Raw genomic sequence first — 142,682 nt, 5'->3', positions numbered from 1 at the left:
CAATCCCAAGCACCAATACTGGCTGGGCAGGGACTGGCATGAGGGCAGCCCTGAAGAAAAGGCCTTGGGGGTGCTGGGGGAGGAGAAGCTCAAGAGGAGCCAGCAGTGAGCACTTGCAGCCCAGAGAGCCAAGCAGAGCCTGGGCTGCAGCCAGAGAAGTGTGGCCAGCAGGGCCAGGGAGGGGATTCTGCCCCTCTGCTCCACTCTGCTGAGATCCCACCTGGAGCTCTGTGTCCAGTTCTGGAGCCTCTGTTCCAGGAAAGATCTGGAGGTGCTGGAAGGTGTCCAGAGAAGGGCCACAAGGATGAGCCGAGGGCTGGAGCTGCTCTGCTATGAGGACAGACTGAGAGAGCTGGGATTGTTCTGTCAGGAGAGGAGAAGGCTCTGAGGCTCCCAGGAGTCCTAGAACCTAGGAGCCTAGAGGAGGGGGGATTTAGATTAGATATTAGGCTGAAGTTTGTTCCCCATGAGGGTGGTGAGACACTGGCAGAGGTTGCCCAGGGAGGTGGTGGAAGCCTCATCCCTGGAGGTGTTTGCAGCCAGGCTGGAGGTGGCTGTGAGCAACCTGCTGTGGTGTGAGGTGTCCCTGCCCATGGCAGGGGGTTGGAACTGGCTGAGCTTTGAGGTCCCTTCCAGCCCCTGACAATTCTATGATTCTACACCAGGTTGCTCAATGTCCTGTCCAGGCTGGCTTTGAATACTTGTAGGCTTGGAACTTCCACAACCTCTCTGGGCAACCTGCTCCAGTGCCTCTCCACTCTCCTAGGGACAAATTTCTTCCTAATGTCTAACCTAAATCTTGCTAAGACCTATATGTGCTTACATATATTGCACAAAATCTTTATCTTACTTTTGACATTAGCTCCAAAGGGGCTTTTAGCTTCCATTATTTCCTCAAACAAATTTGCCAGGGATTTCTTCAGGGCATCAGCCTTCCCTTAAGGTGTTTGTCTCCTGGATTTCAGTCAGGTCTTGAGGAACAATGATTGATATTGATTGACAGGAAAGAGAAACTCCTCTGACACAGATACTCACAGAATGTTAGGGGTTGGAAGGGACCTTGAAAGATCAGCCCCTCCACCCCCCCTGCCAGAGCAGGATCACCTAGGGTAAATCACACAGGAATGCATTCAAGTAGGTTTTGAGTATCTGCAGAGAAGGAGACTCCACAACCCCCCTGGGCAGCCAGGCATTCAGTGACTATAGCAGAGCTGTCTGTTTGAATCCCTTTTCATAGTCCTGATGCACAGCTGGCAGGTCAGTCTGTGTGTGGATGTAGACTGAATGCCTGCTAACTCCTTCTGGGGTTGGTAACCTGTTAAAGGCCTTGCTCAGCAAGTAGATGTAGCTGAGGAAGGAGAGATGCTCAATGAGATCACTGAAGCAAAAAGGAAGATCATAGAGTCACAGAATCACCAAGGCTGGAAGAGACCTCAAAGATCATAGAGTCCAACCTGTCACCACAGACCTCATGACTAAACCATGGCACCAAGTGCCACATCCAATCCCCTCCTGAACACCTCCAGGGACAGTGACTGTACTGTGACTTGGGCAGCACATCCCAATGACGAATGACTCTTGGTGAAGAACTTTCTCCTCACCTCCAGCCTAAACCTCCCCTGGCACAGCTTGAGACTGTGTCCTCTTGTTCTGGTGCTGGTTGCTAGAGAGAAGAGATCAACCCCCTCCTGGCTACAACCACCCTTCAGGTAGTTGGAGAGGGCAATGAGGTCACCCCTGAGCCTCCTCTTCTCCAGGCTAAGCAACCCCAGCTCCCTCAGCCTCTCCTCACAGGGCTGTGCTCCAGACCCCTCCCCAGCTTTCTTGCCCTTCTCTGGACACCTTCAAGTCTCTCAATGTCCTTCTTAAACTGAGGGGCTCAGAACTGGACACAGGACCCAAGGTGTGGCCTCAGCAGTGCTGAGCACAGGGCACAATGACTTCCCTGCTCCTGCTGGCCACACTGTTCCTGATGCAGGCCAGAATGCCATTGGCCTTCTTGGCCACCTGGGCACACTGCTGGCTCATGTTGGTTTGGGGAGCATGCTCCACTGGAGGAAGTGAAGAGCAGATTCTCTCCCTTGGGCTAATAACAGGCAGGCATCAGGAAGTTTGCTGTGGAAACAGGTCAGTACAGTTCCAAAGAAGCTTGCATCCAGTTAATCCACTATGTTTCTTTGATTTGAGAAACCAATTAAACAAGGAACTACTGGAGAGGGTCCAACAAGAGCTATAAAGATCATTAAGGGACTTGAACATCTCTCCTATGTAGAAAGACCAAGAGCCCTGGGGCTGTTTAGTCTTGAGAGGAGAAGGCTGAGAGAAGATCTGAGCAATGCCTGTCAATATCTGTGTGGTGGGTGTCAAGAGGAAGGGGCCAGGCTCTTTTCAGTGGCACACAGGACAAGGAATAATGGATGTAAGCTAGAACATAGGAAGCACCACCTCATCTGCTTTTAATGTGAGCCCTGGATCAGGCTGCCCAGAGAGGATGTGGAGAGGTCTTCAAGAGGGGATTGGATGTGGCACATGGTGCCATGGTTTAGTCATGAGGTCTATGGTGACAGGTTGGACTTGTTGACCTTTGAGGTCTCTTCCAACCTTGGTGATTCTGTGATTCTGTCACTTCTCTGGAGACTTTGAAACCCAACCTGGACGTGTTCCTGTGTGACCTGCCCTATGTGACCCTGCTCTGGCAGGAGGGTTGGACCAGGTGATCTCTGGAGGTCCCTTCCAGCCCCTACCATTCTGTGATTCCATGCTTCCAAACTGCTCAAAGCACTACTTACTGCATGTGAATAGTAAACAAACACAGGAGGAACTGTCTGAGGCAAAGTGGGAATTAGTTGCTGTAAGAAACCTCCAAACCAATATTAGATTTCCTTTCTGGATGGGAATCTGATGGAATGTCCCTGTCAATCAAAGGCAGTCAGAAGTGCCCTAGACATGGACCCAAACCTGTTGAGCCACTCTGGTACAGTCACGCAGAGCTCGTTTGCAGTATCTCATCTGTGATTGGGTTCTGATATGGGAAGGGTTCCATGAATCTCATTACCAAGGCAACCACGAGGAACCCACAGGAGGCCCAAGTGAAGATCCATAGAGATTATATGGCAGTGTGTGGGGGTCAGAATGAATGGCAGCAGTAGAGATTAGAGAGAGGTCTTCAGAAGGAAGTTTTGACACTCTTGCATGTATGAGTTTGCCACTGTCTTGAAGGACATGAAGTTTTGATAGCAGCATTACTAAAGGAAAATCACAGAATCACAGAATGTTAGGGGCTGGAAGGGACCTCCAAAGATCACCTACTCCAACCCCCCTACTAGAGCAGGCTCACCTAGAGCAGGTCACACAGGAACACATCCAGGTGGGTTTTGAATGTCTCCAGAGAAGGAGACTCCACAACCCCCCTGGGCAGCCTGCTCCAGGGCTCTGTCACCCTCACAGCGACAACATTTTTCCTCCTGTTTCCATGGCACTTCCTCTGCCTCAGCTTCCACCACTGCCCCTTGTGCTGGCATTGGGCATCATCCAGTAGAGCCTGGCTCCATCCCCTTGGCATTCATCCTGCACATCTTTATCAATATGAATGAGGTCACCTCTCAGGCTTCTCTTCTCCAAGCTACAGAGCCCTCAGCTCCCTCACTCTCTTCTCATAAGGAAGATGTTCCACTCCTTTGATCATCTTTGTGGCTCTGTGCTGAACTCTTTCAAGCAGTTCCCTGAGGTCCTTCTTGACCTGAGGTGCCCAGAACTGGACACAATATTCCAGATGCAGCCTCAGCAGGGCAGAGTGGAGAGGGAGGAGAACCTCTCTTGATCTACTCACCACAGCCCTTCTAATCCACCCTAGGACGCCATTTGCCTTCTTGGCCACAAGAGCACATTGCTGGCTCCTGGTCAACCTCCCATCCACTAGGACCCCCTGGTCCTTTTCCCCTTCACTGCTGTCCAACATCTCCGTCCCCAACCTATCCAGCTCCATGGGGTTGTTCTTTCCCTGGTGCAAGACTACACCTGCCCTTGTTGAATTTCATTCCATTTCTCCCTGTCCAATTCCCCAGCCTGTCTAAGTAGTTATCCTTTCAGGCAGGTTATGCTTTCAGGAAAGTAACCTCAGAATACAGCTGCATCCCTGAATTTAGCACAGATTTCAGATACTCCACTTCTTTTGCTGGGTGTGATCTGATAGAAGAAGCTCAGCCACTTGGTATTTGACTAGCATCTTCCAGAGACCCTGAGCAGAGGGCACAAACCCTTCAGTAGGTGACTCAATCCCTTTTTATCTCAGCATTAGTCTGTTGTTTCCCATCCAATGTGCCTATCAAGAGATGATGATGCTTTGCTGGAAGAATTGTACAGATAAAAATTGATGACCAGAGGTAAATTCACAGAATCACAGAATCACAGAGTCACCAAGCTTGGAAGAGACCTCAAAGATCATCAAGTCCAACCTGTCACCACAGACCTCATGACTAAACCATGGCACCAAGTGCCACATCCAACCCCCTCTTGAACACCACCTGCATAAGGCTTCATCGCATCAGCTGCATGCAATTGTTCACATGCAGAACAAAGAGTGATGGAATGGAATGGAACAGAATGGAATAAAGCAGGTTGGAAGAGATCTTTGGGATCCTCAAGTCCGACCTATCACCCAGCACCATCTAATCAAGTAAACCATGGCACCAAGCACCCCAGTCTCTTCCTGAACACCTCCAGTGATGGTGACTCCACCACCTCCCTGGGCATCACATTCCCATGGCCAATCTCTCTTTCTGGGAAGAACTTCTTCCTAACATCCAGCCTAAACCTCCCCTGGCACAGCTTGAGACTGTGTCCTCTTGTTCTGGTGCTGGTTGTCTGGGAGAAGAGACCAATCCCCCTCTGGCTACAACCTCCCTTCAGGTAGCTGTAGACAGCAATAAAATCTCCCCTGAGCCCCCTCCTCTCCACGCCAAACAACCCCAGCTCCCTCAGCCTCTCCTCACAGGGCTGCACTCCAAATTTGTCCCCAGCTTTGTTGCCCTTCTCTGGACATCCTCCAGCAACTCAACCTCCTTCCCAAACTGAGGGGCCCAGAAATGGACACAGGACTCAAAGTGTGGCCCAATCAGCACTGAGTACAGGGGCAGAATGACCTCTCTGCTCCTGCTGGCCACACTGCTCCTGATATAGGCCAGGATGCCATTGGCCTTCTTGGCCCCCTGGGCACACTGCAGGCTCATGTCAGTCTATTATCAACCAGCACCCCCAGGTCCCTTTCTGCCTGGCTGCTCTCAGCCACTCTGACCCCAGCCTATAGCACTGCATGAGGTTGTTTTGGCCAATGTGTAGAACCTGGCACTTGGATGTGTTATTCAAAGATGCCACCCCCATGGTGGTCTGACTCTGCTTTGGAAGGATTTTTATGGCTACAAAACCTGCCTTCTATTTTCAACTAAACATAGTGCTAGCATTGGCCTCTACTCTGCACTCCAACACAAACTGCAACCCAGGAAGCTTCACTTTAACATCAGGAAAAACTTCTTTGCTGTGAGGGTGCTAGAGCCCTGCAGTAGGCTGCTAAGAGAGGTTGTGGAGTCTCCTCTGGAAAGATTCCAGACCTGCCTGCACATTGTGATCCTGGGCAGGCTGCTGCAGGAGACTGTCCTTTAGCAGAAGGGGGTGGATTAGATGATCTGTGTAGGTCTTTTCCAACACCCTACCATGTAGGGATTCTGTGAACATGGTTTGCCACTGCCCATGGATCATAGAATCAATAAGGTTGGAAAAGACCTGAGAGAGCATCAAGTCCAACCTATTACCCAACACCTCCTGACAACTAAACCATGGCTCCAAGTGCCACATCCAAGCCTTTTTTGAACACCTCCAGTGATGGTGACTACACACACCCCCCACCCCGGGCAGCACATTCCAAAGGCCAATTACTCTTTTTGTGAACTTTCTCCTCACCTCCAGCCTCAATCTCCCCTGGCACAGCTTGAGACTGTGTCCTCTTGTTCTGGTGCTAGTTGCCTGGGAGGAGAGAGTCCAGACAAGCTGACCAACCACCTACATGGGTTCTGACACCAGCCAAGCTGAACTGAAGCTGTAGTCTCCCAAAAGATTCCCACTTCCTGTCAACCCACAGTGATTCTGGAATTCTGTGTTGTGAATTGCTTTCAGATGGAAACCACTCAACCACAGACTATTCCTGAGCCATCTTGTAAAGCTGTGGAGGGTGAAGGCACCTGAATTCGTGTGAGAGTGCTGTTACTGGAGGTGTGTATGTGCTTGGCATGTGTGTTAGACAGTAGAAATGCTTGTTCCTGTAGTTTTCAAGCTCATCAGGGTTCATCTTTGTCCTGCCTCAATTTAAGAAGGACATTGAGACTCTTGAACATGTCCAGAGAAGGGCAGCGAGTATGGGGAGAGGTCTGGAGCACAACCTTGTGAGGAGAGGCTGAGGGAGCTGGGGTTGCTTAGCCTGGAGAAGAGGAGGCTCAGGGGAGATCTTATTGCTCTCTACAACTACCTCAAGCGAGGTTGTAGCCAGGAGGGGGTTGGTCTCTTCTCCCAGGCAACCAGCACCAGAACAAGAAGACACAGTCTCAGGGGGAGTTTAGGCTTGAGGTGAGGAGAAAGTTCTTCCCAGAGAGAGTTGTTAGGCATTGGAATGTGCTGCCCAGGAAGGTGGTGGAGTCCCCATCCCTGGAGGTGTTCCAGAGGGGATTGGATGTGGCACTTGAAACCATGGTTTAGTAGGCATGAGGTGTTGGGTGGCAGGCTGGACTTGATGACCTTTGAGGTCTCTTCCAACCTGATTGATTCTGTGATTCTCTGATATCACAAACCAGCAGGATGAAGGGAAGTGAAAGACCAGCACCTTTTCTCCACCTATGTCAAGAGCAGAAATCACTTAGGAAAACATTCTGGTGAAGTCAAGAGCTTTGCTGTTTTGCCTAGAGCTTAACCACTGCAAACAGTGAGGTGAGGCAGTGAGCTCATATAGGGAAGAATCTGTCTACATGTGCTCACACTTGGGTTTGCACTACTCTGCTCTGGCAGTAAAGCTGAAGTTGTCACCAAAATTGCACGGTCCTTAATGGTGGCCTTGGGCCTCTATCTGCCTTAAATCTCAACCCTAAGGTTTTTTTTTACTTGACCCCAAAAAGCAGAGCAACCTGGCTGTGGTGGGAGATCTGGTCACCTCCACGTAGCAGACTGACCTGTCTGCTACTGACTTCCCATCCAGCGTCTGCAGGGTCGGAGTCTGCCCACGTGCAGATCTTAACACCCGGGGCTGACGGACAGGAATTGCACAATTCCTTGCTCCTGGCTCCTGACCTGTCACGTTCTGACCACTGCTCATGTTCTGCATGCAGTAGAGAGGTGTATGGAGAGCTAAGTGTCTGCAGAAATGTTCCTCAAAGGCACGGAGATCACATGCCAAGGTGATGCCCCTCTGGCACCATCTGGCCTTTGGCAGGAGTCGTGATGCTGACTTTTCCCATCCCTGGAAACATTCAAGATCAGGTTGTTTGGGGCTCTGAGCTACCTGCTCTAGTTGCAGATGTCCCTGCTGACTGCAGGAGGGTTGGACTAGATGACCTTTAAAGATCCTTTCCCACCCAAACCTGTCTGTGACTCTACAACTAAGAAATGCATGTAGGATGTCTGAGCTCAGTACAGGATACAGGATCTGCTGTAGATGTGGGAGGGTGGCTGGCAAAAGGCAAGCCAAGCCAACTCTGAACAGCAGCAAAGACAACATTTAAGTGCTCTTCCTTCTTTGGCAACTGCAGAAGGGGTGTGCATTGAAGCCAGGGTCTAATCTAGTTCCAAACTAAGCCTGAAGAGGTCTGACACACAGATGGTTCCCAGTCCAGTGTCTATAAGGCAGTGTATCCATCCTTCAAGAACACAGCAAAAATGTCTCCACTCTCTGGGAGAAGTCACATAGCAGATGCAGCAGCATCCTGTTCTCAGTGCTGCAGAATGGGTGAACTACATGAGCAGAAGCTCCTCAGGTTGATGGAGATGGAGGCTGCTGCAAGTTGTATCCTTAAGGAAGTGGTGGAGGTACATGGGAAATGCAAAGCTGTCAGAGGCAAGGCTTGGGGATGTGGTAGGCTTTGAAAACCAATTGTATGCTGGGCTGCATCAAGAAAAGCATAGCCAGCAGGGTGAGGGAGGTGATTCTGCCCCTCTACTACACTCTGCTGAGACCACACCTGGAGCTCTGTGTCCAGTTCTGCAGCCTCTGTGCCAGGAAGGTGATGGAAGGTGTCCAGAGAAGGGCCACGAGGATGAGCAGAGGGCTGGAGCTGCTCTGCTATGGAGACAGATTGAGAAAGTTGGGGTTGTGCAGTCTGGAGAAGGCTCTGTGGAGACCTAATTGTGGCCTTCCCGTATCTGAAGGGGGGTACAAGAAAGCTGGGGAGGGACTTTCTAGGGTGTCAGGGAGAGATAGGACTGGGGGGAATGGATCCAAGCTAGAGGAGGGGAGATTCAGCTTGGATGTTAGGAAGAAGTTGTTCCCCATGAGGGTGGTGAGACACTGGCACAGGTTGCCCAGGGAGGTGGTGGAAGCCTCCTGCCTGGAGGTGTTTGCAGCCAGGCTGCATGTGAGTGACCTGCTGTAGTGTGAGGTGTCCCTGCCCATGGCAGGGGCATTTGAACTGGCTGATTCTTGAGGTGCCTTCCAGCCCTGACAATTCTGTGACCATGAAGGAGACAGCAATGAGGTGTTTTCGTGATGGCACTATATTTCTTTAAAAGATAAGGCAGTCAGTGGGGACCCTTCCAGACCTTGACTCTATTTTCCAGTCTTCCTTGCTTTTATGTCTTGAATTCCCTGAATTCCTTTTGTTCTAGACTCAAACCAGGCAGGCAACAGCACTGCCTTGTGCTCTGCATTTCGCACGCAGGCTTTCATAGCATCACAGAATCCCTGAACCATAGAATGGTCGGGGTTGGAAGGGACCTCTGGAGATCATCAAGTCCATCTGCTCAGGTAATACCCAACACAAAGATAGGAGTGGTATTTCTAACAGGTTAGATTTTACATCTGGGTAATACCTATAACCTCCCTTCAGGTAGTTGTAGACAGCAATGACCATCCCTGGAGGTGTTCAAGAGGGGATTGGACGCAGCACCTGGAGCCATGTTTTAGTTGTCAGGAGGTGTTGGGTGACAGCTTGGACTTGACAATCTCTGAGGTAATTTCCAGCTTTATGGGTTCTATGATAAGACAGGAAGAAGAAGAGGACACAGTCTCGGGCTGTGCTGGGGGAGGTTTGGGCTGGAGGTGAGGAGAAAGTTCTTCACACAGAGAGAGATTGGCCATTGGGATGTGGTGCCCAGGGAGGTGATGGTTTAGGTATGGGGAGTGAGGTCTGGTTTGGTCTTGGCAATGCTGGTGTTTTTCTTTTGGCCCCTTTTGGAAGAGGGAAAAGAGCATCTGTCTTGCTCCAAACTAAGACAAAATCCTGGGCTGTTCAGAGCAGATAAAAATGTTCTTTCTAGGCTGTTCAGAGCAGATAATGTCCAGTTCTGGGCTAGTTTTTCATTATCAAAGTGGCCATTTCAGCTCTCACTGAGCTCTCAAGCACAAGTGCTATGAGGAGAGGCTGAGGGAGCTGGGGTTGCTTAGCCTGGAGAAGAGGAGGCTCAGGGGAGACCTTCTTGCCCTCTACAACTCCCTGAAGGGAGGTTGTAGCCAGGTGAGGATTGGTCTCTTCTCCCAGGCAAGCAGCAGCAGAACAAGAGGACACAGTCTCAGGCTGTGCCAGGGGAGGTTTCAGCTGGAGGTGAGGAGAAAGTTCTTCACTGAGAGAGAGATTGGCCAATGGAATGTGCTGCCCAGGGAGGTGGTGGAGTCCCCATCCCTGGAGGTGTTCAGGAGGGGATTGGACGTGGTACTTGATGCCATGGTTTGGTGGTCATGAGGTCTTGGGTGACAAGTTGGACTTGAGGTCTTTTCCAACCTTATTGATTCTATGCTTCTATGATTCTATTCTCCAAAAAGAACCCCAAGGGGATTCACCAGCACAGGTGTGCCAGAAGCAGGAGCATTCAAACAGCAAAATGAGGCCAGAGAAGCAGGTCAGGCAATCCCTCATCCCTCGAGTAGAAACTCTGAGACATTCAGGCTGCATGCCACAGGCCTCCCAGGAATTCACATCTGTCTGGAATTTCCTAGCAGGGGAGATATCATAAAAGGCAGCTGCCAAAATGTTATGTAGAGGGAAGTAAAAGCTTAAAGGATATATTGACAGCTCATATCCTCTTGACAATCAACCATCTGTATTTAGCCAGCATTACTGCTGCAAATAAGTTTGTGCCTTATCAGCTTGACCACAAAGGTTAATTAAACTTCTTTCTGCGTTTGATATCTTTCCAAGATCATGTAGCAAATGATTTGTAGAGGCTAGCCAGGCTGCCACAGGTAATGCTGTTAAACACAAGAAAAGACAAATCAATGAGGGCACAGAGAACCTGTCAGATACCTGCCAGGAAAAGAGGGACCAGTTTCCACTTGCATGAATTTTCCTCATGTCAACGAGACTACATCGTAAAGCCAGGCTTGGCATCGCTCACTGCTTCATGCCAGTCCTTAGAGCCCTTGGGTGCCTGTCTCAAAGCAAGCAGAGCTGATGTTGAGAGGTTGTGTGAAATCTCATCTTTCCATTCAGCCCAGTGCTAGCTTTATCCTGATAAAGCTCTGCAGTGAGCACGGAGCTGTCGATAACCCAGCAGTGCTGTGTAGGCAGGAGAGCTCATGGAAATGCTGCAGCAGACATCTGCTTCTCACCACTGCTGCACACTGGAGATGGCCTCAGTGTCAGATGTCACTCTGTCCTTCTATGTTTTATTTCCTAAAAGCCTTTGCCTTGCCTCTGGGATGTATATCACTAACATTCCACCACCTCCCTGGGCAACCTGTGCCAGTCTTTCACCACCTTCATGGGGAACAACTTCTTCCTAACATCCAAGCTGAATCTCCCCTCCTCTAGCTTGGATCCATTCCCCCCAGTCCTATCACTCCCTGACACCCTAAAAAGTCCCTCCCCAGCTTTCTTGGAGCCCCCTTCTGATACTGGAAGGCCACAAGAAGGTCTCCTCAGAGCCTTCTCTTCTCCAGACTGAACAGCCCCAACTCTCTCAATCTGTCTCCATAGCAGAGCAGCTCCAGCCCTCTGCTCATCCTCGTGGCCCTTCTCTGGACACCTTCCAGCACTTCCAGATCCTTCCTGGCACAGAGGCTGCAGAACTGGACACAGAGCTCCAGCTGTGGTCTCAGCAGAGTGGAACAGAGGAGGAGAATCCCCTCCCTGGCCCTGCTGGCCACACTTCTCTTGATGCAAGAGAGGAGATGAGCTATGGCCATTTGTGAGAGAGAGCAGAGGGCTGAAGGCGCAATTCCTCCTCATCCCTCTGCCTGTGGGCAGTGCTCTGCACAGACAGCCAGCTGTGTTTGTTAGTGATTTTATTTTATGACAAGTAAACAGTCCTTACCGAAAAGGGATTTATGAAGGTATCTGAGGCAGCTTACCTTCTGCTTTCAACAAGTGTCAACAGTGCTCAAGCCTAACGTTGTATCAGTTTTATTACACTCTACAGTGGCACTTGTCTGATCTTTTCTATTTGCATTGCTTGATAAGGCACCACTGAGGCACACAACCTGGTATAAATGCTTTACCTTGTTATGCCCCCATCTGGCTCCAGATGAATTTTCTCTGGTTGCTGTAATGAAACATGATTGCTGTAATGAAACAATCCTTTATTTCATGCTGGGAACATAAAGAAAGGTTTCTTACACAGATGTCATGTTTCCAAGAGGTCCCACTGGCATTTGGTAACCTCCAAATCATGGTGGGTTTTCCTACATGATTGCAATCATAGAATAGGGGGTGGGGGGGGGCTGGAGTATCTCTGTGAGGAGGAAAGGTTGAGAGCCCTGGGGCACTCCTGCTTCTCTATTCTATCCTAGAATCTATCTTGGCCAGCCAAGAAGGCCAATGGTCTCCCCTGATGCATCAAGAGTATGACCTGCAGGTTGAAGGAGTTTCTCCTCCTTTTCTATCCTAGTGAGGCCACATCTGGAGTGTTGGGTCCAGTTTTGGCCTCTCCAGTTCAAGAGAGACAAAGAGCTGCTGGACAGAGTCCTGTGGAGGCAGCAAAGATGACAGAATCATAGAGTTACAGAATCGTTTATAGACTATAAACAACCTTTACAATCATTGAGTCCAACCACTGAACCCCATGATGAGGGGATTGAAGCAGCTCTGTGAGGAGCAAAGGCTGAGAGCCCTGGGGCTGTTGAGCCTGGAGAAGAGCAGCCCCAGAGGGGGTCTGAGCAATGCACAGCAAGAGCTAAAGGACCTGTGGGAGAGCAAGAGGCTGGGGCCAGACTCTGCTCAGTGGTGCCCAGGTACAGAATAGAATAGAATAAACCAGGTTGGAAGAGACCTTCAAGATCATCGTGTCCAACCGATCATCCAACACCACCCAACCAGCTAACCCATGGCACCAAGCACCCTCTCAAGTCTCCCTCTGAACACCTCCAGTGATGGTGACTCCACCACCTCTCTGGGCAGCACATTCCAATGGGCAATCACTCTCTCTGTGTAAAACTTCCTCCTAACCTCCAGCCTAAACCTCCTCTGGCACAGCCTGAGACTGTGTCCTCTTGTTCTGGTTCTGATTGTCTGGGAGAAGAGACCAACCTCTGCCTGTCTACAACCCCCCATTAAGGTAGTTGTAGAGAGCAATAAGGTCTCCCCTGAGTCTCCTCTTCTCCAGGTTAAGCAGCCGCAGCTCCCTCAGCCTCTCCTCACAGGGCTGTGCTCCAGACCCCTCCCCAGCTTTGTTGCCCTTCTCTGGACACCTTCCAGCACCTCAACCTCCTTCCTAACCTGAGGAGCCCAGAACTGGACACAGGACTCAAGGTGTGGCCTAACCAGTGCAGTGTACAGGGGCAGAATGACCTCCCTGCTCCTGCTGGCCACACTCTTCCTGATGCAGGCCAGGATGCCATTGGCCCTCCTGGCTGCCTGGGCACACTGCAGGCTCATGTTCAGCCTACCATCAACCAGCACCCCCAGGTCCCTCTCTGCCTGGCTGCTCTCAGCCACTCTGACCCCAGCCTGTAGCACTGCCTGGGGTTGCTGTGGCCAATGTGCAGCCCCTGGCACTTGGATGTGTTCAATCTCCTGCCCTTGGCCTCTGCCCATCTGTCCAGCCTGTTGAGGTCCCTCTGCAGAGCCTCTCTACCCTCCAGCGGATCAACACCTGGGCAAGGGGCACAAACTGGAACCCAGGAGGTTCTATCTGAACAGGAGGAAAAACTTTGATGTGAGGGTGCTGGAGCCCTGGAGCAGGCTGCCCAGAGAGGTTGTGGAGTCTAATTCTCAGGAGAGCTTTCAACCCCGCCAGCACATTGTGATCCTGGGCAAGCTGCTGTAGGTGCCTCTGCTGGAGCAGGGCACTGGACTGGATGATCTCCAGAGGTCTCTTCCAACCCCCAGCATGCTGGAATTCTGTGAACTGGGCTGCCATAAGGAATGAGCACTTCAGTTAGCTAATCTGTCACTGCTCAGACATTGATGTGAATAGCTTCCAGATCTTCAAGGGCAATCCACCTCTAGCTGCAAATGGGATTGTTCTGAATCTGGGGAAGAGAAGCTGTAAACATATGAAATGAAGGACTCCTGGCTGTTCCAGTGGTGTAACATTTTTTTCAGGAGCCTGCTTCTAGCAGATTTATGATGCTTCAGCCCTGAGAGCTGTCACGTAAGGGGCTGCTATGAAGCAAACAGTATGCTTTGCATTTTAACTGCTCAGGCTGTGGGCAAAGGTTCCCTGAGGGGAAAAGCCACTTCCCCAACCTACTATAGGTCATGTTCCTTCCCTTCTGTGCTTTTGGAACATGTGCCTGGGATTTTGGTATAACAGCTGGCTAGTGTCCCTGCTTGTATTCATAGAAGCACAGAATCAAGCAGGTTGGAAAAGACCTCAGAGATCTTCAAGTCCAATCTGTTACCTAACACCCAACACCTCCTGACAGCTAAACCATGGCTCCAGGTGCCACATTCAATCCTTTTTTGAACACCTCCAGGGATGGGGACTCCACCACCTCCCTGGGCAGCACATTCCAATGGCCAATTACTCTTTCTGGGAAGAACTTTCTCCTCACCTCCAGCCTAAATTTCCTCTGGCACAGCTTGAGACTGTGTCCTCTTGTTCTGGTGCTGGTTGCCTAGGAGAAGAGACCAACCCCTTCCTGGCTACAACCACCTTTCAAGTAGTTGTAGAGGGCAATGAGGTCTCCCCTGAGCCTCCTCTTCTCCAGGCTAAGCAACCCCAGCTCCCTCAGCCTCTCCTCACAGGGCTGTGCTCCAGACCCCTCCCCAGCCTCGTTGCCCTTCTCTGGACATGATCAAGTGTCTCAATGTCCTTCTTGAATTGAGAACTGGACACAAGACTCAAGGTGTGACCTAACCAGCCCTGCCTTCTCTGAGGTCACTCTGGCAGGGCTGTCCCATGGGATGGTCCATATTCCTCTTCCTCAAGTCTTTTCAATCCCTTCTGTATCAGTAGGATTTCCCATCTTAACCTATTGCTGTAAGGGTCCTAGGCTTGATTAACCATCCAGTGGATGCTGCCATACTCCCCATGGCAGCAAAACCATCAGCTTGACAATTAAGGAGGTGCCTCCTAGGAAAATAATTCTATATGGGGATGTTCACTACTAAGAGAAACCTGCTTCTTAGAGCTCAGCAACTTCTCCCTCCCTCTAGTCTCTCACCAATCCCTATCCCAGAATGGTGGGGATGGCAATGGACCTCTGGAGATCATCCAGTCCAACCCCTGCTAAAGCAGGGCACCCACAGCAGCTTGCCCAGGATCACAATGTGCAGGTGGGGTTGGAACCTCTCCAGAGAAGGAGACTCCACAACCTCTTTGGGCAGCCTGCTCCAGGGCTCCTGCACCTTCACACCAAAGAATTTTCTCCTCCTGTTCAGATAGAACCTCCTGGGTTCCACTTTGTACCCCTTGCCCCTTGCCCTGTCCCTGGGCACCACTGAGCATAGTCTGGCCCCAGCCTCTTGCCCCACACAGCTCCTTTAGCTGTTCCTGAGCATTGCTCAGCTCCCTTCTGGGGCTGCTCTTCTCCTGGTTCAACAGCTCCAAGGCTCTCAGCCTTTGCTCCTTACAGAGATGCTTCAGTCCCCTCATTATGGGGTTCAGAGGTTGGACTCAATGATTGTAAAGGTTGTTTAGAGTCTATACAATCCTATACTTCTACGATTCTATCAACTTTGTAGCCTCCCCAGGGCTCTCTACAGTAGTTCCTTGTTTCTCTTGAGCTGGAGAGCCCAGAACTGGACCCAACACTCCAGATGTGGCCTCACTAGGATAGAAAAGGAGGAGAAACTCCTTCAACCTGCAGGTCACACTGATGCATCAGGGGAGACCATTGGCCTTCTTGGCTGGCTCATGGGGAACTTGCTGTCATGTAAAATGTAGATGTGAAAGGGAAACTCACAGTGCTCATCTTGACATTGTGCAAACACAAGTGTGCTTTAGAACTCATTTCAGTCCTGTGGCAGAAGGGTCCTGCGGCAGAAGGGTCCTGCGGCAGAAGGGTCCTGCCTGCTCACAACTGCCCTGTTCACTGTCAGTGGATATGAAGAGTGGATGTGGAGACACAAGAGGCCTTTTCACACTGACTAATGGGTGGCAATCTGTTGCTGAGTTACTCCTGCTGTGCTGCTGAAGAAGGTCCTATGATTTCCTGCAGCCCCTGCAGAGGGATCTCTCCTGGCAGCCTGCAGCTACAGCCCTCTTTTTGAATGCTTCCCCTTTGTATCAGCTGACAGAAAACCACCAGAGGAAGTGAAATGAAGATGACAGATGGCATCTGAACCCAGCTGCTCTCGGTGATGATCTTTCCCTTGACTTCTCTGCCCTTGAGATCTGACATTAGTGTGTCCAGCAGATCGAGGGAGGCTCTCCTCCCGCTGTGCTCTGCCCTGGTAAGGTCACACCTGGAATACTGCATCCAGCTCTGGGCTCCCCACTTCAGGAAGGACAGGGATCTGCTGGAGAGAGTCCAACAGAAAGCTACCAGGATGGTTGAGGGAGTGGAGCAGTGCTTTTTGAGGAGAGGCTGAGAGACCTGGGGATCTTTAGGTTGGAAAGGAGAAGACAGAGAGGGGATCTGATCAGTGTCTATCAGTATCTGAGGGCTGGGGGTCAAGAAGGAGGGGACAGGCTCTGCTTATTTGCACCCTGTGATAGGACAAGGGGCAATGGATGTAAACTACAGCACAGGAGGTCCCACCTCAACATGAGGATGAACTTCTCCACTGTGAGGTTCACAGAGCCCTGGAGCAGGCTGCCCAGAGAGGTTGTGGAGTCTCCTTCTCTGGAGCCTTCCCAGCCCTGTCTGGATATGTCCCTGTGCAACCTGTGCTGGATTCTATGGTCATGTGGGACCAGAGGTCTCCAGAGGTCCCTTCCAGCCCCTAACATCCTGTGAGCCTGTGAGCAAACTCCTTCATTCAGGGTGCTGAAGCTGTTCCCAGATGCTGAAATATTTCCCTTTCTAGAAGCTCACGTGTCTGCAGGCTGGAGCTGACTTCCCTGGAATGCTGCTGCTCACCAGAGCACACATGACAAGGGTGATGCTAGGCCTGGGCAGCTCTGCAGGACTAATAGATGGAATCAGTGAGTGCCTTTAGCAATCAGAGTAAGATTTCTCTTGACATATGCTGGCAGCACAACTGAACTCTGCTTGCCCAAAGGCATGGAAGATTCCCATGCTCATGAGGTTAATGCTGTTTTTATGCTGTCTTTTTGCTCTCACTCTGCCTGTAATCTCCAAGCAGAACCATCTCAGGGTTTGTTGTATCTACTGCTGTCCATGCAGGGGAGAGTGTGAGCTTTTTGGACAGTAGGATATACAAAGCATGTGGCTCCTCCAAGGATCAAAGAGAAGGAGTTGAGAAATAGTTGACCATAAACTGCAGGATAAGGGATGTCAAATCTGGGACTTGTTCCTGAGGAGATCTCTCTCCACATCACAGACTCAGAGAATCACAGAATGATTTGGGTTGGAATGGACCTTTAAAGCTCATCTAGTCCAAAAAGGAAGCAAACATCTTCACATAGACCAGGCTGCTCAGAGCCCTCTCCAACCTGACCTTACATCAGACCACAATCATTTGATGGCTTGCAGCCAGGGAGTCTGAGAAAGATTTTGTGCTTGGCAAGCCAAGCTGGAGCCCCACTCACTGTCTTTCAATGATTACTCACAGCAAGTTCTGGGTTTCCTGGATGACAGAAGCTTACCTGCCAATAAAATATGAGGAACCTAAACAGTCAGTCTGATGTGGGCACTTACCTGAGGTACTCACCTTGGGACCCCAGTCGGTGGACACAGTGAACTGCCTGTGAGGAGAGACTGAGAGCCCTGGGGCTGTTTAGTCTGGAGAAGAGAAGGCTGAGAGGGGATCTGAGCAATCTCTATCAATATCAGAGGGCTGGGTGTCAAGTGGAGGGGGCCAAGCTCTTTTCTCAGTAATAAGCCAAGGAACAATGGATACAAACTTGAACATAGAAGGTTTCAGCTCAACATGAGGAGAAACTTCTTTACAGTGAGGGTGACAGAGCCCTGGAGCAGGCTGCCCAGAGAGGTTGTGGAGTCTCCTTCTCTGGAGACTTTCAAACCCCACCTGGATGCATTCCTGTGCAGACTCCCTTGGGTGATCCTGCTTTGGCAGGGGGGTTGAACTGGATGATCTCTGGAGGTCCCTTCTAACTTCTAATGTTCTGTGATTCTATGATGGTGAGGCAGTGGGCAGTTAAGGGTCTTAATTCACTGATCCACTTAAATGGACAAAATTAGGTGGTATAAGTCCAAGGTGACATTTGAGGTATCCAATGTCTGACCTCATCTATATGGATTAACACTCAAGGAGGCCCAGAGGAGCCAAAATTTGGTCTGATGAACCCCTGATGCTTGAAACATTTGTAGTCATGAGAAATCCCATTGAACTAGGGAAGACTCCTTGAGGTCTGGGGCTGTGAAAGACTGCCCAAGAGCTGAGAGCTGAGCTGCTAGGAGTTGTCTAAGCGTCGTTAGGATACACATGACAGCTGTTGTCTCTGGTTTTACAGGGATACAGCACAGCAAGCCTGTCCACCATGCCAGGACACAGTGTGCTTCTCCACCAAGCAAACCTGTGCTCCAGCTCGTTTTAGGCACCTGGAGTATGTAAACACAGGAACAAGTAGAGAAAGGCTTTGTGCACCAGGCTCCACAAAGCTTGTGAGCAGTGTTGGGGCAACAAAGCTGGTGAGATGTTTGGAGCACAAGCCCTGTGAGGAGAGGCTGAGGGAGCTGGGGTTGCTTAGCCTGGAGAAGAGGACACTCAGGGGAGACCTTCTTGCTCTCTCCAACTCCCTGAAGGGAGGTTGTAGCCAGGTGGGGGTTGGTCTCTTCTCCCAGGCACCCAGCACCAGAACAAGAGGGCACATTCTCGAGATGCACCAGGGGAGGTTTAGGCTGCATGTTAGGAAGATTGAGTGATTATCCATTGGAATGTGCTGCCCAGGGAGGTGGTGAAGTCTCTATCCCTGGAGGTGTTTAGGAAGAGACTGGATGGGTTGTTTGATGCCATGGTTTAGTTGATTAGATAGTGTTAGGTGATAGGTTGGACTGGATGATCTCAAAGGTCTTTTCCAACCTGGTTAATTCTATTGTATTCTATTGTATTCTACTCTATTATGCCAGCCTATAGGGTAGGTCCAGCAGCAGGTTGAATTTTCTCATTAGATGAGCTTGAGCTGGTGTTCCTAGGGAACTAAGTGGCTGAGTGCCTTCAAGAAGGATGCAAGGACATAGGATGAAGCAATCGCCTAGGCAAAGACAAGGCATGGTGCAGGAGAACAAAAAGACTGAGCATGAAGTGGTTCTTCCCCATGAGGGTGGTGAGAGCCTGGCACAGGTTGCCCAGGGAGGTGGTGGAAGTCTCATCCCTGGAGGTGTTTGCAGCCAGGCTGGATGTGGCTGTGAGCAACCTGCTGTGGTGTGAGGTGTCCCTGCCCATGACAGGGGGGTTGGAACTGGCTGAGCCTTGAGGTCCCTTCCAGCCCTGACAATCCTGTGATTCTATGAGTCTAAGAGATCTGCTGGTCAAAAAGTAAGTGAAAACTTTGTCATGTATTGATTGGTCCTGGGCAATCTCCACTTCCTGCAGACATTTCCTCCAGCTGTGCTCATTTATTGATCTGGAGATAAATGTCTTTCTGCAGATATTTCTGCACAGCAGCTAATGCTGTATTGACCAACTGCTCAACAGCTTGCTTAGAAGAGGGATTTAAGAGGATGTTAGCACAATGGGTGGCTGGTTTCAGTGATTCCCTGTTAAGATTGCTTTTACTGTGTGTCACTCAAGGTGCTTTGATTACCCTTCCACACACTCACAGCCCTCACCTTTGACCAGTCACCTCCCACTGTCCTCCACAGTCAGCAGAGGAGGAAGACTCAGGCTTACACCTATCCACCCAGCACACTTCTTCTTTCTCACTGCTACAAGTTCACTCACAGAGATTAAACACTGCAGCTCTGATCTCAAGTGCTGAAGGAGTCCAAGGGCAGGAGATGGAACACATCTAAGTGCCAGGTTCTACACATTGGCCACAACATCCCCATGCATTGCTACAGGATGGGGTCAGAGCGGCTGAGAGCAGCCAGGCAGAAAGGGACCTGGGGGTGCTGGTTGATGGTAGGCCGAACATGAACCAGCAGTGTGCCCAGGTGGCCAACAAAGCCAGTGGCATCCTGGCCTGCATCAGGAGTAGGGAAGTCATTGTGCTCTGTACTCAGCACTGGTTAGGCCACACCTTGAGTCCTGTGTTCAGTTCTGGACTCCTCCATTTAGGAGAAATGTTGAGATGCTGGAAGAGTCCATGGGGCTTGGAAGTAGAGTAGGAGAGGATTTGAATTGTTGAGTTGCTGGAAGGTGCCCAGAGAAGGACAACAAAGCTGGGGAAGGGTCTGGAGCACAGCCCTGTGAGGAGAGGCTGAGGGAGCTGGGGTTGCTTAGCCTGGAGAAGAGGAGGCTCAGGGGAGACCTTCTTGCTCTCTCCAACTCCCTGAAGGGAGGTTGTAGCCAGGTGGGGGTTGGGCTCTTCTCCCAGGCACCCAGCACCAGAACAAGAGGACACAGTCTCAAGATGTGCCAGGGGAGGTTTAGGATGGATGCTAGGAGGAAATTCTTCCCATAAAGAGGGATTGGCCATTGGAATGTGCTGCCCAGGGAGGTGGTGGGGTCATTATCACTGGAGGTGTTTAGGAAGAGACTGGATGTGGCACTTGGTGTCATGGTTTAGTTGATCAGATGGTGTTGGGTGATAGGTTGGACTTGATGATCTCAAAGGTCTTTTGCAACTTGGTTAATTCTATTCTATTCTATTCTATTCTATTCTATTCTATTCTATTCTATTCTATTCTATTCTATTCTATTCTATTCTATTCTATTCTATCAGGAGGATGACTAAGCAACCTCCAAAGTTTCAGTTTCCTTTGAATGGTTTGGAGTAAATTGCTAAGATTTTTTTCCCCACTAAAGATGTGGCCAGATTCTGCCAATGCCAGCCACCAAGAAAAAGAAAGGTTTTGGCTTTCCTCTCTGAGTACAAACCATGCCCCAGAAAACAATGCCCCAGTTCTTAACATCTCTCCCTCCTCTCAAGTTGCCTGTTGCCATTTTATTTGTTAACTCTTCCCATGATTACTGCATTTGCAGAGCTGGAAGATCCCCAGCTAAAGAGGGACAAGAAACTGTTGGAGAGAGACCAGCAGAAGCTGCAAAGATGAGGGGGAGTCTGGAGCATCTCTGTGAGGAGGAAAGGCTGAGACCCCTGGGGCTGTTGAACCTGGAGAAGAGCAGCCCCAGAAGGGATCTGAGCAAGGCTCAGCAAGAGTTAAAGGGCACAGTCAAGATGCTGGAGCCAGACTCTTGTCAGTGGTGCCCAGTGATAGTATCACAGTATCACAGTTAACTAAGGTTGGAAGAGACCTCAAGGGTCATCGAGTCCAACCTATCAACACAGACCCCATGACTAGACCATGGCACCAAGTGCCACATCCAATCCCCTCTTGAACACCTCCAGGGATGGGGACTCCACCACCTCCCTGGGCAGCACATTCCAATGACGAATGACTCGCTCGGTGAAGAACTTTCTCCTCACCTAGAGTCTAAACCTCCCCTGGTGCAGCTTGAGACTGTGTCCTCTTGTTCTGGTGCTGGGACAAGGGGCAATAGGCACAAACTACAACACAGGAGATTTCACTTGAACTTAAGGAAAAAAAACTTTACTTTTAGGGTTCTGGACCCCTGGAGCAGGCTGCCCAGAGAGGTTGTGGAGTCTCCTCTGGAGAGACTCCAAACCCACCTAGACATTTCTATCCTGGGCAAGCTGCTGTGGGTGCCCCTGCTTTAGCCAGGGGGTTAGACAGGATGACACCCAGAGGTCCCTTCAACCCCCACCATGCTGGGATCCTGTGTGCTATGGGCCACAGGCTGTTCCTGCACTTGCATCACAAGCACATGATGTGTAAAGAACAAGTGGAGGAATGAAGATAAGCAGTGGGAGAGTCAATGCAAAAGGAGCTTAGCCTCTCCAAAGCAAAGCCACATCCATCTGTCTCCTCTTTTAGAGGAGCTGTGAAAAAGGAAAAGTCCTATATGAAATATCAGAATGCAGAATCCAAACACCTTAAAGTCTTGTTCCAACATCTGGTTTGAAAAACTGCTGAAGTTTCTCTGGTTTGCTTGAGGGTTCAGGCCTCAGTTATAAGGAGCAGTGGGAGTACACTTTGGCCTCTGTTTATCACAGAATCACAGAATGGTTTGGTTTGGAAGGGACCTCAAATGACCATCCAGTCCAAGCCCCCTGTCAGAGCAGGGTCACCTAGAGCAGGTCACACAGGAACACATCCAGGTGGTTTTTGAAAGTCTTCAGTGAAGGAGACTCCACAACCTCTCTGGGCAGCCTGCTGCAGGGTTGTCACCCTCACAGTGAAAAAAGTTTTCTCTTGTGTTCACATGGAACCTCCTCTGGTCTGGCTTGCACCCACTGCCCCTTGTCCTGTCACTGGACACTGCTGAGCAGAGCCTGGCTCCATCCTCCCAACACTTCCCTGCACATCTTTATAAATATGGCTGTGGTCACTCCCAGTCTCCTCTTCTCCAAGCTAAAGAGCCCCAGCTCCCTCAGCCTGAACCCATAAAGAATCATTATTTAGCTGCTGAAGATGGTGCATAAAGAAAGATGATCTAAACAGGATTTGTATGAGTTTTAAGTCTTCTCCTTCACTTTCCTAAAGAGAAATCCCAGCTGATACAAAGGAAGATCACAGAATCACAGTATCACCAAGGTTGGAAGAGACCTCAAAGATCATCAAGTCCAACCTGTCACCACAGACCTCATGACAACTAAACCATGACTCCAAGTGCCACATCCAAGCCTTTTTTTGAACACCTCCAGGAGGGGGACTCCACCACCTCCCTGGGCAGCACATTCCAATGGCTAACAATGCTCTCAGTGAAGAACTTTCTCCTCACCTCCAGCCTAAACTTCCCCTGGTGCAGCTTGAGACTGTGTCCACTTGTTCTGGTGCTGCTTGCCTGGGAGAAGACGAACCATCTCTTTGCAACCTCCTTATTCTGAAAGGATGGAAGTGACCACAACAACAACAGGAATGGGCATTGGAGAGGAGTTGCTATGTTGGGGTGACTGGAGAAAGTCTCACACCATCTAAGCTTAGCAAGCACGAAGCAGAGCAGTTGGGAAGGGCGCTGCATCCTGGGGAGCTTTCACAGCATGGTTTTGAACATCCTTGAACTGGCCTCCTTATAGCAGGGATGAGAAGGACAGGGTATTCCAGAAGCAAATGTTAGCATCTGTTTCAAGCTAAGCCTGGGTTCTACTGATTTCACAGCAAGTCTTTGATCAAAGAAGTGACATTTTAGGCTTTTTTTTCCCCCCTTCCTCTCTCTCTCTGTTACATTTCAGGGGCTCTGCTCTTTTTGCTCCGATTTTCCTTTGAAAAGAGTGCTACAGACCAGCAGCAGCTCTGGTTATCAGATGCTGTTCTTGGCAGGGAAGGCAGGGAGCCTGGAAAATGACTCTGGTGATGGAATTTCCTCAATGCCTTTGGCATTAGACACAATGGAGTGAACATGACTTTGACGTAATCAATTCATTGGGATATTTGTTTAAGACCAACCCTCCATGACTCCTGAATATACCTCAGTGAGGAAGGGATGGACTGGAAGATCAGTAATTAACTTTTTAAAAGGAAAAGTCCTTCAAAAAAAAAAAAGGAATGAAGAAGTATGAACAGCTTTAGGAACTAGAAGGGCAATAGGAAGGACATTGAGACACTTGTAGGTGCCCAGGGAAGGGAAATGAGGCTGGGGAGAGGCCTCAAGCACAGCCCTGTGAGGGGAGGCTGAGGGAGCAGGGGCTGCCTAGCCTGGAGAAGAGGAGGCTCAGGGGAGACCTTCTTGCTCTCTACAACTACCTGAAGGGAGGTTGTAGCCAGGAGGGGGTTGGTCTCTTCTCCCAGGCAACCAGCACCAGAACAAGAGGACACAGTCTCAAGCTGTGCCAGGGTATTTTAGGCTCGAGGTGAGAAGAAAGTTGTTCGCTGAGAGAGTTGTTAGCCATTGGAATGTGCTGCCCAGGGAGGTGGTGGAGTCCCCATCCCTGGAGGTGCTCAAGAGGGGATTGGATGTGGCACTTGGAGCTACAATTTAGTAGTCAGGAGGTGTTGGGTGACAGGTTGGACTTGATTATCTCTGAAGTCTTTTCCAACCTTATTGATTCTATGATTCTAAGTTGAGAAACTAAGGATTTTGTTGTTAGTAAGACATGGTTCATCAAATACTTGATGCTTCTGATAGGGTATCAGCAGAAATGGAACTGACTTCCTAGTACCAGAGAACTGCATGTCTCCAAGGAGACCTTACTGTGGCCTTCCAGGATCTGAAGAGGGCTACAAGAAAGCTGGGGAGGGACTTTTTAAGGTGTCAGGGAGTGATAGAGGGGGGGATTGGAGCAAAACTAGAAGTGGGGAGATTCAGATTGTTCAGGATGTTAGGAAGAAGTTCTTCCCAGTGAGAGTGGTGAGACACTGGCAGAGGTTGCCCAGGGAGGTGGTGGAAGCCTCATCCCTGGAGGTGTTTGCAGCCAGGCTGGATGTGGCTGTGAGCAACCTGCTGTAGTGTGAGGTGTCCCTGCCCATGGCAAGGGATTGGAACTGGCTGATCCTTCAGGCCCCTTCCAACCAGAAAATTCTATGATTCTATGCTGTGGCCCTTTTAAGAAGCTAATTAATTCCCCTGTAAATGTAATAGGATTGATAATTTTTTGGTTTCTTCAAACTGCCTCTACCTCTTCCTCCTCCTCCCTTCTGCTTCTTGCATGAAGCAGCAAAGAAGTGGCAGCTCCAACTCTAGTTTCAAAAGAGGGTGAAATAAAGAGCTATCAGTTAGTGACTGGTCCAAGATCACACTGAAATGACTAAAATTTAACAGCAACCAACTTCCACTTACTGTCCTGAAAAAGGCTGCAGTTGGGATTTTCCTGAAACAGAGCAAAAACCCTGAGAAGTGTCTGAGAGGTCTTACAAGACTGAATGTCTGAGGATAGCAAGAGGGGGAAAAGGAAGCAAATTTGGGGCCATGCAGAAACCTCTTTCTGGCTACAAACCCAACTGAGGCCAAATAGAATGAATTTGGAGGGCAGTGACTCAGTGATCAGTTGTAGATGCTGCAGTGGAGAGGCACCACAGCTGGTTCCCCTGAAAGCTGGACTTTGATGAACTCCACAGTAGGATTGGCCAGACCACTCCAGGGCCACACAAGGCCCATGAGATCCCACCACTCATCTGTCTTCTTGGAGTACTGCCCCTCTGCCTCCCCACTTTCCCCACTCCTCCCTCCTCATGTTGCCTGTCCCACACCTCCCTAAGGAAGAGGACAGCAGGCGTCCAGCTCTGGAGCCCCTATTACAAGAGGGATCTGGAGGTGCTGGAAGGTGTCCAGAGCAGGGCCAGGAGGATGAGCAGAGGGCTGGAGCACCTCTCCTATGAGGACAGACTGAAGGAGTTGGGGCTGTTCAGTCTGGAGAAGAGAAGACTCTCAGGTGACCTCATTGTGGCCTTCCAGTATCTGAAGGGGGCCTACAAGAAGGCTGGGGAGGGACTGCTCAGGATCTCAGGCAGTGATAGGACTAGAGGGAATGGAATGAAGCTGGAGGTGGGGAGATTCAGGCTGGAGGGGAGAAGGAAGTTCTTCCCCAGGAGAGTGGTGAAGCCCTGGAATGGGTTGTCCAGGGAGGTGGTTGGGGCCCCATCCCTGGAGGTGTTTAAGCCCAGACTGGACGAGACTCTGACCAGGCTGATCTAGTGTGGGGTGTCCCTGCCCATGGCAGGGGGGTTGGACCTGGATGATCCTTGTGGTCCCTTCCAACCCTGACTGATACTATGATACTATGAATGTCCCCAGTTTCCCAGTGGCAAGGAGTCCCACAAGATGTGAGCCACTGTACAGGCAGCAGGTCCATGGCTATGGCTTCTCCTGGTCCACAGCAGTTTCCATCTGCAGTTGTCTTGGCTGGGAGATATACAAACACCAAAAGAAAAGCTAGGCATAAATAGAGGGGAAGTGGAGGCCTCCATGCTAGTGCATGCTGTGATGTGATTTGGGGAGGGGTACAGGTGGCCTGCAGGGCAGTCAGGACACCAGGCAGTGGCTTACTCTGCTTACACCTGAAGCTGCCAGAACTTAATCCATGGCCTGGAAGAAGGTCCTTGGATAATCTTGAACAGTTTGCGGCTGCCACTTCCTTCCCTCCCTCTCCCATCCCATCAAACACTCCTCCCACATGCAAACTAGGCAGCTGGGGTGCAGGAATCGTTCTCAGAGAGTGCTCCCAGCTGGTGAGGGAAAGATCAAGCAGTCCATGCAGGCTTTTGTGGTATCATTCAGGACACACTCCCCCCACCCCCGTGCAGTGCAGCTTTCAGTGCTATTTAAAGAGGAAATGTGTTGACAAGATTTAGCACAATCTAACTGGGATTGCTGCAAATGCAAAGCACCCATTGGGCTGGAGATCCTGCAGAGCAGATGGTGATGCTGGGGCTGGTGATGAAAAAAGCAATGCTGGAGCTCTTTCAGTCCTCCTGGGAGGGATGCTGTGCCAGGGACGTGTGCCGTGCTTTAACCCCAGCCAGCAGCTAATCCCCACACAGCCACTGGCTTGCTCAGAGGTGCCAAAGCTGGCTCGAAAAGGCAGTAGGACACGGAGCAGAGGGGGTTTTCCCTTGGCTCAGATGTGCTAGGAACATTATGCAACCCTCTTTTGTAAGAAGCACACCTATCCCCTGTCATGAAGGAAGAGAGAGAGCTGCCTGCAGAAGTGGGAGAGCCAGGCGAGAATCAGACAGGAGCAGATCCTTGCCAAAGCAAGTGAAGTCCAAACATCCCACGCTTCCCAAATTATCTCTCTTTCCTGTTTAATGCACTGTAAATGAAATTCAGTTGGACTCTCGACATTCTTGCAGCTTGGATTCAGTCCCATTTATGTTGCACATTGATAGGAACTGATGGGAAAATAATGCTGTTTGAACAAACAGCTCACTTCCTTCGCAGCCATTCTTACACCTGTTAGCACATCAATAACTGTAATCGTGTGTTGCATTCATAATGGTGCCTTTCTTCACCAGGAGTCCTAATGCTCTTATGAAATGAAGTGATTGCACTCTCTGTGTGTGTGCTATCTTAACTGGAAACACACCCAGCAGCACCGCTCTGCCCACAAATCATGCTCGAAAACACGAGGAGATTAACATTCCTACCAGTCCGTGGCATTTGCTGTTTCCCACAGCATTTTCCTGGAGAATACATAAAATACAACCAGGTTGGAAGAGACCTTCAAGATCATCGTGTCCAACCCATCAACCAGTCCAACACCACCTAAACAACTAACCCATGGCACCAAGCACCCCATCGAGTCTCCTCCTGAAAACCTCCAATGACGGTGACTCCACCACCTCCCCAGGCAGCACATTCCAATGGCAAATCACTCTTTCTGTATAGAACTTCTTCCTAACATCCAGTCTAAAACTTCATGGCACAGCCTGAGACTGTGTCCTCTTGTTCTGGTACTGGCTGCCTGGGAGAAGAGACCAACATCCGCCTGTCTACAACCTCCCTTCAGGTAGTTGTAGACAGCAATAAGGTCACCCCTGAGTCTCCTTTTCTCCAGGCTAAGCAATCCCAGCTCCCTCAGTCTTTTCTCATACGGCTTGTGTTCCAATCTGGCTGCTCATGGCTTGGAGAGGTGACCCTTCACTTGGTCAAAACCTGGCTGGGTCCATCAGCAGTAAATTTGCTCACGACACCAAGCTGGGGGCAGGAGTTGATCTGCTGGAGGGTGGAGAGGCTCTGCAGAGGGACCTTGCCAGGCTGGGCAGATGGGCAGAGGCCAAGGGCAGGAGATTGAACACATCCAAGTGCCAGGTTCTGCACATTGGCCACAGCAACCCCAGTCAGAGCTACAAGCTGGGGTCAGAGTGGCTGGAGAGCAGCCAGGCAGAGAGGGACCTGGGGGTGCTGGTGGATGGTAGACTGAACATGAGCCTGCAGTGTGCCCAGGCAGCCAGGAGGGCCAATGGCATCCTGGCCTGCATCAAGAACAGTGTGGCCAGCAGGAGCAGGGAGGTCATTGTGCCCCTGTACACTGCACTGGTTAGGCCACACCTGGAATCCTGTGTCCAGTTCTGGGCTCCTCAGTTTAGGAAGGAGGTTGACTTGCTGGAACGAGTCCAGAGAAGGGCAAGAAAGTTGGTGAGGGGTTTGGAACACAGCCCTGTGAGAAGAGGCTGAGGGAGCTGGGTTTGCTTAGCCTGGAGAGGAGGAGACTCAGGGGAGACCTTCTTGCTCTCTACAACTATCTGAAGGGAGGTTGTAGCCAGGTGGATGTTGGTCTCTTCTTCCAAGCAGCCAGCACCAGAACAAGAGGACACAGTCTCAAGCTGCACCAGGGGAGGTTCAGGTTGGATGTTAGGAAGAAGTTCTACACAGAGAGAGTGATTGCCCATTGGAATGTGCTGCCCAGGGAGGTGGTGGAGTCACCATCATTGAAGGTGTTCAGGAGGAGACTTGATAGGGTGCTTGGTGCCATGGGTTAGTTGATTAGGTGGGTTGGATTGGTTGGTGGGTTGGATGCAATGATCTTGAAGGTCTCTTCCAACCTGGTTCTATTCTATTCTATTCTATTCTATTCTATTCTATTCTATTCTATTCTATTCTTTTCTAAATGTAGGTGGCAGCCAGTCACCAGTGGTGTTCCCCAGGGGTCAGTACTGGACAGGGCAATTCTCTCCACCGTGCATGGCACATGATCATTGTCAATAGAATCACAGAATGACAGAATGTTAGGGACTGGAAGGGACCAGAGATTATTCAGTCCAACCCCCCTGCCAGAGCAGGCTCACCTAGAGCAGACCACACAGGAACTCATCCAGGCAGGTTTTTAATACCTCCAGAGAGGGAGACTTCACAACCCCCCTGGGCAGCCTGTTCCAGCATTCTGTCATCCTCACAGTGAAATAATTCTTCCTCATGTTTCCATGGAACTTTCTATGCCTCAATTTCTACCACTGCCCCTTGTGCTGGCATTGGGCATCACCCAGCAGAGGCTGGCTGCATCCCCTTGGCACTCTCCCTGCACATCTTTATCAATGTGAATGAGGTCACCTCTCAGGCTCTTCCTCTCCAAGCTACAGAGCCCGCAGCTCCCTCAGGCTCTCATCGTAAGGAAGATCTTCCACTCCCCTAATTATCTTTATGGCTCTGTGCATGACCTCCCTGAGGTTCTTCTTGGTCTGAGGGGCCCAGAACTGGACACAATATTCTATATGCAGCCTCAGCAGGGCAGAGTAGAGAGGGAGGATCACCATAAAATCATAGAATTGTTTTGGTGGTCCTCGAGTCCAAAGGGCAACCTCAGACCACCATGGCCATTAAACCACGTCCCAAAGTATGTCCATCACTGCCTTGACTGCCTCAACACCTCTGAATGGTGAGGATAAGAGCACAGAATCAGTGCCAGTCTCTGAGAATGATGAGAAATGACTACATTTATATTCTCCCTTAGGAACTGTGAGTGTATTACTATTGTCATTATCCAATGTTGATAGCAGAAGGAGTCAGCATTGGCACTGCTCACAAGCCCAGCATCAAGACTTAATCAATCTCTGTCCACCATGGTGTGGAGGTAGCATGCAGATTGTACCTCCTGGTGCTTTTAAACATATCTAAAGATCAGAACACAGGGAAAAGAGAATGAAATGGCAATCACTCATGTTGGTGGGGGGGGGGGAATGGTCAGAGGAAGAAGTCAAACTGCATTTCTGAGAAACAAAGTCTGGAAACTCTTTCTCCAGTAAAAACCAAACCAAACCAAACAAACCCCAAATCTCTTGCTGGCCAAGCATGGAAAAGTGCCTATTCCTTAGGTAAATGTTTGAATAGTTAGAAGAATGGGGGAAAGATGGGGTTAGCTACAATGTTTTGTGCAGGGGTGTTATGAGGAGCTTTCTTTAGCAGACAGATGTAATAGCAGTTTAGGAATGCCCTGCCCTTTGAGTCAACAGGCTGACAACACTGCTGCTCTTTGCCTGCTCAGAATGAGAAGGAGCAAATGCCTGGGCTGCAGGAGCTGAAACTGCAGGGCTAAGATGGGTAAGCAGCATGGAAGCATGCACCCTGGAATATATCTCGGGTGGCAGCTTGGGCACTCTTCTACTTTGCTGAGAGTTACTCTTGACAGAGTGTTGCCCACAGATGAGGAGGAATTTTAAATGTTACCCAAAAATCAGTCACAGAAGGCAAATGGAAACTAATCTTTAATCTCAACTGTTATTAGCTCTTGCTCGTTATGTAAAAAGTGATGGGTTTGTGCTTGATGTTAGGGCAAATACCACAGCCCTTGCTTTCCTTCCTGCCTCTCTTGAACATAGAATCACAGAATCATCATAGAGCCATAGAATCATAGAATCACAGAATCAGAGAATCACAGAGTCATAGAATCACAGAATCACAGTATCATAGAATCATACAATCAGAGGATCACAGAATCGTAGAACCATAGAGTCATAGAATCACAGAATCATGGAATCACAGAGTCATGGAATCACCAAGTCATAGAATCACAGAATCATGGAATCACAGAGTCATAGAATCACAGAATCATAGAATCACAGAATAACAGAGTTATAGAATCATAGAGTCATAGAAGCACAGAATCACAGATTCAGAGAATCATGGTATCATAGAGTGATAGAATCACAGAGACATAGAATCACAGAATCATAGAATCACAGAATCATAGAGTCATAAAATCATAGAGTCATAGAATCATACAATCAGAGGATCATAGAATCATAGAGTCCTAGAATCACAGAATCACAGAATCATAGAGTCATAAAACCATAGAGTCATAGAATCATACAATCAGAGGATCATGGAATCATAGAGTCCTAGAATCACTAAATCAGGGAATCAGAGAATCACAGTCATAGAATCACGGAATCATAGAATCACAGAATCATAGAATCATACAATCAGAAGATCATAGAATCATAGAGTCCTAGAATCACAGAATCACTGAATCAGAGAATCATGGAATCATAGAGTGATAGAATCACAGAGACATAGAATCATGGAATCATAGAATCACAGACTCAGAGTCATAGAATCATAGAGTCATAGAATCATAGAGTCCTAGAATCACAGAATCACAGAATCATAGAATCATAGAATCACAGAATCATAGAACCATACAATCACAGAATTATAGAATGGGTTTGGGTTGGAAGAGACCTCCCAAGGTCATCCAGTCCAACACCCCTGTGGTGACAGGTTGGACTTGATGAGCTTTGAGGTCATTCCCAACCTTATTGATTCCATGATTCTATGAATTTCTCTTCTCTCTTCTCACTTCCTTGCACTAGGAGAGACACTAACCTGCTTCTGCTTGACCTTGGCTGCATTGTTTTGGTATTAACTTATCTGCTTCTGTCTCTTCTCCCTTTTGTACATGGAGGTAAAGGGGAGCAGAGAAGGAGAAGCTAGTAGCTTCCCCTGGTCTTTGACCAGGAGAGTCCATGTGCTGTGTGTTAATTACAAATATCTGCAAATATTGTAAATCCTGGGTATTTTGTACACATTCATTGCATTCCATGGTAGATTGTAGTTTTGCCCGTAAATACAGCCTTCATTTGCTTCCAACTGAGCTGGTCTGGCAAAGTAAATGCTGGGGGGAGCAACTTTCAACCCAGCACATCAGCTAGAGAAGGTTCAGGCTTTGTCTGGCAGTGCTTCACCCTGCCTTCAGGAAGGCAGTGACTTCAGACTGGAGCTGCTTCCTTGTAATTACCTGAGCACAAAAGCTGAGCCCATGAAAATTGCACAGCAAACAACTGGGGCTTACTGGTCTACAGGAGAGAACAATGAAGGCACAGACTCCCATGCTACAAGCTCAAAGCAACACAATATGCTGCATTTTGGGGTGATTCCATTGTGCTGGCATTTGATTTAGGGAAAAAAAGAATTGTTTTTGCCAACACCAAACCAGCTTTTCTCCAGGCATTATGTTTTGGTCCCTTCTCACCTCTCTCCTGTGCACAGTCTTTGCTGGAGTCAGCCTGGCCAGTTCAGCAGGAGGTTAGCCGTGCTGCGAACATGTGGAAAGCAATCCAATGATTTATGACCTCTATTGATCATGGGCTTTGAAAACCAAACATTGTCCAGTGCAAAAAACACCACCTGTGACACACAGCAGTTTGCTGCACTCATGTTTTGCTCTGAGACCTCCCCAAGCACGGCAGAATACCACTGGAGTAGCTCTTGGTCCCCCAGGATATGCCATCCTGGAAGGAGAACCTGGCTGAGCTGAAGGGAGGCTGAATTTGTGACAGTGAATTTCAAATGGTCTTAAAAGCCTCCACAGCTCCTTGTCAGGCATGGAAAAGATGAAATTAACCAAGACCAGGTCACTTGCTTTCACTTCAGGCTTTGAGATCAGCATATTCATGGTGAAGAAAGGGTCACAGAGAGGATGAGGTGGTGTTCAGTACTGCAGTCATAAAATCACAGAATCAATAAGGTTGGAAAAGACCTCAAAGATCATCAGGTCCAACCTATCACCCAACACCTCATGACAACTAAACCATGCCTTCAAGTGCCACATCCAATCCCCTCTTGAACACCTCCAGGGATGGGGACTCCACCACCTCCCTGGGCAGCACATTCTAATGGCTAACAACTCTCTCTGGGTAGAACTTTCTCCTCACCTCCAGCCTAAACCTCCCCTGGCACAGCTTGAGACTGTGTCCTCTTGTTCTGGTGCTGGTTGCCTGGGAGAAGAGACCAACCCCCACCTGGCTCCAACCTCCCTTCAGGGAGTTGCAGACAGCAAGAAAGTCTCCCCTGAGCCTCCTCTTCTCCAGGCTAAGCAACCCCAGCTCCCTCAGCCTCTCCTCACAGGGCTGTGCTCCAGACCCCTCCCCAGCTTTGTTGTCCTTCTCTGGACACCTTCAAGCCTCTCGATGTCCTTCTTAAACTGAGTGGCCCAGAACTGGACACAGGACTCAAGGTGTGGCCTGACCATTGCTGAGTACAGGGGCACAATGAATTCCCTGCTCCTGCTGGCCACACCATTCCTGATACAGGCCAGGATGACACTGGCCTTCTTGTCCCCCTGGGCACACTGCTGCCTCATGTTCAGCTGCTTTCAACCAGTACCCCCCAGGTCCCTTTCTGTTTGGCAGCTCTCAGCCACTCTGATCCCAGCCTGTAGCTCTGCCTGGGGTTGTTGTGACCAAAGTGCAGACCCTGGCACTTGGACTTGTTGAATGCCATCTTGTTGGCCTCTGCCCATCTGTCCAGCCTGGCAAGGTCCCTCTGGAGAGCCCTTCAACCCTCTAACAGTTCAACAACTGCTCCCAACTTGGTGTCATCTGCAAATTTAGTGATGACTGACTCAATCCCCTCATCCAGATCATCAGTGAAGATATTGAACAGGATGGGGCCCAGAATGATCCCTAGGGGACACAGAAATCATAAAGCTGGTGCTGGAACCCTGATGTGAGAGCTGGGTAAGGAACTCCAGCTCAGGATGGAAGCTGTGTTAAATGCTTAGCCTGGCAAAGCTCCTGGACATGCCATTGCAGCCATGATTTATGTCAAGTCATGTACTGAAAGTGAACTTGGCTCTCTGGTCAGGAACATGTTGTTCAAATGAGTGCTGTGGACTTCAATGCACACTAAAAGCATCAACATTCCTCTCCTGACTTGTACCACTAAAGCTAATGTCCATGGTCTACCCATGAAAGATATGAAGAACCTGTAAGTGGAAGAGAGTTCTCAGATTAGCTTCTTGTATCTAAGAGGAATCAAATCAGATGTGGGATGTGAGCCAGACAAGAATCAATTCTGTTCAGTGCTCTGCTCTCTGAGACACTGTCTGCAGCTCAGGGCAGCTTTGCACTGTCACAGCTTCTGCCCCACCTTGGGGGGCAGGAAGACAGAGGTGGCAGCTGTGGGGAGGAGTAGACAGGACAGGTGACTCTCAAGTGCCCACCAAGGGATTGCAGCCCATGGATGGCATCTTCAGGAGCAAGGTCAAGCCTCCTCTTTGTTGGCTGGTGTCCCCAGAGGACTCTGTCCCTTCTGCCTTCCATCCCACACTGTCTGTTCCTGAGTCCAGTTCCTGAATCCAGCTCCTGAATCCAGTTCCCATCTGCTGCTGACTCCAGTTAGGGTCTTGCCCAGTGCCTGCCCCCAGCAGCAGTGGTGCCAATGGTGCTGTCAGTGCCACCAGGGGTGGGTTCCATGCTGGTTTGTGTCTCTGTGTCTCTGTTTCACTGGGTTGTTCTCATTCCCATCCCAGCTGGTTCAGTTTCTTTCCCACCCCATCATTCTCACTCCCTTCTTCCCTTTCTTTCCTCTTTGGGAAGCAGAGGGGTTGCTGGACAGCCCTTGGCACTCAGCTGGTGGCCAGCTCAGCCCTGACCCTTGACAAACTCTTTTACAAACATATTGGTCTCTATCTCAAATTCAGTTGAGATTTTTTTTTTGCCTTGGCCATTTGCTGGGAATCACAGAATCATTAAGGCTGGCAAAGTTCAACAGTCAACCCAGCACCATCAAGCCTACTCACCAATATCCTAAACTACCATGGCCACATGGGTTTTGAACACTTCTAGGCATGCTGATTCCACCACTTCCACAGACAGCCTGTTCCAATGCCTGACCACTCTTGCAAGAAAGAAATCTTTCATAATATCCAACCTAAACCTCCTGTGGTGCAACTGGAAGCCACTTCCTCTCATCGTGTCACTGACTCCCACCTGGCTCAAACCTCCTTTCAAGTAATCATAGAGAGCAAGGTCTCCTATCAACCTCCTTTTCTCCAGGCTGAACAATCCCAGTGCCATCAGCCACTCCTCACCAGCCCTGTTCTCCAGACTCTTCACCAGCTTCACCAGTTGTCCTTCTCTGGACCCACTCCAGCACTCCAATGTCCTTCATATAGTGAGGGACCCAAAAGTGAACACTGAATTCAAGGTATGGCCTCACCAGTGCTGAGTACAGAAGGATGTTCCCTGTCCTGGTCCTGCTGGCCACACTATTGCTGATTCCAGACAGGATGCTGCTGGCTTTCCTGGCCCACTGGGCATGCACTGGCTGACCTTCAGCCTGCTATAGACCAGCACTCCCAGGGCTTTCTCTGCTGGGCAGTTTCCAGCTGCTGTTCCCCAAGTCTGTAGCATTTCATGGGGTTGTTCTAACCCAAGAGCAGGACCTGGCACTTGGCCTTGCTGAACCTCACACAACTGATCTCAGCCCATCAATCCACCCAAGATTGATGATCCAGGGCCTTTCACATTTGATGGTGTACAAACCATGTCTGATTTCAGATTAAGGAAGAAAAAGCAAATACCTCTGCAAAACCTTTTGATTATTCCACCCTTTGGGTATTGACTTTCTGGGTGCAGGTGGTGTGTGCACCAAAATAAGCAAATTGACTCTAGAGTCTTCCCCTCAGACAGCTCTGTCAACATCAGCTCATTTGGTTTCTCAGCAAACATTTGAATTTACAGGCAGAAGGATTGTGGTTGCAAGCAGGAATTAGAAGAACTGCAAGACAGGACACATGAAATAACAGGAGTGGTGTACAGCCAGATGGCTGTAGTGCTGAGAAACCTACTGCTGTACAGTGAAAAACATAATAACTCTTCACACCATTTCTTTATTGGCTCCTCACTGAGGTTCTCAAGCCTGGGTCGCAGCAATCTCAAGCACTGATATAGGTTGGGCAGGGACTGGCCTGAGAGCAGCCCTGAAGAAAAGGACTTGGGGGTGCTGGGGAAGGAGAAGCTCAACAGGAGCCAGCAGTGAGCACTTGCAGCCCAGGAAGCCAATCACATCCTGGACTGCAGCAAGAGAAGCATAGCCAGAAGGTCGAGGGAAATCATTCTCCCCCTCTACTCTGCTCTGCTGAGACCATACCTGGAGCACTGTGTCTGGTTCTGGAGCCTCTGTTCCAGGAAGGATCTGGAGGTGCTGGAAGGTGTCCAGAGAAGGGCCATGAGGATGAGCAGAGGGCTGGAGCTGCTCTGCTATGAGGACAGACTGAGAGAGTTGGGGCTTTTCAGTCTGGAGAAGAGAAGGCTTCAAAGAGACCTTCTTGTGGTCTTCCAGTGTCTGCAGGGGGCTCCAAGAAAGCTGGGGAGGAACTTCTGAGGGTGTCAGGGAGTGATAGGACTGGGAGGAATGGAGGCAAAATAGAAATGGGTACATTCAGATTGGATGTGAGGAAGAAGTTGTTCCTCATGAGGGTGGTGGGAGACTGGCACAGGTTGCCCAGGGAGGTGGTGGAAGCCTCCTGTTTGGAGGTGTTTGCAGCCAGGCTGGATGTGGCTGTAAGCAACCTGCTGTAGTGTGAGGTGTCCCTGCCCATGGCAGGGGGGTTGGAACTGGCTGAGCCTTGAGGTCCCTTCCAACCCTGGCAATTTATGATTCTATGACTCTCTTCCAGTCCCTCAATGAGTTTTGCTCCAGCTTATGCTGGCCCAAATGAAAACTGCAACTTGTGCAATAGCAGCAAAGGGTTTTTTCAAATGGTCTTGAAGAGTTCCACCATGAGCAGGACTTCATATTTTCATAGAACCAAGGAATAGTGTGGGTTGGAAGGGATCTTTTAGTCCAACACCTCTGCAGTGGGTAGGGTCATCTTCAACTAGAACAGGTTGCTCTACTTCCACATGTCCAAGAGAGACTGGGGAAGGCCAGAGAGAGCGCAACAGAGGCTATAAGGGTGATGAAGGGACTGGAACACCTGTCTGATGAGGAAAGGCTGAGAGACCTGGGGCTAAAGGGTGATGAGAAGGCTGAGAGGAGATCTTATGAATGTTTATAAGTATCTAAGGTGTGGGGGTCAAGCAGAAGGGGCCAGGCTCTTGTCAGTGGTGTCCTGTGATAGGACAAGTGGCAACTGGCAGAAACTGGAAGCCAGGAGGTTCCACCTCAATGTGAGAAGAAACTTTACTGCGAGGACGCTGGAAGCCTGGAGCAGGCTGCCCAGAGAGGTTGTGGAGTCTCCTTCTCTGGAGAGGTTCCACACCTGTCTGGATGCTTCCCTGGGCAGCTGGCCTAGGTGATCCTGCTTTAGCAGAGGGGTTAAAGTCAATGATCTGTTAGAGGGCAGAAGGGCCCTGCAGAGGGACCTTGACTGACTGGACAGATGGGCAGAGTCCAACAAGATGACATTTAACAAGTCCAAGTGCTGGGTGCTGCACTTTGATCACAACAACCCCATGCAAAGCTACAGGCTGGGGTCAGAGTGGCTGGAGAGCAGCCAGATAGAAAGGTACCTGGGAGTGCTGATTGACAGCTGCCTGAACATGAGCCAGCAGTGTGCCCAATGGCATCCTGGCATGCATCAAGAATAGCGTGGCCAGCAGGATCAGGGAGGTCATTCTGCCCCTGTTCTCCACACTGCTTAGGCCACACCTTGAGTCCTGTGTCCAGTTCTGGGCCCCTCAGTTTAAGAAGGACATTGAGACACTTGAAGGTATCCAGAGAAGGGCAACAAAGCTGGGGAGAGGCCTTGAGCACAGCCCTGTGAGGAGAGGCTGAGGGAGCTGGGGTTGCTTACCCTGGAGAAGAGGAGGCTCAGGGGAGACCTTCTTGCTCTCTACAACTCCCTGAAGGGAGGTTGTAGCCAGGTGGGAGTTGGTCTCTTCTCTCTAGCACCCAGCACTAGAACAAGAGGACACAGTCTCAAGCTGTGCCAGGGGAAGTTTAGGCTGGAGGTGAGAAGAAAGTTCTTCCCAGAAAGAGTTGTTAGCCATTGGAATGTGCTGCCCGGGGAGGTGGTGGAGTCCCCGTCCCTGGAGGTGTTCAAGAGGGGATTGGACGTGGCACTTGTGATTCTGTGATCTCCAGAGGTCCCTTCCAGTCCCTGGCATTCTGTGATTGTATGATTCTGTGTTATGTTAAAGATGATGCTAAGTCATCCTTCAGAAGCTCTTCTGTAACTGGCGAGAGAAAAGTATTAAAAGAAGGCCAGTTGTGAAGTGGCTGCCAAAATGTGTATTGGGGTCATAAATTACAGCTGGAAAACTGAAAGGCCTCTTAAGAATAGTTAATTATATTGATCAGGGCTATAAATAAAAATCTCATCCTGCTAAACAGGCTGCTGTTGAATGAAATGGAAGTCCATGAAGTACTTTACCTCCAGAACTGCCTCAAAGAGGAATTGATCTCCAAAAATAATCCAAGACTCCAAAAAATGATTTCCAGTCAATCAGGAAAGTGTTTGCCTTGGATTGGTGCATAGTCAGAGAATGAACCACAGAGTGGGTTGGATTGGAAGGGACCTTCGAGATCATCCACTTCCAACCCCCCTGCCATGGGCAGGGACACCTCCCACTGGACCTGGTTGCTCAAGGCCTTGAACTCCTCCAGGGGAGGGAGCATCCACAACCTTCTTGAGCAAGCTGTTCACAGAGAGAGGAGAGCAACAAGAGGAGGAAAAAAACCCAAGCCAACAAACCCCAGACAAACTCTTTTGCCAGGAATCAGAAGTGCCACAGATGAATTTTAAATGGCAGTCATATGGCAGGTGAAAAAAAGAAGTACAGGAGAATAACCTGAAGCTATTAAAGTAGAGCACAAAGACTCTGTCACCACAGGCTCTGGTGGCAGCTTCCAAACACCCACCAGAGTGGCATTTAACCAGTAGCAGTGGTGGGGGGAATAAAACAAACCACCCCACAACCCAAAGTCCTCACCACACTCTGGTGGAACTGAAGGAAGGAACCAAGCCAAGGTCTCTGCCAAAGAATCTCAGCAGCTGTTATTTTCACTGCCACAAGAGAAAAAGCAGCTGGGAAACAACAGCTTACAGAAAGCAACACAAGGAGAAAAGAGGTTATTAGAGTTCTGAGGAGGCCTTTCAGATACAAGCAGGTGCATCACTGAGGCAATGCTGCTTCCTGAATGCCAGGCTCTTATCACCCTCCCTGGAAAGAATTTCTTCCCAATCTCCAGTCTAAATCTGCCTTCTTCCACCTTTAATCCATTCCCACTCACCCTCCCCAGCTTTCCTGTATCCCCCTTCAGATACTGGAAGGCCACTCTAAGGTCTCCCCACAGCCTTCTCTCTTCCAGGAGGTCAAAATGTGTCAGAATCTCCAGATTAAAATCTCCAGATCAAATCATTCCCTTTTTTTTTTTGCCTTTAGAATTTTCCCCTTAGATTATTTTGCTTAGAACTTTGCCTTCTGGGTGCAGTTTATTCTGCTCCTCCATCAGAACATAACAAAAGCCTCTCAGCACTTTAAGGTCCAGCAGTGAATTTTGACTTTTAACCTGCCCTGTTAATAGCTTCTCTGTATTAAGGCTGCTCTCTGGAGGTTGCAAAGGAAAGATTGAGGCCTGCCAGAGTGAATCACCTGGCACTTGATCAAGTTTCATTTCTGGAATGCTTTCAGTGCCCCTATTATAGTTTAAAAGGCAGAGCACAAATAATATGATGAAGTTAGCAGGGCAGTAATCTAATCTAAGGCAAACAGGTTGAAAAATATTCACTTCTGGAGCTCTCTCTCTCTCTCTCTCTCTTTTATTTTTTTCTTTTCACCTTGGCAATGTGTCACATTTCAGAATTCTGCAGGAGGTTCAGCCCAAGGTTATTTTCTGCCACAGTGCCCCAAAGTTTTGCTCAAAGCAAGCCAGGGGTTCTGTCACATAAATAAGATTCCCTGATGAGCGTTGGTGGTGAGCCCAAGAGTCACAATATCACAGGAGGAGAAGGATGGGTTTGCAAGGGCTTTCTGCTTCAGGCTTGCAGCTCTGCAGGAAAACTCAGAACTTGCTGCAACCTCTGGTGGTTTCATGAAGATTTTTAGTGGGGCAGAAGCCCGGGGTATGAGTGCAAAAAGCTTTGTCAGCATGTGGAAGTTCAATGAATCATGGTATCATAGTATCAGTCAGGGTTGGAAGGGACCACAAGGATCTCCTAGTTCCAACCCCCCTGCCATGGGCAGGGACACCCCACACTAGATCAGCCTGGCCAGAGCCTCAGCCAGCCTGGTCTTAAGATCGTCATAGAGTGATGGAGTGAGAGAATCATAGCATCAGAGAATCATAGAATAGAATCACAGAATCAATAAGGTTGGAAAAGACCTCAGAGATCATAAAGTCCAACCTACCACCCAACACCTCCTGACAACTAAACCATGGCTCCAAATGCCGCATCCAATCCTTTTTTGAACACCTCCAGGGATGGGGACTCCACCACCTCCCTGGGCAGTGCATTCCAACAGCTGACTACTCTCTCTGGGAAGAACTTTCTTCTCACCTCCAGCCTAAACTTCCCCTGGCACAGCTTGAGATTATGTCCTCTTGTTCTTGTGCTGCTTGTCTGGGAGAAGAGACCAACCCCCACCTGGCTACAACCTCCCTTCAGGGAGTTGGAGAGAGCAAGAAGGTCTCCCCTGAGCCTCCTCTTCTCCAGGCTAAGCAACCCCAGCTCCCTCAGCCTCTCCTCACAGGGCTGTTCTCCAGACCCCTCCCCAGCTTTGTTGCCCTTCTCTGGACACCTTTAAGTCTCTCAATGTCCTTCTTAAATTGAAAAGCCCAGAACTGGACACAGGACTCAATGATAGAATGACAGAATCATAGAATGGTCTGGGTTGGAAGGGACCTCCAAAGGTCATCTAGCCCAACCCCTCTGCACTCAGCAGGGACATCCTCAACTAGATCAGGTTGCCCAGGGCCATGCCCAGCCTCACCTCAAATATCTCCAGGGATAGGGCCCAACCACTTCTGTGTTCCACTAGCCTCATGGCAGACTAGAAAGGCAGCTAGCTGGTGTGCCCTGGCAGGTTAGAGAGAGAGGCTCATGGAGTGAATAAGGAGGGATTCTTGATGGTGAGAGGTACAGGAGTGTTTTTTTCTGCCTAAATGGCAGACTGAGAGGGCATCTCATTAATGTCTATAAATATCTGAAGGGTGGGTGTCAAGTGGAGGGGGCCAAGCTCTTTTCAGTGGTAATAAGACAAGAAACAGCAGGTTAAAACTTTAACATAGTAGGCTTCACCTCAACATGAGGAGAAACTTCTTTACAGTGAGGGTGACAGAGCCCTCTGGGCAGGCAGCCCAGAGAGTTTGTGGAGTCTCTTTCTCTTGAGACTTTCCAAACCCACCTGGATGTATTGCTGAGCAGACTCCCCTGGGTGATCCTGCTCTGGCAGGGGGGTTGGACTCGATGTCTGGAGGTCCCTTCCAACCTCTAATACACTGTGATACTGTGAAAGTAAAAGCCCCCAGAGTAACCACCACTGATTTGCAGTTGCTGTTTGATGCACACACTGCTAATGCATTTCTGCAGAGAGAAAGAAGAGCACTGAGAATCACAGCTTCATCTACTGGTTTGGGTTGAAAAGGACCTTCAGACATCATCTAAACAAACCACCCCTGCAGTGAGCACCTTTCACCACATCAAGCTGATCAGAGCCCCATCAAACCTGACTTTGAATGCTGCCAGTGGTGGGGCATCCACCATTTCTCTGGGCCACCTGGTCCAGTGTCTCACCACCCTCATTGTAACAAAAATCATTCCTAAAATCCAATTTAAACCTCCTCTCTTTCAGTTTAAATCTGTTGTCCCTTGTCATGGCACCACAGGCCCTGGTGAAAGTCTTTCTGCATCCTTGTTATAAGATTCCTTTATATATTGAAAGGCCACCAGAAGGTCTTCTTGGAGCCTTCTCTTCTCCTGGCTGCCCAAGCCCAGCTCTCTCAGCCTGGCCTCACAGCAGAGGGCTTCCAGCCCTGCCAACATTGCTGTGGCCTCCTCTGACCCTGCTCCACCAGGTCCCTGTCTGTGCTGAGGGCTCCAGAGCTGGTCCCAGCACTGCAGGTCTGAGCAGAGCACAGCAGAGGGGCAGAATCCCCTCCCTGCCCCTGCTGCCCACACTGCTGGGGATCAGCCCAGGACAGGCTGGCTCTGGGCTAGCAGAGCTCATGTCCAGGTTTTCACACCCCAGCACGCCCAAGTCCTTCTCTCCAGGGCTGTCCTCACTCTGTTTATCACCCAGTCTGCACTGGTACTGGGAATTGCCCAATACTTGTGCAGCCTGAAGCAGATCCTCTGAGAAAGAGGAGATGGCTCCTTGCCTGAGAATCACTGCACAGGGATAGCTGGGAGAAGGTTTGGGAGGACAAATGGATCTAGACAGGATGTGAAATATATGGGATGTGCTTGCACCAGGAACGCAGACAGGGAAAGAAGGAGCAAGGGCTTCCTGCAGCAGAAGCAGTCCCAAAGTCCAGCTTGAAGGAGAGAAGGCTTCCTAGTGACCCTGAAGAGACCTGGCAAACCCAGTGGTGCTGGTAGGGGTGGTAGGGGCTGGGCTGAGGGAAATGAGCACAGCTAACAGGGGACATATTTAATCAAACCTCTTAAAACCAGGTTTGTCCAACAGCTCAGGAGTGCCTCTGCTGAGAGCCATCCTGTTGCAGGTTATTATTTTGTGCTCTAGTAAAATCCAGCTACAAGGACTGGAAGCATCTGGTATTTTTTGGCATGGGAGAGCCCTTTTGACTTTAAAAACATTCCACTTCACTGAGCTGGCTGGGCAGCCTGTCACACCAGTAGGGTGTCAAGAGGGAGGGGACAGGCTTGATCACTTGCACCCTGTGACAGGACAAGGGGCAATGGCTATAAACTGCAACACAGGAGGTTCCACCTCACCATGAGGAAGAACTTCTTCACAGTGAGGGTCCCAGAGCCCTGGAGCAGGCTGCCCAGAGAGGTTGTGGAGTCTCCTTCTCTGGAGCCTTTCCAGCCCTGTCTGGATGTGCTCCTGTGTGACCTGTGCTGGATTCTCTGGTCCTGCTCTGGCAGGGGGGTTGGACTGGAGGATGTCTGGAGGTCCCTTCCAACCCCTGACATGTTGGGATCTTGTGATCTGTGCCTCTGTCACATCATAACACTGCTTTCTATGTCAGCTTGCAATTAAAGGTGGTTGTAGCCAGGTGGGGGATGGTCTCTTCTCCCAGGCAACCAGCACCAGAACAAGAGGACACAGTCTCAAGCTTCACCAGGGGAAGTTTAGGCTGGAGGTGAGGAGAAAGTTCTTCACAGAAAGAGTCATTAGCCATTGGAATGTGCTGCCCAGGGAGGTGGTGGAGTCCCCATCCCTGGAGGTGTTCAAGAGGGGATTGGATGTGGCACTTGGTGCCATGGTTTAGTCATGAGGTCTGTGGTGACAGGTTGGACTTGCTGATCTTTGAGGTCTCTTCCAACCTTGGTGATACTGTGAGACTGTGATGCTGTGAATGGCAGCTTGGGTGTCCCACAAAGAGCAAAGAGCTCTGCACTGGCTTGGCTCAGAGGGACAGCACTGAACCATCTCACAGCTCCAGCTCCAGGGCAGACTGAGCACACAACTAATCTGGATTTCCTTCCAAGAAAGCTCTGCAGACAAAGCAGGACCTGCCAGTCCAGCCAGAATCCATTAGCAACAAAGATGGCATATTTCAATGTTTGCTGCCTTGTTTTGACTGCAGGAACAAGGAGAAACAGTACTTAATTACTAATAATCCCTCCAGTGCATTATTAACAGACTATTCTCTGCAAATAGTTGGAGCCTGCAGTGGTTTACAAGCACCATGAACAGAGTATTCATCTTTGCTGGTGCTGGTGCTGCTGAAAAGCTTTGTTGTTTCTTCTGTTATTAGGAGAATCTTGCTTGGGCAAGGCAGGCACTGTATGGGAGGCTGGCAGGCTGCTGCTGATACTGACTGTGAGGAGTGGCTGGCACCCCTCAGGCTCTGCTGTCATTCAGTAAGACCTGGACAGGAGGGAGAGCTGGGCAGAGGGAACCTCATGAAGTTCAGCAAGGGCAAATGTAGGGTCCTGCACCTAAGAAAGAATAACCTTGCACCAGCACAGGTAAGGGGGAACCTGCAGGACAGCAGCTCCACAGAAGGACCTGGGAGTGCTGCTGGACAAAAACTTCACCATGACCCAGGAGGATGAGCAGAGGGCTGGAGCACCTCTCCTATGAGGACAGACTGAAGGAGTTGGGGCTGTTCAGTCTGAAGAAGAGAAGGCTCCCAGGTGACCTCATTGTGGCCTTCCAGGATCTGAAGGGGGCTACAAGAAGGCTGGGGAGGGACTGCTCAGGATCTCAGGTAGTGATAGGACTAGGGGGAATGGAATGAAGCTGGAGGTGGGGAGATTGAGGCTGGAGGGGAGGAGGAAGTTCTTCCCCATGAGAGTGGTGAAGCCCTGGAATGGGTTGTGCAGGGAGGTGATTGGGGCCCTGTCCCTGGAGGTGTTTAAGGCCAGGCTGGCTGAGGCTGTGGCCAGGCTGATCTAGTGTGGGGTGTCCCTGCCCATGGCAGGGGGGTTGGAACTGGATGATCTTTGTGGTCCCTTCCAAACCTGATTGATTCCATGATTCTAATGTGCCCTCATGGCCGATGGAGTGCATTAAGAAGAGAGTGGCCAGCAGGCTGTGGGAGATTGTCCTTGCCCTGTACTTTGCTCTAAGGAGGCCACAACCGGAGTACTAGGACCAGGTCTGGGCTCCCCAGTTTGGGAGAGACAGGGAACTACTGGAGAGAGTCCAGTGGAGGCTACAGAGCTGCTGGGGGGCCTGGAGCAGCTCTGTGAGGAGGGAAGACTGAGAGCCCTGGGGCCTATTGAGCCTGGAGAAGAGCAGCCCCAGAGGGGATCTGAGCAATGCTGATGAACATCCCACCTGGACATTGCGATCCTGAGCAACCTGCTGTGGGCGCCCCTGCATTCACTTCAGGTGGCTCAGTTGGTAGTGCATCAGACCCTTAATGGGAGGTTGTGAGTTCAGTGGGCAGTAGTGTCCTCCCTACTCTAGTCATGAGGTCTGTGGTGACAGGTTGGACTCAATGATCTTTGAGGTCTCTTCCAACTGTAGGAATACTGAATATTAGCAGGGAGGTTGGGCTGGATGATAGAATAGAATAAACCAGGTTGGAAGAGACCTTCAAGATCATCGTGTCCAACCCACCAACCAATCCAACCCACCCAAACAGCTAATCCATGGCACCAAGTACCCCATCAAGTCTCCTCCTGAACACCTCCAGGGATGGGGACTCCACCACCTCCCTGGGCAGCACATTCCAATGGGCAATCACTCTCTCTGTGTAGAACTTCCTCCTAACATCCAGTCTGAACCTTCCCTGGTGCAGCTTGAGACTGTGTCCTCTTGTTCTGATGCTTAGAGGTCCCTTCCAGCTCCCAACATATTGGGATTCTGTGACCAAAAGTAAAACTGTCATTCAGTTTTAAAGCTGTAATAAAAAGCTGTGATTAAAAAACAAAGGACAAATAAAATCGATTTTTTTCTGAACTGTAGCAGGTTTAGAAAAAAGAAAATAGACAACACCCAGGCCCAAAGCTCTTAGAAAGCAGTGAAATATAACTGTGTTGCAGAATCCTCCAGTATCTATGAGCCTGGGGGGTGTTAGACAGTGACTTAGAACCGTTCCGCAAATGAAATGACAAGTCCTTTCTGCAGGACTTTTCTGTAGCAGGCATTGTGATGGCCAGGAGTGCCATGTCTGGAGTGCCCCAGGGATCAGTGCTGGGCCCTGTGCTCTTTAACATCTTCATTGATGATCTGGAGGAGGGCATTGAGTCCATCAGCAGTAAATTTGCAGCTGACAGCAAGCTGGGGGCAGGAGTTGATCTGCTGGAGGGCAGAGAGGCTCTGCAGAGGGACCTTGCCAGGCTGGGCAGATGGGCAGAGGCCAAGGGCAGGAGATTGAACACATCCAAGTGCCGGGGTCTGCACATTGGCCACAACAATCCCAGGCAGTGCTACAGGCTGGGGACAGAGTGGCTGAGAGCAGCCAGGCAGAGAGGGACCTGGGGGTGCTGGTTGATGGTAGGCTGAACATGAGCCTGCAGTGTGCCCAGGTGGCCAGGAGGGCCAATGGTATCCTGGCCTGCATCAGGAAGAGTGTGGCCAGCAGGAGCAGGGAGGTCATTCTGCCCCTGCACACTGCACTGGTTAGGCCACACCTTGAGTCCTGTGTCCAGTTCTGGGCCCCTCAGTTTAGGAAGGAGGTTGACTTGCTGGCATTTAACAAGTCCAAGTGTCAGGTGCTGCACTTTGGCCATGGCAACCCCAGGCAGAGCTACAGGCTGGGGTCAGAGTGGCTGAGAGCTCCCAAACAGAGAGGGACCTGGGGGTGCTGATTGACAGCTGCCTAAACATGAGCCAGCAGTGTGCCCAGGGGGCCAAGAAGGCCAATGGCATCCTGACCTGCATCAGGAAGAGTGTGGCCAGCAGGAGCAGGGAGGTCATTGTGCCCTGTGCTCAGCACTGGGTAGGCCACACCTTGAGTCCTGTGTCCAGTTCTGGGCCCTTCAATTTAAGAAGGACATTGGGACATTTGAAGGTGTCCAGAGAAGGGCAACAAGGCTGGGGAGGGGTCTGGAGCACAGCCCTGTGAGGAGAGGCTGAGGGAGCTGGGGTTGCTTAGCCTGCAGAAGAGGAGACTCAGGGGAGACCTTCTTGCTGTCTACAACTCCCTGAAGGGAGGTTGTAGCCAGGTGGGGGTTGGTCTCTTCTCCCAGGCACCCAGCACCAGAACAAGAGGACACAGTCTCAAGCTGTGCCAGGGGAGGTTTAGGCTGGAGGAGAGGAGAAAGTTCTTCATAGAAAGAGTAATTGTCCACTGGAATGTGCTGCCCAGGGAGGTGGTGGACTCCCCATCCCTGGAGGTGTTTAGGAAGAGACTTGATGGGGTGCTTGGTGCCATGGTTTAGTTGATCAGATGGTGTTGTGTGATAGGTTGGACTCAGTGATCTCTGAGGTCTTTTCCAACCTGGTTAATTCTATTCTATTCTAAGACACAGGGGTAAACACTCATGTCCAGGATGCAAAGAACCTCTGAGTTCTTACTCTGCAGTGGACAACAAAACAAAACAAGACCAAAGGCAAACAGCTTAATTCAATAGTGATTGGTAAAAACACCTTGGGGAAGTCGAGCACACTCAGGCATTGCTCTGAAAGCAAAATATGAGACTGCTGGGAAACCTTTGTTTGGTTTACAGCACTGCAGTCTGTAAAAATTCATGGGCCTACAGCAAAGCTGGGGAGAGGCTTTTTACAAGGGCTTGCAGTGATAGAACTGAGGGGATGGCTCTGAGCTGGAAGAGGGGAAATTTGGTCTGGATAGCAGGGAGAAATTCTTTACAGTGAGGGTGGGAAGGCACCAGAACAGGTTGCCCAGGGGAGGCTGTGGATGCTTCCTTCCTGCCCATCAGACTGGAAAGAGCCTTGAGTAACCTGGGCTAGTGGGAGGCGTCCCTGCCAATGGCAGGGGGGTTGGGATTAGGTGATCTGTGAGGTCTCTTCCAACTCAAACCATTCTGTGATTCTTTGAAGGATTTCCCTATCAAGTTCTTTAGGAAGGGTGTGACAGACCACAGCAGTCTCTGAGAATTTTCCTGGGCTATCAGTAAAGAAAGTCAGTGAGCAAAGTTTTCCAACCCATAAAACTCACTTTCTTCCCAACTTCTACCCTTATTCTGTCATACTTGGTATCCCCAGGGCTTCTCTTTAAGGCTGGCATATTGGATTTTACGTGAGTTACAGTCGGGGGTTGGACACGTCCAAGTGCCAGGGGCTGCACATTGGCCACAACAACCCCAGACAGTGCTACAGGCTGGGGTCAGAGTGGCTGAGAGCTGCCAGGCAGAGAGGGACTGGGGGGGGGGGGCTGGTTGACAGCTGCATGAGGCAGCAGTGTGCCCAGGTGGCCAAGAAGGCCAATGGCATCCTGGCCTGCATCAGGAAGAGTGTGGCCAGCAGGAGCAGGGAAGTCATGGTGCTTCCGTACTCTGCATTGGTTAGGCCACACCTTGAGTATTGTGTCCAGTTCTGGGCCCCTCAGTTTAAGAAGGACGTTGAGAGACTTGAAGGTGTCCAGAGAAGGGCAATGAGGCTGGGGAGGGGTCTGGAGCACAGCCCTGTGAGGAGAGGCTGAGGGAGCTGGGGTTGCTTAGCCTGGAGAAGAGGAGGCTCAGGGGAGACCTTCTTACTGCTGCAACTACCTGAAGGGAGATTGTAGCCAGGAGAAGGTTGGTCTCTTCTCCCAGACAAGCAGCACCAGAACAAGAGGACACAGTCTCAAGCTGTGCCAGTGGAAGTTTAGGCTGGAGGTGAGGAGAAAGTTCTTCCCAGAGAGACTTGTCAGGCATTGGAATGTGCTGCCCAGGGGGGTGGTGGACTCCACATCCCTGGAGGCATTCAAGAGGGGATTGGATGTGGCACTTGAAGCCATGGTTTAGTTGTCAGGAGGTGTTGGGTGACAGGTTGGACTTGATGATCTTTGAGGTCCTTTCCAGCCTTATTGTTTCTAAGAAGGATTTATAAAACATACTGCACATGCAGGAAAGCTCTGCCAGGCAATGACTGCAGCTGAAAGAGCCAGAGAAGATCAGCCAGAGGAAACAAGAAGAGTTAAGTGGGCAAGCTAGAAGTAAGCTGGGGTGCTTGGTGATGGGAAGGTATCTTCTGTGGTCCTTGAGAGAAATAGACCTGGTAGGCATGGAGAAAGCTAGTTCCAAGCCATAAAGCAGCAGCTGGTATGGCTACACTGCACTTTGGTAGCCTTTTGTTTGTAGCACAATGATCACCGAGGGTCAGCTTAAGCTCTGGGTTGAAGCCAGGATTTTCTGTTATGGGAAAGGCATCAGTCAATACAGAAAAATGGCTGAATGTGCAAAGAAGTGAAGGCAAGATGCTGTAAAGGAGTGGCAATGGACTTGCCTCGTGACCATCTTTGAATAGCAGCACAGGGAGAGGTGATGACATGGAAAACAACATTGCAGTGCTGGAACACAAAAGGCTTCAGTGGCCTTCAGAAATTCAAGCTGAAACTAACTTACCCGTAAAACACAACTGAATGGCAGCAACCCCTCTGCTTACTAAGTCTAAGCTCCCTTTGATTTGCTGGAGGCATGCTGGGAGACATTGGTGTAGGTCAAAATAGAATCCACTCTGTGTCAAGGTTGAGTGGCTAAGAGCTACATTTAAAGAACTAAAAGGGAATAAAGGGAAAGTTCACAAGACCACTACAAATGTTAAAAGCAAGGGACATGAAGCCCTCACCAAAGACCCTATGAAAATAATGAATCTCTTCTCAGCATCATTCCTCAGAGAGATCAGGGTGAAATGGGGATGGCATTTAACAAGTGCCAGGTGCTGCACTTTGGCCATGGCAACCCCAGGCAGAGCTACAGGCTGGGGTCAGAGTGGCTGAGAGCTCCCAGACAGAGAGGGACCTGGGGGTGCTGATTGACAGCTGCCTAAACATGAGCCAGCAGTGTGCCCAGGGGGACAAGAGGGCCAATGGCATCCTGGCCTGCATCAGGAATAGTGTGGCCAGCAGGAGCAGGGAGGTCATTGTGCCCCTGTACTCTGCATTGGTTAGGCCACACCTTGAGTCCTGTGTCCAATTCTGGACCTCTCAGTTTAGGAAGGACATTGAGAGACTTGAAGGTGTCCAGAGAAGGGCAACAAGGCTGGGGAGGGGTCTGGAGCAGAGCCCTGTGAGGAGAGGCTGAGGGAGCTGGGGTTGTTTACCCTGGAGAAGAGGAGGCTCAGGGGAGACCTCATTGCCCTCTACAACTACTTGAAAGGTGGTTGTTGCCAGGAAGGGGTTGGTCTCATCTCCCTGGCAACCAGCACCAGAACAAGAGGACACAGTCTCAAGCTGTGCCAGGGGAAGTTTAGGCTGGAGGTGAGGAGAAAGTTCTTCACCGAGAGAGTCACTCATCATTGGAATGTGCTGCCCAGGGTGATGGTGGAGTCACCAATCCTGGAGGTGTTCAAGAGGGGATTGGATGTGGCACTTGGTGCCATGGTCTAGTCTTGGTGCCATGAGGTCTGTGGTGACAGGTTGGACCTAACAGGTCCTAACTGGTGACAGGTGTGGCCTAACCACTGCTGAGTACAGGGCAGAATGACTTCCCTGCTCCTGCTGGCCACACTATTCTTGTTGCATGCTAGGATGCCATTGGCCTTCTTGGCCACCTGGGCACACTGCTGGCTTATGTTCAGCCTACTAGCAACCAGTACCCAGGTCTCTTTCTGCCTGGCTGCTCTCCAGGCACTCTGACCCCAGCCTGTAGTGCTGCATGGGGCTGTTGTGGCCAAAGTGCAGCACCCAGCACTTGGATTTGTTGAATGCCATTACATTAAAGCCACTGTTTGCTGAGCTGCCTCAGGGACTGCTGATGAAAGCTGGCTCTTCACACCTAAAGAAGAGTAAAACAACCTCTCTGCAGCTCCATGACCAACCCCTGGCCTGCTGTTGGTATGAAGCCAGTTGCCTGGGCACAGAGCCTATGGGGCTGATGTCCTGGAGAGAGGGATTGTGATTGTCAGCACATTAAATGGATGTGAGAATGGCCTTGCAGAGGGTAAACTGAGACTCCATTGTTGCCCTAAAGATAGTGAATAATCAGATCCTTTGAAGTGTAAAAACCAGAAAGATTTTCACAACTGATAGCTCTGTCTTGGTGTCTCTGGCAGACAGTCTTGACTCTTTCTCCTGGTGGATGTTTGGGATGCTCAGACAAAAGAGAGCGTGGCAGCTTCAGGTTTGCAAATACAGCACTGCATACCGCTGCAGCAAGGCTTTCTGGACCTGAACCTTAACAACAACATCAACCAAACAAAGGCTCACCTTCAGCCTTATCTTGGATCAGAAAGGAAACAGGAACAAGGCCAGGAACATGTATGTGAGCGCGGGAATCATGCAGGTGAGTCAGGCACAGCTCTCAGGCCACCCAGTGCTTGGTCCCCCCTCATAGCTGCAAGGTGATCCATCACACTTGCCAGATGATTTTCGGTGCTGGGTCATTACAAATCAGATAACTTGCTGGAGCCCTTGTAGACCATATTTTTGTTTGCTTTGGTTTGTTTTGGGGTGGGTTATTTGGTGGTTTTGGTTTTTTTGCATGTTTATAGGGCAGCTTTCTAATTGCTGGGCAGATAGGCTGAAATAAAATTGGTGCAGCATTCTTTTAAACAATCCCTTCTGCATTGGAGGGCATTTACAGTTCACAGCCTTTGTTTTCAGCTGCAGATTGTAGATAGCAGAGCTGATGGCTATCGATACAGCACAGCAGAGATAACACCGCAGGTCTGATCCCACAGCCAGCCAGGGAAAAGCTCAGTGGAAAAGTTTGTCAGGGAACACTGCCTCTCCCCACAGCAAAGCCCAGAGCACACCTTTGCTGTGCTTTTCCTCCATGCCAACACCAGTGATTGGTAACCCAAAGCCAAGCAAAAACGCAGCTCCGACGACGTCAAAGCGCCGTTGAGCTGAACCTCAGCTAAACTACGTCAAAGTCGTGCTGGGAAGTGACCTTCACAGGCTCCAAACCCATGGACAAGTCAGAGGTCATCTCATAATGGCAACCCAGTCTTGGAGCGCAGCAGTGACGTGACCAAGTGTCTCGGGGCTCATTCAGCTGACACGAGGCAGTATCTCCAGCAAATATTTGTTTTAGCAATAGGGGACAGGACTTCCTGGTGTGTTGCCTCAGAGCATTTCAGCGAGCTGGGAGCACCATCCCCGAGTGATAAGAGAAGAATGGCTGCAGGCTGAAACCAGCTGAGCCCTGGCCCCAGCTGGCTCAGCCCAACAGCCGTTTTCCTGGGGTTACCCCACGGAGGGAGGTGCTGGTGTAAAGACTTCATGCAAAAGGCAGAAACAGTCCTTGGAGCAATGCCACTGATTTTTCTTGAGTTATGCTAGGGAAATATTTGACTCACAGAGACCAGGCATTCACTGGAAGAAGTGGCCTGAGGCTACACACAGCACCAAGGCTGAAAGGGACTTGGGGGGTACCGGTTGAAAGCAGATGAATGTGTGCCCAGGGGGCCAAGAAGGCCAATGGCATCCTGGCCTGCATCAGGAATAGTGTGGCCAGCAGGAGCAGGGAAGTCTGCCATTCACTCAACACTGGGTAGGCCACAACTTGAGTCCTGTGTCCAGTTCTGGGCTCCCCAATTTAAGAAGGACATTGAGACTCTTGAATGTGTCCAGAGATGGGCAATGAGGCTGGGGAGAGGTTTGGAGCACAGCCCTGTGAGGAGAGGCTGAGGGAGCTGGGATTGCTTAGCCTGGAGAAGAGGAGGCTCAGGGGAGACCTTCTTGCTCTCTGCAACTCCCTGAAGGGAGGTTGTAGCCAGGAGGGGGTTGGTCTCTTCTGCCTGGCAACCAGCACCAGAACAAGAGGACACAGTCTCAAGCTGTGCCAGGGGAGGTTTAGGCTGGAAGTGAGGAGAAAGTTCTTCACAGAAAGAGTAATTGGTCATGGGAATGTGCTGCTAAGGGAGGTGGTGGAGTCCCCATCCCTGGAAGTGTTCAAGAGGGGATTGGACGTGGCACTTGGAGCCATGGTTTAGTTGTCATGAGGTGTTGGGTGACAGGTTGGACTTGATGACCTCTGAAGTCTTTTCCAACCTTATTGATTCTATGACACACGTTAGAAGCCACCACACAGCAGTGGCAGCAGGACCATGCTCAAGTCTAGTGATTACAGGGCAGCTTTTTCTGGAGGAGCAGCCGGTGTTTAGCTTTGCCACTTCTGCTGGTGGGCTCCTGACTACAGCCTAAAGACTTAACTGAGGCCCAGCTTGCTCTGTGCAAGCCTCAGTCCCGCAGCATGCAGAGGCAGAGAAGACTCCACAACCTCTCTGGGCAGCCTGCTCCAGGGCTCCAGCACCCTCATATTAAAGCATTGTCTTCTTGTGTTGAGGTGGAAACTCCTGTGTCCCAGCTTGTACCTGCTGTTCCTTGTCCTATCACTGAGCACCACCAAAAACAGCCTAGTGCCTTCACCTTGACCCCAAGCCCTCAGATATTGATAGACATTGATCAAATTCCCTCTCAGCCTTCTCCTCTTGAGACTAAACAGCCAGAGGTCTCTCAGTCTTTCTTCATAGCAGAGTCTCCACCAATCATCCTCTTAGCTCTCTGTTGGAACTCTCTCCAGCAGATCCCTGTCTTGAGATGTTTGACTCAATGACTGAACCCTTCTCTATATAAGAACAGTGTGGCCAGGAGGTCAAGGAAGATTCTCTTCCCATTCTACTCCTCTCTATATAAGAACAGTGTGGCCAGGAGGTCAAGAAAGATTCTCTTCCCATTCTACTCTTCTCTATATAAGAACAGTGTGGCCAGGAGGTCAAGGAAGATGCTCTTCCCATTCTACTCCTCTCTATATAACAGTGTGGCCAGCAGGTCAAGGAAGATTCTCTTCCCATTCTACTCCTCTCTGTATAAGAACAGTGTGGCCAGCAGGTCAAGGATGATTCTCTTCCCATTCTACTCCTCTCTATATAAGAACAGTGTGGCCAGCAGGTCAAGGATGATTCTCTTCCCATTCTACTCCTCTCTATATAAGAACAGTGTGGCCAGCAGGTCAAGGAAGATGCTCTTCCCATGCTACTCTGCCCTTGGTAGGACACATCTGGAGTACTGAGCCCAGTCCTGAGCTCCCCAGTTCAAGAGAGACAAGAAACTGACACAGAGTCCAGTGGAGGGCTACAGAGCTGATAGGGAGACTGGAACATCTCTGTGAGAAGGAAAGGCTCTTCTCAGTGGTGCTCAGTGTCAGGACCGGGAGCAATGGCCACAAAACAGAAGATGCCATCTGAACATGAGTGAAAACTTCTTTGCCATGAGGGCTCTGGAGCAGGCAGCCAGAGAGGTTGTGGAGTCTCCTTCTCTGGAGTGATTCCAAACCCACTTGGACATTGTGATCCTGGGCAAGCTGCTGCGGATGCCCCTGCATTAGTTGGGTGCAGGACAGAATGAGTAAATGAATTGCCAGGAATGGGAACAGAGAAGCAGCAAGTGAGGTTTCATCTGATCCTCTGGCCCAAAGCACTCTGAAGATGGGGATATGCCTTTGGTTCCAGAATGTCACATGCTAAAAAACAAACAGCATGCCAAGTATCACAGAATCCCAGCATGGAGGGGATTGTAAGGAACCTCTGGAGATCATCCAGTCCAACCTCCCTGCTATAAGCAGGGTCTCCCACAGCAGCTTGCCCAGGAGCACAGTGGAATCTCTCCAGAGAAGGAGGCTCCACAAGCTTTCTGGGCAGCCTGCTCCAGGGCTCCAGCATCCTTAACAGCAAGGAAGTCTTTCCTTCTGTTCAGATGTGAATCTCCTGGGTTCCAGTTTGTGCCTATGGCCCTTTGTCCCTTCACTGGGCACCACTGACAAGAGACTGGCCACATCCTTTTGTTCCCCACAGGTGCTTTGTCTCTTGCTGAGCATTGCTCAGACCACCCCTGGGGCTCCAGGCTCAACAGCCTCAGGGCTCTCAGCCTTTCCTTCTCACAGAGATGCTTCAATCCCCTCAGCACCTTCATAGCCTCCACTGGATCCTCTCCAGTAGTTTCCTGTCTCTCTTGAACTGGAGATCCCAGAATTGGTTCCAATACTGCAGGTGTGGCCTCCCTGGGGCAGAGTAGAGGGGGAGGAGACCCTCCCTCAATCTGCTGGCCACATTTCTTAATGCACCCAGGACACCATTGGCCTCCTTGGCCAGGAGGGCACATCGCTGGGTTTTGGGGAACGTGTTGTCCCCTCGCTCTGCAGAGCTGCTCTGCAGCAGTCAATACCTAAGCCATCCTGGTTAGCAAACCTTTGATTCAGTGCCATTTGCAGTTTCTGTAGGAAGTCTCAGGAGAACAGAACTCTAAGGACACCTGGTAAGATCAGCTTGGGTTGTATGTCCTTTTCCCACTTGAAGACAACACAGAGATGGGAAAGGTTTCTGATCCTCTTCTTGCTAAGGCATCTTGCTGCCAGTGATTGATTTGCTGGCTTTCCACCAGTGTGTCCCTGACTGCTTACAGACTGTTTACTCTTCTGATGACAGAAGCACTCAAGAATGATTTCCTCCCACCCCCACCCCCCTCTGGGAAAGGCAAAGAGGAAAGAAGAAAGGAATGTCCTTTTCTTGCTGCTGCTCTTTGCATTGTAAAACCCTGAGTGCCCTTGATTTCTATCAGTCAGAAGGTTTGGGGGCTAATGTGGAATTTATACATGAGCAACACATGCAATTGCATTGCACTGGCAGCTGACTCAATCACTTGGAGATTCCTATCATTTATAACCAAGCAAACTGCTCCACTGGAGGGTGCAGAGGCTGGGAACAGGGCATCACGCTCAGCTTGATGGCTCTTATGGGCTCCATTCAACTTGATATCTTCTATGCTTCTATTCAAACACCTTGATGGATTTTGTTGCCCATCTTCCCCAGAGATACCTGGAGTGCCATTATTTCCACCATGAATGTTTGGGAAACAGAATTACAACAAAGGATGGAATTCACCTCCTCTAAGCCAGCAACTCTGGCTCTGAAAATAACCAGTGCTGAGAAACTGGAAACTTCCCAAGGGCTCTTACACCAGTCTGAGGCTGAGACAAATCATTCCAGAAAGGGGCTGGAGAATGGGTTAGTTAAAACAATCTGAGCTGAATCCTGCACAGGTATAGCACAAACTGCTCTATTGCATCCCAGTTATGTCCCAATAAGGATGGGACTTGGATTAGAGCCAAAAAAATCACTGAAAGGGTGGTCAAGCCCTGGACCAGGCTGCCCAGGGAGGTGGTGGAGTCCCAGGCCCTAGAAGGATTGAAAAGCTGTGTAGATGTGGTGCTGAGGGACATGGTTTTCATAGAATCATAGAATCAATAAGGTTGGAAAAGACCTCAAAGATCATCAAGTACAACCTGAGCTCATGACCTCATGACTACTAAACCATGGCACCAAGTGCCATGTCCAATCCCTTTTTGAACACCTCCAGGGATGGGGACTCCACCACCTCCCTGGGCAGCACACTCCAATGGCCAATCTCTCTTTCTGGGAAGAACTTCTTCCTAACCTCCAGCCTAAACCTCCCCTGGCACAGCTTGAGACTGTGCCCTCTTGTTCTGGTGCTGCTTGCCCAGGAGAAATGACCAACCCCCACCTAGCTACAATCTCCCTTCAGGGAGTTGGAGAGAGCAATGAGGTCTCCCCTGAGCCTCCTCTTCTCCAGGCTTAGCAACCCCAGCTCCCTCAGCCTCTCCTCACAGGGCTGTGCTCCAGACCTCTCCCCAGCTTTGTTGTCCTTCTCTGGACACATTCAAGAGTCTCAACGTCCTTCTCAAATTGAGGAGCCCAGAACTGGACACAGGACTCAAGTTGTGGCCTAACCAGTGCTGAGCACAGGGCACAATGACCTCCCTGCTCCTGCTGGCTACACTGTTCCTGATGCAGGCCAGGATGCCATTGGCCTTCCATTGGGGGTTGGAGTAGCTCTGCTACAAGGATAGGCTGAGGGAGCTGGGGGTGTTCAGCCTGGAGAAGGTTCTTGAGAGACCTAATAGCAGCCTGCCAGTACCTGAAGGGGGCTACAGGAAGAGGGCTACTGAAAAGGTCTGCAGTGAGAGGATGAGAGGCAATGACTTCAAACTAGAGAAGAGCAGACTTAGACTGGATATCAGGAAGATGTTCCTCACTATGAGCATGCTGGAACACTGGAACAGGTTGCCCAAGGAGGTGGTTGAGGCCCCATCCCTGGAGATAATCCAGGTGAGGCTGGACAGGGCTCTGGGCAACCTGATCTAGTGGAGGATGTCCTTAGTGACTGCAGAGGGGGTTGTATTGGATGATCTCTGGAGGTCCCTTCCGGCCTGGACCACTCTATGAGTCTATAAATGAAAATAAAGTGATGATTGTGGTTGTGTTTTCCCCATGCACACTTTGATCAGGCTGGACTTTTGAAAGGCAGCAGCTGTCTCCACAGTCTCTTGGGACAAGCTGGGTTTATGCACCACTGTGGGATTAATGATGTTAGCCACCTTGCCCCCTTTGCAGCACCACTGAGACAGGAGAACAGCTCCTCTTTGAAATGCAGTTTATTCAAACAGCAGAGTGAAGTCTTCAGCTGATTTCCCTAACTGCATGTGACACCAGAGGGAAAAAGCACAAGGGAGATGTATGGTGATGTGAAGGTTACTCACAGCTTCTTTTCTAAACTACTCACTTGCTAGGGAAGCACTGAATGGGAGCTGAAAAGTTTCCCTTAGTTTATGCTCGTGTTCTGCTGTTTGGGCATTGAGTTTCCACACACCCACATTCATCTACATGCACATATGTGTACTGGATTCTCTTTTGCTCAGGGCAAACCAGCTCCATCTTCACTACATGACTCCTTTTCTCGTGGCAGCAAATGCATTTGTGTTCCATCGCGCTGGCCTCGAAGGAATACCTACAGAGAGCAGATTGGCACGTCACTCTGCTGCCTTCTCAAAGTGACCTGCACTTACTGCTGCAAATGGAGCCACTTCTAAGGAGCAGAGGTACAACACTGCCTATTTTTATGCTTAGGCTTAACAGTCTTTCCTCAGGATGTTACAAGCCACCCAGGGCTGGGTCTTCTAAAAGCGCTGGGGGAAGTTCCACTCTCTTCAGTGGGGTGAGAGGGGAGAAGAGAGGGGAGAAGAGAGGGGAGAAGAGAGGGGAGAAGAGAGGGGAGAAGAGAGGGGAGAAGAGAGGGGAGAAGAGAGGGGAGAAGAGAGGGGAGAAGAGAGGGGAGAAGAGAGGGGAGAAGAGAGGGGAGAAGAGAGGGGAGAAGAGAGGGGAGAAGAGAGGGGAGAAGAGAGGGGAGAAGAGAGGGAGAAGAGAGGGGAGAAGAGAGGGAGAAGAGAGGGGAGAAGAGAGGGGAGAAGAGAGGGGAGAAGAGAGGGGAGAAGAGAGGGGAGAAGAGAGGGGAGAGGAGAGGGGAGAAGAGAGGAGAGGAGAGAGGAGAGGGGAGAGGAGAGGGGGAAGAGTCACACTGCTAGTGACTGCTCTCCTGCACACCCAGTTTCCCAGCCACCTCTTTTTGAGCAGCAGGAAGGGGACAAACAGCTACAGCCCACTGTTGAGAAGAACCCAGAGAGACCAGGCATGGGGGAGGACAGAGAGATGGTTGCACTTACACAGAGTAGGTGCTGCAGGTCCCTTCACAAAAGGGCACTGGGACAGGAGCGACGGACTTGCAGTTCTTGTAGGTGATAAACTGCTCCTTGATGTCGCGCTTGCACTTGTGTGGCAGGTCGACACCTGTGTGGGAGAACATCTCTGTTAGACCTCCTCAGAGTGGGAAGTGAAGTTCTGAAAGGTCTCTGCTAGGAAACCAAGGGCAGATCATCCCACTAAAACTTATTCCAGTTCAAGTGCATAAGCAGGAATGCAAATGTGAGTGCAAAGAGGCAGTAATCCAGCAAAGCAATTTCCACCCACTTGTGGACTAGCTTAAATGGAAAGCTAGGGACATGCTCATGTGAAGATACTGATGAACCAAGACCCAAAAGAGACATAAAAGGTTTCATTACTTTAAAATTGTTCTAAATTATATTTGTGACTGGAACAGAATCACAGAACTGTCAGGGTTGGAAATGACCTCAAGGCTCAGCCAGTTCCAACCCCCCTGCCATGGGCAGGGACACCTCACACCACAGCAGGTTGCTCACAGCCACATCCAGCCTGGCTGCAAACACCTCCAGGGATGAGGCTTCCACCACCTCCCTGGGCAACCTGTGACAGTCTCTCACCAACCTCATGGGGAACAACTTCTTCCCAACATCCAAGCTGAAGCTACCCATTTCTATTTCTTTTTTCCATGCCCCCCAGTCCTATCACTCCCTGACACCCTCAAAAGTCCCTCCCCAGCATACTTGTAGCCCCCTTCAGATACTGGAAGGCCCCAAGAAGGTCTCCTTGGAGCCTTCTCCTCTCCAGCCTGCACAACCCCAACTCTCTCAGTCTGTCTCCACAGGAGAGGAGCTCCCAGCCCTCTGCTCATCCTCGTGGCCCTTCTCTGGACATCTTCCAGCACTTCCAGATCCTTCCTGGAACAGAGGCTCCAGAACTGGACATAGTGCTCCAGGCATGGTCTCAGCAGAGTGGGTAGAGAGGGAGAACCAACAACAACCTGTGATTTCTTAGTGCATGCTACAGGGGAGCCTTCTGGCCTAACTTGAGGAGCCTTCTTCCTAACATCCATTCAGTTTCCAGATGGAAGAACACAAAGCATGTTTTCTACAGGTGTAACACAAACGAAGATTTGAAAACACTGAAACAGAGGTTGAGGAATGGCCTCACAGGAAGAGTGAAGCAGATCTTTAGCCTCAGCTGTGAGGTACAAAACAAGTCTGCTACTGTGAGAAAAGTCTTCCAGTGAGTGAAAAACTTCATCCTCTCAGTGCAGGCAGAAACAGGGCTATGAGCAGGGGAGAACCTAGGAGTATGGAAGCAGTGAATAATGCACTCACATGTCTTACAACAGCCATCTGAAGTCACATCCACTGTCCCCTGTATAGAAAGCAAACCATCAGAAGGGTTCAGATGCACATGCTGCTAAGCAGTTAGTAAGAGCAATGAGAGTTCAGGTCTATCCCCTCAGCTCCAACCAACACAGGGTCCTGGTCAGACCTATTTATGTCCTGATTATATATCAAACTGCTTGACAATAAATCCAGCCAGGAAGGGAGTGAAATGTCAGAGAACTCTGTAGCATCTCACACACCAGATAAGATGTCCTGTAGCACATCCCTGACCTTATATTCCAACCTGGTTAATTCCATTCCATTCCATTCCATTCCATTCCATTCCATTCCATTCCATTCCATTCCATTCCATTCCATTCCATTCCATTCCATTCCATTCCATTCCTATTGAAGCTAGCACACACATACACACACACACACACACACAACAGCCCCAGAGAATGGCAGCTGCTCCTGGCAGCCAGACCTGTACAGAGCATGTCTCAAAGCCAACTCAACAGCTATCCTTGCCCCTGTTTTGGTTTCCAGATCTGTGTGAAGCCCCCCAAGCCTTCTAATCGCTGCTGGAAACCACTCTTCGGTGAAAGCTGGGGCATGAACGCTACTCCTTGCTCCTTTGTGTACCACCCCGTTGCCTAGTGATGCTCCATAGGTCAGCAGACAGCATTCAACTGCTCCCCTGAGGATCTGTGGGGAGTTACCATTTGCTCAGGTGCATTTCCCAACCGTGTCGTTTCTCAAGTGACAAACCTCACACACACTTTGTTGCCCCAAGAAACTTCCAAGTTCCAGCCCTTATCCTGCAATAATTGTTTCCAAGCAGTTTTGTTTTACTCCCAGGGACACTCCATTCAGGACTGAATAGGCACATTGCCTTCAAACAAGGAGGATCACCTCAGAAAGACCAGGAAATACTGCGTGGCTCATTCAAAACAGTAATGAAAACCCCCAGGGCTCCTTCCAGAAGTCTTTTTTTCATTCCCTGCAAAATACTTACTGGGACACAGTTTGATTCTTCAAAGGGTAGGCAGACCTTTACTGTACTTGTCAAGGAAAACTGGCCTCCTGATTCAGTGCAGGTGTACTGGGTGCAGTTGTCATGTGGAGCTTTATAACTCTTTCCAACCTGAGTAAAAACAGGGGGAAAAAAAATCCTCAACTCAATATAGTAGAGCAGGAAAAACAGAATAAAGGAACAGGAGCACAAAATCACAGAGGTGTCAGGGGCTGGAAGGGACCTCAGAGACCATCCAGTTCCAAACCCCCCTGCCATGGGAAGGGACACCTCACACTACAGCAGGTTGCTCACAGCCACATCCAGCCTGGCTGCAAACACCTCCAGGCAGGAGGCTTCCACCACCTCCCTGGGCAACCTGTGCCAGGCTCTCACCACCCTCATAGGGAAGAACTCCTACCTCACTTCCAATCTGAATCTACCCATTTCCACTTTTGCTCCATTCCCCCCAGTCCTATCACTCCCTGACACCCTAAAAAGTTCCTCCCCAGCTTTCTTGTAGCCCCCTTCAGATACTGGAAGGCCACCAGAAGGTCTCCTCAGAGCTTTCTCCTCTCCAGACAGAACAACTCCAGCTCACTCATTCTGTCTGCAAAGCAGAGCAACTCCAGCCCTCTGATCATCCTTGCGGCCCTTCTGTGGACACCTTCCAGCAACTCCAGATCCTTCCTGGCACAGAGGCTCCAGAACTGGACACAGAGCTCCAGTTCTGGTCTCAGCAGAGTGGAGCAGAGGGGGAGAATGCCCTCCCTGGCCCTGCTGGCCACACTTCTCTTGCTGCAGCCCAGGCTCTGCTTGGCTCTCTGGGCTGCAAGTGCTCACTGCTGGCTCATATTGAGCTTCTCAACCACCAGCAACCTCAAGGCCTCTTCTTCAGGGCTGCTGTCAAGCCAGTCCCTGCCCAGCCTATATTGGTGCTTGAGATTGCCCTGACCCAGCTGCAGGACCTTGCACTTGGCCTTGTCGAACCTCATGAGATTGGTTTGGGGCCAGCTCTTCAGCTTGTCCAGCTCTATTCTATTTTATTCTAAGAGGTAGCCTGAGGCTCAGCCGGCGGCTACACAAGGCCATACTCACAGGAGCTGATCTGTTCCTTGGGTTTGTTACCAAGTCACATTCACCCTACAGAAGCTGTGCCCTTTTTCTGCCTCAGCAAGTTCAGAAGTGGTGGTGGAACATCTCCACCAGGTTGCTTCCACTGTTTAGCCTTGTACCTCCAGGGCAAGACAATTACACCATTTCCAGATCAGAGCAGTGTGACATGAAGCTAGCTCATGTCCCTCTGCAAGAGCAGTGTTACATCATGTCAACAGCCCCTCCAAATTCTTCCTCTCTGTCGCAGGTCAAGAGGATGGGAGTAAGATGATTTCCATCCCTCCCAGAATAGAATAGAATAGACCAGACCAGACCAGGTTGGAAAAGACCTTTGAGGTCATTGAGTCCAACCTATCACCCAACACCATCTAATCAACTCAACCACAGCACCAAGTGCCTCATCCAGGCTCTTCTCAAACACCTCCAGGGATGGTGACTCCACCACCTCCCTGGGCAGCACATTCCAATGGCCAGTCTCTCTTGCTGGGAAAAACTTTCTCCTCACCTCCAGCCTGAACTTCCCCTGGCACAGCTTGAGACTGTGTCCTCTTGTTCTGGTGCTGGGTGCCTGGGAGAAGAGACCAACCCCCTCCTGGCTACAACCTCCCGTCAGGTAGTTGTAGAGAGTAAGGAGGTCTCCCCTGAGCCTCCTCTTCTCCAGGCTAAGCAACCCCAGCTCCCTCAGCCTCTCCTCCCAGGGATTTGCTCTAGACCTCTCCTCAGCTTTGTTGCCCTTCTCTGGACACATTCAAGTGTCTCAATGTCCTTCTTAAACTGAGGGGCCCAGAACTGGACTGAAGGTGTGGCCTAACCAGTACACATCTAAGTGCCAGGTTTTGCATATTGGCCACAACAACCTCATGCAGTGCTACAGGCTGGGGTCAGAGCTACAGGCTGGGGTCAGAGTGGTTGGAGAGCAGCCAGGCAGAAAGGGACCTGGGGATACTAGTAGGCTGAACATGAGCCAGCAGTGTGCCCAGGGGAACAAGAAGGCCAATGGCATCCTGGACTGGCTCAGGAATAGTGTGGCCAGCAGGAGCAGGGAAGTCATTGAGCCCCTGTACTCAGCACTGTTTAGGCCACACCTCGAGGTTCCTGTGTGGTGCACAGAGCAGAGAGCAGCTGTAGAAACACCTACACTTGATTTGGAAAGGCAGAGGGTTTCAAATCTCCTAAAGCTCTTCCCACCCTCCAAATGTTTGACACTGCTTCAAGGGAACCTTGGATGGTCCACTGCAACCCAAACCATTCAATGGTCCTGTGAAATGTCGAGGTCTCTGTGGTGATTCAGCTTTGTGTGCAGAGCAGGGGAGTGCTTACCTCAATGGTCACGTTGCCAGAGGGGAAGTTTGCCACACATGCCACTTGCTGGCACTGGCTGCAGCACTGACCCTCCTCCTCCTCCACATAGCGGAAACCCTGCGGGAGGAGTTGCCAGTTAGCCAGGTTACCTCACAGCTTGCTCATCAAGCACCTTTGGAGCAGAGCCACAGTGGAGATGGCAGAGGAAAGGGAGCCAAACTTCTGCTTTCATTTCTGGTTCACTTAAGAACCTGTTAGAACCACTTAAAGTCTGACAGTCAAAGCTGAAAGCTTCTTTCCCGTATGGAAAAGTGACTTCTGGGCACCTCAGTTCCCATGAACACACTGCCACTGGCTAGGCTTCTTCAGGACAGAGGTTGGACCAGTTAAGTTCCTCACATAAGCTGGAGCAAATAGATTACTTCAGCACAGGATTACTTGCCCCATCTGGCACTAGTGCTTGGTCTGATGTGATTGTCCACAGGAACTGCTGCTGTCAGCCATGTGACATGGTTGGAGGAGACCTTTAAGATCATCAAGCCCAACCATTAACCCAGCAGTGCCAGGTCACTACTAAACTATGTCCCTCACCACCACATCTTCATGGTTTTTCAAACCCTCTAGGGATGGGGACTTCACCACTCCCTTGGGGAACCTGTTACAGGGCTTGGCAATCCTTTTGGAAGAGACTTTTCTGAGGGAGCTGGGGTTGCTTAGCCTGCAGAAGAGGAGGCTCAGGGGAGACCTTCTTGCTCTCTGCAACTACCTGAAGGGAGGTTGTAGCCCGGTGGGGGTTGGTCTCTTCTGGTCAGCCAGCACCAGAACAAGAGGACACAGTCTCAAGCTGTGCCAGGGGAGGTTTAGGCTGGATGTTAGGAAGAGGTTCTCCATAGAAAAAGTGATTGGCCATTGGAATGTGCTGCCCAGGGAGATCACCATCACTGTAGGTGTTTAGGAGGAAATTGGATGAGGCACTTGGTGCCATGGTTTAGTTGATCAGATGGTGTTGGGTGACAGGTTGGACTTGATGATCTTGAAGGTCTTTTCCAACCTGGTTAATTCTGTTCTATTCTTGTTCTACTCTAATGTCCAACCTAAGCCTCCCCTGGCACAACCTGAGGCCATTTCTTCTTCTCCTATCCCTTTTTACTTGGGAGGAGAGACCAACCCCCACCTGGCTCCAATCTCATTTCAAGGACTTGTAGAGAGTGAGAAGGTCTCTGCTCAGCCTCTTTATCTCCAGAGTAAACAAAACCCAGTTCCCTCAGCTGCTCCTCAGGCATTAGTTATTTCCTCCCTTTTGTTTTAGGTACTGATTGATCCCTTTCTGGGTGTGGATGTGGCTGGCTTCAGGATAAAGGAAAATGAGTTTATCCATGTCTAGGTGTAGTGGTGGGTCTGGCCTGGTCTGGGCAAGAATGGAGAAGAACCACTCTTGGCTTTTCTGTGCAGACTCTCAGCACTGAAGTGTGTCTGGAAACATCTAAGTCACTGTGCAGCTTCTTCACAGTCTTAATTTGTGTGTTGAGAAGGGGCAGCACCAACAGAAGGGCACAGACTTCATCTTTCAGGGGCCAGATTCCTCTTTGACAGATTTGCCACCCCTGTCCCTCGGGGCACCTACCCAAGAGCATCCTCTTAAATTTTGCTAGAGCCAAAGTAACCTAAAAAAGGACTTTACCAAAAAAAAAAAAAACCAAAATCTAATAGAAGTTTGTATTTATCTGCCTTTCAGGGAGGGGAAGGGGAAGGGGAAGGGGAAGGGGAAGGGGAAGGGGAAGGGGAAGGGGAAGGGGAAGGGGAAGGGGAAGGGGAAGGGGAAGGGGAAGGGGAAGGGGAAGGGGAAGGGGAAGGGGAAGGAGGGAGGGAAGGAGGGAGGGAAGGAGGGAGGGAAGGAGGGAGGGAAGGAGGGAGGGAAGGAGGGAGGGAAGGAGGGAGGGAGGGAAAGGAGGGAGGGAAAGGAGGGAGGGGAAGGAGGGAGGGGAAGGAGGAAGGGGAAGGAGGAAGGGAGGGGAAGGAGGAAGGGAGGGGAAGGAGGAAGGGAGGGGAAGGAGGAAGGGAGGGGAAGGAGGAAGGGAGGGAGGGGAAGGAGGAAGGGAGGGAGGGGAAGGAGGAAGGGAGGGAGGGGAAGGAGGAAGGGAGGGAGGGGAAGGAGGAAGGGAGGGGAAGGAGGAAGGGAGGGGAAGGAGGAAGGGAGGGGAAGGAGGAAGGGAGGGGAAGGAGGAAGGGAGGGGAAGGAGGAAGGGAGGGGAAGGAGGAAGGGAGGGGAAGGAGGAAAGGGAGGAAGGGAGGGGAAAGAGGAAAGGGAGGAAGGGAGGGGAAAGAGGAAAAGGAGGAAGGGAGGGGAAGGAGGAAAAGGAGGAAGGGAGGCAGGGAGGAACTTCTCCTCTCCCAGTTTCACAGTGCATCCCCCCAGCAGCCCTGGGTGGTGGTTGGGGAGGCTGAGTGTGCCACACAGACCTGTGGGCAGGTGGTTTGGCACTGCACTGGCACACAGTGGATCCGGTTGGTGTGGGTCACAGCATCCTGCTTGTCTGTGCACACACAGTTCTCACAGGAGCTTTTGGGCACCATTGCTCCAGGCTGCAAACAGAGAGGAGAGAGGAGAGAAGCCATGGGAAGAATCCAGTGGGTTGTAGGACAAACATACATCCCTTGGACTATCAAAAATGAATGCTGATGCCTGGGAGGGTTATTTTTGGAACAACTTCCTGAACTGAACACCTCCAGGGCTCCAAAGCCTCACACTGTTGGTAGCACTGAACGGGCACAGGGCTGCCACTCTTCAGTGCATAAATCATCTTAAATGAGTTGTTACCTTATCTATAAATTCCACCCATCGATTTTTCCCCTCAGTTTGACCTAGAAATTAATCTCACAATGCCCAATAACGTTTTCAATTGGTACTCAATCACAGTTCTGACCTCTTGACTCTGAACCAGAGGTGAGATCTCATTTAGCAAGCCAGCCACTGGCCACCAGTGTTACCTGCTCAGCAGCATTTCCAACACCACATGAAACCTACTGGCAGGGAAAACTGCTGGGCTCTTCTAATCCTGCTTTTATATGGGAGTGTGGCCAACAACAACTGCAGAAAGTTCTGTCTCAGGCAGCATGAAGATGTGGAAAGAAGTGCTTGGAAGAAGACCTACCTTAAATTCGACTCCTTCAAAAACACACACCCCTTTTGGAACTGCAAGAGAAAATACAATGGGAAGGATGTGCCAGGAATGATGCAAAGAGTTACTGTACTCAGCTCTCTGAGTGATTTAGAGGGGATAGAGTAGAACTGAGGATTTTAGCTTGCAAGGAAAAAAAAAGGAAGAGGTGGCATTCTGCCATGGGTTAGTCATGAGCTCTGTGGTGACGGGTTGGACTTGATGATCTTTGAGGTCTCTTCCAACCTTGGTGATTCTCTGAGAGCAAGGGGTGGGGGGAAATGATGCTAGTACATGGTGCTAATTGTTACTTGGAAGCCCACATGTACCATCTGCTCAGATGTCATGCATGAAGTGGAGTGTAATTCCCAGAGGCACAGAATGTTGGAGGTTGGAAGGGACTTCCAGAAGATCACCGAGTCCAACCCCCCAGCCAAAGCAGGTTCACCCAGGGGAGTCTGCACAGGAATGCAGCCAGGTCGGTTTGGAAAGTCTCCAGAGAGGGAGACTCCACAGCCTCCCTGAGCAGCCTGCTCCAGGGCTCCAGCACCCTCACTATAAAGAAGTTTCCCCTCATGTTGAAGTGAAACCTTCTATGTTCAAGTTTGTATCCATTGCAGGGAGGTCATTCTGCCCTGTGCTCAGCACTGGTTAGGCCACACCTTGAGTCCTGTGTCCAGTTCTGGGCTCCTCAGGTTAGGAAAGATGTTGAGTTGTTGGAAGGTGTCCAGAGAAGGGCAACAAAGCTGGGGAGGCGTCTGGAGCACAGCCCTGTGAGGAGAGGCTGAGGGAACTGGGGTTGCTAAACCTGGAGAAGAGGAGGCTCAGGGGAGACCTCCTTACTATCTCCAACTCCCTGAAAGGAGGTTTTAGCCAGGTGGGGGTTGGTCTCTTCTCCCAGGCACCCAGCACCAGAACAAGAGGACACAGTCTCAAGCTGTGCCAGGGGAGGTTCAGGCTGGATGTTAGGAAGAAATTCTTCCCAGCAAGAGAGATTGGCCATGGGAATGTTCTGCCCAGGGAGGTGGTAGAGTCACCATCACCGGAGGTGTTTGAGAAGAACCTGGATGAGGCACTTGGTGCCATGGTTTAGTTGATTAGATGGTGCTGGGTGATGGGTTGGACTTGATGATCTCAGAGGTCTTTTCCAACCTGGTTAATTCTGCTCTATTTTATTGTTCCTTGGCTTATTACTGTGTACCACTGAGAAGAGATTGGCCTCCTCCACTTGATACCCACCCCTCAAATATTGATAGACATTGCTTAGATCCCCTCTCAGCTTCTCTTCTCCAGGCTAAACAGCCCCAGGTCTCAGTCTCTCTTCATAAGGGAGGTGCTCATGTTCCCTAATCATTCTATATCCTGGCATTTTCCCTATGGAATCACCTATTTAATTCATGGGTTTCTTTTGCCCATACCTGAAACCAGGTGAGTTTTTCTTTACTGTTAGCCACCTTGCTGGTAACAGAGCTGGGCCAGGTATGTGAATCTGGAAACATAATTTGGCAGCAGAGCTTCTGGATAGGTTCAATGTGACCAACATTCAGCATCTGACCAATACCTGACACTCACTGGGTGCTAGCTACAGAGAACCTGCACCAGTTACTCCACCTCCACAAAAACCCACACCAGTTCTAAATGCTGAGAGGGGAGGGTGGGAGGCTACTGCTTAGGATTTTGGATTCAGTCAGGCAAAATGAAATGGTTCAAGGAAGAAATGAAACACCTAAATATTGGGTGTGAAGGCACAATACTTACTGCAGGAGAAGACCGGACAGCAACCACTGTCAGATATAGCAACCACAGGTTGGAAGCCTATGTCACATGCTGTCTTGTTGATGATGCAGGTCTTGATATCACATTCTGCAACAGACAACAGAGATAAAGTGAATCAAAGCACCCTGTCCACCAGTGGTGCATGCAAGCAACGTTTGAACAGCCAAGAAACTGGGTAAAAGTAGATGATTCTGGAAGCATACATATTTTGGAGTGTGGGACATGTTCAGGTGAGCTGTTGGAGAGCAGTGAAGGGGAAAAGGACCTGAGGGTCCTAGTGGATGGGAGATTGACCATGAGCTAGCAATGTGCTCTTGGGGCCAAGAAGGCCAGTGACATTCTGGGGTGGTTTAGAAGGACTGTGGTTAGTAGGTCAAGAGAGGTTCTCCTCCCTCTCTACTCTGCCCTGGTGAGGCCACATCAGGAATATTGTGTCCAGTTCTGGGCCTCTCAGTTCAAGAAGGACCTCAGGGAACTGCTTGAAAGAGTCCAGCACAGAGCCACAAAAGTGATTAAGGGAGTGGAACATCTTCCTTATGAGGAGAGACTGTGAGAGCTGGGAGTCTGTATCTTGGAAAAGAGGAGCCTGAGAGGTGGTATCATTCATGTTCACAAAGATATGCAGAATGAGTGCTCAGAGGCTGGAGCTAGGCTCTCCTGGGTGATGCCCAATGCCAGCACAAAGGGCAATGGTGGAAGTTGAGGCATAGGAAGTTCCATGTAAATTTCTTTGCCTGTGAGGGTAAGAGAACCCTGGAGTAGGCTGCCCAGGGGGGTTGTGGAGTCTTCCTCTCTGGAGATATTCAAAACACACCTGGATGTGTTCCTGTGTGACCTACTCTAGGTGCTCCTGCTCTGGCAAGGGGGTTGGACTGGTTGAGCTTTCGGGGTCCCTTCCAGCCCCTAACATTCTGTGATTCTGTGATCTCTAAGTTTGCCTTACTGGAAAGCTTTTCCCTGGACAAATGTAGCTAGCAAATAGAGTAGAGTGGAGTGGAGTGGAGTGGAGTGGAGTGGAGTGGAATGGAATGGAATGGAATGGAATAGGTTGGAATGGAATGGAATGGAATGGAATAGGTTGGAAGAGACCTTCAAGATCATCGTATCCAACCTATCATCCAACACCACCTAATCAACTAAACCACACAACCAAGCACCCTATCAAGTCTCCTCCTGAACACCTCCAATGATGGTGACTCCACCACCTCCCTGGGCAGCACATTCCAATGGGCAATCACTCTCTCTGTGTAGAACTTCCTCCTAACCTCCAGCCTAAACCTCCCCTGGTGCAGCCTGAGACTGTGTCCTCTTGTTCTGGTGTCTTCCTCTTGTTCTGTGTCCTCTTGTCCCTGCTTGTCTTCCCCCTCTGGATGTCAACACCCTTCATGTCAGAGTAACAAGTTTGTGGTAAAGGTTAAAATAAAACCAATAAATCAGAGAGCGAGGAAAAAAATAATTAAGAAGCAGTGGATGAAAGCTGAGAATGTAAAGGTTGGGACAGGAAAAGCAAAGCAACCTGACTGTGTCCAAGGCATCCAAAGTGCCTAATGGAGCCCTGCCTGCAAATACGAAGGGATGGGGATCTGGATGGGATCTCATCGCTGCTAGGATCCTCCATCCTGCATCTTTCTATAGGTGGTGAGAAAGGTCAGGGTTTGGAGCAGGCTGATGAGAAGGTACTGTGCTGTGCTGGATGAAGGGGTAGAGTCAGTCATCAGCAAGTTTGCAGATGACACAAAGTTGGGGGCAGATGTTAGTCAGTTAGAGGGTAGAAAGGCTCTGCAGAGGGACCTTGACCGACTGGACAGATGGGCAGAGTCCAATGGGATGGCATTCAATAAGTCCAAGTGCCAGGTGCTGCACTTTGGCTATGGCAATCCCATGCAGAGCTACAGGCTGGGGTCAGAGTGGCTGAGAGCTCCCAAACAGAGAGGGACCTGGGGGTGCTGATCGACAGCCACCTGAATATGAGCCAACAGTGTGCCCAGGTGGCCAGGAGGGCCAATAGCATCCTGGCCTGCATTAGGAATAGTGTGGCCAGCAGGAGCAGGGAGGTCATAGTGCTCCTGTGCTCAGCACTGGTTAGGCCGCACCTTGAGTCCTGTGTCCAGTTCTGGGCCCCTCAGTTTAAGAAGGACATCGAAACACTTGAACGTGTCCAGAGAAGGGCAACAAGGCTGGGGAGAGGCCTTGAGCACAGCCCTGTGAGGAGAGGCTGAGGGAGCTGGGGTTGTTTAGCCTGGAGAAGAGGAGGCTCAGGGGTGACCTCATTGCCCTCTACAACTACCTGAAAGGTGGTTGTAGCCAGGAAGGGGTTGGCCTCTTCTCCCAGGCAACCAGCACCAGAACAAGGGGACACAGTCTCAAGCTGTGCCAGGGGAGGTTCAGACTCGAGGTGAGGAGGAAGTTCTTCACCGAGCGAGTCATTCATCATTGGAACGGGTTGCCCAGGGAGGTGGTTGAGTCATCGTCCCTGGAGGCGTTCAAGAGGGGATTGGACATGGCACTTGGTGCCATGATCTAGTCATGGGGTCTGTGTTGATAGGTTGGACTCAATGATCCTCGAGGTCCTTTCCAACCTAAGTGATACTGTGATACTGTGAGATGATGCACAAGGAAAGGTGAGAGGAAACATACATCACATCCCTCCTCCACAGGAGGTCTTGGGGGAGCCTGGAGGATGACCACATCTTCTTTTACTGAATAGATCTTTGTGCAAGGATCATCTTCCTATCCCAGGAAGGATAAGAGCTAGGAGATTCTGTAAAACACCTGGGAGTTCTACTGATCCATGGGGGATTCTCCACAATAAGTATCTGGTGGGTCATGACCCTAGGTGAGACTACAACTGGACCTGAGGAGATCTCTTTTTTGAGCAACAGCTCCTGCCATTTAAGTGGAAAAATAGCCACTCCAGAGCCTTTATCTGAATCTGGTACCTGTGGGCTACCAGATCTCACTTGAGATGATTTCACCTGTACTCAGCACTGGTGAGGCCACACCTTGAGTACTGGGTTCAGTTTTGGGGCCCTCACTACAAGAAACAGATTGAGGTGCTGGAGTGGGGCCAGAGAAGAGCAACAAAACTGATGAAGGGTCTAGAAAATCAGTCATATAAGTAGCAGCTGGGGGGAACTGGGGTGATTTACTCTGGAGAAAAGGAGGCTGAGGGGAGACCTTCTGGCTCTCTCTGCCTGAAAGCAGGCTGGAGTGAGGTGGGAGCTGGTCTCTTCTCCCTAGTAACAAGTGATAGGATGAGAGGAAACAGCCTCAAGTTGTGCCAGGGGAGGTTTAGGTTGGGTAGTAAAAGAAACTTCTTCACTGTAAGAGTTCTCAAACACTGGAGCAGGCTGCCCAGGGAGGTGGCTGAATCCCCATCCCTGGAGGCATTTACAAGAGGCAGAGGTGTGGTGCTGAGGGACACAGTTTGACACCAGACTTGATAGAGCTGCAGGACCTTGCATTTGGCCTTGTTGAACCTCATGAGGCTGGCTTGGGGCCAGCTCTTCAGCCTGTCCAGGTCTTTCTGGATGGATCTCTTCCCTCCAGCCTGTCAGCCACACCACACAGCTTAGTATGGTTGGTGAACTTGGTGAGGGGGGCTCAATGCCACTGTCCCTGTTGCAAACAGTGATGTTAAACAAGGCTGGTCCCAGTAGTGATCCCTGAGGGAACCAGTGAACTGGCAGAGAATAACTTGATTGGTGCTTGGTAGAGAATAACTCTGTGATTGCTGCTAAAAGCAAATGATGCTGCATTATGCCCTCTGAATTCTCTACTCACCACAGACTGTCTCTGTGCAGCATGGGTCATCCAGCCGGGGTTTTATCCTGGGGACAAAGCCCTCCTTGGTGCAGGTGACAGCTGGAGACTTAGCACAAGGGCGAGGGAAGCAGGAGATGAGCAAAGTTGCTTCATCACAAGTGCAGTACTGGCAGTCATGCTCCCAGGCCTCTCTGGGCTGTGGGGAAAAAAACAAACAGACAAAAAAACCCAAGCAAAAACCATTGTGGTGGGTTGAAAACCCGCCCCCACCCCAACATTCAATCTACCAGTCCAGCCCAGCTGGAAGCAAACGGAGCTGGATTTACAAGCACAGCTACAATCTACAAGAAAATGCAATGAATATGTACAAAATAGACAATATTCACAATATTTATAGGTGAATGGAATGGAATGGAATGGAATGGAATAGAATAGAATAGAATAGAATAGAATAGAATAGAATAGAATAGAATAGAATTAACCAGGTTACAAGAGACCTTTGAGATCATCGAGTCCAGCATCACCCAGCACCATCTAATCAACTAAACCATGGCACCAAGCACCCCGTCCAGTCTCTTCCTAAACACTTGCAGGGATGGGGACTCCACCACCTCCCTGGGCAGCACATCCCAATGGCCAATCTCTCTTTCTCCTTTCCTCCTCACCTCCAGCCTAAACCTCCCCTGGCACAGTTTGAGACTGTGTCCTCTTGTTCTGGTGTTGGTTGCCTGGGAGAAGAGACCAACCCCCACCTGGCTACAACCTCCCTTCAGGGAGTTGTAGACAGCAAGAAGGTCTCCCCTGAGCCTCCTCTTCTCCAGGCTAAGCAACCCCAGCTCCCTCAGCCTCTCCTCACAGGGCTGTGCTCCAGACCCCTCCCCAGCTTTCTTGCCCTTCTCTGGACACCTTCCAGCATCTCGATGTCCTTCTTAAACTGAGGAGCCCAGAACTGGACTCAGGACTCAAGTTGTGGCCTAACCAGTGCTGAGCACAGGGTACAATGACTTCCCTGTTCCTTCTGGCCACACTGTTCCTGATGCAGGCCAGGATGCTATTGGCCTTCTTGGCCACCTGGGCACACTGCAGGCTCATGTTCATCTGCTGTCACCCAGTACCCCCAGGTCCCTTACTGCCTGGCTGGTTTCCAGCCGCTCCAACCCCAGATGGCAGACCTCTCTCCAAAAGGATTGTTTAGAACTATCATTCTCTTTCTTTTTACTCCCAGTGGTGATCTGTTTCCATTCTACCACTTCCTGTTCAAGATCTGGGGAAAATTTTAAAGGTACAGGCCAGAACTACCACACAACCATGGACAGCAGTTCAAAGAGCAAAAAGTGGCAGCCTTTTATGAATGAGCCCTAGTGGAGGGCCTGGCTGGCCTAATTGGTCAAGTAGAAGAATCAGAGTTCAAATCCCAGATGGAGGAGAAGGGAACAGAAAGAAAAAACATTGTTATCTGCCCCTTCCCCTGGAGGGTTACATGATTCCAGAGGGGAAACTGTGATCCCACAAACTGCTATTGCTGCTTCTAGATCTCAGATGATTAACAAATCACTGGAGCTAATAGAATGTGCTGGTTTTTTCTTCCCCACTGCCCCCAGTGCAGCTCACTGGCATTTAAGCTGAGAATTGAAGGAAGCAAGCCGTGCAGTCATTTGTGCAGGAGGTGCCAGCACCCAGCTGTTGTATAAAGCAGCAATTTCCTTTTGCTCACCTGTTTCACTGACCCATCCTGTGCAGTGCAACCTGCAAAATGAATTACAGATGCCTTTAGTGATAGCTGAACCAGGGGAAGCAACAGAGGCAGGAGGACAGAACTATAAGGAAAGCACTCCCATGAATAAGTACAGGGCTGGGGTGTGCAAAGAAGGATGTGGCCAGCAGGCTGAGGTTCTCCTCCCCATCTACTCTGCCCTAGTCAGGCCACAACTGGGTCCAGTTCTGAGATACACAGTTCAAGGAGGACAAGAAATTGCTAGAGAGAGTCTAACAGGGAGTCACTAAGATGATTAAGGGACTGAAACATCTACCTTATGAGGAAAATCTGAGAGACCTGGGGCTTCTAAGTCTTGAGGAGCTGGAGAGGGGATCTCACTAATGATGATCAACATCTAAAGGGTGAATGTCAGGAGGATGGAGCTGATGTGTTCTCTAGTGGTGTCCCTTGACAGGACAAGGGACAATGGACACAAACTGGAACCCAGGAGGTTCCACATTGACAAAAGGAAAAAAAAAATAATCTTCAGTTTGAGAGTGCTGGAGCCCTTGAGCAGGCTGCCCAGAGAGGTTGTGGAGCCTCCTTCTCTGTAGAGATTCCAAATTCACCTGAGCATCGTGATCCTGGGCAAGCTGCTAGGGGTGGCCCTGCTCTAACAGGGTTTTTGGACTAGGTAATCTGCAGAGGTCACTCCCAACCCCTACCACTCTCTGATTCTGTGAAATGTGAGATAGAGTCACAAAAAGAATGAGATCCAGAATGCAAAGTCACAGGCTGTGTACCCAAACTATCTTGAAGATCCTCCCTTGGTCTTTTGCAAGTTGCACTTTCTGCATAAGGGCAGGCAGAAACTGCCAGTCTGAACTGTTCTCCCCCTGACCAGAAAGGGTCAGTGTCAAGGGCTCCCTCATTTCTTCTCTACCCAGAACATCCCCCTCAATACTAGGCTCTTCTCCCCCTTCCCATCCCACCATTTCTCATAGTATCATAGTATCATTCAGGGTTGGAAGGGACCACAAGGATCAGCCAGTTCCAACCCCCCTGCCATGGGCAAGGACACCCCACACTAGATCAGCCTGGCCACAGCCTCATTCAGCCTGGTCTTAAACACCTCCAGGGATGGGGCCTCGACCACCTCCCTGGACAATCCATTCCAGGGCTTCATCACTCTCATGGGGAAGAACTTCCTCCTCACCTCTAGCCTGAATCTCCCCACCTCCAGCTTCATTCCATTCCCCCTAGTCCTATCACTACCTGAGATCCTGAGAAGTCCTTCCCCAGCCTTCCTGTAGGCCCCCTTCAGATACTGGAAGGCCACAATTAGGTCACCTCAGAGCCTTCTCTTCTCCAGACTGAACAGCCCCAACTCCTTCAGTCTGTCCTCATAGGAGAGGTGCTCCAGCCCTCTGCTCATCCTCCTGGCCCTTCTCTGGACACCTTCCAGCACCTCCACATCCCTCTTGTCATAGGGGCTCCAGAACTGGACCCCTATTTACATCATTCCTTACCACAGACAGAAACACAAATGCCATCATGCTCATTCAGTAGAATTTTTCCATCAGGACAGAAGCATCCTTCAACAAACACTGGTGTGCTGTTCCTGGAGGGGAGGGTCTCCATGGCAGCTTCTCTGCACAATTGCAATAGAAACAGGAATGAATGAGAGGTAGAAACATGCCCCAGGGCAATCAGACACTTAAATCCCAGGGGAATGTGAACTTCCAGCCTTCCCTGGCAAGTTTTCAGTTCTGAACTTGGAAAGTGCCTCAGGAAATGACCCACCTCCTGCTGATGCAAGTGTTTCTTTTAGCTTGCCCACATGGCTTGTACACCTGGTCCTTTTCACAGCTGGCCTCTGTGGAGCACCACAACACTCAGGTTAGTAAGCCCAGACCCATGTGTACCTTTGATGCACAACAGATAAACCACAGCCCACCCCATGGCACAGACATCCCGGCTCCTGCCCGGTAAGGATGTCCCTGCAGCTTCAGCCAGAGAGGATTGGTGCTGAAGTGTGGTCAAAGAAGGTCAGTGAAGGTGGGGAAGGGTTTAGAGCACAAGTCTTGAGGGGAGTGGCTGAGGGAAATGGGATGTCCAGCATGGAGAAATGGAGGCTGAGGAGAGTCCTCTCTTCAGCTCCCTGAAAGGAGGTTAGAGAGAAGTGTTACAAGTAAGAAGTGATAGAACAAGAGGAAATGGCCTCAAGTTGTGTCAGGTTTGTTTGAGTTGCATATAAAGACCAATTTGTTCCCCAAAAGGGTTATCAAGCCCTGGAACAGGCTGCCTGGGCAGCGGTGGAGTCCCCATCCTTGAAGGGGTTTCAATGCTGTGTAGATGTGTTACTGAGGGACATGGTTTAGTGGTGACCTGGCAGTGCTGGGTTAATGGTTGGACTTAGTGATCATAAAGGTTCTCTTCCAACCAAAACTTCTATGATTCAACAAGGTACCTGTAGCAGTCCTAGAAGTGCTTACTCTTGAATCACTAAGTACCCCTGAGCAGAGCAAAGCATGCAGAGGGAAGATGTATTTTGCCATCTAGTGATGAAGCTCTAGGTAACAGACAGGGCTCCTCAGCTGAGCTGCTCAGGAGAGTCTGCCAGCTTCTTTCCCACTTGTTCTGCACCAGTTCTGGATGGGAACAACCTCTTTGATCCTGCCTTTTTCTTTGGTCCAGGGCAGCTTGGGAAAGACTGAGGGCTCTATGAGGTGCAGGCACACAAACAGCTGTGTAGGTGAGGCCAGAAGAGAGCAGAGTGCCTTCACCAGGTCTTTTGAGGCTTACCGCACTGCCCGTTCGCCTGCCTCCTCCAGTCCACGCACACCCCGTGGAGCCCACACAGGGCTGCATAGGTCTGCATGCTCTGGCACTGGGTGCTGCGGTGCTGCTTGGAGCACCCACTGGCCACACAGGCCTCATAGTAGGGCTGGGGGGGCACCACGCTGTGGCACTCAGTCAGGTTCCTTCACAAAGCAAGGAGAAAGACACAGCGTTTCACTTCCATCAGCTACTGCCAAGGATGAATTCAAGCCAGAACCAAGCCCACCCCAGACAGAGAAAGCCTCAAGGTGAAGATACAACTACAAAAGGCTCTGACATGCAGTAAATCCACACAGCTCAATGAAGAAGGAGCTTTACCTCCTGTTCTCTACACTGCTTGAAAGGAGGCCATTGCATGTTGGGCTGATAGCTGCAAGGAAATGCCTCCTTCAGAGCTCATAACCATAATTCTCTCACTGAAATATCTTTGTCAGTGTGTTTGACACACATTGATTTTATAAACAACCACACAGATCTGCTTACTATACTCTGACTGGGCTTGTTTTTCATCCAGAGCTTTCAGATACTGAATTATGGCCAGTTCCTGATTGGTATCTCCAGAACTGGCAGGCAGAAGGAGTGCCAAGCAGAAGATGCTAATAAGGGAGGACTGATGTTGATGATGCAGCTGATCTGCCAAGCTCAGGACCACTGGCACACCATTTCCCTCCTCGGTTACGCAGGGTAAGCTAGCCTTCATGGTTCTGTCACATCATAGAAGCAGTTCCCCCAAGTCATGCAGTGAAGCACAAAGTTACTGTGTGGACTTAACACTTCTGGCATTTTTGAGGGTTATCTTACCAGATGATTTTACACAGATTGGAAGGCTCACAGTGCTGATGATACTCCAGCTCAGCTGATTTGGGGACACCTGGATTACAGTATCTGTTGGAGGGCTTTGGGACTTTCCAATCTAATGCCATCTCTTTGAAGGACTCGATAACCTCACCATTCCTCTTCATAGCATCATCAGACTTCTGGTTGGTGCAGGTACCTGGTAGCAAGAGAAAAGTGACAGCCTGAGAACAGTTGATGTGGATGGAGCTGCTTTTAGGGAAAACCTGGCAGGAACTTCTTGAGCTTGTGAGAGGTGGATGAGTTCACAAGAACCATTTATAGGAAGAAAAGGTTGGAAGAAATAGTTTGCCAGTTACTCATGTAAACCAGAGCTGCCATCTTGATTGATGCATTTATCCTGAGGGCTAAAGCAACTGAGCTGGCTCTGTCTTCTAGCACAGGGCTCTTCCAATTTCATACATTCCTAGAATGTGTAGGTAGGATCAAAAGGAAGAGCTCAGAAAGTGTTTATCTCCAACTACCAATAGACTTTGAGCAGAATGAAAGGAAGCAACTTAAAACTCTGTCTCCTGACAGTGTCTTTCCACCATACAAAGATAAATCTGTCATAATCTGTGAGAAAGAGTGGGGTGGTTTGAGCCTTAACTGAGATTTAAGAGCTCAGATGGGGGCAAGGTTGAGAATCTCTCCCCTGCTTCCCCCTCCTCTTTCCCAATAGAGAGGAAAAGAAAGGGAAGGAGCAAATCCACCAAGAAATAATTTGGAGTTGGCTTAGAAGTAGAGAGGTAAAGGATTTTCTTTAAACAATATATAAATATATATATATATATATATATATATATATATATATATATATATATATAAAACAATAACAGGAAAGGTTCAGAAGAGTAAAGAACAAGTATGGATGGGGAAAATCTGAATACAAAACCAGTCCCTTTGCAGAGGCGTGGATGTAGCAGGGAGAGGACCAGACCTGACCACGTGGCAGAACAGCAGGAAGCCAGGAGCAGTACCACTCATCCAGGAAAGGCAGGAGCCAAAAAGACAGAAATGGCTGCAGGGTCCTCCTTTTTATAGGCTTGCTGGACAGGGAGGGGGAGTGGAACAGACTAACTCAGTTTCCCAGGGGGAAAACCCTTCCAGGAAGGGCAATGCTCTCACAAGCCCTTCCCCACCTGCTTTCAGGATGGGTGTAACCCATCACAAAGAGAAACCACAGAATGGTCTGGATTGGAAGGAACCTCCAAAGGTCATCCAGTCCAACCCCCTGTGCAGTAAGTAGGGGCATCCTTAACCAGATCAGGTTGCCCAGAGTCCCAGTGAGTGAAGTTGCAAGCATTTGGAGATGTTCACAGATGGACAAGAGAAGCCAGGAGGAACATTGATGGTATTTATTGCTGTCTGCTGATGAGGACACTCACCACACAGTCCCATGGTGTTGTTATAAAACTTCCCAAAAGGCAGTTTGATATAAAATGCAAGGTGACTGTAGGAGACATAAACTTCTAGTTCAGGTATTTCGACTATGGTGTAAATGCCAGAGCTGGTTATCCTGATACCGTGCTGGGAAATGTCTGGAACAACTTTCTTATCATTAAACAAAACCTAAAAATGAAGAGGAACAAAAGGTCTCAGTACACAGCCTTCTGTTATACAACATGGTTTGTGCCACTGGAAAGGAGAGCAGCACATATTAGTGCCTCAGGTGCATCAAATGAGGGTTGGCCCAGGCAGTCATTTCATCAGCTCTCTGTGATTCCTTTTTACTATTGTATTATATATGTTTGAATATTCGTGTCAGGAAGAAAACCACAACTTTCAGTTGTCTTAGAATGAGAGAATCAGAGTGGTTTGGGTTGGAAGGCACATTTAAGGGTCATCTAGCCCAACCCCCCTGCAGTCAGCAGGGACATCTGCAAACTAGAGCAGGCTGCTCACAGCCCCAAACAACCTGACCTGTAACAGCTCCAAGGATGGGGCAATGACCACCTCTCTGTGCTGTCTGGACTAGGGTCTCACCACCTTCAGTGTCAACATTTCTTCCTTCTCTCTAGTCAGAATCTTCCTCTTTTAGATTAAACCATCACCCCTTGGCTGTTAGCATTCTGTCCCCAGCTTGTTATAAGCCCCTTTTAAGCACTGAAAGGCTACATTTCCCAAGTTTTTAGAACATACAAATTTTTGTCCACACTAAGGGAAGAGAGAGAGAAAGTAACACAACTGCATTCCCTCCCCAGTCAATTTTATACAAGCTTCATCCTTTGCCAGGACAGGACCTCTGACAACAGAGCAAAACAAAGTGGACAACTCATTTCAAGACAACATTTTACCAGGTTCGACTCTTTTCCATGCTCCTTTCCTTGTGTCAGAACAACAACAGAGTTGGAGTGGAAAATGAGAAGGGACATGGAGCAAATTGCTCCAGCCACAGCCCCGCAGTAGTAGTTGTCTATGTGAATCCAGAAGCCAGGGTGGATTGACTTCACAAGGACGTAGGTGCAGTTTTCCTTGAAGTGATAATATGTCCCATCAAAAGTCACATAATGCTCATTGCCCCATCCACTGCAAACACCTGCAAGACAGGGACACACACCTCAGGTTTGGCTTCTGAGTTTCCTGTAAGTCTAAGCTAGTTCTAATTCTTTCACTCATTTTCACAGAATCATAGAATCAACAAGGCTGGGAAAAAACCTTTGAGATCATCAAGTCCAACCTGTCACACACCACCTCATCACTAAACAAACCATGGCTTGAAGTGCCATGTCCAAGCCCCTCTTGAACACCTCCAGAGATGGTGACTCCACCACCTCCCTGGGCAGCACATTCCAATGGCCAATTACTCTTTCTGTGAGGAACTTTCTCCTCACCTCCAGCCTAAACCTCCCCTGGCACAGCTTGAGACTGTGTCCTCTTGTTCTGTTGGTGGTTGCCTGGGAGAAGAGACCAATCCCCACCTGGCTACAGCCTCCCTTCAGGTAGTTGTAGAGAGCAAGAAGGTCTCCCCTGAGCCTCCTCTTCTCCAGGCTAAGCAACCCCAGCTCCCTCAGCCTCTCCTCATAGCACTTGTGCTTGAGAGCTCAGTGAGAGCTGAAATGAGCACTTTGATAATGAAAAACTAGCCCAGAACTGGACATTATCTGCTCTGAACAGCCCAGATTTTTGTCTTAGTTTGGAGCAAGACAGATGCTCTTTTCCCTCTTCCAAAAGGGGCCAAAAGAAAAACACCAGCATTGCCAAGACCAAACCAGACCTCACTGCCCATACCAAACCCATGTGACGCATCTAAGATTCAGCTTGGCAGCTCCAGACCCCAGCTAGGCAGCTTCAGACCGCAAGTGGCAGCATTACCAAGGCTGAAACAGACCTCACTCCCCATACCAAACCCGTGTGATGCAGCTAAGATTCAGCTAGGCAGCTCCAGACTCCAAGTGGCAGCATTGCCAAGGCTGAAACAGACCTGATTCCCCATACCAAACCCATATGATGCAGCTAAGATTCAGCTAGGCAGCTCCAGATGCCAGCTAGGCAGCTCCAGACTCCAAGTGGCAGCATTGCCAAGGCTGAAACAGACCTCACTCCCCATACCAAACCCGTGTGATGCAGCTAAGATTCAGCTAGGCAGTTTCAGACTCCAAGTGGCAGCATTGCCAAGGCTGAAACAGACCTGACTCCCCATACCAAACCCATCTGATGCAGCTAAGATTCAGCTAGGCAGCTCCAGACCTCAGCTAGGCAGCATTGCCAAGGCTGAACCAGGCCTCACTGCCCCACAAAGAGATAACAGGCTGTGCATGCTCCCAGAAGCAGAGAGGGAGGGGAAAAGGGAAGAAACTGCCCCTGCAGCTGGTTTTATAGGGCTGCAGGCATTATGGGAATGTGTGGCAGTTTTAGGCTATGCCTTTAAAACTAACTGCAGAGAAGAGGAGGCTCAGAGGAGACCTCCTTGCTCTCTCCAACTCTCTGAAGGGAGGTTGTAGCCAGGTGGGGGTTGGTCTCTTCTCCCAGGCAAGCAGCACCAGAACAAGAGGACACAGTCTCAAGCTGTACCAGGGGAGGTTTAGGCTTGAGGTGGGGAGAAAGTTTTTCACAGAGAGTTTGGCCATTGGAATGTGCTGCCCAGGGAGGTGGTGGAGTCACCATCCCTGGAGGTGTTTAAGAAGAGCCTGGATGGGGTGCTTGGTGCCATGGTTTAGTTGATCAGATGGTGTTGGGTGATAGGTTGGACTTGATGATCTTGAAGGTCTTTTCCAACCTGGTTAATTCTATTCTATAGTTTGTACATATTCATTCCATTCCATTGTAGAGTGCAGTTTTTGCTTGCAAATACAGCTTCCATTTGCTTCCAGCTGAGTCAGTTCTGTCTAGTTAATGTGAATGGGAAACTTCAACCCACCACAGAATGCAGTAACAAAAATTACACTTTGCAGTATTTAGCCTCTCAGGGTCTGCAGCTTTATGGTTTTTAAAGGCACCCATGTCAAACCATGACAGTTTTAGACTGGGCTTCTGTTCCCTTGCATGCTACTGAATTAATATGAACATCATAGATGTTGGCCACAAAGATCTCTCTTTCCTGAGGCCCAGTTGAACACAACATACATTTCAGGAGCTCTCCTGCTGCAGTACTTACACCGACACTCAAAGACTTCACAGCAGCCAGTTTCATCTTGGTGTTTGCTGAATGGGAAGCCATTGACACAGGGTTTCACCTGCTGAGGAGGGCAAGCCACGCTGGACAGTTTAATGTTGTTTCCTTCTCCCAGGCAAGTGGCAATCTGGCAGTTGCCAAAGTCCCATGTTTCATTAAACTGTGGGGAGAATGGGAAAGGAGAGGCACATAGCAGCATGATGGAACAAGACCTTTAATACCACACACAGCAGCCCTTAATTGTCTAGCATGGCATCATTTGCTGCCTGCTCTTTCCCTGGAAATCAGGCAATGTGTCAAGCAACAATAATTTGATACCTGCTTATGTTCTACTACCAAGGTCCTGACCACTTCTGAGGATGGGACGCATTGTACTGCTCAATTGGTCAACAGTCAGCTAAATATGAGCCAGCATTGTACTCAGGCAGACAAGAGGCCAAGAGCATCCTAGCTTCTCTCAGGAATAGTGTGACCAGCAGGATCACAGAAGTGATTGTCCCCCTGCACTCAGCACTGCTGAGGTCACACCTTGAATACTGAGTTAACATTTGGGCCTCTCACTCCAAGAAGGGCATTGAGGCGCTGGAGCATGTCCAGAGAAGAACAGCAAAGATGGTGACGGGTCTGGAGCACAACCCTTGGGAGGAGCAGCTGAGGGAACTGGGGTTGTTTAGCATGGAGAAAAGGAGGAGGAGCTCTCTACAACTCATTGAAATGTGGTTGGATCCAGGGGAGGGTTGGTTTCTCTTCCCTAATAATAAGGTGAAAGGGCCCCAGGATGCACCAGTGGAGGTTTAGGTTGGACATTAGGAACAATTTCTTCCCTAAAAGGATTGTGAAGCCCTAGAACAGGCTGCCCAGTCCAGTGGTGGAGTGCCCATTGCTGGAGGGATTGAAGAGCTCTGTAGATGTGGTGCTGAGGGACATGGTTTAGTGGTGAACTGGCAGTGCTGGGTTAACAGCTGGGTTGGACCATTTTAAAGAGCTCTTCCAACCAAAACTGTTCTGTGCTTCCATTCTGTGATGCTATGACACTACCAGATGTGATTCCCAGTCTTTGTTCAGCTGAGGTAGCTCTTTCCAGGTACAATAATTTAGATGTTTCTGGTGAACAGAATATCCTCAACTTATTTCCTCAAGTATTTGTGAATTCTCCTATACTCTAAATCATCCAATTCAGCCACAACTACAGTCCAGCTGCAGTGGTGGTTACCAGCATCAGAGAAGAACATCACATCTTGTCTGCAGACAATGCTGTAGCTGAAGAAATAGATCCTGAAGTCTCTCACCTTTCTGGGAGGAATGAGCCCAAGACAGTCACTGATAGAAGGGCTCGTGGAAGCAGGAACTTGACTTGCTGCACTGGGTGCAGATGTGGGTGGGCAGGTTTCAGAGCCTGGATCACACAACTTGAGGGCTTTGGTAGGACCATTTTTACACTGTGTCCAAATGACTTCAATCTGACACGATGCATTGCAGAGGGAGTAGGCACAGTGGCCTGAGGCATTCACTGGCAGAGAAACATTTTCTCCTGCAAGGCCAAAACCCAAGTGTTAGATCTGGACAGTGCACAAAACTGATGACTCTCTGCTTGGCACCTGACTGAACATGAGCCCATTGTGTGCCCAGGTGGCCCAAGAAGGCCAACATCCTGGCCTGGATCAGGAATAGTGTGGCCAGTAGGAGCAGGGAAGTTATTGTTCCCCTGTACTCAGCACTGCTGAGGCCACACCTTGAGCATTGGGTTCAGTTTTGGGTCCCTCACTACAAGAATGACATTGAAGTGCTTGAACATGTCCAGAGAAGGACAACAAGGCTGGTGAGGGGTCTTGAAAAGAAGAGTGGCTGAGGGATCTGGGGTTGTTCAGCCTGGAGAGGAGAAAGCTGAGGGAAGACCTCATTGCTCTGTAAAGCTCCCTGAAAGGAGGTTGGAGCTGGGCTCTTCTCCCAAACAGCAAGTGAAAGGACAAGAGGAAGTGGCCTCAAGTTACATCAGAAAGATTTAGGTTGGATGCTAGGAAAAATTTCTTCACCAGAATGGTCATTGGGCACTGGCACAGGCTGCCTATGGAAGTGGTGGAGTCACCATCTCTGGAGGTGTTTAAAAGACATTTGGATGAGGAGGCTGGGACATGGTCTAACAGTGGTATACAGGGAGATGTTAGGTTATGGTTGGACTGGATCCTCTTTTCCAGCTAGGCAATTCTATGACTCATTGCCTACACATCACAGATAGACCACATACTCAGCCCTGCCTGCCTGTACCCCATGGCCACGTTAGGTGAGACTGTGTCTGCATTCAGTGACTGATGGCAAAGGCTGAGGGAGGACCACAGGCAGCCAAGCTTAAATTCTGCTGTTAAGTACATTAGTGGGAATTCAAAATGAGTGCAAGAGGAGACAATACTGAACACACCACTGAGTGCATCTGCTCTTCACAGAGCCCAGGTGGTTCAACAGCTACTAAGAGATGAAGAAGAGTCTTCCCTCCTCTGTTTTTGGAATATGCCTGCGAATTACAAGCCCCTGTCCATCAGTTTGGGGTTCAGGGTTGGTGCTGGAGTTCACTGAAATTAACATCTGGTATAAGCTTCCAGGAATACCCAAACCAGGACAAAGTTGCGGGGTATGGGAGAGTTGTAGTTCTGAAGGTGCTGGTTACAGTTCAAAGACAGAACAGCTTGTGGTAGGTAATGTGTAACCACAGCAGGCTGAAGGAGCACTTGGTGAAGCACTTTATCTCACAGTACATCTTCCCACATCAGTGGTGCAGAGAAAAATATTTGCTTGGTTTCTCACCCATTTGCATCAATTGTCCATTGTCTCTGCAGAAGCAGGGAGTGGTTACTACTGATGATGGAGCTGCAGATGTTGTTACAGGTGGCAAATGTGCTTCTGCAGGAAACAAAACAGAATAAAATAGCATAGAATTAACCAGGCTGGAAAAGACCTCAGAGATCATCCAGTCCAACCTATCACCCAAAACCATCTAATCAACCAAACCACGGCACCAAGCACCCCATCCAGTCTCTTCTTGAACACCTCCAGGGATGGGGACTCCACCACCTCCCTGGGCAGCACATTCCTATGGCCAATCTCTCTTGCTGGGAAGAACTTCTTCCTAACATCCAGCCTAAACCTCCCCTGGCACAGCTTGAGACTGTGTCCTCTTGTTCTGCTGCTGCTTCCCTGGGAGAAGATACCAACCCCCACCTGGCTCCAACCTCCCTTCAGAGAGTTGCAGAGAGCAAGAAGGTCTCCCCTGAGCCTCCTCTTCTCCAGGCTAAGCAACCCCAGCTCCCTCAGCCTCTCCTCACAGGGCTGTGCTCCAGACCCCTCCCCAGCTTTGTTGCCCTTCTCTGGACACCTTCCAGCAACTCAACAATTCAAATCCTCTCCTACTCTACTTTCAAGCCCCACAGACTCTATTTCATTCTCTCCAATCACCACCCACCCCCCTCAAAAATAAAAAGACCCCCCCACCTTCTGTACATCTACACACTACAATCATCCTCTGTGTCGATCCACATCCCTCCCTACTGCACTGTATGCTACTAGAGTAACACACATCTTCCCCTCACAATTAGGGGTTTTCTACACAGACTACATTCAACTGCCCTTTTGCTCTTCCTTATGCATCCCAATTTCAGGTCCCTTTGGATTTTCTAATCCTGCAGGACTTCACCTGACTTGGGAGACTTGACTCCTGGTGGCACTCCGTTTTGCTTTTTAACTCCTTGTTGTGAAGAAACTGTGGGTTTAAATACAGAGAGACCGTTTAGAGACTTCACTGTGCCACCTACACTCTACTTTGAGCAGTCCCTCCTTTCACAGTATCACAGTATCATTAAGGTTGGAAGAGACCTCAAAGATCACTGAGTCCAAGCTGTCACCACAGATCTCATGACTAGACCATGGCACCAAGTGCCACATCCAATCCCCTCTTGAACACCTCCAGGGATGGGGACTCCACCACCTCCCTGGGCAGCACATTCCAAGGACCAATGACTCTCTCTGTGAAGAACTTTCTCCTCACCTCCAGCCTAAACTTCCCTTGGCACAGCTTGAGACTGTGTCCTCTTGTTCTAGTGCTGGTTGCCTGGGAGAAGAGACCAACCCCTTCCTGGCTACAACCTCCCTTCAGGGAGTTGTAGAGGGCAATGAGGTCACCCCTGAGCCTCCTCTTCTCCAGGCTAAGCAACCCCAGCTCCCTCAGCCTCTCCTCACAGGGCTCTGCTCCAGACCCCTCCCCAGCTTTGTTGCCCTTCTCTGGACACCTTCAAGTGTCTCAATGTTCTTCTTAAACTGAGGGGCCCAAAACTGGACACAGGACTCAAGGTGTGACCGAACCAGTGCTGAGCACAGGGCACAATGACTTCCCTGCTCCTGCTGGCCACACTGTTCCTGATGCAGGCCAGGATGCCATTGGCCTTCTTGGCCACCTGGGCACACTGCTGGCTCATGTTCAGGCAGCTGTCAATCAGCACCCCCAGGTCCCTCTCTGTTTGGCAGCTCCCCAGCCACTCTGCCCCCAGCCTGTAGCTCTGCCTGGGGTTGTTGTGGCCAAAGTGCAGCCCCTGGCACTTGGACTTGTTGAATGCCATCCTGTTGGCCTCTGCCCATCTGTCCAGTCAGTCGAGGTCCCTCTGCAGAGCCCTTCTACGTGCTAACTGACCAACATCTGCTCCTAACTTAGTGTCATCTGTAAATTTGCTGATGACTGACTCAATCCCCTCATCCAGATCATTCCTAGCCACCACTCCATTACAGTTCTTATTCCACTTGGTACCACATTTTGTAGATACCAAACACCAGGGCCCCCCCATGAGGCGTTTTGCTCTTCCATGCCTTTGAGCAGAGAAGCTAACTTGGCATTTTTCCTGCCCCCTTTGTATAATTAATAATGTATAATAATTGCTGTAATCATGTGCTGAAATTCCACTTTATTTCTTCCTAATTCCTGTTTTCTGTCCACTCAAAACCCCTGCAAAAGCAGCAAATAGCTTTAATCTCTTGCTCCAGTCACCCACTTGAGGTTCACTTACTCCAATGCAGAAAACAGTGCAGTAAGAACCACAGTGTGAGATGATGGTAAGGAGAAACCCAAGGTTTAGAAGTATGAATTCTCTAGAGCAGCAACACCAGCATCAGCTGTGGCATGCACAGGTTTGTTGCAAGAGAATGAAGAGTGCCCAGGTCATAGAATCATAGAATGGTCTGGGGTGGAAGGGACCTCCAAAGCTCATCTAATCCAACCCCTCCTGCAGTAAGCAAGTGCCTTACAAGGAAAGGCTGACAGAACTGGGGCTGTTTAATCTGGAGATGAGAAGACTGAGAGGGGATCTAATAAATGTGTATAAATATCTGAGGGCTGTGTGTCAAGAAGGAAGGGACAGGGACAACCTCTGCTTACTTGTGCCCTGGGATAGGACAAGGGGTAATGGATGGAAACTACAGCACAGGAGGTTCCATCTCAACATGAGGAAGAACTTCTTGCTGTAATGGAAACAGGGCAGAAGAACAGGCTCCTCAGACAGGTTGTGGAGTCTTCTTCTCTGGAGACTTTCAAACCCTATCTGGATGTGTTCCTGTGTGACCTGTGCTGGATTCTATGGTCCTGCTCTGTCAGGGGGTTGGACTCAAAGGTCTCCAGAGGTCACTTCCAGCCCCTAACATCCTGGGGTCCTTTGAAAGGCATCTTCATCTAGATCAGAAAGATCTGGGCAACCTATCTCCATTATCTCTTTATCCCATTGCTACTAAGAATCTTTCAAAATTACACTTTCAGTCCCTACCACGAGACCCACAAACTCTGACCCTTATTCCTAAGCCTTCCACTGCCTTCGCTTTTGCTGACATTCAGTAGGAGCCTTCTTCCAAGAGGGAGAAATCTTATTATGATTACAGACTTCCATAAAGTCACCATTAAAACCTCTTACAAGTGTGGTACCTTGTGCTAGTGTGGAGGGTGTGGTGCAGGGGATGAAAGTTCTGATGGTGGCTCCATTAGGGCCACAGATGGCTTCACCACACTCAGATCCAGATACTTGGCTGTATATAGTTTCATTCAAGGTGTAAGTCTTCCCATTGTAGCAGCAGAGGCAATCTGAGGGACCAAAAGAGCAAATGCCACAATAAGCAGGGGACACTTGTAATGGAAACACAAATGAAATGAAAGGCAAGCTCTGGATCTGCCCTTCTCATGTCATCAGACATGAATTACTTGGCTGAAAAACTTTATCAGACTTCTGCTGGAGAAGGTGCCCTGGGAGTCTGCCCCATTCATTGAAGGTGGGTTGGAGTTTTGCTGTTGCTGGTGTTTCTTGGAGTCAGTTTGCACAGAGGAATGACTGGCTGGTGAAAGCATCAGCATTGGCATTGTCTTCACCCAGCGTGGAGCACAGGTGCACTCCCTCTTGGCAGGGAGCAGAGTGATGAAAGGCTGGTGCAGAAGGTGTTGCACAGCCCTTTCCATCCACTAATGAGGGAAAGCAGTGACAAACAACTTCCTTTCCATAAAGCTCTCCAGGTTTTGGAGAACATACCTTCAGGACCCCAAGGGAATAGATCTATAAGTGTACCAAACCCAGCAAAACTGAAGCTGGGTCACCTTGCATTTTGGGATGGGGTTTCCCTTAGATACAAGAATTAAGCATGCCTTAAGCAAGTGTGTCTTTTAGCCACACAAGCACATCTCTCATTAACTGACTGGCTAGGCTTAGTGTGACATTAGTGGACAGGAAATAGCAGCTCTAGAAGGCTTGCCCTATTAGAATAGAATAGAAACCAGGTTGGAAGAGACCTTCAAGATCATCACGTCCAACCCATCAACCAATCCAACCTATCAACCAATCCAACACCACCTAATCAACTAACCCATGGCACCAAGCACCCCATCAAGTCTCCTCCTGAACACCTCCAGGGATGGGGACCCCACCACCTCCCTGGGCAGCCCATTCCAATGGGCAATTACTCTCTCTGTATAGAACTTCTTCCTAACATCCAACCTAAACCTCCCCTGGCACAGCCTGAGACTGTGTCCTCTTGTTCTGGTGCTGGCTGCCTGGGAGAAGAGACCAACCTCTGCCTGTCTACAATCTCCCTTCAGGGAGTTGGAGAGAGCAAGAAGGTCTCCCCTGAGCCTCTTCTTCTCCTGGCTAAGCAACCCCAGCTCCCTCAGTCTCTCCTCACAGGGCTGTGTTCCAAACCCCTCACCAACTTTGTTGCCCTTCTCTGGACTCGTTCCAGCAAGTCAACCTCCTTCCTAACCTGAGGAGCCCAGAACTGGACACAGGACTCGAGGTGTGGCCTAACCAGTGCAGTGTACAGGGGCAGAATGACCTCCCTGTTCTCATTAGAACAGGTACCATCAATGGCCCACTTCAGGCTAGAGTCTGTCTGTCTTCACTGACTGCAAAAGAAGACATGAAGAAATGGCATTTACCTGGCTGAGATGAGTCCCACCTTTCACACCTCCCTCCTTCCTCCCTGTGATCATCCTTCAGATGCATTTTACTATCAAAGTATCTCTCTACTGCTGCATCCACCTGCTGAACTATCTAGCTGGAGTCTTATCCCCAAGGCATCTGAAGCAACACAGGATGTTGGGTGGTTTCAGCCCTACCATCACTCAAAGAGCAGTGAGGGTGTTGAAAAGTTACCTTTGGAGTCTTCAGTACACAGTTTTGCTTCAGGATCGCTGGAGATAAAAGAGTGAAGGCTTGTTTTAATGACTTGAACCAGGATATGGAATAACAATGCCTGCAATGCTGCCTGCTTTTACATTAAAGGGTATTCCTGGAGGGTTTGCTGATAATTGCCACCACCTATGAACATAAACCAAACTGGTGGGCTCAGACAGGGCCCTGAGCAACCTGATCTAGTTGCAGATGTCCCTGCAGGTTGAACTGGATGGCCTTTAAAGGTCTTTTCCAACCCAAACCATTCCACGATTCAGTGATTGTCTAAGGCTGTCCTTTTCAGTCCTATTCTTCCTCTCTCACCATCAAATGACCTACCATGAAGTGCAGTTGAGGAGGGAGACACATTTCCTGCTGTCCTCATCAAAGTATGGCTTGTCAGGACTGCACTCTGGGTAACAGCCTGGAAAGAGAAAAGAAACAAAGCATTCTTTGGCTGTGTTGCATGGATTCAGTGAAAACACCTCTGTCAGATCACAGATGCAGATATCATCCCCAAATCAGTGTGATCCCAGTGTGAATGTTCTTTATACTACCAATTATTTTCCCATCTCCTCGTTTTCCCTTTCTCCCCAAAGTTTAATTAACTCTGCACGTCAACAGATAATTATTCTCTGCACATTTGGACTGAATGATCTTTTATCTCTCCCCAGATTTAGAGGCAAATTATGCTGCAAGTGACACCATCATGTGGGGAATTAGTCCAGGTGAGGCATGGGCAGTGAGTTGCTGGGGCACATGGGACAGCTCTTCAGCAGTCTTGATGCTTAAGACATTTAAAACCAGCCTGATAGCTTCAACTCCCAGGCACTGCATCAAAGCTGAGCGAGAATTACCTTCTAAACTGTACAGCAAGTTCCCACATTTCCCTTGTGGGTTCCTGCAGGTCTTCAGACAAGGGACTCCACAGGGTTTATAGAACCACTCATGCTTATCAGGTGGATTGTAATAATCACAGAACACAGCTGGAAGAGAAGAACAAGAGACCTGCAAGTCTCAGTCACTGGCAGGGGTTAATTAGCAGATGTTGTAAACAGGAGCATAGCACCAGACTTGGTGTGGTTAGAGAATGCTTGGACTTAATGATCAATCATGTGATTGTCCCCTGGGACTCAGCTCTGGGGAGGCCACACCTTGAGCATTGTGTCCAGTTTTGGGCACCACAATCCAAGAGAGATGTGGAGGTGCTGGAGCCAGGGCAGAGGAGGGCAAGGAAGCTGTGAAGGGCCTGGAGAATAAGTCTGATGAAGAGCAACTGAAGGAGCTGGGGATGGTTAGTCTGGAAAAGAGGAGGCTGAGGGGAGACCTCATTGTTGTCTACAATGACCTGAAAGGTTGCTGTGGAGAGGTTGGTGCTGGTCTCTTCTCCAAGGTAATTAGTGACAGAACAAGGGGGAACAGACTCAAGTTACAGCTGGGTAGGTTTAGACTGGACAGTAGGGCATTTTTTTCCCAGCAAGAATGGTCAGGGATTGGAATGTGCTGCCCAGGGAGGTGGTGGAGTCACCAAGCCTGGATGGGTTTAAAGGTGGTTTGGTTGTGGTTGGGATATGTTTTAGGGGTGAACTTTGTAGAGTAGGGTTCTGGGTTGGACTTGGTGATCCTGAAGGTCTGTTCCAACCTGAATGTTTCTGTGATTCTGTCTTTTCCAACCACAATGATCTTGTGACTCAAGGTCACAGCTGCACAATGATGTCAAGCTCCTGCTGCTCTCTATGTTCCTCATGCCTGAGTGCAGAGGGCACTGCTTTTGTGTGCTCCCCGGTGCAATACTCACGGCAAATGGCAGGGGTCCTCCAGTCCACACAGACCCCAGCTCTGCTGCAGCTCCTGGAGTAAGCAGCCACGGAGGTACAAAAGCACTCGCAGTCCCCCACGCTGTCACAGCCACAGAAGTCAGAAATGCAAGATTCATAATAGGGTATTGGGTTCACCTGCCAAAAGGCCAACAGGTCTGGTTTAACGACGGCAAGGGCCCCAAATTGCTGCCATCCACGGGCAGGTCCAGGCTGAGTCTGTGGCAGGCTGGGATTGTCCTGAAGGAGCTATGGTATCTCACAACGGGTAGCTTCCTATTTTCACCTGCCTGGCAGAACGGGAATCTGAATCTCCTCAGCCCCTTGTGTTTAACAGTGGTGCCCAGTGTCCAAACATCTTTCCCATGTAATTTCTGCAGGACTGAACCACCTTGCTTTGGGTTAGCACAAGGATGTGGTGTGTGCCTTCCCTGAGAGGCAGAGCATTTCCTTTTGTACTCCCTGCAATGAACTCCATGGCTCTTCTGGTTTTGCCAGCATGAAGCAGCCAAGGAGATGAAGCCAAGTTTGCTTTTAAAACAACTTACTAAACTGCACTGAAGCCTTTTATAGACATTCTAATGAAGAATTAATAGGTTTTAACTCTATTGGTGTCTAAAATAAACCAAATAATTAATCTCTTTTGGTAATTTGAATGAGCTTTCCCATGGCTCCCCATACAAAGAGCCCTACACTAACTTATCTCTAGATTTTACACACTGATACCTAACATTTATTTCTGGTAGCCAGCTATGGCCCTCTTTGTCTTCAGTTGCTCAAAACAGGCACTGCTGTTTCCCCAGCACTCTGCAACAGGATTTAACTGGTGCAGCTGTAGAGGCAGGTTTTGAGAGAGGTTGGACTTGAGGTTGCTGTGCAATAGCCTCCAATAGTAGGAATTTGTGTGCAACTGTTCTGCCTAACAGCAGCAAATGCCTAGTGTGAAACTGCTGAGGGTGAGGATTACCTTGCTGTGGCAGGCTTCAAAGATGTGACTCTTAATGATGCTGCAGTGCTTCTGTCCCAGGGCAGACTTGAAGGGCTGATTGGCACACAGGTCTGTCATGTTTATGTTGGAGCAGGTGCTTGTGATTTTCCAGCTGTTTCCAAACTCCTGGATGCTCATCTCCATGGACTGCCCTCTGGTCGTGAAGTCATTCCTTGAGCGACCATCGAAGTCCCCGCAGAGGCCACAGACTTTTCCCTGGGGGGTTTAGGCAGGCACAGTAAATGGTTTGGTTAGTTTGAGTGCAGGCCTTTGTATGACAGGAAGAAACCATAGAACAGGTCAAGGGAGAAGAGCTGCAAATTTCTGACCAGCCATCAATATATGGCTTAGGAAATGCTGGAATTCAAGTGACAAGATCACTCCATTATCATGGAATCATAGAATGGCTTGAGTTGGAAGGCACCTTCAAGATCATCTAGTTCTATATCCTCCTGACATAGCCAAGGACATCTCCCAATAGACCATGTCGCTCAAGGCCTCATCCAGCCTGGTTGTAAACACTTCCAGAGATGAGGTATCCACAGCTTCTCCAGGCAACCCATTCCTGTGCCTCACTACCCTCATTGTAAAGAATTCCTTCTTAATGTCCTACCTAAATCTCCCCTGTTCCAGTTTAAAATCATTGCTGCTTGTCCTGACACTCCCCAGCTCTCCTGTAGCCCTTTCAGGTACTGGGAAGCTACTCTAAGGTCTCCCCAGAGCCTTCTCTTCTCCAGGCTGAACAGCCCAAACTCTCTCATCCTGTACCCATAGGGAAGGTGCTCCAGCCCTTTGATCATCTTTGTGGCCCTTCTAGAATAGAGTAGAACAGAATAGAATGGAATTAACCAGGTTGGAAAAGACCTTCAAGATCATTGAGTCCAACCTATCACCCAACATCATCTAACCAACCAAACCATGGCACCAAGTGCCTCATCCAGGCTCCAGGCTCTTCCTAAACACCTCCAGGGATGGTGACTCCACCACCTCCCTGGGCAGAACATTCCAATGGCAAATCTCTCTGTCTGGGAAGAACTTCTTCCTAAGATCCAGCCTAAACCTCCCCTGGCACAGCTTGAGACTGTGTCCTCTTGTTCTGGTGCTGGGTGCACGGAAGAAGAGACCAACCCCCACCTGGCTACAACCTCCCTTCAGGGAGTTGTAGAGGGCAAGAAGGTCTCCCCTGAGCCGCCTCTTCTCCAGGCTAAGCAACCCCAGCTGCCTCAGCCTCTCCTCACAGAGCTGTGTTCCCCTCAACAGCTTTGTTGCCCTTCTCTGGACACCTTCCAGCATCTCAACATCCTTCCTAAACTGAGGAGCCCAGAACTGGACACAGGACTCAAGGTGTGGCCTAACCAGTGCTGAGTACAGGGTCCTCTAGACCTTTTCCATGAGATCCATGTCCTTGGTGTGTTGGGTGTTTCAGAGCTGGATGCAGTACTCCAGGTGGGGTCTCAGGAGATCAGAGCAGAGGCACAGAATCCCCTCCCTTGACCTGCCCACCACTCATCTTTTGGTGCAGCCCAGGACATGGCTGGGTTTTGGGGGCTGTCAGTGTACATTGCTGGCTCATGTTAAGCACTTCATCAACCAGCACCCCCACGTCCTTCTCTGCAGGGTTGCTCTCAACACACTTGTTCCCCAGCCTGTATTTGTGCTTTGGATTTCCTCAACCCAAGAGCAGGACCTTACCCTTGGCCTTGCTGGATTTCACAGACCCACCTCTCCAGCCTGTCAAGGTCCACTCCACCACTGCAAAGTGTCCAGCTTTTACCTCCAGCTCCAAGTACCCTGGAGCATTTCAAACTGACTGAACATTGGAATAAAACACGAGACATGACCTGCTTGCTTCATCCTGTTCACTGAACCCAACACTTTGCCAAGCCTTACTCTTCACACTGAGGCTCCATAATGTTGAGTTTGAACTCAATCCATCCCATACCTACCTGGAAAGATGGTGCCACATGAACCACGACAGTAGTCTTCTGGTCCCACATGAAGTTCATCCCTTGGTTTGTTTCAATCACAATGTAACCTCCTCTGAGATCCACTTTGTAGTTCTTCTTAGCTCTTGGATCAGTGGCTATCTCCTGGATTCTTCCTTCCAAGAGCCTGATTTCACTGCTCTATAAGGAACAGACACATTGCATGGGGGGAAATCAAACATACAACTGAGTGCAGCAGCACTGGTACTCTGCCTCTTCTCCTTTAGCTTTCTTTTCTGTAGTCTTTACACTACATCTAGGCCTGTCACCAGAGGTGTCAGCCACAGGCAAACCCCACTGAGTTCAGTGGGAGATGTCTGTCTGTCCATGACAAGCCTTCCCTCAAGGCCACAGATATTGTCCTCATTCTAGATGAAATCTATTCTGCTGGCAGAGATTTATCCTGAGTAAGCAGGCAATTGAGCAGGCTAGAACACCCCTTGCCTTGATGCTTTCTTTCACCATCCCCTCCATCCCTCCCCACTAAGGGAGACATCTTCTGTATGCACTTCAGAGAAATGCTAAGCCTGAGCTGAAGGGAAGAAACTCTTCCCTCTGTGATCCCATCTACCTTGTGTTTGAGCTATAGCACAGAAGTATGCTCCTCTCAAAACTTTGTCATCCCTTCTATGCTGTTCATGTCACAGATGCAAACACACAGAGAGAATCACAGAACCAGAGTGGGTTGGAAGGCACCTTAAAGATCATCTAGTACAAATCCCCCTGCTATGAGCAGAGACACCTAGCTCACAGCCATGTCCAACCTAGGCCTTGAACACCTCCAGGGAGAGGGCATCCACAGCCTCTGTGGGCAACCTGTTCCAGTGTCTCACTACCCTCCCTGTGAAGAATTTCTTTTCTCACTTACTATATAGTGCTGTTAGCCCCTTGCATCTGTCCCCTCACCTGCAGAATTGTCCAGCCCTGTTAACACCAAATGCCTGAACCCCACTTGTCTGCTTCTGGCTGTTTGGTTTCCCTACCTATTCTCTGGCAGCAGCTGAGATGGAAGAGAAGAGATAATCAACTAACCACTACAAAATCAAGACCACAGCTCCTCAGTTATAACCAGCTGTAGACAAACCTCAAAAATCAGTGTGATCTTCAGGGAGCAGATGGAAAGGGACTTCCCACAGGCATTGTTCTGAATGACAATCCGGAAGGTGCCAGCATCCAGGTTATTGGGGCAAAAGTCCTGAGAAAAAGAGATAATCACAGAAACATTCAGGTTGGAAAAGACCCTCAGGAGCACCAAGCCCAGCCCAGAACCCTACTCCACAAGGTTCACCCCTAAACCATATCCCCAAGCACCACATCCAAACAACCTTTAAACGCATCCAGGGTTGGTGACTCCAGCACCTCTCTGGGCAGCACATTCCAGTGCCTGAACACTCTGGCTGGGAAAAATTTTTCCTACTGTCCAGTCTAAACTTGCCCAGCTGTAGAATGGAATGGAATGGAATGGAATGGAATGGAATGGAATGGAATGGAATAGAATAGAATAGAATAGAATAGAATAGAATAGAATAGGTTGGAAGAGACCTTCAAGACCATCGCATCCAACCTATCAACTAATCCCACTCCACCTAATCAACTAACCCATGGCACCAAGCACCCTATCAAGTCTCCTCCTGAACACCCCCAATGATGGTGACTCCACCACCTCCCTAGGCAGCACATTCCAATGGGCAATCACTCTCCCTGTGTAGAACTTCTTCCTAACATCCGGCCTAAACCTCCCCTGGTGCAGCTTGAGACTGTGTCCTCTTGTCCTGTAGCTTGAGGTCATTCCCTCTTGTTCTGTCATTACCTGTAAGAAGTGACCAGCAGCAGCCTCTTCACAACCTCCTTTCAGGGAGCTGTACAGAGCAATGAGGTCTCCCCTCAGCCTCCTCTGTTTCACTCTAACCATCCCCAGCTCCTTCAGTCACTCTTCATCAGATTTATTCCCCAGGCCCTTCACAGCTTCCTTGCCCTCCTCTGCCCTGGCTCCAGCACCTCCACATCTCTCTTGTATTGAGGTGCCCAAAACTGGACACAACACTCGAGGTGTGGCCTCCCCAGAGCTGAGTCCCAGGGGGCAATCACATGATGGATCATTAAATCCAACCATTCTCTAACTACACCTGTGAGAAGAGCCCAGCAGCAGCCTCTCTAGAACCTCCTTTCAGGTAGTTGTAGAGAGCAATGAGGTCTCCCCTCAGCCTCTTCTTTTCCAACCTAAACAGCCCCAGAAGTGGGGAGGGAAGAAGCTCTAAAATGAGTAGCAATCAAATGTGATTTCTCCTGTTTTGTCATTGTGATTCATTCACTCACCTAAACTCAGGGCATTTCAGAAGGCTCTGGTGCAGCTGACCTGGTGGCAGGTTCATATTTGATCAGGAACTTCAAAGAATAAAAGCTAAGGAAAAACTGAGCTTTTCATAGCACTAATCCTGCCCAGCCAAGAAGGGGAAAATAGTGTGGGATTTTTTTCTTTCTGTCCTTAAAACCAGCCAAATCAGCTGTAATTTGGGGATGACAAGATGTCTCACCGAGTGCTGCCTCATTACATGCAATTATCGTACACCATCCTCTCCGTGCTCCTGTGGCTACACAGACACTGGCAGCCTGGGATGGCTGGGAGAAACGCTTGGCTTTCCAACACCACACCTTGTGGATGCTGGAATTACATCAAGGCAGGGCTGCCCCAGCCCAGGAAGGAATGGTTTGGAATCACACAGTGCCCTCTTGTGCCGCTCCTGAGCCTCAAGTGCTTTGCTTTTACGTGAAAAACATCGCAGTCTGTCCTAGCTGCAGGAGGAGGGGAGTGAGCTCTGAGGGCTGCACCGAAAGTGCAAGCAGGTCAAAGGAGGGGATTCTGCTCTGCTCCCATAAGACCCCACCTGGTGTACCACATCCAGCTCCAGCTCTGAAGCCCCCAACACAACATAGAATCATAGAATCATCATAGAATCAACAAAGTTGGAAAAAACCTCAAGGATCATCAAGTCCAAGCTGTCACCCAACACTTCATGACTGCTATACCATGGCACCAAGTGCCACATCCAATCCCCTCTTGAACACCTCCAGTGATAGTGATCCCACCACCTCCCTGGGCAGCACATTCCAATGGCTAACAACTCTCTCTGGGAAGAAGTTTTTCCTAACTTAAACCTCCCCTGGCACAGCTTGAGACTGTGTCCTCTTGTTCTGGTGCTGGGTGCCTGGGAGAAGAGGCCAACCCCCACCTGGCTACAACCTCCCTTCAGGGAGTTGGAGAGAGCAAGAAGGTCTCCCCTGAGCCTCCTCTTCTCCAGGCTAAGCAACCCCAGCTCCCTCAGCCTCTCCTCACAGGGCTGTGCTCCAGACCCCTCCCCAGCTTTGTTGCCCTTCTCTGGACACCTTCCAGCATCTCAACATCTTTCCTAAACTGAGGGGCCCAGAACTGGACATGCTGTGCTCCCTTTGGTTTCACCTAGAAAAATCACCCAGGCTGAACCATGCAGGAGTACTGAATACTGAATACTGAGTACAACCTGGGAAAAGAATAGGGATAGGAAAGTGAAAAAAACAACCAACCAACCCCCACAACCAAATAAAGAATTGTTACCTGAGCTAGGATATAGTCACAGTCTCCCAGGAAGTCAAACTTCTCCCCATCGAAGCTCATGTAATGCCCATTTCCATACACCGTGCAGGTTCCCTTGCAGGGGTTGTCTGTGCAGTTCCACTGCCTTTTGTTGCAGGTGCTGGGAGGTGAGATGCAAAGAGTCATCATCTTGGTGTGGAGCTTGGTTTTAGCTTGACCCCAAACAGGGCAGAGTGATTCAGAGGTTGTCTTTTGTGGTGCATCAGAAGAAGCAATCAACTCTCACTCTTTCAGGCTTACCCTCTCAGCCCTTCCAGGACTGGTTCTTTACTCTAAGGGTGGTGGAACACCAGAACAGGTACCCCAGGGAGGTGGTTGAGGCCTCATCCCTGGAGATATTCAAGGTGAGGCTGGATAGGGCTCTGGACAGCCTGATCTAGTTGGGGATGTCCCTGCTGACTGCAGAAGGGCTTGGACTGGATGACATTTGGAAGTTCCTTCCAACCCAGACCATTCTATGAGCGTGCCATGATGTGTTTTACTGATCAGAAAGGTCATTTTTACCACCAAGACACATTTGAACTTCACCTATTTTTAGTCCATATTTCCCCCCAAGCCTGAGGCTCTTGTGAAGAAGAGCAAGGCTTCAAAATCCTGCCCCCACCATGCACAGACAATTCTAACAACCTTTGCTACAGAGCCCAGCTTCCTGGAAGAACATACCACGTGTTGCAGTCCACTTTGATGGTCTCCCCAGGTTTATAGAAGCGTCCTCCATGGACACAGGGGCATTGGTCTTTGGGGATACATCCTCCACTGCCATCCAACACCAGCCCGTCGGGACACATGCAGCCAGAAACACACTCTGTGGCATACTGGGCAGAGAAAGATGCAACACAAGGCAACTTGTTAATGAACAGGAAGTACAGGGAAGGAGCAGAGCTGCTGGATCTGGGTACCAGACCCTTTTTGGGGGGGGGCAAAGGGTTTCACCCCATAACTGTGAGATAGTGACTCTCACATTCCAAGTGTCACAGCTACATGGGTAGCTATAGCTGTTGTGTCACCAGTGAAGCACTTGGCCTTGTTGGCACTTGTTACCCCAGTGTTTTGTTAAGGATAATCACACATGGAAAGTCAGTTTGTCCCCTGCTGCTGCTGCTAGGAAGGGAGGTCCTTACACAGTGCATGTCCTGGGTCTTGCAGCTTTTTTGACACTCTGATCCAATCGCGCCAGGACCTGCAGAGCTGCAGTTGAAGTAATACATAGGAGCTGGGCAGTCTAGAGGAGGGAGAGAACACTTAGAGAAAGCAGCAGTGATGCCAGAACACAGAATTAACCAGGTTGGAAAAGACCTCAGAGATCATCAAGTCCAACCTATCACCCAACACCATCTGATCAACTAAACCATGGCACCAAGTGCTTCATCCAGGCTCTTCCTAAACACTTCCAGGGATGGTGACTCCACCACCCCCCTGGGCAGCACATTCCCATGGCCAATCTTGCCTACTGTGAAGAATTTCTTCCTAACATCCAGCTCAAACCTCCCCTGGCACATCTGGAGACTGTGTCCTCTTGTTCTGGTGCTGATTGCCTGGGAAAAGAGACCAACCCCCACCTCGCTACAACCTCCTTTCAGGTAGTTGCAATTGCAAACCAGAGCATTTGAAGGGGCAGCACATGCCTCCCTTTTACAGTTTCTATTAGATTTTGCTTCTGCCCACTGAAAATGTGGCAAGAAGGAGGCAGGTAACTTCTAAGCATTGGGAAGCATCTCCATCTTTCAAAGAATTCATACAATCACAGAATCAATGAGGTTAGAAAAGACCTCAGAGATCATCAAGTCCAACCTGCCACCCAACACCTCATCACTAACTAAAAGATGGCTTCCAGTGCCATATCTAATCCCCTTTTGAACACCTCCAGGGATGGGGACTCCACCACCTCCTTGGGCAGCACATTCCAATGATGAACAACTCTGTCAGTGAAGAACGTTCTCCTCACCTCAAGCTTAAAGTTCTCCTGGTGCAGCTTGAGACTGTGCCCTCTTGTTCTGGTGCTGGGTGCCAGGCAGAAGAGCCCAACCCCCACCTGGCTCCAACCTCCCTTCAGGGAGTTGCAGAGAGCAATAAGGTCTCCCCTGAGCCTGCTCTTCTCCAGGCTAAGCAAGCCCAGCTCCCCCAGCCTCTCCTCACAGGGCTGTGCTCCAGACCCCTCCCCAGCCTTGTTGCCCTTCTCTGGACACCTTCAAGTGTCTCAATGTCCTTCTTAAATTGAGGGGCCCAAAACTAGACACAGTATGCAGGATACTGAAATGTTACAGAAAGATATCACAGAAAAACATTCTAAATACCAGCAGACACCATAATCAGTTAACAACATCTCACCTTTTACCAGGACAGTTTCTCCAATGCAGTCCAACCTTCCTTGAATGCATTTGCTAAAGAGATGCCAAAAAAGAAAGACATCAGCTCTTTGCATGTCTCTCTCTCCCTCAGGAGAAAGGCCCTGCAAAGCTTCACTAGCCACACAAATAACAAATTCCTACCCACATGAGTGAGTGACACAGCTAGCAGGTTCCCAGTCATGAATCCCCATCCCCAGAATACAATAGAATAGAATAAACCAGGTTGGAAAGGACCTTGGAGATCATTGAGTCCAACCTATCACTCAGCACCATCTGATCAACTAAACCATGGCACCAAGCACTCCATCCAGTCTCTTCCTAAACACCTCCAGGGATGGTGACTGCATCACCTCCCTGGGCAGCACATTCCCATGGCCAATCTCTCTTTCTGTGAAGAATTTCTTCCTAACCTCCAGCCTAAACCTCCCCTGGCATAGCCTGAAAGTGTGTCCTCTTGTTCTGGTGCTGGTTGCCTGGAAGAAGAGACCAGCCCCCACCTGGCTACAACCTCCCTTCCTAAGAAGGAAGGTTAAGACACCCAACTCTTCAAGACTTTCCCCTTCATCTTCACAGTGGCTTCCTGTTTTCCCTAAACTACTTTTTTTCTCCCCTAGGCATTTCTTTTCCAACCTGGGAAATAAGGCTAATCATTTCTCAAGTAGCTTTTAAAGGACTAGACGAATCTGTATTGGCAACATCATCTAAAATCTTCAGGAAAAAAAAACCCAAATGTGGGAGTTGGGAGAGAAAAGGAAAGCAGAAACGAAGCAGGGGACATCTCAGGAAGTAGACACATTGGATAAAGCAGCCTTTGCCTGGTATTTGATAACATTGCTGCCCTGAACTGATTGTGAGTGAGGCAAAGACAATTGTTTTTCACTGTAGAGGCAAAGTAATTCTGTAAGGTTTAGTATCCCCCCCCCAGTCCCCCTCAAATTTCTCTCTTTCACTCTTTTCAAAGGACTCCTTTTAAAGACTGAGATTCATAGTATCATTGAATCAGTCAGGGTTGGAAGGGACCACAAGGATCATCCAGTTCCAACCCCCATGCCATGGGCAGGGACACCCCACACTAGATCAGCCTGGCCACAGCCTCAGCCAGCCTGGCCTTAAACACCTCCAGGGACAGGGCCCCAACCACCTCCCTGCACAACCCATTCCAGGGCTTCACCACTCTCATGGGGAAGAACTTCCTCCTCCCCTCCAGCCTCAATCTCCCCACCTCCAGCTTCATTCCATTCCCCCTAGTCCTAGCACTGCCTCAGATCCTGAGCAGTCCCTCCCCAGCCTTCCTGGAGCCCCCTTCAGATCCTGGAAGGCCACAATGAGGTCACTTCGGAGCCTTCTCTTCTCCAGACTCAACAGCCCCAACTCCTTCAGTCTGTCCTCACAGGAGAGGGGCTCCAGCCCTCTGATCATCCTCCTGGCCCTTCTCTGGACACCTTCCAGCCCCTCCAGATCCCTCTTGTCCTAGGGGCTCCAGAACTGGAGGCAGTACTGCAGGTGGGGTCTCCCCAGAGCTGAGCAGAGGGGGAGAATCACCTCCCTTGCCCTGCTGGCCACACTTCTCCTGCTGCAGCCCGGGATCTGATTGGCTTTGTGGGCTGCAAGTGCACACTGAGAGCTCCTGCTGAGCTTCTCCTCCCCCAGCACCCCCAAGGCTCTCTCCTCAGGGCTGCTTTCCAGCCAGTTACTGCCCAGCCTGGATTTGTGCCTGGGATTGCCTCGACCCAGATGCAGGACCCTTCACTTGCTCTTAGAACTTCATGAGGTTAGCTTGTGCCCACCTCTCCAGCCTGTCCAGGTCCCTCTGGATGGCCTCCCTTCCCTCCAGCTGTCTGCTGCACCACTGTGGTGGTGGTTTTTAGGCAATGTCTTTACAATTTAGTTGCAGGTTTAGAGGAGCAAAGCAGAAAAATATAAATAAGATCACTGTTGGGGGTAAAAAGGAAACCAAAAGATCATTCTAAACAAATTCATGGGGTAAATGTCTGGAATGAGAGGAGCTGTACCATAGCAGCTCTTCCCTTCTCTTCTGACCTCTGGCTGGTTTTGATTCACTCGAGAGAGATAACCTGCTTATGGGCTGGCTTGGGCTAAGTCTAACTTCCCTCTTGTACAGGGGTTGAGGAAGGCAGGGAGTAGCTTCCCCTGGTCCTTAGCCAGGGGGGTCCTTGTGCTGTTTATTAGCTGCAAATATTGTAAATCCTGTCTAATTTGCACATGTTCACTGCATTCCTTTGTAGAGTGTAGCTCTTGCCTGTAAATACAGCTTCCTCTGCTTCTAACTGAGTTGGTCTGGCAAAAGTTAATGCTGGGGGGAAACATCAACCCACCACAGCCACCTGTAGGATGGTGTGTTGGAAGGTGTCTTTTACTTTGGGTTTTGGTTTGTTTTCATTTGAAAGCCACAAGCTCCCCCAAGCACCTTGACTTCTACAGTCCCAGAACCCACAGTGTGGTGGAGGTTCAGAAGGGACCTCTGGAGACCATCCAGTCCAAACCCTCACCCAAAGCAAAGTCACTCACAGTGGATTGCTCAGGATCACAATGTCCAGGTGGGTTTGGAATCTCTCCAGAGAAGGAGACTCCACAATCTCTCTGCGCAGCCTGCTCCAGAGCTCCAGCATCCCCACACCAAAGAAGGTGTTACTGCTGTTCTGATTGAACCCCTGGGGTTCCAGATTGTACCTGTTGCCCCACACAAAGAGTCTGGCCCCTAAAGCTTGCTGTCACTGCATCTGGATGTTCTTCACACAACAATGAGCTTTGCATGCAGACTGCACACATCCCTTCACAGGTTTTCAAGTTCTTGTTTGCTAGCAGGAACACAGGGCCCTTAAGCTTTGCTGTGGCTGCACTTCCTGCCAGGAGAATATTTGCTTTGGTAGAATCCAGGAGAAATTGGTCATAATTCCTTGCAGTCAAATGAGCTCATTCAGGGACCAGAGCAGGGACTTCCCCAGTCAGCCCTGGCACCCCCCAGGCACGGCAGCCTTTCACAGTATCATAGAATCAGTCAGGGTTGGAAGGGACCACAAGGATCATCCAGTTCCAACCCCCATGCCATGGGCAGGGACACCCCACACTAGATCAGCCTGGCCAGAGCCTCATCCAGCCTGGGCTTAAACACCTCCAGGGATGGGGCCTCAACCACTTCCCTGGACAACCCATTCCAGGGCTTCACCACTCTCAAGGTGAAGAACTTCTTCCTCATGTCCAGCCTGAATTTCCCCCCTTCCAGCTTCATTCCATTTCCCCCTAGTCCTATCACTACCTGATATCCTGAGTAGTCCCTCCCCAGCCTTCTTATACTGGAAGGCCACAATTAGGTCTTTGCATCATTAGAGCAGCTTACCACATCAGCTTGTCCTCTTGGAAGGAGGTGCCAGGCTGAACAATCTTGCCTTTGTAGTAGCAGGGGCACTCATCTGGAGTGACACATTGCTCCTCATCATTGAGGTAGGTGCCTTCAGGGCAAGCACAGCCCTCCATGGGAACGATCTGCACTTTGCACAGCGGGTCAGGTTCATCCAGCGAGCGGCAGGACTGGTTGCAGTGCTTCACGCTATAGTTATAAACCATAGTCTCAGGACACTCCTCAGAGGGATCTTTGCAAGAGAAACAAAATGGATGTGTGGCCTTCTCTGTGCAACCATTGCTCATGCTCTTAGTGCTGCTTTCTGCTCCTTGGTAGCCAGAAATGGGCTTTCTCCAAACTGGAAGACCTCGTGTCCTAGTGGTCTGGGGGGAAGTTTGCTCAGGGAGCCTGAACTCCATGACACTGAACACAGGAACACTCAGCAGGGTGGGTTTGGACTGAATTAGGGAATTAAGATGACTTTGTAATTTGTACAGTCTGTCTGTCTATTTTATGTCAAGGCCTTTAACTTTGCAGTTTAAAATTCATTCTCTGCCCTCAACTGATGATTTCTTTGGCTGGGAGGAGTTTAAGGAATGAGGATCTTTTGCAAGGGTTACGTTTTGATGTTACACAGGCAGTGCCAAGGAACTCTGCTAATCATTCCTGCTTGATTTCTCTGGAGGGAAACTCATTTTCTCATTCTCTGGGCAAAATGGAAATACAACAGCCTCTAAGCCCTCTGGGTGGAACAAACAGTTAAATAGAAAGAATAGAAAGAGTAGAAAAAACAGGTTGGAAGAGACCTTCAAGATCATCGCGTCCAAGCCATCAACCAATCCAACACCACCTAAACAACTAACCCATGGCACCAAGCACCCTATCAAGTCTCCTCCTGAACACCTCCAGGGATGGGGACTCCACCACCTCCCTGGGCAGCACATTCCAATGGCCAATCACTCTCTCTGTGTAGAACTTCTTCCTAACCTCCAGCCTAAACCTCCCCTGGCGCAGCCTGACACTGTGTCCTCTTGTTCTGGTACTGGTTGCCTGGGAGAAGAGGCCAACCTCTGCCTGTCTACAACCTCCCTTCAGGGAGTTGTAGAGATCAATAAGGTCACCCCTGAGTCTCCTCCTGTCCAGGCTAAGCAACCCCAGCTCCCTCAGCCTCTCCTCACAGGGCTGTGCTCCAGACCCCTCACCAACTTTGTTGCTCTTCTCTGGACTCGTTCCAGCAAGTCAACCTCCTTCCTAAACTGAGGGGCCACTGGACACAGGACTCAAGGTGTGGCCTAACCAGTGCAGTGTACAGGGGCACAATGACCTCCCTGCTCCTGCTGGCCACACTCTTCCTGATGCAGGCCAGGATGCCATTGGCCCTCCTGGCTGCCTGGGCACACTGCAGGCTCATGTTCAGCCTACCATCGACCAGCACCCCCAGGTTCCTCTCTGCCTGGCCGCACTCCAGCCACTCTGACCCCAGCCTGTAGCTCTGCCTAGGGTTGTTGGGGTTGCTGTGGCCAATGTGCAGAACCTGGCACTTGGATGTGTTCAATCTCCTGCCCTTGGCCTCTGCCCATCTGTCCAGCCTCTCGAGGTCCCTCTGCAGAGCCTCTCTACCCTCCAGCAGATCAACTCCTGCCCCCAACTAGGTGTCATCATCAAATTTAGAGCTCAGTTGACCATGTAAGATAGTAAAAAGCTGGGTGATTTTCACAGGCTGCTGAGAACCACCACCTTCAAAACTCTGTCATAAAATCTGCAGTTGGGATGAACAGGCATGACAAGTGAAGTCAGGAAATATCATCCACAGCAAGGCTCTGCTTTTCAAGAAAGCCTGGCATTTAAATGCCTCAGAAAGTCAACAGGAACTCAGGATCTAGTCTTAGCTCACTTTCTAATTCATGTCTACAAATCTAACTCCATAGCCGGTTTTCAGACTCACACAGATGAGTGCACTGCTGGAAGGCACAGAACAGTTGATTCCTGTCAATGAGAATAGAATAGAATAGAATAGAATAGAATAGAATAGAATAGACCAGACAAGGTTGGAAAAGACCTCAGAGATCAAGTCCAACCAATCACCCAACTCCATCTAATCAACTAAACCATGGCACCAAGTGCCTCATCCAGTCCCCTCTTAAACATTTCCAGTGATGGTGATCCCACCACCTCCCTGGGCAGCACATTCCAATGGCCAATCTCTCTTTCTGGGAAGAATTTCTTCCTAACATCCAGCCCAAACCTCCCCTGGCACAGCTTGAGACTGTGTCCTCTTGTTCTGTTGGTGGTTGCCTGGGAGAAGAGACCAATCCCCACCTGGCTACAACCTCCATTCAGGCAGTTGTAGACAGCTTTGCAGCAATGTTATCATCACATCAGCAACAGGTTCCATGCTTAAACAAAGCTTTGCGTAGTTTCCAGCCCATGACCCAAACACACTTCCTTAGAATGGTTAATGTGCTGGGTCTGGGTGCACATTCAAAACCAACAACACCAAAAATCAACTGGTTTCCTGGTCTTATCTGGAGTAGATGTGATACCCTGTGTTTAAATCAGGCCTACTTTCTAGACATGCTATGAAGATTCAGCAACTGAGGTTTGTCAATCAAAGCAGGCCAAATAAGCAAGGTATTAATGATCACAGAATCACCAAGGTTGGAAGAGACCTCAAAGATCATCAAGTCCAAACTGTCACCAAAGACCTCATGCCTAAACCATGGCACCAAGTGCCACATCCAATCCCCTCTTGAACACCTCCAGGGATGGTGACTCCACCACCTCCCTGGGCAGCACATTCCAGTGGTTAACAACTCTCTGGGAAGAACTTTCTCCTCACCTCAAGCCTAGACTTTCCCTAGCACAGCTTGAGACTGTGTCCTCTTGTTCTGGTGCTGCTTGCCTGGGAGAAGAGACCAAGCCCCTCCTGGATACAACCTCCCAACAGGTAGTTGTAGAGAGTAAGAAGGTCTCCTCTCAGCCTCCTCTTCTCCAGGCTAAGCAACCCCAGCTCCCTCAGCCTCTCCTCATAGGGCTTGTGCTCAAGGCCTCTCTCCAGCTTTGTTGCCCTTCTCTGGACACCTTCAGATACTGAAGAGGAGTTTACCTTAGATTTACCAGATGTAGGGGGTCTCAATTCTTAGCTCTTAATGGAATAAAAACCTCTTTACTTATTCCCTTTGTGCTTGGGTGTGGTTTTTTTTTTTGGTTGGTTGGGTGTTTTGGTTTTTGTGGGTTTTTGGTTTGTTGGGTTTTTTTTGGGTGTGGGTGTGTTGGCGGTGGTGGTGTTTTGTTGTTGTTTTTTTTAAGAGGAAGAAGAGCAGTTCTGGTAAGAAAAATGTTATTTGATTATAGTGCTCATGGACATAGATTTGAAATCACAGAATTGTCAGGGTTGGAAGGGACCTCAAGGTTCAGCCAGTTCCAACCCCCCTGCCATGGGCAGGGACACCTCACACCACAGCAGGCTGCTCACAGCCACCTCCAGCCTGGCTGCAAACACCTCCAGGCAGGAGGCTTCCACCACCTCCCTGGGCAACCTGGGCCAGGCTCTCACCACCCTCATGGGGAAAAACTTCTTCCTTATGCTTAATCTAATTCTCCACTCCTCTAGCTTGCATCCATGCCCCCTAGTCCTATCACTACCCAACATCCTAAAAAGTCCCTGCCCAGCTTTCTTGTACCTCCCTTCAGATACTGGAAGGCCACTGGATCACATGCCTCACAACTGAGGGCATGAGTGCAGAGAACATGAGCATACCTAAGACAGCTTTAAGCTTGCAGCAGGAGCACTAGGACAATGATGCCATGACCAACTAGAAGCTGCTAACTCAGTGGTCTTGTGGGTAAGCAGTAACACAAGTAATAGTTCATGCTTCCCCTAACTATTATTGTCTGACAGACTGTTAGCTAGCAGGGTTTACTTGTTTCACACAGCACTTGACTGCAATGTAGACATTCCCTTTGGACACAGCCTGCCTTGGGTGCTGCCTGCAGCCTGGCACAGCTGGACCAGCTGCAGGAGCCTCTCCAACCCCCACCATGGGACAGAGCAGTCAGAGTGGCTGTTCTGGCCCATTTGCTCTTTCACTCAAACAGTTGCAGCCCTCAATCCTATCACAGGCATGTTCCCAAAAGATCATTTCTTCTTAAACTAGGCCTCAAATGATTGTGCTGATTAAGCCATTGGTGGTTTTTATCCAGGGTTGCTGCAGTGTTTGGGTCGATATCACCCACAGTGCCCTGAGTGCACAGATTTCAGTCCAACCCATGCTGCAAACCAGCCTTGTTTTGGCATTAGACAATGTCAGTGATTCTGTGGTGATAACAAAGCAGGGACTGTGTCTGGTCCATAAATCTGCATGGGTCTGGGATAATTTGCTGTGGACTACACTGTGTTCCCTTTGAATTGCTACAGCATGGGTATGTTGGCTTGTTCTTACTGCAACCTTAAATGCCTTCCACAAAGCACCATACCAGGTTCATTGTTTATCTGTATGAGATAGCCCAGCCAGCCCCTGAGCCAAGCAGCTCCACAGATCACAGCTGCAGCAAACCTGCCTGAAAAATAACTGTTGTGATGTTTCCTATTCAGATGTGTTATTAGTCAAGAAACCCACACATCTAGTTTCATGCTGATACAGACAAATCTCATTGGAACTATCTGACTGTCAGTGGGAAAAGGGAAATGCTGAAGCAAAATGAAGAAGCTGGGGCTTGGGAGTTTAATTCTCAGCTCTGATCATAGCATCATAGAATGGTTTGGGTTGGAAGAAACATTAAAGGTCATCTAGCTGCAACCCATCTGCCATAGGCAGGGACACCTTCCACTAGACCAACTCCCATCCAACCTGGCCTTGAACACCTCCAGGGGCTGACTATCAACAGCCTCCCTGGGCAGCCTGTTCCAGTGTCTCTCCATCCCATAATTCAGTCTCATAATCAACTCTGGAAGTGCCAAGGAAAATTATGTAAGTATGTGGACACCCAACCCAGGATTAAGTGACAATCTGCATGCCCAAGAAACTTCTCTTCATTTGTGTGACAGTCCTGAGATGAAAATGCCTTTAAGCACTTTCCCATTCTCAGATATCACCAAGGGAGAGTTATTAAAAACCATTATTGTTTTACTGTAATATGGGAAAATGAAGTCCATGAGAGCTACACTATTTCTATGGGTTGTGTCTGGGCTGATCACAGGCTGACAGGATATTAGGGGCTGGAAGGGACCTCTGGAAAATTGAGTCCAACCCCCTTGCCAGAGCAGGAACATAGAATCCAGCACAGGTCTCACAGGAACACATCCAGATGGGGCTTGAAAGGCTCCAGAGGAGACTCCACAACCTCTCTGGGCAGCCTGCTCCAGGGCTCTGGGACCCTCACAGTGAAGAAGTTCCTCCTCATGTTGAGGTGGAACCTCCTGTGCTGTAGTTTCTATCCATTGCCCCTTGTCCTATCCCTGGGTGCAGCTGAGTAGAGCCTGTCCCCTCCCTCTTGATATCCCTCAGATATTTATAGACATCTATTAAATCCCCTCTGAGTCATGGCTGAGATGAGCTGCAAATAAGGTGTTGGGATTGAAATACAAGGGGATGTCCATGTGTTCAAAACTAACCTAATTGCAACTCCTTGGTGTGATTTAGTACACCCTGCACTCTTTTGCTTCCCCTCATGTTTTACTCAAGGAACATGCATCACAACAGCATGAAGTGGACATGAACTGACTTGGGCAGCAGAGGTTTTCTCTATAGAATTTATACTTATCCTATCTTTCAAAGACCCACTAATGCAGCACAGCAGACACTGGCTGCCACAGACTGGGCTCTCCTGGAGCTGTTCCCCACGACCCAAGGTATTTTAGGGTGCATACCACAGATGCCCTGCCTCCATCCCTTCAGGCGCACGCCGGCTGCAGCACAGTCTCTGGAGTAAGTAGAGAGCACACTGCACAGTGCCACTTCACTCTTCTCAGCGTTGCAGGTGTCATACATACATTTCTGGGGGACAGGGAGTCAAAAAGTAGTCAATCAACACATGGAGGGGGGGAAACAAGAAGTAGTATTATTAGCAATGAAACTTAATTTGTGCTAATGAGACACTGAGAAGCAGGAAATCAATGACAGTCATGCAGCTGCCATGAGGTTATGTCTGACACTGATGAACAGATGAATAAGCAGCAGCATAAGGGCAACTATAGAATCATAGAATTGTCAGGGTTGGAAGGGACCTCAAGGCTCAGCCAGTTCCAACCCCCCTGCCATGGGCAGGGACACCTCACACCACAGCAGGTTGCTCACAGCCACCTCCAGCCTGGCTGCAAACACCTCCAGGCAGGAGGCTTCCACCACCTCCCTGGGCAACCTGTGCCAGTGTCTCACCAACCTCCTGGGCAACAACTTCTTCCTCACATCCAATTTGAATCTACCCATTCCCATAGTTCATCAAAGCACTATGAAAAGTCTATCACAGCCTCCCATGGGGATGTACAGACAGAGAGACATCAAAATACGTCCTCTGAAAATACAGAGGACTGCCCAGCAATGACTGGGAATTCTGTATCTGGTGTGTGGGTGAGAACCATCAGACTAAAACACAGGTGCAGAAGAGATGATGGTTTAACAGGTTTAAGTCTCCAAGGAGACCTTCTGGTGGCCTTCCAATATCTGAAAGGGGCTCCAAGAAAGCTGGGGAGGGACTTTTTGGGGTGTCAGGGAGTGATAGGACTAGGGGGAATGGAGCAAAACTAGAAGTGGGGAGATTCTGATTGGATGTGAGGAAGAAATTATTCCCCATGGGGGTGGTGAGAGCCTGGCACAGGTTGCCCAGAGAGGTGGTGGAAGCCTCATGCCTGGAGGTTTTTAAGGCCAGGCCGGAGGTGGCTGTGAGCAACCTGCTGTAGTGTGAGGTGTCCCTGCCCATGGCAGGGGGGGGTTGACACTGGCTGAGCCTTCAGGTCCCTTCCAACTCTAACAATTCTATGATTCTGTGCAATCCCATTAAATAACACCTAAGGAAACAGCTAAGCAAGTATGAAAGAGATTTGCAGCTTGAGTTCTTTTAACTGAGCAGCTGGATAGAAGCACCCAGACACAGGCAGTCACTCAAGGTCATGCTGCAGCGGTGGTGACTTATCCTGCCATGACTGATGTCATGGAAAACACTTCCATGAATCATGGCTTAACTATCTGGTGAGATCAGCAGCAGCAGCAGACAGGCCCATAAGAAACTGGTTATGGAAAACTGCAGATTCCTATTTTCCCTGTGGTTAGCATGGATTCTCAGGCAGACACGCTTACACAGGGCACACTGGGAGAGGCAAAGCATCAGCCAGAGTTTTGAGGATACCTAATGATGCCTTATTTCACATCAGCTATTTTCTCATTATGTTGCATCACACACACTCCCCACAATCATTTTCTGTGTTTGCTATCCACATAAATGCCTCAGCTCTCTAGCTCAGCCAACTCCTAAGCAGCAATGCAGAGCTGTACACCAAGAGTACTGATGGGCAGCTTCTTGCACTCTAAATAGGAGAAGGGTAACAAGATTCCACAGTAATAAATATCACAGAAATGTTATAAATACATGTTCTCCCTCTAGATGTGAATTTTAATCCACCCCAGAGGGAATCAAAGCATCACAGAATGTCAGGGGCTGGATCCAAAGATCATCCTGTCCAACCCCCCTGCCAGAGCAGGGTCATCTAGAGCAGATCACATATGAACACATCCAGTCAGGTTTTGAATATCTCCAAAGAGGGAGACTCCACAACCCCCTGGGCAGCCTGTTCTAGTGTTCTGTCATCCTCACAGGGAAAAAAAAATTCCCTCCTGTTTCCATGGAACTTCCTATGCCTCAACTTCCACTACTGCCCTTTGTGCTGGCAATGGGCATCACCCAGCAGAGCCTGGCTCCAGCCTCTGGACACTCACCCTTATGAACATGAACGAGGTCACCCCTTAGTCTCCTCCTCTCCAAGCTAAAGAGCCTCAGCTCCCTCAGGCTCTCCACATAAGGAAGATCTACCACTCCCCTAATGATTTTTATAGCTCTGTGCTGAACTCTTTCAAGCAGTTCCCTGAGATCCTTCTTGAGCTGAAGGGCCCAGAGCTGGACACAATACTCCATGGAGCTGAAACAACTCTCAGTTCAGCTCCTAGAGTCACAGAATCTTCAGGCCTGGAAAGACCTTCAAAGCTCATTCCACAAGGAAACAAATTTAGCCTTTCCAAGCATGAACAGTTTGCAGGAATAGTAAATCTATTTTCCCTCCTCTTTCTCACAGAACAGTGGCTGCAGTCACTTCATATTTTCAGCCAGCAAAGCCCACTGACACTTGCAGAAACTCTCACATTGCTGTTTTCCTCACCAGCATCATCAGTCAGCTTCCTAGCAAACAGCCATTACTGTAACCTACTTCACTCCCCAGGCTACCTTCCTGGCAACTCACTCTCTGGACTAGACTAGACCACCCATTTCAGACCAGTGCCTTACCTTGGTGTACACAGAAGGGTCTACAGCAGCATGGCAGGCAGCAAAGGCACTGCTGGTGTTAGACAGGAGAGCACACCAGTGATGGGCAAATTTTTCTGAAGTGAGAGAAAACATCACAGTCCACAGTCACCTAAACCATTTGGCTGTCTGGATCAATACTCTTAGCAGGCATCACACAGAACTGGAATGTCCTGAAGTGTTCAGATAATGTCAAAGGGAAATGCAAGATGTTGGCATAGCCAGGTGACCAGCACAGGTGGATGGCTGACCAGGCATCTCCCTAAAAGAAAGCTTTCACCTGCCAACTACAAACATCATTACAGTGCCTGGGTTTGCAGAACATCTGCAAAGCCTCCCCACTTTCAATATTTTCCATCCAGCTATCCTAAACCTTTACAGTAAGGCAATGATTTATAGTCACAAAGAAGGGCCAGAGAAGGGCCAGGAGGAGGAGCAGAGGGCTGGAGCTGCTCTGCTCTGCAGACAGCCTGAGAGAGATGGGGTTGTGCAGGCTGGAGGGGAGAAAGCTCCAAGGAGACCTTCTTGTGGCCTTCCAGTATCTGAAGGGGGCTACAAGAAAGCTGGGGAGGGACTTTTGGGAGGGACTTTTGAGGGTGTCAGGGAGTGATAGAACTGGGGGGGGATGGAGCAAAACTGGAAGTGGGGAGATTCATTGTGGATGTTAGGAAGAAGTTCTTCCCCATGAAGGTGGTGAGAGCCTGGCACAGGTTGCCCAGGGAGGTGGTAGAAGCCTCCTGCCTGGAGGTGTTTGCAGCCAGGCTGGAGGTGGCTGTGAGCAACCTGCTGTAGTGTGAGGTGTCCCTGCCCATGGCAGTGGTATTGGCACTGGAGGTCCCTTTCAAACCTGAAGATCCTATAACATCAAATATGCAGTGAGCAGTGTGGCCGTAAGCTGCAGCTTTAATTTACACATGGCAGTGCCCAGAGAGTAGAGTCTGGATCCTCTGAAGCATAGAATGACAGAACTATACAAACTTCATCAGGTTGGAAGGGACCCTCAAAAGTAATCTTCTCCAACCCCACTGCTGTGTGCAGGGACCTCAACTACAGCAGGTTGCTCAGGGCTCCATCAAGTTTGATCTTGAAGTTGTCCAGGGTTGGGACCTCTACCACATCTGTGGGCAACCTGTTCCACTATGTCACTACACTTGTTGTAAAGAACTTCCTCCTAATGTCCAACTTAAATCTACCCTGCTTGAGTTTCAAACTGTTGTTCCTCCTCCTATCACTACCAGCCCTTGTCAAAAGTCCCTCCCCAGCTGTCTGGGATACTATAATGCTGCTCTAAGGTCTCCCTGGAGCCTTCTCTTCTTCAAGTTGAACATTCCCAGCTCTTTCAGCCTGTCTTCATAAGAGAGGTGCTCCAGCTCCTGATCATCTTCAAGGCCCTCCTCTGGACCTGCTCCAGCAGGGCCATATCCTTCCTGTGTTGAGGACTCCAGGGGTGGACACAGGGCTCTAGGTGAAGTCACACCAGAGCAGAGTAGCAGCGTCACCTCTCCATCTGCTGGCCACACTTCTTCTGGTGCAGCCCAGGATGTGATTGGCCTTCTGGGCAAATCCAAAACCAGTGAAAACAAGAACCAGACAGGGCCCCTGGTAGAGTACAACAGTGCTTTGGGTAACTTACTCCTTTAGACTTCTGCACAGCTGTAACAATCTAGACTAGATGGAAATCTTGCCCAGATACTAAGAACCAAGTACACTCTGCCCTGAATCTACTCTGGTCTCACTGCTGCTGTGTTCTTCAAGCCATGAGTGAAGGTGTTGGTTCTTTCTCCAGCAATGCATCTTATTTCTCTTTTAAGAGCAAAGCTGTCATCCTAAAAAAGCCCCAAAAGCCCAATGTGTTCTCTCTGTAACAGTCTCAAGGATGGTAGCTTTTGAGGTTTTTTGAGACTGGGAAAGGTTTTTCTGGCCATCCATCCCATGAAAGTTATTTAGCACAGATAATCCAGGGATAAAAAGCCTGCTACCTTTATCCACACTGTTTGAGCAAGGATCTTCAAAGCTGTCCTCAACATCCAAACAGCTGGCCCTGGTTTTCCATGAGTTCCCAAAAGCAGAAGCTGAGTCCTCCACAGCTCCAGTGACTGTTCTGAAGTCGTCAGTCTGGATGTTATTGAAATTGCCACAAAGACCTTGTGTGGATGGCAGGAAAATGAAAGAAGATGGGGGGTGGGGGGGGGGGGGGTGGGGGGAAGGGGGAGAGAGAGAGAAGAAATCACTGCATGAGTGGGGAAAGGAATGGCCTCTGGATGAGCACTCTTAACTCCATAATGAACCTTGCCTGAGAGAGGCCAACATTTCCTTCAGAGACTTCCTGATGTTACCACAAATCAAACCTTGTATTTAGAGTGTAATTATTATCCCTCCTTTTTTTTTGCATTACAGTAGCACTTAGTGATAGCACAGAGATTAGGAGCTGCTTAAATGCATTTCAGTAAACACTGGCAGGCAGAGAAGTGCCTTCCCCAAAGGCCTGCAAGCAAAGGAAACTGCAAAAGCAAAACAAAAGGGGTTGGAGAGAGACAGGATGTAATCCCATTACACAGACAGAAGCACAAAGAGCTTTAAGGATGTAAACAGGAGATGGGTGGCAAACCCAAGAGCACAGCCTGCATCTCCCAAGCCTCTGATGAAGGCTTGCATTTACAGAAAGACCTGCACACACTAAACAGCAGAGAAATGACCTCATTCTCTTCAGCAAGTGGAAGGGTTTAGCCATCACCCGGAATCAGGACAGCTATAGGCTTAACCAGGGGGCCTGGCATACCAAGGGCATTGTAAAGATCAAACCATTTGTTCACTTAAAAGTGGCAAACAAGCAGCTGTAAGGCAGTGGCTTAAAAGCAGAGAGGGTGAGCGCGCTGTGTCCTACCGGCGGTGCGGTTCTGGTAGGAGTGATGGACCCTGATGGAGACCTGCATCACAGGCTTCAGCTGCACGCGGATCCGGACTCCAGCCGAGCTCAAGATCATGATGAAAAAGGTGGAGGGTCTGAAGATGGTGATGCCATCTAAAGAGGGGGGGGATGAAAAAAAGAAAGAAGCAGAAAAAGCTGTATGAGCCTGCAAACCTTTATGCAGCTGAGTCAACGGGAACAGGTTTAAGCTGGATCAAATTCTTCACTACGAGGGTGGCAAGACTCTGGAATGGATTGTCCAGAGAAGTTGTGGATGAACCCTCCCTGGAGATGGTCCCAGGTTGGATGGGGCCTTGAGTAAGCTGGTCTAGTTGAGAGGCATCCCTACCCATGGCAGGGAGGTTGGATTAGATGATCTCTAAGGTCTCTTCCAGCCTCAGTTAGTCTATGGTTCCTTTTATCAGTTCATCCAGTGTAACATAAGAATTCCCAGGGAATCCCAATCCCAAATAAGCCAGCAATGGGCAGGATCACGTTCTTTTCAGACAAAGGAGCCTGGATCCCTCTGTAAATAGATGTAGGCTAGTTTGGGGAAGATGTTCATAGGATGTCACAGGATGTTAGGGGTTGGAAGGGACCTCTGGAGATAGAATAGAATAGAATAGAATAGAATAGAATAGAATAGAATAGAATAGAATAGAATAGAATAGAATAGACCAGACCAGACCAGACCAGACCAGGTTGGAAAAGACCTTTGAGATCATTGAGTCCAACCTACCACCCAACACCATCTAATCAACTAAACCATGGCACCAAGTGCCTCATCCAGGCTCTTCTTAAACACTCCCAGGCATAGTGATCCCACCACCTCCCTGTGCAGCACATTCCCATGCCTAATCTCTCTTTCTGTGAAGAATTTCTTCCTAACATCCAGCCTAAACCTCCCCTGGCACACCTTGAGACTGTGTGCTCTTGTTCTGGTGCTGGTTGCCTGGGAGAAGAGACCAACCCCCTCCTGGCTACAACCTCCCTTCAGGGAGTTGTAGACAGCAATAAGATCCTTGAGTCCAAGCTCCCTGCCAGAGCAGGAGCATAGAATCCAGCACAGGTCACACAGGAACACATCCAGATGGGGCTGCAAAGTCTCCAGAGAAGGAGACTCCACAACCTCTCTGGGCAGCCTGCTCCAGGGCTCTGGGACCCTCACAGTGAAGAAGTTGTTCCTCATGTTGAGGTGGAACCTCCTGTGCTGTAGAGTCCATCCATTGCCCCTTGTCCTATTACAGAGCACAACTGAGATGTGAAGGAAGGACATTTACCTTTGCTTACTGGCAGCTTCACAATGAAATTATTCATGTAGATATTTCCACAGGAACATATTTTTATAGCCTGCAGGGAAAAGGTAAAGAGAAAACAATCCCAACAGTGGTGAATGTGCAGACATGAGGCAGATTATAGCAACCTGATGAGCTTCATTAAGCATTAGTAAATGGTGTCTTCAAAATACAGTCCCCTCTGTGGTCAGAGTAGTTCAGTGCCTGGATGTCACTGGGGTCAGAGTAGTTCAGTGTCTGGATGTCCCTGAGGTCAGAGCAGTTCAGTGTCTGTATGTCACACAGCATCACAGAGCAAATCTCTAGGCCATAAGAGAAGATGGAAACTCCTCTCCACAAGCAGCAGCAGCTTTGCCTGAGTGCTCTCACCTATCTGCAAGGTTGGTTTCCTGCCTGAGAACCACAGGACAGGTGTTATCTGTAGGCCTGGATATGCCTCATTGGAAAGGCAACATACCCAAAATGAGAGCTGTCTGACTAAGACTTCCTCAGTAGTCAAAGAAGGGAGGTGGGCTCCTTGGGAAGACCTCCTCATACCTTAGGTGAGCTTGTTCTTTGGAGATCCCCACCTCTCTCTGCCAACTGGGGAGCATCCCCACCTTCCCTTATTGACTACAGAAGATCCCTATCTTCTTTTATTGACTACAGAAGGAGGTTAGGATGTTGGATATCCTAACAAGGTTAGGATTTCATTGGTTAAACACCAGGTGTTAAGAAAGGATCTGTATAACCTGAGGAGTGCCTAAATACCAGCCCTAACTCGGCTTCCACTGAATTCAGTTTGAATCGTGGCATAGCTTCTGGACTTCACTTGCAAATACTTGATCACTTGAAGTAGGACTCAGAAGTGTTGTGAAGAGAAGAGGTTATTTTTCCTGTGGAAATCCCAATCTTCCAAAAGAAAGCAAGTGAAAATGTCTGAAGTCATGGAAAAGAAAGGGCAAGCCAATAAGGGTGATTCTTAACCATCCACCTGTAGAGAAAATGGAAAAGCCACAATCCAAAGGAAGTGGAAAGGAAAGAGCTCTTGTAGAGCAAAACCAACATCCACATGCACCACACCATCTGCTGGTATTCATCTTGCAGTCTCAGGACTGCAACAGACCAAAATGAGTGCAGAGTGTTAGAGGCATCCCACCTTTGAACCTAAATATAAGTGACATTGTGCATCACTAATTAAAGCAAGTTACTTACAGTTCTGCCCAGTGTGACTAATACATTCTTTAAGCAAGTCATGGTCTTTGATGTCCCACACTGCATGATCTCACCAATCACCACAAATGTCTCATCAGTGTTCTGAAAGGATGTGGAAAAGGAGATGTGCAGAGACTGTTAGCATCTTATGGGAAGGCAGCAGGGAGAGGAAAACACAAAAGGTCTCTCTGAAAGGCTAAAATGGAACAATGAAAGAGCTGAGGCATTTAATCTCTGGCTGCAAACTGATTTATGCCATTGCCAAAATCAATAATCATAGACATAGGGCAGGAAGGGGCCTGAAGGATCATTCAGTTCCAACCCCCTGCCATGGGCAGGGACACCTCACACCACAGCAGGTTGCTCACAGCCACCTCCAGCCTGGCTGCAAACACCTCCAGGCAGGAGGCTTCCACCACCTCCCTGGGCAACCTGGGCCAGGCTCTCACCACCCTCATAGGGAAGAACTCCTTCCTCACATCCAGTCTGAATCTACCCACTTCCACTTTTGCTCCATTCCTCCCCAGTCCTATCACTCCCTGACACCCTAAAAAGTCCCTCCCCAGCTTTCTTGGATCCCCCTGTAGATCCTGGAAGGTGACAAGAAGGTCTCCTGGGAGCCTTCTCCTCTCCAGCCTGCACAACCCCAACTCTCTCAGTCTGCCTCATAGCAGAGCAGCTCCAGCCCTCTGCTCATCCTCTTGGCCCTTCTCTGGATACCTTCCAGCACCTCCAGATCCTTGCTGGAACAGAGACTCCAGAATTGGACACAGAGCTTCAGCTGTGGTCTCAGCAGAGTGGAGCAGAGGGGCAGAATCCCCTCCCTGGCCCTGCTGGCCACACTTCTGCTGCTGCAGCCCAGGCTCTGCTTGGCTCTCTGGGCTGCAAGTGCTCCCTGCTGGCTCCTGCTGAGCTTCTCCTCCCCCAGCACCCCCAAAACTTTTCTCCAGGCCTGCTCCCAAGTCAGTCCCTGCCCAGCCTATATTTGTACTTGGGATTGCCCTGACCCAGATGCAGGACCTTGCACTTGGTCTTATTGACCTTTACACTCTGTTTCCTTGCTCTCAGCTTGTGTGGACCACATTATTTGTGGACAGTCACCTGGAATTCCATCTTTTTTTTTTTGCAGGGATTTCTGCTCACCCCTTTCCTTTTGACAGTCAACAAATATACAGGATCACAGGATGTTAGGGGTTGGAAGGGACCTTTGGAGATCATGAAGCCCAACCCCCTCACACTTGGAGAAAGCTTCAGGGAGAAGAGCTTAAATCTACTACAGCCACTGAGGAAATGAAGTCATTCAAATAAAAACCTAAAAAGAGTGAAACTATGTTGAAGCTGCAGCACTGTGATGCCAAGCATCCAGCAGTTGACTTGCAAGCCATTGCAAATGGACAGTTTATGAGGTTTGAGGCTGAGCATGTGTTGAAGTGCTTTGCTGGCTTGGTGCCATGCAGTGAAGTCACACAAGGCTCCAGCACAGCTTAACTGCCTCCTGCCTCTCGAGAGATTTAGGAGTGAAACAGCAACTTGTCCATACCTTAGCTAAGACATAATGGCAGTTGCCATGAAAATTGAACCTCTTGTTATCAAAGGTGGTGACGTGGAATCCTCCATCTATATGGCAGCTTCCAGAGCAGGGCAGAGAGAGACAGTTCCAGTGGCCTCCTTTGCAAGTGCTGCACAGAACCCAAAAAGGAGCAGTCAGAGGACGCACAGCTTTGAAGGTGAGCTAACATCTCCCTCTGAATCTCCACAGATGACACCCTCTGTGGGTGGGGCTGTTTTAGCTTGGTATTCAGCTACTTATTATATCCCTCAGGGGAGGAAGATTCTTTGTTAGGCCCTTAGAGTGTGAAGGTGAAATGCCTCTCAGTGAAAGGCTTAAATGCTCTGAGCTTTGAACCAGCTCCTGCAGAGACATGGAGTTGGTCAAGCAAGAAATGTTTGTTCAGGGCCTAAATGATTTTCCTCAACTTCTTAAAGAAAAAAAGAAGCTCTTCAAGTAGGATCTTGCAAAATTTCAGGCTCCTGCTGCAACCTTTCAGCAGGTTGTTGATGCAATGTTTCAGTATCTAATGGTGAGATAATGAGCAGATACAGTATCACAGTCTCACAGTATCACCGTCTCACAGTATCACCAAGGTTAGAAGAGACCTCAAAGATCACCAAGTCCAACCTGTCACCACAGACCTCATGACTAAACCATGGCACCAAGTGCCACATCCAATCCCCTCTTGAACACCTCCAGGGATGGGGACTCCACCACCTCCCTGGGTGGCACATTCCAATGGGCAATCACTCTCTTGGTGAAGAACTTTCTCCTCACCTCGAGCCTAGACTTCCCCTGGCGCAGCTTGAGACTGTGTCCTCTTGTTCTGGTGCTGGTTGCCTGAGAGAAGAGACCAACCCCTTCCTGGCTACCACCACCTTTCAGGTAGTTGTAGACAGCAAGAAGGTCTCCCCTGAGCCTCCTCTTCTCCAGGCTAAACAATCCAGTTCTGGGCCCCTCAGTTTAGGAAGGAGGTTGGCTTGCTGGAGCGTGTCCAGAGAAGGGCAACAAAGTTGGTGAGGGGTTGGGAACACAGCCCTATGAGGAGAGGCTGAGGGAGCTGGGGCTGCTTAGCCTGGAGAAGAGAAGACTCAGGGGTGACCTTATTGCTCTCTACAACTACCTGAAGGGGGGTTGTAGACAGGGAGAGTTTGGTCTCTTCTCCCAGGCAGCCAGTACCAGAACAAGAGGACACAGTCTCAAGCTGCACCAGGGGAGGTTTAGGCTGGAGGTTAGGAGGAAGTTTTACACAGAGAGAGTGATTGGCCATTGGAATGTGCTGCTCAGGGAGGTGGTGGAGTCACCATCACTGGAGGTGTTCAGGAGGAGATTTGATAGGGTGCTTGGTTGCATGGTTTAGTTGGTTGGGTGGTGTTGGATGATGGGTTGGACACGATGATCTTCAAGGTCTCTTCCAACCTGGTCTGGTCTATTCTATTCTATTCTATTCTATTCTATTCTATTCTATTCTAATCCCAGCTCCCTCAGCCTCTCCTCACAGGGCTGTGCTCAAGGCCTCTCCCCAGCCTTGTTGCCCTTCTCTGGACACCTTCAAGTGTCTTGATATCCTTCCTAAACTGAGGGGCTGGAGCTGTGCACACAAGGGGAGAACAGCCCAGCCACATCTGCTCAGGCTTTGTGAGGAGTGAGGATGTGGCTGGATGGGAAACACCCAAAGCCCATCGAGCTCAGTTCCTCAAAACTGCAGTTTTGAGAAGTATTTCCTCAAAATGCAGGAAATCCTCAATCCAGAATAGTTTGCAGAGCAACTGGTCTACCCCAACGTGCACCACAGCATACTGCATTCCTCTCTATGGTAAAGGTTATGCTCAGGGCCATGGAAAAGTGCTGTGTATCACAGGAGCTCGAACAGAACATTCACCAGATGGATATCAGTGTAGGAAATAAAAGTGGCTTGAGAATAATATATTTGAGGTCTTACCACCTTGAGCTAGTGCAGGGTGGAGATGGGTTGAAGTTACAGGGGCTGTTTTTTCCAAACCAGATCATTCTCAAGGACCAGGACTTTTGAGACCCAGGCCTTGAGACAGCCTTCTGCAGATCTTCTGCAGGTGGTTTGGAATCTAATTTATTAACGTGGTAGGACTCCCTGCCTCACTTTAGAGGTCAATGCCTCCTAACTAAGCAGTCAAGAGTCTCATTTTTTCTGCAGTCTGAAAACTTGAGCTCAGTTTTTGCTGGCAGTTCCAGGAGAGGGGGTGGAAACTATGTGAGGTTGAGGACTACCTCGAAGTTTTCCTGTATGGCTGAAATTCAGACCTAGGCTTTTCATTATTATTTAAGACAAAAAGGTTAGAAATGGGGGGAAGGGGGAATGGAGAAAAGACCAGAAAGCAATTCATCAACACTCTGACATCAATTCTTTTGCTTTGTTAATGCAATCAAGTTCTCAACAGTACCAGTTTTGGCAGGGAGTGGAGTAAGTCCCTCCAGACATGTAGACTTTGCCTTGGAACATGCAGGGGCAGCTGTCTCTGGGGATGCATTTTTTGCCTCCGAGGTCATCAAGGATGGTTCCTGTGCAGACACATTGGCTAGTTAGTATTCCTTTGATGACTCTGGGAAACACCACGAGGGAAGATGAGAATAAGGAAGGCTCTGTGGGCAATTCAGCATTTCTGTAAATGGCTGGGTAAGTTTTAAGGAGAAGGCCATGCCAGACCCTTTCAGGTGTCAGTGGCTAGGTAACGTTTTTCACTCCAGCTCAAATGAAAGCAATGCAAAACCCAAAGAGTATCTTTGCTGGAACAGGTCACTATGAGAAGGATTATCAAATGCCAGGTTGCAAGGGTGGGAAGCAGTTTCCATCCTCTTCTCTTAGTGAGTCTATCAAAAACCAGCCCTACATCTGAGCCTCTACTTCATGCAGATGCCTGGCAATGCATTTATATTATGTGTGACTGAAGCTACAGTAAGGTCTGGCTCCTCACCAGGCACCTGCTGCTTTCTCACTGTCTAGGGAATATCTCTCATCATTCCTCATCTCTACCATTGTTTGTCTGTTCTAGCCCTTAGAAATCTTTCTCTCTTTTTCCTTGAGGGTCTGGATCCTGAATCTTTACAGCTCTGGTTCTTCCAAGAAAAAGCTGTGAATTAAGAGCCTGGATGAGGCTCTTGGTGCCATGGTTTAATTGATTAGATGGTGTTGGGTGATAGGTTGGACTTGATGATCTCAAAGGTCTTTTCCAACCTGGTTTATTCCATTCCATTCCATTCCATTCCATTCCATTCCATTCCAACCCATCCCATTCCATTCCATTCCATCCCATCCCATTCCATTCCATTCCATTCCATCCCATTCCATCCCATCCCATCCCATTCCATTCCATTCCATCCCATTCCATCATTTATCCCAGAAGAAAGAGTTTATTGATAGAATACCAAGTTGGAAGGGACCTCAAGGATCATCTGCTCCATCCTTTCAGGGTAAGAATGTAGTTGAAATGGATGGCCCAGCACAGTGCCAAGCTGGGCCTTGGAGCTGTTATTCATTGGTTTTCATGTGAAAATGTTACACAGAAAGAGTTATTTCATTGATTCTAATATAAAATGCTGCAGAAAAATGACTGCCACTGAGCAGCTTCCACCTTTGCCCCTGGATATTGTTGTAGGTAGAAGTGAACTTCTTGCCTTACCAGGAGGACAGAAGCAGCCATCTGTACATGGGGCTTTACAAATCTTGCTCCTTTCTGGGTCAGCACATGTGTCAGCACAGGAGTTTCCACACTCCATGTATTCCATGTTGTTAGGGCATCCCTGATCTGCAGGACCAGATGAAAACAGGGGATGTTAATGAAGTACTCATAAGAGCCCTCTAATCATTGTGTCACTACTCAATTCCTTCTTCCTCCTTCCCAGCCCCTCCCCACCCCCAACTTGCTTGCAAAACTCTCTCTCCACCTGTGTCATGTTTGTTTAACCTCTCAAAGGAACTTTTTTATGGTCACTTTTATGTCAGCTTTGGAGAAAATCGGACTGCTGGGAAATGTGAGTTATTTCACATCCTTTTACTAGCTCAAGGTTTTCTGTGGCTTTGATACAAGCAGAGGACAGCAGAATCATTTATGGGGTCATAACAGCTTATTTTTGTCCATAGCATCAGTCATTCTGACATTAATTTTCTATCCCAATCCACACCAGCAGTTTGGGAGAACTACCTGTGGGCATGCCCCTGGATTTACAGCGATTTCCTGCTCAGTAGCTGCGACTGCTGAGTACAAAAGCACAGGATGAAGCTAAGGACAAACACATTAGGCTTCTCAGTGACTACTTCTGACTAGACTAGATGACCTCTAGATTCTGATTCTGTGTCAATGTTTAAGCCAGAACTATTTATGAGGTAATCATCCATGATAAAACTCAGAACTGGAGCAAAGGTAGCCATGCTATGTCCAGAGAAGGGCAACGAGGCTGGGGAGGGGTTTGGAGCACAAGCCCTGTGAGGAGAGGCTGAGGGAGCTGGGGTTGCTTAGCCTGGAGAAGAGGAGGCTCAGGGGAGACCTTCTTGCTCTCTCCAACTCCCTGAAGGGAGGTTGTAGCCAGGTGGGGGTTGGTCTCTTCTCCCAGGCAAGCAGCACCAGAACAAGAGGACACAGTCTCAAGCTGTGCCAGGGGAGGTTTAAGACAGATGTTAGGAAGAAGTTCTTCATAGAGAGATTGGCCATGGGAATGTGCAGCCCAGGGAGGTGGTGGAGTTACCATCACTGGAAATGTTTAGGAAGAGCCTGGATGAGGCACTTGGTGCCTTTGTTAAGTTGATGAGATGGTGTTGGGTGATAGGTTGGACTTGATGATCTCGAAAGTCTTTTCCAACATGATTAATTCTATTCTACTCTACTCTATTCTACTCTACTCTATTAGGAGAAGGAGGACAATAATGAGATGTAGTTCTAATTTAAGGAGCAAAATCAAGTTACATTTGTAGAAGCTTTTCCTTTAGCACTGTTTTTGTCAAGTGCTTCTACAGCTGGATCCCAAGCGGCCAACAGAGCTCCTAGCTTTGCTCTGCTGGGATCAGAGTATGTTGTCCTGAAAGAAACCTCCAGGCCCATAGTTACTTACAGCAAAGTTCTTTGGTTCTCCAGTCCCCAGGGTCTCCTTTCCTGAGGACACAGTCTCGAGAGTATTGGTTTAAAGTGCTGCATATGCAGCTGGAAACCAAATCAGAGTGAGAAGAATTAACTGCACAGCTGCACATGTCCTCAGCACAGGTCTCGACGTAGTCATCAAAGGCAACCACCTTGGGGCAGTTTCCAAACCTGGACATCAGCTTCTTGCATTTCTTTCTCTGTAAAGAAAGAAAAGAAGGACAAGAAAGGCAAAACTTAGCATTTTACTGAATTCAAGGTGTATGAATGTGCATTCCTAGCCGTGATAACACAGTTCCAGGGTCACAGGATCATTCAGGTTACAGATTAGATCATTCCAGTTGCCCTCCTCTGGAACCCCTCCATTAGGTCCAGGAAGGACATGGACCTGATGGAGCAGGTCCAGAGGAGGTCCTTGAGAATGATCAGGGAATTGGAGAAGCTCTGCTATGAGGACAGGCTGAGGGAGCTGGGGGTATTCAGCCTGGAGAGGAAAAGGTTCTGTGGAGGCCTAATACCAGCCTTCCAGTGCCTGAAGGGGGCTACAAGAAGGATGGAGAGAGGCCGTTTACAAATGCCTGCAGTGACAGGATGAGCAGATTTAGACTGGATGCTAGGAACAAGATCTGCACCATGAGGGTGGTGGAACACTGCAACAGGTTGCCCAGGGAGGTGATTGAGGTCCTATCCCTGGAGATACTCAAGGTGAGGCTGGACAGGGCTCTGGGCAACCTATCTAGTTGGGGATGTCCCTGCTGGCTGCAGGGAGGTCAGACTGGAGGACCTTTGGAGATCCCTTCTGAGATGGACTATTCTATGACTCTGTGATTCTCCAGCCTAACTTTTGGCCATGAGGGGCTGCTTCTGGGACTGGAAGTTCTTGTTTGCTTACACACTTTGCACTACCCCTACTTCTTTAACACCACAGTAAGCTATTCAACATTTTGCTCAGATTCATGGGTAGAGGTCTGAAAAATTCAGTCTAGTGCATGGTCTGTCCTCCACAGCTCAGTCTCTCCATGGCTGTGCTTCATGAGGGTTTGTACTTCTTGTCCACACACACTTACATATTTACTGCATCTGTCGTCTTGCCTCCTAGGATGTCTTCCGGTGTGGTCATCTGGGGTCACATCAGCACACTTCCCCAGTGGGTCCTCTACTTTGTGGAAGTTCCCAAACTGCCTTGGGTGCATTTTATACCCTGCAAAATCCCCAGACACATCCAAGTTACTGCCTGAAATCTTTCACATCTGCTAATGGGCTATGGAGATGCACTCTGGGCTCTGTGGCACAATGCTCTTCACCCACATTTAACCACAGTATCCATACTATGAAGAATGGCAACTTTGGACTCCACGACCTTTGGAGGTCTCTTCCAACCCAGACCATTCTGTGAGCTCTGCATAGTTTCTCCTGAGCTTGAGCAAGGAGCCTGGCATGCTTGTGTCAAGGCTTGCTGTCACCTGAGCCTTGGCCTTTCTGTTGCACCTCATCACTTCCAAAGGCTTCTGTTTGTTAAGGCTGTATTTTACCTCACAGAATTTTGCATTTGGATCTGTAATGCTCATCCATTTTAGTCTGCCTTCTACTATCACAAACTCAAGTACAGCCTTAGGTGCATAGGTTTGCAATCATCTGGAAATGTATTGTATCTACAGGCCAGAGAAGATGAGAGGAAAGAGCAGGAGAGGCACAAAATTCATGGGTGTAACCATGGCAGTAGCTGGAGGGGGGCACTTTAACAAAGCATTACCAGAAATGTGACCCTGGCTGGTAGAAACCTTCCTGGCAAGGTTTGGAATCTTTATTTTTTCCTAACCCATTCTCTGATTTCGTTTTCTCCATGATTGAATGACCTCCACAGGAACATTTTTTGGTGCTTTACCACTAACTGTTCTGCAAAGAGAAGCGCTCCCGAAGCCCTGGGATTGGCCAAGGACCTCAACTGACATTCAAGTGCATAAAGTTTCAAGAAGAGCTACTCCATGCAGAAGTGGCATTCTCTAGCTAATGATTTGTTTTCTTCAAGAGAAAGATCTGAAGGTAAGAAACAAGGAAGAAGTTCTTTACCACGAGGAACACTGGGACAAGTTGCCCAGGGAGGTGGTTGAGGCTCCATCCCTGGAGATATTGGAGGTGAGGCTGGACAGGGCTCTGGGCATCCTGATCTAGTTGGGGATGTCCCTGCTCACTGCAGGGGGATTGGACCAGATGACCTTTGGAGATCCCTTCCAACCCAAACCATTCTATGAAACTTTGGGTCTTTACATGCAGTGAACCTTAGCTTGGGAGCCAGATAGGCTGCAGCCTGCTCAGCACAGGGAGAAGGATGTGTTGAGATCAAAAAGGAGAGACAGGGGCGGCCACTTAATCACCAGGTGTGGGAACCTGATGCATAAAAGAACACCTCATTTTTCTTAAAACACTGCTTAGAATCACAGAATGATCTGGGTTGGAAGGGACCTTTATAGGTCATCCAGTCCAGCCCCCCCTGCAGTAAGCAGGGACATCCCCAACTAGATCAGGTTGCTCACAACCCCATCGAGCCTGACCTTGAATGCCAATTTGCTTCTCAGTAGCAAACTGTTTATTCAGAAACATTTGAGCCAGCTCTAGTTTCTGCCTAGTGTGCTTGAGAAGGGCAGAAGCACTGCTAAGGTGCATGCAGAAGCACTGCTAAGGTGCATGCAGAAACCTTGTGGGGTTGTGAAGCCCTGGAACAGGCTGCCCAGAGAGGCTGCGGAGTCTCCTTCTCTGGAGGGGTTTAAAAGCCATGTAAATGGGGTGTTGAGGGACATGGTTTAGTGGCCACCTGGCAGTGCTGGGTTAATGGCTGGGCTGGACAATCATTAAAAGCCTCTTACAACACAACAATTCTGTGATTCTATGAGATGAAATGTGAGAATGAGAACCACATCTATCACTGCAAGTGGTCTGTGTAGTGAGATCTCAAGATTCTTTCTGAATGGGTGAGGTAGATCACAGTATCACAGTATAACCAAGGTTGGAAGAGACCTCGAGTCCAACCCATCACCACAGACCTCATGACTAGACCATGGCACCAAGTGCCACATCCAATCTCCCCTTGAACACCTCCAGGGATGGTGACTCCACCACCTCCCTGGGCAGGTCTGGGTCATAAGGGATCTCCAAAGGTCATCTGTGCTTTTCTAGACTTAGGTATTACACAAAGGGATGATGTTATAACCTGGGCTTCAGTCCTGCAGCTAACATCCCAAGAGGAAGGTTTCTTTCATACAGCCTGCTGCAGGGTGGTAGCCTCAGCTGTCTGCTGTTTGGCCTCTTCCACGTTCGGTGCCATACCTGAAGGTGTCAGTGGATGGCACCACAGCTTCTGCAAAGACGCTCAGAGTGAAAGCTCTGCCCTAGTGCTGATGATTCCTTTCCCTTACAGAGGCAAAAGTAACCATACCTGATGCCCAGAGGTAAAATGATGAAAACAAAAGGAGAGAAAACGTACTCGTGCCTCCTGGGGGACTACTAAGTTCCTCACACTTCACTACTCAGCTGATAATGGGGTTGAACAACCACCAAGTAATGAATTTTGGTGCAAAGCTTGAGACTGCAAGGTTGCAAGCAGCAGAGAATCCTAGAGTCACAGAACCACAGAATGGTCTGGGTTGGAAGAGACCTTTCAAGCTTGCTCAGTGTGGAGCAGAGGAGGTTCCACATAAACATAAGGAAAAATTTTCTTACTGTGAGGGTGCTGGAGCCCTGGAGCAGGCTGCCCAGAGAGACTATGGAGTTCTTCTCTGGAGACTTTCAAAACCCACCTGGCTGCGTTCCTGTGTGAGCTGCCCTAGGTAATCCTGCTCTAGCAGGGGGCTTGGATTGGATGATCTTCAGAGTTCCCTTCCAACCCCTAACATTCTGTGATTCTCTGATCTAGTTCAATGCCCTTGCAGTCAGCAGGGACATCTGCAAGTGGAGCAGGGTGCTGAGAGCCCTGTCCAACCTGACCTGGGACAGTCCAGGGGATGAAAGCCCGGGATCTGCCACCAATCTGGGCAACCTGGGCCAGTGTTTCACCACCCTCATCAAAATCAGCCCAGAGTCTCTTAAAATACATCTCCAGTAAGTGGAAATCTTCCTGTATTTCAGAGTTCCTGTCAGGAAACCTAGAACCCTGCTTAAAGGAAACAGGCACCAAGGGTCATGTCACCTATTAACAGTGTGGAATGTGCTGTGTTCATGGCCTACCATCCAAAATCAAATCATTCTTCTCACTGCCATCGTAGTTCCCACACAGGCCACATATTTTCTGTTTATATGTTTCTTCCAGGTCCAGCTACAAGAGAAAAGGAAAGAGAAACTTCAGAGTTTAAAGGGCTGTTCCCCACCTCAGCAGCACAGGTTATGAAGCAGCTCACACCACTATAGCACAGGGGCAGAGAGGTTCATTTGGAGCAGTCTCCTTTTCTGTGCCACCAAACCCACCTGGAGACAGGCTGAATTTAAATGGGAAGATGTTCTTCTAGCAATCATCATTCCTGCTCACTAAAGAGACAACTGAATGCTGGACTAGTTCTTGGACCAGTACCTCCTCATATAGGGACACTGGTGTGTATAGGCATGTGGTACCACAGCCCCACCCTGGGCAGGTCAGAGAACAGTGCTCGGATGCTGGAAGCTGTGCTGAAGCAGCCTCTGGGCAGCTTTTAGCCATACCCAGGGCTTTTTGTAGTCCACAGGCTAAATAGAAAACTTCATAGCATTCCTAAGGGTGTACTGCCCCTTGTTCTGTCCATATTCAGGAGCCAGGTTAGCACAGTGTTGCCTTGCTAGATAAAACTATCAAATCTAATCACTCCTACACGCTTGGAGGGTAGCACTGCTGAAACACAGCTCCACCAAAACCAAGCAGTGCTTCTGCAAGTGTCTTACCCTACAGTTATGTCCACTCTACAGGTAGGGCCTAGAATACTTCAGGAAAGAATTAGTACAGAGGAAACTGGGGGATGGGGGGGGGGGGGGGGGGAATAAATACTTCATTAAAACTAAAGTTGAATATTTCTTCCTGATCTTGGTCGCTTCCTGGTTTCCCTCTGCTCTGTTCACCTTCTACCCTCTCTCTGAGCAGCAAAACACAACATACAACCTTTACTTATTTAACCTCAGTCCTGACTCTGTTCACAGCCCAAAGTGTAAATTATTGCAGAAAAGGCTGGGTTTGGGTGGATGTTTAGATGAAAACTCCCACACAGGAAGGCTTTGGAATGAGAAGCCAACATCTGAACTGGCCACACAGCTTAGCTTCCCACATAAGCTGTAGAATAACTGACAAGTCAGAGCTGGAGGGACAGGTTATGCTGCTGCCAGTGCTCCAGGAGGAAGCAGATAGCTGCAGAGGTGATATCTGCAGGGTTTAACATGAAGTGTCACATGAAATGACAAAAGAGTTTGCCTAGGAATTGTGGCTCCATGACCCTGCCCTATAAAACTACTACCCAGGTGAGTATGTCCCTATCAGCTTATGGATACAGCCATGTCTTCCCCCACAGTCTCTTAATAGCAGCACAGTGCCTGCATCCAGCTCTGCTTTTCATCACTGATGAGGTTCAGCAAGAGAAAAATAACTAACTGGCTGTTCATACTAGGAGAGTGTCAGCCCAGTTCCACTTGAGTGTCAGGCCCAGCTTGGAAGTGACTCGGAAGTAAGTGCAGGTGTCTTCAATCAGGATGCTCTTCAAGCTGAAGGGCAAGGGGATCCTGGAGATCGGAGGGAACAAACCAGATTGCATTGAGAAAAACACTGATGAAATCCCCTCAGAGATACAGGAACAAAAAAGAAACTAGAATCAAAAAGAGCATAAATAACCCAAGAGGACATTCTTTTCAGGGTCAGCCCTCATCCACACAATGCATTAAATATAGCTGTGGTCACCTTGTCCACTGTGACCTTTACCCATGCAACACAGTGTGTTTGGTCAGGACTGTGTCAATACCATAGCAGCTATTCAATGGGTATCAATGCAGCTCAGTTTCATAGTTTCATAGTTTCATTCAGGGTTGGAAGGGACCACAAGGATCATCTAGTTCCAACCCCCCTGCCATGGGCAGGGACACCCTACACTAGATCAGGCTGGCCAGAGCCTCATCCAGCCTTCTCTTAAACACCTCCAGGGACAGGGCCTCGACCACCTCCCTGGACAACACATTCCAGGGTCTCACCACTCTCATGGTGAAGAACCTCCTCCTCACATCTAGCCTGAATCTCTCCACCTCCAGCTTCATTCCATTCCCCCTAGTCCTATCACTACCTGAGATCCTGAAAAGTCCTTCCCCAGCCTTCCTGTAGCCCCCTTCAGATCCTGGAAGGCCACAATTAGGTCACCTGGGAGCCTTCTCTTCTCCAGACTGAACAGTCCCAACTCCTTCAGTCTGTCCTCATAGGAGAGGTGCTCCAGCCCTCTGATCATCCTTGTGGCCCTTCTCTGGACACGTTCCAGCACCTCCACATCCCTCTTGTAATAGGGTTTGGTGATAGCCTGAGGATCTCACCCAAAAGGTTGTAAGGAGCAAGTTCACAGCACTGAGGAAATCATAGAATCACAGAATTGTCAGGGTTGGAAGGGACCTCAAGGCTCAGCCAGTTCCACCCCCCTGCCATGGGCAGGGACACCTCACACTATAGCAAGTTGCTCACAGCCACCTCCAGCCTGGCTACAAAAACCTCCAGGCAGGAGGCTTCCACCACCTCCCTGGGCAACCTGTTCCTGCCTCTCACCACCCTCATGGGGAACAACTTCCTAACATCCAGTCTGAATCTCCCCACTTCTAGTTTTTCTCCATTCCCCCTACTCCTAATCACTCCCTGACACCCTCAAAAGCTCCTGCCCAGCTTTCTTGTAGCCCCCTTCAGATCCTGGAAGGCCACAATTAGGTCTCCTTGAAGCCTCCTCCTCTGCAGACTGCACAACCCCAACTCTCTCAGTCTGTCTCCATAGCAGAGCAGCTCCAGCCCTCTGCTCCTCCTCGTGGCCCTTCTCTGGCCCTTCTTTGTTATTTGTGACTATAAATCATTGCCTTACTGTAAAGGTTTAGGAAAGCTGGATGGAAAATACTGAGAGTGGGGAAGCTTTGCAGATGTTCCAGTGTCTCATGGCCTCACATGAAGAACTTCTTCCTAACATCCAATCTGAAACTACCCACTTACAGTTTTGCTCCTTTCCCCCCAGTCCTATCACTACCCAGCATCCTAAACAGTCCCTCCACGTGAGGATATTGCAGGTCCTCATCATCCTCCCAGGCTTTCCTTGCCATTTGGGATTCACAGGGGTGTGAACTGATCTCTGGTTCCATTACTAATGTACTGACATGACTCAGATCTAGGTTACCAGAGTCCATGGAGACTAGGGATTCTCTGTGCTGGCCAGATTGCAGCAGGGCAAGCTGTGGTTGGGTTAGCAAGATAAGTAGATACAACACTGCCCTCAGGAGTGAGGAGGCAGCAAAAAAGAAAATGCTACTCTTCAAAGCATCTACTGCTATTCTAGTCTATTTTTTTTCACCTCACCAAGACAATCACTGTTCATTTTCCCAGAGCTTGAAGAAAAAGAACACAACCAGAAAATGGCTAAGAGAAGATATTTCTTGCCCTTTTGATTTACCAAGCACATCTAGGCTTTGCCACTATGATTGCAACTGAGTGATGCCAGTCTATATTTGGCTGTGTCTAGAAGGCTGTCAGGAGAAGTCAGCCCTATATGCCCCAATTTTCTCTACAATAAGATGTTGACTTGCTGGAGCATGTCCAGAGAAGGGCAACAAAGTTGGTGAGGGGTTTGGAACACAGCCCTGTGAGGAGAGGCTGAGGGAGCTGGGGCTGCTTAGCCTGGAGAAGAGGAGGCTCAGGGGAGACCTTATTGCTCTCTACAACTACCTGAAGGGAGGTTGTAGACAGGCAGAGGTTGGTCTCTTCTCCCAGGCAGCCAGCACCAGAACAAGAGGACAGAGTCTCAGGCTGCACCAGGGGAGGTTTAGGCTGGAGGTCAGGAGGAAGTTTTACACAGAAAGAGTGATTGCCCATTGGAATGGGCTGCCCGGGGAGGTGGTGGAGTCTATTCTATTCTGAGGGGTTCCCCCCAGAGCCAAATATTTCCTTGGCTCTTCATAGAATCAATAAGGTTGGAAAACACCTCAGAGATCATCAAGTCCAACCTAGCACCCAGCATCTCATGACAAACTAAACCATGGCTTCACGTGCCACGTCCAATCCTTTTTTGAACACCTCCAGGGATGGGGACTCCACCACTTCCCTGGGCAGCACATTCCAAGGGCCAATTATTCTTTCTGGGAAGAACTTTCTCCTCATGCCTGCATGATGGAAGCAAGGTCACTGCATGTCTCATGAAGGCTGCCCCTAAATTTGTGCCCAAATTTCAGCTGCTGGTGCAAGTCACTTTACGGAGCATTTTTGCTCCTTGCAGTTTGCTTTCCTTATTGCTCTCTACAACTACCTGAAGGGAGGTTGTAGCCAGGAGGGGCTGGTCTCCTCTCGCAGGCAACCAGCACCAGAACAAGAGGACACAGTCTCAAGCTGTGCCAGGGGAACTTTAGGCTGGAGGTGAGGAGAAAGTTCTTCCCAGAGAGAGCTGTTAACCATTGGGATGTGCTGCCCAGGGAGGTGGTGGAGTCACCACCCCTGGAGGTGTTTAAGAAGAGCCTGGGTGAGGCACTTGGTGCCACAGTTTAGTTGCTTAGATGGTGTTGGGTGATAGGTTGGACTTGATGGTCTCTGAGGTCTTTTCCAACCTTATTGATTCTATGATTCTATGGTTACAGACTGGATTTAAAGTTGAGGAATTTTGGACTACTGTAACTTGTGTGTTTTGTGCAAGAAGGCCCCAAGACAAGCTGTGATCCACAAAGCAGTACAATATTCTGGACTAATCTACCTGGAAACAGAAAAACCTTTCTAGAAGAACCATCTGCTTCTGAGCAGTGGGGAGCATACAGCAGTGGGGTTTATACCACAGAAATAGCATTTGGTGGGGGAAAAAAGCAACTATCAAGTTGCAAGTTACAAAATCAACCCCTTCTATCAATAAAGCTTTGCTTTTAGCTCCTTCCATCCCAAAGCAAAGAAACCTAAACCTTCTGGGTTTATAACACAAACATTGCCCTGGGACAGGACAAGGGACAATGGATGGAAACTGCAGCATAGAAAGTTCCACCTCAGTCTGAGGAAGAACTTCTTTACTGTAAGGGTCACAGAGGCCTGGAGCAGGCTGCCCAGAGAGGTTGTGGAGTCTCCTTTCTCTGGAGGCTTTCCAGCCTGGATGTGTTCCTGTGTGACCTGTGCTGGATTCTATGCTCCTGCTCTGGCAGAGGGGTTGGACTTGAGGATCTCCAGAGGTCCCTTCCAATCCCTAACATCCTGTGAGCCTGTGTGATCCTGGTGTTGATGTGATTTACATTCTCCACCATTATGGGATAGACTTTTCAGCCCACACTGTTCAAAGTGCTGTGAACATCTCACAGGGCCCCGTGCACCCCTGCAGCAGAGCACCACTTCCCTTCCAGACAAGCCCACCGCTGCTGACAGCGCAACAAAACTGCCAGACAAGGGAACAGCAGCATGGCCTTGGCTCACCTGTCCCCATTCACTGTGATGCCTGTCTCCTTCACCTCCAGCACCACTCCATCGATGGTGGCAGTGAAGTAGATGAGGAAGCTGCTCTTGTTGCTGCGCCTGATCTGGATGTTGAAGTCCTGGTAGCTGTCGTTGCAGTGCGAAGCGAAGACGTACGTGCAGGTGCCAGGAAAAGTGAACTTCACATGGTCAAAAGTATGGAAATGGAAATTGCCCCAGGTGGCACATTCACTTCTACTGACAGTAGAGACCTGGACTAAAGAAAGAGCCATAGGAGGAGAGCTCAGACATTTACCCCACATCAAATGGTTTGCCTTTCTTTTTTCCTCCTTCTTTTTGTTCTTTTTTTTTTCTTTCTTCATTTCATTTTCTGTTGTTGAAAAACATTAAAGGAGAGATTTTTTCAAAGGCAAAAAATATTAATCCCTGAAAGATCCTAGTTTGTGGGAAGGGGTTTAATCTCACTGAACCATCAAAGTCCATGCCAGAGATCCTTCCACTATGAGCAGATGAGCTCAGGCTACTTTGAAGTTGACAGTGAGAAGCAGAAGTGGTTTGGTTCCCTACCTTACTTATCTACCTAGGAAGAAAATAATAGAATCATAGAATAAAATGCTCTGAGACTACATGTTTCTTTCCATTGTCTATAAAGGCTGTTGAGGGCTACCAAAATAGATGGCACCTCTCAGCATTTAGCCCATAGATGCATCTACACTGTAAGCATCTGAAGTGAAATGAGGGGAATCTCACCCTGGCTGCCTAGACCTCCTTTCTGCTTGGGAATCCCACCCTGGTTGCCTAGACCTCCTTTCTGCTTGGGAATCCCATCCTGGTTGCCTAGACCTCCTTTCTGCTTGGGAATCCCCACCCTGGCTGCCTAGATGTCCTTTCTGCTTGGGAATCCCACCCTGGCTGCCTAGATCTCCTTTCTGCTTGGGAATCTCCACCCTGGCTGTCTAGATGTCCTTTCTGCTTGGGAATCCCACCCTGGCTGCCTAGATGTCCTTTCTGCTTGGGAATCCCACCCTGGCTGTCTAGACCTCCTTTCTGCTTGGGAATCCCCACCCTGGTTGCCTAGATGTCCTTTCTGCTTGGGAATCCCACCCTGGCTGCCTAGATGTCCTTTCTGCTTGGGAATCCCACCCTGGCTGCCTAGACCTCCTTTCTGCTTCTGAAAGCCTGCTTCTTGAAGTCTTGAATTGAGTCTCTTGCAGGAGCTGTCATAGGTGGCATGACTCCTCAAGCAAAAGAGCAGCAGGTGAGGCTGCCACCAGCTGCAGCAGTTGGCTCAAAGCTACTTGGTTTTCATCTCAACCAAAAGTCATGCCTTGAACCTTTGAGCTGTAGCTCTCTTGAAGGTATTGATACATGAAGGGCTTATCAGACATCACTTCAGAAAGTAGTTTCCCTGCCACTGAGCTGCACAAAGCCTATAGGAATCACCTTGAATCACACAACATCTGCTGGCTACAGTGTTTTCTTCCTAGGCCCATCTGAAAGAGGAATGAAAACAGGCACTTTTCTCTGTGTTGAGAATGTAGCACACACAGGAAAGCCAACACAGCAACATCCCTCACAGACCAGATCAAACCCAGTCACTAATGCTATCTGTGAACTCAAAAGCATTATTAAATATTCCTACCTAAGAACCAGCCAGGGAACACTGAAAAATGCAGGTCTTGGTGATAGAAATGCTCAAGCTGACACGAGCTTGAATGACACAAGCTCAAGTGCCAAGAAATCCTCAGAGAAATAGCTTTTAAAAGGCACTGTGCTGGGCTAGGGTCATTTGCAGAAATCACAGAAACATTCAGGTTGGAACAGACCCTCAGCATCACCAAATCCAGAAGCAGAACCCTACTCTACAAGGCTCACCCCTAAACCATATGCCCAAGCACGACATCCAAACCACCTTTAAATGCATCCAGGGTTGGTATCACAGTATCACAGTATCACCAAGGTTGGAAGAGACCTCAAAGATCATCGAGTCCAGCCTGTCACACAGACCTCATGACTAGACCATGGCACCAAGTGTCACGTCCAATCCCCTCTTGAACACCTCCAGGGATGGGGACTCCACCACCTCCCTGGGCAGCACATTCCAGTGCCTGACCACTCTTACTGGGAAAAAAAATGTCCTACTGTCCAGTCTAAACCTACCCAGCTGTAACTTGAGGCTGTTCCCTCTTGCTCTGTCACTAATTACCTGGGAGAAGAGACCAGCACCAGCCTCTCTGCAATGTCCTCTCAGGTAGCTGTAGACAGCAATGAGGTCTCCCTTCAGCCTCCTCTTTTCCAGGCTAACCATCCCCAGCTCCTTCAGTCCCTCTTCATCACATTTATTCTCCAGGCCCTTCATTTAGCATCTTTCTACACAATAATGAGGGCAAATGAGAAAGCTTACTCCTTCCAGGAAGGGGAATTGCTAGGATTGCTAAGAGAGCAACAACTGTCACATCAGTTGTTTGGCAATTAGAGAACCGGAAAGAGTGTAAGACATTCAAAACCAAACCAAGAGGCAACAGTGCAGCAGCCCCCACAAAAATCAGGGTTACTACCACTGCAGTATTTCATGCTGCTCAGCCAAGCCTGGGAGGTTTTATGGTAAGACACTTCTCCCACGGAGGCTGTGTGTGAAATTTGTTGCAGAGGGTCTCAGCCTTCTTTTGATGAGGCAAACTGCATGCAGAGAGTCTCCTCCTTCAGATTAGTCTGGACATAAACCAGTCGATAAACTACCCAGTGATATGAAGCAGCAAGTAACACACCTAACTGGTTGGCATTAAGGAGGAAAATGAAGCATCTTAAACAGCACCTGGCATGCCTACAGCTCCTCCATGCATGTGTTCCACATTTTAACTTGAGAAGCCTATTTGTCACCTATGGAGAGCAAACAGCCTGAGAATTAGTCGGTTGGGGTTTGGTTTGTTTTCTTACCTATCTGAACTGGTTCTTTGCCTTTGCAACAACTCCAGATTAGACAGAAGATCCAAAATGTCCTCCCCCTTTTTATGTCCATCTTGCCATGGAGCAGTAACTTGAAAATCCTTCCCGGGGAGTGTTTTTTTCCTTGGCTTATAGGCAGATTTTTATAGTCCAGGAATCTGGCGTGAGAACAAAGCATTGATGGCAGGGTCCATGAAAGGTGGAGCTTCATTCAGTTTTCTTTCAGGGCTTCATGTTCAGCACCCAGCAGCCTCCTGCCTTTGAGGCAAGAGAGGCCTCCAGTTCCCTCTTGCTTTATGTGGAGGCAGAGCCATCTTTTTCTTATTTCCTTTCTTTAATAGAGGTGCCCCCCAGCCCCACCCCTCCAGTGTTGCCTTTTCTTTGGCAGCAGTGGCTTTTAACAGCATCTGAACAGTGACAAGCAATCATTGCCCTCTTCCAGAGCTTCTCTCAGGCTTGCACAACAGAAACAAAGAGTGTTTTGTTGCCTCTGCTAGCTTGATGGCAACTTCTAAATGCTGAAGCAAAAAGTTTTGCAAGGGCAAGCACAACACTTGGTTTCTTTAGAGCAAGATCTTTTGGCAGGAGGGTGAGAATCTATAATCTTTTACAGGTTAGACTCGATGATCCTCAAGGTCTCTTCCAACCCTAGTGATACTGTGAGACTGTGACACAAAAAAAGGCCAGAGATTTACTGCCTCCACAGACCAGGAATGGCATTAGCCCACAAAGTGCAAACTGCTCACCTCCCCTGCACAAAAGGGGTTTCACTGCAGCAGGCAGAGGTGGGAAGTGAATTTAGTCTTTATGCACACACAGGTGGTAGCTTCTCCAGACAGCAGAAAGGAGCAGTGCCCAAGTCCCACCAAAATGTAGATCACTACTCATCCTTTTGCCTCCTACAGTATGCCATCAAGGGGTCCCTTGGTGTTCTCAAACAGCTTTTGCACCCCACCAGAAACTCATGAGACATCCTGGTGGGTCAGCCACGAGCTGATGTGCATCCCTCTGCAGGGCAGCTCTTAGATCTCCTGCTATGGATGTTTGATGTCAGCAATGTTAGGGTCTCACTCAGAGATTTGCTTGCTCTGTGAGCACAAGCTGGCCCAGCATTTCTTTACCTTAACCATGCCATGAGGGGAATGCTCCTGACATGGAGGAGGCCTCTCACCTAGTCCCAGCAGATCAAACATGGATAGCAGACATTCCTATACTTCCAACTGCTCCATGTCCCTTTGGGAATACACTAATGCCAGAAGCAAGTGGGCACAAATACAGTTTAAAGTGGACTTAGGTTTCCCCCTTGTTGGAAGTCCTCAGGTTGAGCCTGTCCTTGCACTCACTGGGAAGCTTTTTAGCTGGTTTGTAGACACCAAGCTGGTCCTTGAGAACTGCATCTTGCTCACTGCTCTACCAACCTTCCCAGCATTTACCAAGTGTCCTAAAGCTACTCCCTCTGAACTGCTTTCTAAGTGGCTTCCAGAAGTGCAGGTGCAAACCTCTGCCAGACAGAGATTTGCTGCTGCTCTTGCTCTTATGAAAACCCTGTGAGAGCATTGTGTGGTGCATGAAACATGAGTTCATGTTACCCCTTTCCCACTGTCCTTGCCCCATTAGTTCCATTGTCAGCCTCACTGGAGGCAGGGCACCACTGGAAGGTAAAGTCTGTTCCTGAAGCCCTGCCATTTTGGCTGGGATACAGAACTGACACACTTCATAGCGCAGGTGATGGAAGTAGGAGGCTTCTGCTGCCTTCCCTTTTAATCACAAGGCATCTTGCCTGCTGATCTCCATCCAAGTGGTTACAAAGACACCCAGCAGAATATCTACTAATAGATAAACCAAAGCAGGAAAACCTGAGGGTTTGAGTATGATCTGGAACCAGATCCAGTGCAGATTCCCAAGGTGATGCAAATTCAGCAGACTTTCAAATTGAGTTCTTCAGCTCACAGAACAGTGCTGGGGAAGGGCTGTGAAGGTCCAGAGAAAAGGCACACAGGTCAGTAGACCACTGACAAAAAGCTGAGGATACAGGTGGAAAGCTGAAAGCTGGTGTCAAAATTCAAATACAGAACTCTGCTGAGTTTGTTTGTCCTTAATTATGGTCCTCTTCCATTCCCACCCAGGAAACCAAGGCACCTATTTAAGATTTCTGGCCCTAGAAGAAAAATCTCTTTATTCCCAATGGGCAGAACAGAAGCAGCAGGAAGTGCCTTCCAAAATCACCAAAATCAGGTTGGAGTAGTCCTTAGTTGACAAAGGAGGAGTGGAGGCTGGCCGCTGAGACTCCCAGCCCTTTGCCCTCTGCATGTGGGGTGGTGTAGAGGCATGTCAGCATGGGCAGGAGCTCAGGCTTAATTTTCCCCTGCAAGCCTTGCTTAGCACCTAGGGCCCTGAGCAGAGCATGGATAGCACATGTTAAAACTGTCCAGGGAACATCAAATCATGCAATTGTTTCGTCTGAAAGGGACCCTTATTATGATCAAGTCCAAGCATTGACCTAACAGCACTATGGCCTCTTTTAAAGCACATCCCTCAGCACCACATCAATGCAGCTTTTAAACCTCTCCAAGGATGAAGACTCCACCAAGGCCCTGAGGAGCTTGTTCTGGGGTTTGACAATTCTTTTAGGGAAGAAATTGATCCTTATGACCAAACTTAACTTCCCCTGGTGCAATTTGAAGTCATTTAGTCTCAACATATCATTTCTTACTCTGGAGAAGAGACCAACCCTCACCTGGCTCCAACCTCCTTTCAGAGAGCTGTAGAGAGCAAGGAGGTCTCCCCACAGCCTCCTCTTCTCCAGGTTAAATACCCCCAGTTCCCTCAGCTGCTTCTCACAAGCCCTGTTCTCCAGACCCTTCACCAGCCTGGCTGCTCTTCTCTGGACCCACTCCAACACCTCAATATCCTTCTTGGAGCGAAGAGCCCAAAACTGAACTCAGGGCTCAATGTGTGCCTCACTGGTGCTGAGTACAGGGGGATGATCCCTGTCCTGGTCTTGCTGGCCACACTGTTCCTCATCCAGGCCAGGATGCTGGTGGCCTTCTTGGCCTCACAGAATCACAGAGTGTCAGAGGTTGGAAGGGACCTCGAAGGATCATCCAGTCCAACGCCCCTGCCACAGCAGGGTGACCTAGAGCAGATCGCACAGGAACTCATCCAGGCAGGTTTTGGGGATCTCCAGAGAGGGAGACTCCACAACCTCTCTGGGCAGCCTGCTCCAGGGCTCTGTCCCCCTCACAATGAAAAACTTTTTCCTCCTATTTCCATGGAGCTTCCTATGCCTCAGGAAGCTTATGTTCAGCTGCTTGCCAATGAAGCACATAATTCCTGCAACCACCATCCCCTTCTGCTCCTCTCACCAGGGGATGAAACATCAGGCACCAGGGATCCTCTCCTGAGCAAAGCAAGAGCACTCCTCTTGCTACCCAGAGCAAGAGGACACACCAGTTTCCTCACTCCAGTCCTGGCAATTGCCTTACCTCAGCTTCTCTGCTCTGTCACTTTTGCCATTCCTATGCCATTTCTTGGGGTGCAGAGCTCCTGCAAGTTACTAAGCAGAGCTGCTGCTCCCGGCTCCTCCTCAGAAAGCACTGGATGCTTTCATCCCCTGTGGTGCTTTCAGGGCCCCCCTGACAGAGGAAGGATATTTGCATTCAAATGAAGCTCTTTTACGGGCAAGTGTGGCAACACTGAGGGACTCAGGAGAAACACAGGGGAGCTTTGGAGAAGGAAGTGTGGGCTAAGGAAGCAGGTGAGGATGCTGATCACTGACCACTGAATCCCTGCTGCCCCAGCAGCACAGCTTAAAGCTATTCCCCCTGCAGAGGTGGGGATTAAGTAACTCTTCCCCTTACCGGGCCCTGGGGCTTTCAGTCTGCTGCAGCTGCTCCAGCAAGAAGAACAATTCCTCTTGGCCCTGTTGCAGCCTATTTCATGGATCATTTGCCATTAAAGGGTATGTGAGTTCAGTAAACACTACAGGTAAATATTAACTGCACTTCTTTATCACCACTGACTGGCTAGAGATAAACCATCACTAAGCTAATGCAGTACACCTCTGACTCACAGCTTGGTAAAGAGGTACTCAAAGGGAGGGCATCTGGTGGCCAGGAAGATGGTCAGAGGGCTGATCCTATGAGGACAGGCTGGGAGTGTTGGAGCTGTTCAGCCTGGAGAAGAGAAGGCTCCAGGGAGACCTTAGAGCTTCCTTTCAGTATCAGAAGGGGACCTAGAGGAAGGCTGGGGAGGGACTGTTCAGATGGACCTGTGGGGATAGGATGAAGGGCAAAAGTTTGAAACTGGAGCAGGGGAGAACATAAGGAGAGAGTTATTTACAATGAGAGTGGTGAGACACTGGAACAGGTAGCCCAGGAATGTGGTTGAGGCTCCATCCCTGGAGACATCCAAGGTTACACTTGCTGCATCCCTGGGCAGTCTGGTCTAGCTGGAGGTGTCCCTGCTGCCTGCAGTGGAGTTGGACAAGATGCCCTTTGAGGCTCCCTTCCAAACTGATGCATTCTGTGATTCTTAATGCTGTTCATGGCTAAGCAGCAGCCTGAAGCCTGGCAGCTGTATTTACATCACACTTCTCTGCCAGAAGGGGACCCCATATGCAATAAAGTGCTGAGGCTACGAAGACTTCCAGTACACACCAACAAGGGTCAGCCCAAGACATGGGAGGCTTCATCTTGGATATCCTCTAATGTTCCAGTTCACAGAATTAACCAGGTTTGAAGAGACCTTTGAGATCATCCAGTCTAACCTATCACCCAACACCACCTAAGCAACTAAACCATGGCACCAAGTGCTTCATCCAGGCTCTTTTTAAACACTTCCAGGGACAGTGACTCTACCTGGGCAGCACATTCCAGCGGCCAATCTCTCCTTCTGTGAAGAACTTCTTCCTGACATCCAGCCCAAACTTCCCTTGGTGCAGCTTGAGACTGTGTGCTTTCATTCTGTCACTGCTTGCCTGGGAGAAGAGACCAACCCCCACCTGGCTACAACCTCCCTTCAAGGGAGTTGTAGACAGCAATAAGGACTTCCCTGAGCCTCCTCTTCTCCAGGCTAAGTTCACTTCAAGCAAAGCTGGTTCTGCCTCTAACAATGTAAATCCACTCCAAAATGGTGTTTTATAAGCCTACAGTAACTTCATTGATAAGTTAGAGTTAGTTAGGGAAACAATTAATCTGGATTTGGTGTCCTGCCCTTTTGGGCCAATAATCCACCTGGTGAGAGCATCTGAAGTGAACTTGGCAAAAGGTTTAACATAACTGATGGTTCCAACACTTATTGGCACCTTCTCAACTGTCAGAAGAGCTCCAGAACAGCAGGGGTTATATTTTCATCCTTGACATAATCTCATCAAAGGAAATTCACCTCAAGGATTGTTGATGGGTTGGACACGATGATCTTGAAGGTCTCTTCCAACCTGGTTTGGTTTGGTTTGGTTTATTTATTTGGTCCACCAGGTTTGCATCCACTGCAGAGATTGAAATGGTATAAAGTAGTCTGTAGCAGGCAGAGGAAAAGCAGCAGCTGGATCTCTGCCATTAATAGTCAGAATCCAGAATGGTGGGGATGGGAAGGGACCTCTGGAGATCATCCAGTCCAAACCCCCCCTGCCAAAGCAGGGGCACCCACAGCAGCTTGCCCAGGATCATGATGTCCTGGTGGGTTTGGAATCCTTCCAGAGAAGGAGACTCTCCACAACCTCTCTGGGCAGCCTGCTCCAGGGCTCCAGCAACCTCACAGCAATGAAGGTTTTCCTGCTGCTCAGTTGGAACCTCCGGGGTTCCAGTTGTCCTGTCCCTGGGCACCACTGACAAGAGTCTGGCCCCAAAAGCTTGCAGCAGTGCTTCAGCAGCCTCAGTAAAGAGGTCTCTCCTCAGTACTTTAATTCTAGTAGAAGATGGTTGGGTGGTTTTTGTTACTTTGCTGTAGAATGAACACAAAACTCCTCACCCTCTCATCCTGCCATGGGGTTCCTTGGTTTTTCCTGACCTAACCAAGGCCACTGGATACCCCTGTTTGCAAGGAGTCAATTAATAATGGCTTTACTATCATAGAATGGCTTAGTTTGGAAGGGACCAGTGTGGCTGCTGCTTTCTGTTGGTTTCTTGGTTTGGGGGTGGTTATTTTGTTTGTTTGCTTGGGTTTTGGGTTTGTGTGGTGTTTCTTTTTTTTTCTCCAAGGAGATGTAGATCTTTCAACCTCCACAATCAAGGAGTAATGACATGGCTGATTGGTGTTTGTGCACACAGGTCTCATTGACCTACTGGCACTTCCTCACAGAAGAAAGACTCCCTGCATAGAAAGCCACCTCATCAGGAGGTTGGGCCGTCCAGATGTTCCCCCAGGGATCAGTGCTGGGCCCCATCCTATTCAATATCACTGGAGGAGGGGATTGTGTCCATCATCAGTAGATTTGCAGACAACACCAAGTTGGGGGCAGGAGTTGATCTGTTAGAGGGCAGGAGGGCTCTGCAGAGGGACCTTGACAAGGTGGATAGGTGGGCAACAGGATGGCATTTAACAAGTCCAAGTGCCAGGTGCTGAACTTTGGCCACAGCAACCCCAGGC

The 142,682-nt window shown here is 49.4% G+C and overlaps 1 protein-coding gene across 1 annotated transcript; it reads right to left on the bottom strand.

Annotated features, from left to right (window-relative positions):
* Nucleotides 1–56,699: 56,699 nt before the first annotated feature.
* LOC137445789 (mucin-5B) lies at nt 56,700–136,167 on the bottom strand. The gene is made up of 47 exons (XM_068147784.1): nt 136,086–136,167; nt 133,149–133,404; nt 129,148–129,262; nt 127,754–127,841; nt 124,600–124,733; nt 123,507–123,732; nt 122,081–122,206; nt 120,845–120,962; nt 118,413–118,551; nt 116,873–116,974; nt 115,664–115,733; nt 114,360–114,497; nt 113,455–113,619; nt 111,458–111,552; nt 108,834–108,960; nt 102,962–103,214; nt 99,584–99,636; nt 98,377–98,477; nt 97,919–98,070; nt 97,217–97,355; nt 94,709–94,819; nt 93,586–93,765; nt 91,619–91,855; nt 90,633–90,789; nt 89,692–89,820; nt 89,174–89,258; nt 88,817–88,854; nt 87,106–87,261; nt 83,955–84,050; nt 82,445–82,686; nt 81,138–81,315; nt 78,838–79,079; nt 77,929–78,112; nt 76,508–76,700; nt 75,671–75,849; nt 74,669–74,741; nt 74,395–74,516; nt 72,884–72,915; nt 71,188–71,365; nt 67,387–67,491; nt 65,623–65,663; nt 64,931–65,053; nt 62,489–62,587; nt 60,056–60,184; nt 59,044–59,083; nt 57,709–57,832; nt 56,700–56,996 (listed from the first exon to the last, which is right to left on the bottom strand). The coding sequence occupies exons 1-47, from the start codon at nt 136,165–136,167 to the stop codon at nt 56,816–56,818; spliced, it is 6,333 nt and encodes a 2,110-aa protein (XP_068003885.1). The 3' UTR covers nt 56,700–56,815.
* Nucleotides 136,168–142,682: the final 6,515 nt, after the last annotated feature.

This window comes from Melanerpes formicivorus, unplaced genomic scaffold (genome assembly GCF_026170545.1).
Source record: "Melanerpes formicivorus ecotype bairdi unplaced genomic scaffold, bMelFor1.0.p_v2 SCAF_16, whole genome shotgun sequence".
In the NCBI taxonomy this organism is placed as follows: domain Eukaryota; kingdom Metazoa; phylum Chordata; class Aves; order Piciformes; family Picidae; genus Melanerpes; species Melanerpes formicivorus.
Note: the sequence above shows the minus strand (reverse complement) of the source record. Positions and strands in the feature narration are given on the sequence as shown.

Coding starts and splice junctions, on each gene's coding strand:
- LOC137445789 (XM_068147784.1), bottom strand. CDS start 136,167: ATGGACATAAAAAGGGGGAGGACATTTTGGATCTTCTGTCTAATCTGG. Junction 89,821..90,632: donor GAGGACCCCTGCCATTTGCC/GTGAGTATTGCA, acceptor CTTCTCTTCCAG/CTGTGTTCTGTGATTATTAC. Junction 79,080..81,137: donor TGAAGTCTTTGAGTGTCGGT/GTAAGTACTGCA, acceptor CCTGTCTTGCAG/GTGTTTGCAGTGGATGGGGC.